This window comes from Scyliorhinus torazame, chromosome 25 (assembly GCF_047496885.1).
Source record: "Scyliorhinus torazame isolate Kashiwa2021f chromosome 25, sScyTor2.1, whole genome shotgun sequence".
Classification (NCBI taxonomy): Eukaryota; Metazoa; Chordata; class Chondrichthyes; order Carcharhiniformes; family Scyliorhinidae; genus Scyliorhinus; species Scyliorhinus torazame.
Genome location: NC_092731.1, coordinates 45,694,551 through 45,838,729, shown reverse-complemented (window position 1 = coordinate 45,838,729; position 144,179 = coordinate 45,694,551). Strand labels below are relative to the sequence as shown.

General features: G+C 50.6%; 1 protein-coding gene across 1 annotated transcript; it reads left to right on the top strand.

The window, feature by feature from the left end:
- The first annotated feature begins 30,611 nt into the window (after positions 1–30,611).
- LOC140402565 (acidic phospholipase A2 E-like) lies at positions 30,612–100,608 on the top strand. Its single transcript, XM_072490416.1, has 4 exons — positions 30,612–30,762; positions 73,814–73,979; positions 86,377–86,480; positions 100,224–100,608. Exons 1-4 carry the CDS (start codon positions 30,720–30,722, stop codon positions 100,373–100,375), a joined length of 465 nt encoding a protein of 154 aa, XP_072346517.1. The 5' UTR covers positions 30,612–30,719; the 3' UTR covers positions 100,376–100,608.
- The last annotated feature ends 43,571 nt before the right edge of the window (positions 100,609–144,179 follow it).

The following is a 144,179-nucleotide window of genomic DNA, read 5'->3' as shown; positions in this document are numbered from 1 at the left end:
CAACTCCGGGAAAAGGTGCCCCCACTCCACCCGGTCAAACACCTTCTCCGTGACCAATGATACAATTATCTCCGGTCCCGGCCTGGCCGCAGGGTCAGCGCCACATTCAACAACCGCCGCACATTAGAAACAGACAGAGAAAATAGAAGCAGGAGGAGGCCATTCGGCCCTTCGAGCCTGCTCCACCATTCATTATGATAATGGCTGATCATCACGTTCAATACCTTGATCCGCCTCCCCCCCATACCCCTTGATCCCTTTAGCCCCAAGAGCGACATCGAATTCCTTCTTGAAATTAAACAATGTTTTTGCGGCAACTACTTCCTGTGGGAGTGAATTCCACAGATTCACCGCTCTCTGGGTGAAGACATTTCTCCTCACCTCAGTTCCAAAAGATTTACCCCTTATCCTCAAACTATGAACCCTTGTTCTGGACTCTCCCACCATCGGGGACATTCTTTCTGAATCCACCCTGACTAATCCTGTAAGAATTTTATAAGTTTCTATGAGATCCCCTCTCACTCTTCGAAACTCCAGTCAATCTAATCCTAACTGATTAAGTCTCCCCTCATATGACAGTCCCGCCATCCCAGGAATCAGCCGGGTAAACCTTCGCTGCTCTCCCTCCATAGCAAGAACATCCTTCCTCAGATAAGGACATAGTCAATATGTTTACATTGTAACTTCGATCTATTTTCTACGAAGCTGAATTACTTCCGAACCACTCAATTCAATTACTTGAGAATATACCCAGGAGTTCTTTTAAAAATCTAACTCAATTCCAGTTCTTTGGTTCCCTGTGCAATCATGTCACAAATGCCAGCTGGAGTTCACACAACCCAAAAATACAGACAATTCTGGAAATACAAACTCAGCAATGTCTGCATTTGCACTGTTAGAAAATACTCGGAATGGGAAGAAAATCGTCACGTCGGGCTTCAGGCTTCCTGACTTTTGCTGGGGTCCAGACACACTTGGAGCAGAACATAGAACATAGAACATTTCAGCGCAGTACAGGCCCTTCGGCCCTCGATGTTGCGCCGACCTGTGAAACCACTCTAAAGCCCATCTACACTATTCCCTTATCGTCCATATGTCTACCCAATGACCATTTGAATGCCCTTAGTGTTGGCGAGTCCACTACTGTTGCAGGCAGGGCATTCCACGCCCTTACTACTCTCTGAGTAAAGAACCTACCTCTGACATCTGTCCTATATCTGTCTCCCCTCAACTTAAAGCTATATCCCCTCATGCTAGACATCACCATCCGAGGAAAAAAGGCTCTCACTGTCCACCCTATCTAATCCTCTGATCATCTTGTATGCCTCAATTAAGTCACCTCTTAACCTTCTTCTCTCTAACGAAAACAGCCTCAAGACCCTCAGCCTTCCCTCATAAGATCTTCCCTCCATGCCAGGCAACATTCTGGTAAATCTCCTCTGCACCTTTTCCAATGCTTCCACATCCTTCCTATAATGCGGCGACCAGAATTGCACGCAATACTCCAAATGCGGCCGCTCCAGAGTTTTGTACAGCTGCAACATGACCTCATGGCTCCGAAACTCAATCCCTCTACCAATAAAAGCTAACACACCGTACGCCAGCTTAACAACCCTATCAACCTGGGTGGCAACTTTCAGGGATCTATGTACAGGGACACTTTTCTGCATTAAACTCCATTTACCACCTCTCAGCCCAGTGCTGTAGCTTATCTATGTCCCTCTGTAACTTGTAACATCCTTCCGCACTGTCCACAACTCCACCGACTTTAATGCCATCTGCAAATTTACTCACCCATCCTTCTACGCCCTCGTCCAGGTCATTTATAAAATTGACAAACAGCAGTGACCCCAAAACAGATCCTTGTGGTACACCACTAGTAACTGGACTCCAGTCTGAACATTTCCCATCAACCACCACCCTTTGTCTTCTTCCACCTAGCCAATTTCTGATCCAAACTGCTAAATCACCCTGAATCCCATGCCTTTATTTCAGCTTTCAAACATTGTTTTGATGTTAGTGTCAATTGGTAATTATTAATGACACTGGCTGGAGGGTGTGATTGGAGCACGACAAATTCACAAAAGTTGTTTGCATTATAAAAGTGGGCAGAGAGATCTATAATAGAAATAGAGAGATAACAGGATGTATGACCTGAAACAAAGGTTGGAATTACAGCTGAGGTCCGGGCCCAATATCCCCTCAACCTGCTTCACCCAAAACTTATACTTGGCCATGGCTCTCTCGGGTGAAATCCCACAGGGAAAACAATCAAACAATGAATATAAAAACTTCTGCTTTTTCAATGAAGTTAGACATTCCACTTGTTTGAATCTTGAAGATAACATATGGCAACATTTTAACACACTGTATATGCAAGATAACCCAAAATGTTCAATTACCCCAAATGCTGGACTCCACCAGTCTGCAAAACAACCTGCTCGTTCTTTTTCAGTCAAAACAGTAGGAAAATTTCACACACCCATCGTACACTTTACTGACATCATTCAATATGTTTACCTTGTAACTTCGATCTATTTTCTATGAAGCTGAATTACTTCCTAAACACTCAATTCAATTACTGGAGAATATACCCAGGGGTTCTTTTAAAAATCTAACTCGATTCCAGTTCTTTTGTTCCCTGTGCAATCATGTCACAAATGCCAGCTGGAGTTCACACAACCCAAAAATACAGACAATTCTGGAAATACAAAGTCAGCAATGTCTGCATTTGCACTGTTAGAAAATACTCGGAATGGGAAGAAAATCGTCACGTCAGGCTTCAGGCTTCCTGACTTTTGCTGGGGTCCAGACACACTTGGAGCAGAAGACCTTCCCCAAGCACCAGTTATTTTTACACGCAAATGAGAGTTATGCAACCTGGAGGGCATCACAACTGAGCTCAACCTTGTTCTCATCCAACACATTGAGTGTTGCTGGACATCGAGCTAGTTTTTTATTCCAGATTTATTAGTTCCTTGAATTTAAACTCCCCCAAGCTGCTGTGGTGGAAACTGAACTCGAGTCTCTGGAGCATTAGTCCAGACCTCAGGATTACTTGTCTGGTAACAGTGGTCACTATGCAACTGTCCCCATTGGCTAGTCGCTGCTGTTAACTCTAAATATTGCCATGGGATCTTTTACGTTCACCTGAATGTGGACAGGACCTCAGGCCAACACCTCGTCTGAAAGACAACACTTCAGGCAAGTCCGCCCCATCACACATCCCGTCTGATCTTCCCCTATCACTTCCGGAAGGATAGACTCCAACCTTAAAGCCGATACCTTGGCGAATAACTTGGCATCTCCATTTAACAGGAAGATCGGGCAATACAACAACACTCTGTGGGGTCCTTATCCTTTTTCAGAGGCAGCGAGATAGACCCCTGCTCCAACGTCTCTGAGAGGGTGTCCCGTGCCAAAGTATCCCTAAACATGCCCAGCAACAGCGACCCAACTGATCCGAAAACTTCTTTTAAAATTCCATCAGAAACCCATCCGGCCCCGGTGCCTTCCCTGCCTGCATGTGTTTCAACGCTATCTGAACCTCCTCCAGGCCCAGTGGTGCCTCCAGTTCCACCCACAATTCCTCCCCCACCTTGGGAAACTCCAAACCCACCCAGGAACACTGCTATCCCTCGTTCGTCCTGCGGAGGCTCTGACCAATACAGGCTCACATAAAATAGACACTCCATTCACCTTATCCGGGGCTGAGTCCAGCCTCCCCTCCAAATCCCTAACCTGAACAATCTCCCTGGCCGCATCCTGCCGCGTTAATTGGTGAGACAAGAGAGGGCTGGCCTTCTCCCCATACTCATACACTGCCCCATTCACCCGCGTCCATTACCTCAAAGCCCTGTCCGTGGGCAGCAAGTTAAACTGTAATTGCAGATTTTTTTCTGCGTCCAAAAACTCCGGTGGCGTGTCCCTCACTCACTGAGGCACGATCAATTTGACTGGAGACGAAGTTGAATCCAAACTGAGGCATTATTAGTATCAGATGTGTGGCCTCCCACAGCAGCTGGTGAAATGGCTGCGAGCTGGAGGACACGCATATTTATACCCCGCCTCCTGGGCGGAGCTAACATGCAGGGGCCACAGGCGAACCTGTAGTGCAGGTTCTACCGTACAATTTCGAATATCAGAACACAGTGGTTTACCACATTCACCCCCTGTTAAAGGAGTCCGGCGGGGGGGGGTGGATAACTATAAACAATGAGGAATTTTAATATTTACAGAGCAGCAAAAAAAAAAATGTCTCTTGGCGTCCGGCGAGCCGGTCAGAGGTTCAGCCGGTCCGGTGCCGTGATGGTCCTTTGAGATCGACGAAGTGGGGACGGCGATGTTGGCGCAGATGTGGTCGGAGTTGACTCCGGGAGCGTGCCAAAATCCTCTTCATCGAAGGCCGTGGGCAGGGGGAGAATGGACAGTCCTAGGGGGGGTGGTGATGGGAGCGACGGGGGAGGGGAGGGTGGCGCCGGGGGCGATGGGGGTGTGGGGGTGGTACCTGCTGGTGCCAGGTCCCTGAGGGAGACGGTATCCTGGCGGCCGTCGGCGAACGCCACGTAGGCGTACTGTGGGTTTGCGTGGAGCAAGTGCACCCTTTTCTACAATGGGTCCGCCTTGTGGAGCCGCACATGTTTACGGAGAAGCACGGTTCCCGGAGCTGTGAGCCAAGTCGGGAGCGACACCCCGGATGTGGACTTCCTGGGGAAGGCAAAAAGACGTTCATGTGGTGGATTGTTAGTAGCAGTGCAGAGTAACGAGCGAATGGAATGTAGGGAGGACCTCTTGCCAGCGGGAGGCCGGGAGATTTCTGGACCGTAGGGCCAGCTGGACGGCCCTCCATACCATCCATTCTCCCTTTCTACCTGTCCGTTTCCCCGGGGGTTGTAGCTTGTCGTTCTGCTGGAGGTGATGCCCCTGCTGAGCAGGAACTGACGTAGCTCATCATTCATGAATGAGGATCCCTGTCACTGTGGAAGTAGGTGGGGAAGCCGAACAGAGTGAAGATGGAATTAGGGGCTTTAATGACAGTGGCAGACGCCATTTCGGGGCAAGGGATGGCGAAGGGGAACCGGGAGTATTCGGCGATCACACTGAGAAAACATGTGTTTCGAGCGGTGGAGGGGAGGGGGCCTTTGAAATCCACGCTGAGGCATTCAAAGGGGCGGGAGGCCTTCACCAGGGTGCGCGTGGTCCAGCCGGTAGAAGTATGGCTTGCACTCCGCACAGACCTGGCAGTCCCTGGTGATTGTCCTTACTTCCTTGACGGAGTAGGGCAAATTTCATGCCGTAATGAAATGGTACAACCATGTGACCCCTGGGTGACAAAGGCTGTCGTGCAGGGTCCGGAGTCAGTCTACCTGTGCGCTGGCACATGTACCTCGGGATAAGGCGACTGGGGGCTTGTTGCGTTTGCCAGGGCAATACTTAATCTCGTAATTATAGGTGGAGAGTTCAATTCTCCACCGCAAGATTTTATCATTTTTGATCTTGCCCCGCTGTGTTGAACATGAAGGCTACCGACCATTGGTCAGTGAGGAGAGTGAATCTCCTGCCGGCCAGGTAATGCCTCCAATGCCGCAATGCCTCAACGATAGCCTGGGCCTCCTTTTCGACTGATGAGTGTCGAATTTCAGAGGCATGGAGGGTGCGGGTAAAGAATGCCACGGCCCTGCCTGCCTGATTGAGGGTGGCGGCAAGGGTGACGTCCGATATGTTGCTTTCTACTTGGAAGGGCAGTGTTTCACCGACAGCGTGCATCCCAGCTTTGGCAATATCAGCTCTGATCCGGGTGAAGGCCTGTTGGGCCTCTGCCGTCAGGGGGAAGTGAGTGGACTGTATGAGTGGGCGGGCCTGTCCGCATAGTTTGGGACCCACTGCGCGTAATATGAAAAGAACCCCAGGCAGCGTTTGAGGGCCTTGGGGCAGTGGGGGAGGGGGAGCTCCATGATGGGGCGCATGCGGTCGGTATCGGGCCCCAGAACTCCGTTCTGGACCATGTAGCCGAGGATGGCTAAGCGGTTTGTGCGGAACACACACTTCTCCTTGTTATACGTGAAGTTGAGGAGAGTGGCGGTGCGGAGAAATTTAGCGAGGTTGGCATCGTGGTCCTGCTGATTATGGCCGCAGATGGTGACATTGTCTAGGTACGGAAACGTGGCCCGCAAACCGTCCCGGTCGTCCATTCGGTCCATCTCCCTTTGGAAGACCGAGACCCCGTTAGTGACGCCGAAGGGGACCCTAAGGAAGCGATATAGAAGGCCGTCTGCCTTGAAGGCGGTGTATGGACGGTCCGATTTATGGATGGGGAGCTGGTGGTAGGCGGAATTCAGGTCCACCGTTGAGAAGACCCGGTACTGTGCAATCTGATTAACCATGTCAGATATGCGTTGGAGGGGGTACGCGTCGAGCTGCGTGTACCTGTTGATGGTCTGGCTGTAGTCCACGACCATTCGTTTTTTCTCCCCAGATTTAACCACTACCACTTGAGCTCTCCAGGGGCTGTTGCTGGCCTCGATGATGCCTCGGACCTGATGAAGGCCTTATCCTGGGTGCTGTACCGTCTGCTCCTGGTGGCGATGTGTTTGCAATCTGGAGTTAGATTGGCAAATAGGGAAGGTGGGTCGACCTTTAGGGTCGCGAGGCAGCACACAGTGAGGGGGGTAAGGGTCCGCCGAATTTAAGGGTCAGGCTCTGGAGGTTGCACTGGAAGTCCAGGCCGAGGATAAGTACAGCACAGAGATTAGGGAGAAAGTAGAGGCGGAAGCCGTGAAACTGTACGCCCTGGACCGTGAGCGTGACCGTACAATACCCCCGGATCGCTACGCGATGGGATCTGGAGGCCAGGGAGATTTTTTGATTGGCGGGGTGTATCGTGAGGGAGCAGCGCCTTACTGTATTCGGGTGTATAAAGCTCTCAGTGCTCCCGGAGTCCAGTAGGCAGGAGGTCACATGGCCGTTGACTTTCACGCTGGTGGATGCGTTGGTCAGGTTATGTGGTCGAGACTGGTCCAGTGCCATGGAGGCGAGCCGTGGTTGATCGTCGGGCAATGGGGTGGCCGTTGAGTTCAGGTCCTGGAACGCCGTTGGTGTCCACGTGCTGAGGGGTGGACAAGATGGCGGCGCCCGGAGATCCTGGGGGTTACAAAATGGCGGCGCCCATAGAACGCACGTTGCAGGGGTGGAGTATGATGGCGGCGCCCACGAAACGCACGTGTTGTGCGGCGGAGAAGATGGTGGCGCGCACTGGTCGCACATGGCCTGGGGAGGAGGGGAGGATGGCAGCGCCCATTGCCAGTGACTGGGGAGGGTGGGGGCGACCGCGGCCGCTGAGCGTGCCTGGCACACTGCAGCGAAGTGGCCCTTCTTCCCGCAGGCCTTACAAAGGGCAGCGCGGACCGGGCAGCCTTGGCGGGGGTGTTTTTGCTGGCCGTAAATGAACATCGGGGCCCCCCCAGGGTTCGCTGGCTGGCGCGTAGCGCAGGCGTATTGGGTGGGTAGCGCCCCCTCTGGGGCGGCTGCCTGTGGAGCCGATGAAGTGTAGGAGGAGTGGGCCGTGCGACTGGGGGCGGAGGACTGGACATTGCGCAGGGCGACCGTCATAGAGAGCGCTAGCATTTTAGTCTCTGCGAGGAGACTCCCTTCTAGGAGTTGCTAACGGATAATATCGGACCCAATCCCAGTCACAAAAGCGTCCCGCATAAGGAGATCTGAGTGCTCCTTAGCTGTAATGTCCTGGCAGTCACAGTCCCGAACTAGTGGGATTAGGGCCCTCCAGAAGTCTTCGATGGACTCACCAGGTAGTGAGCACGAGTTGCGAGTGTGTGCCTGGTGAAGAGCGTGTTTGTCTTCTGCTCGTAATTGTCCTTGAGTCGAGTCATGGCTTCGGCGTAGTTTGGCGCATCCTGGATCAGAGGGACGACTTTGGAGCTGAGCCTGGAGTATAAGATCTGGATCTTCTGAGCCTGTGGAACAGGGGTCGGTGTCGCGTTGATATACGCTTCAAAACAAGCTAGCCAGTGCTGGAAGTCCTTTCTGGTGTCGCTTGAGTGTGGATCCAGCTGCAGGCGATCTGGTTTAATACGGGGGTCCATTTTCTGAATCTGATACTAATAAATTGAGGCACGATCAATTTGACTGGGGACGAAGTTGAATCCAAACTGAGGCTTTATTAGTATCAGATGTGTGGCCTCCCACAGCAGCTGGTGAAATGACTGCGAGCTGGAGGACACGCATATTTATACCCCACCTCCTGGGCGGAGCTAGCATGCAGGGGCCATAGGCGAACCTGTAGTGCAGGTTCTACCGTACAACCTCGAATATCAGAACACAGTGGTTTACCACACCCACCTACGACCCACCCCGAGAATCTCATCCACCTGTTTCTGTCGCTCCTCCCTCGCCTCCCCGTCCACATGTGCCTTAAACACTCTGATCTCTCCCCTGATCACCACCTTCAGCCCCTCCCACAAATTCGAGGGAGAGACTCCTCATTATCATTATGTTCCACAGACTCCCGTACGGCGCTCGGAATCCTCACACAGAACCCCAAGTCCGCCCCCCCCCCCCCCCTCCGACCCTCCCTCCCGACATCAAACACCAGGTCCACCCAATGTGGGGCCTGATGTGAAATAACCCCCGCCGAGTACTCAGCCTTCCTCACCCCAGCGAGAAGAGTCCGACTCAGCATAAAATAATCAGGCCCCGGATACACCTTGGGCTGGATTCTCCGATTCTGAGGCTCTGTCCCCACGGCAACGTGGCAACGGCAGAAAGAATGGTGTAAAACAGCCACCGACCCTGCGTTTGGCTGGGGGCCGGCATTCCGGCAGCACAGAGCACCCGGCTCGATCTGCCGATACGGCCCGGAGAATTGCTGGGTCTGTGGCCGCGCTTACGCAGGGCGGCGGCTGCAACCGCCCCGCCGTGCTACATGGCGGAGGCCGCTCGCGGACCCGGCCCACGAAATAGTGCCCCCACTGTGGCCGGCTTGCGCGCCCCGGACCACTCCCCCCACCTGATGAAGTCCCCCCTGCCCGCGGATCGGCCCTCCCCTGACCTTGGCGCCGCTGGACTGAGTCCGCAGCCGCCACGCTGCGTTCCCGACGGATGAGACAACATCGACCAACGCCGTCGGGAACTCGGCCGGTCGGGGCGGAGCATCGGGGGGTGGGCCTCAGGCAATGTCCTGAGGGTGTCCCTACGCTGCTTTAGAGGGTGTGGAGCATCGCGAAGATGGGGAGGAATTGTGGGTGGAACTGGAGGCACCACTGGGCCTGGAGGAGATTCAGATCGCGTTGAAACACATGCAGGCAGCGAAGGCACCGGTGTCGGATGGGTTTCCAATGGAATTTTGAAAGATGTTTTCGGATCCGTTGGGTCCGCTGTTGCTGGGCATGTTTAGGGACTCTTTGGCACGGGACACCCTCTCAGAGACGTTGGAGCAGGGGTCTATCTCGTTGCTTCTGAAAAAGGATAAGGACCCCACAGAGTGTGGCCGTGTTGCCCGATCTTCCTGTTAGCCTCGTACCCGATGTAACCGAAAAGACCTCAAGCTCCTGGTGTTGGTGCAAATACTGGAAAACGGGGCCGCAGCCACGACACAAACCCAGGTCCAAACCCAAACTTCTCCAACTCCGGGAAAAGGTGCCCCCACTCCACCCGGTCAAACACCTTCTCCGTGACCAATGGTACAATTATCTCCGGTCCCGGCCTGGCCGCAGGGTCAGCGCCACATTCAACAACCGCCGCACATTAGAAACAGACAGAGAAAATAGAAGCAGGAGGAGGCCATTCGGCCCTTCGAGCCTGCTCCACCATTCATTATGATCATGGCTGATCATCACGTTCAATACCCTGATCCGCCCCCCCCCCCACCCCCCCCACCCCTTGATCCCTTTAGCCCCAAGAGCGATATCGAATTCCTTCTTGAAATTACACAATGTTTTCGCCTCAACTACTTTCTGTGGCCGTGAATTCCACAGATTCACAACTCTCTTGTTGTAGGCTGCAAAGGGACATTGATTGGATGCAGAGCTGGGCCGAAAAATGGCAGATGGAGTTTAACCCTGATATGTGCGAGGTGATTCATTTCGGGAGAAAACATTTGAATGCGGATTACAGGGTCAACGGCAGGGTTCTGAGGAATGTGGAGGAACAGAGAGATCTTGGGGTTCATGTCCACAGATCTCTGAAGGTTGCCACTCAAGTGGATAGAGCCGTGAAGAAGGCCTAAAGTGTGTTAGCGTTTATTAACAGGGGGCTTGAGTTTAAGAGCCGTGGGGTTATGCTGCAACTATACATGACCCTGGTGAGACCACATTTTGAGTATTGTGTGCAGTTCTGGTCACCTCATTATACGAAGGATGTGGAAGCATTGGAAAGGGTGCAAAGGAGATTTACCAGGATGCTGCCTGGTTTGCAGGATAGGTCTTATGAGGAAAGGTTGAGGGAGCTAGGGCTTTTCTCTTTGGAGCGGAGGAGGATGAGAGGCGACTTAATAGAGGTTTATAAGATAATGAGGGGGTTAGATAGAGTGGACGTTCAGAGACTATTTCCTCGGGTGGATGTAGCTGATACAAAGGGGCATAACTATAAGATTCAGGGTGGGAGATATAGGAGGGATGTCCGAGGTAGGTTCTTTACTCAGAGAGTGGTTAGGGTGTGGAATGGACTGCCTGCTGTGATAGTGCAGGCGGACACTTTAGGAACTTTCAAGCGGTTATTGGATAGGCACATGGAGCACACCAGAATGACAGGGAGTGGGATAGCTTGATCTTGGTTTCGGACAATGTTCGGCACAACATCGAGGGCCGAAGGGCCTGTTCTGTGCTGTATGTTCTATGTTCTCTGGATAAATAAAGTTCTCCTCACCTCAGTTCTAAAAGGTTTATCCCTTATCCTCAAACTACGGCCCCCTGTTCTGGGCTCCCCCACCATCGGGAACATTCTTTCTGAATCTACCCTGTCTAATCCTGTTAAAATTTTCTGTTTTTATGAGATCCCCTCTCAATCTTCTAAACTCGAATGAATAAAATCCTAACCAATTTAGTCTCTCCTCATATGACAGTCCCGCCATCCCAGGAATCTACCGGGTAAACCTTCGCTGCACTCCCTCCATAGCAAGAACATCCCAGTGAGCCAGAGAGAAGACAGAGCCAGGAGTGAGACACAGCTAAGAGTGAGTTTGGGAATTTGAATCGAGGTGGGAATTCGAAGCTGGGTGGGGAGGAAGTGCTTTTTGTGACTGGTAAGTAGTGTTTCTGTTTTTCTGTTTCTTTTCATTGGTATATTTATTTATTTTTTTCTTCGTTGTTTATTTATTTATTTAAAGTTTCTGGGGGAAATTGAAATTGTTGAAGTTAACCGAAGGTTTAAGACATGGCAGGAGATCTCAGACCCGTGTCATGCTCCTCGTGTGCGATGTGGGAGCTCAGGGACACATCCACTGTCCCTGGATCCTTCACGTGCAAGAAGTGTGTCCAGTTGCAGCTCCTGTTAGACCGCTTGACGGCTCTGGAGCTGCGGATGGACTCACTTTGGAGCATCCGCGATGCTGAGGACGTCGTAGATAGCACGTTTAGCGAGTTGGTCACACCGCAGGTGAAAGGTACTGAGGGAGATAGAAAATGGGTGACCAAAAGACAGAGCAAAAATAGGAAGGCAGTGCAGGTGTCCTCTGCGGTCATCTCCCTGCAAAACAGGTATACCGCTTTGGATACTGTTGAGGGAAATGGCTCACCAGGGGAAGGCAGCAGCAGCCAGGTTCATGGCACCGTGGCTGGCTCTGCTGCGCAGCTGGGCAGGAAGAAGAATGGCAGGGCTATAGTGATAGGGGACTCAATTGTAAGGGGAATAGACAGGCGGTTCTGCGGACGAAATCGAGACTCCAGGATGGTATGTTGCCTCCCTGGTGCAAGGGTCAAGGATGTCTCGGAGCGGCTTTAGGACATTCTGGGGGGGGAGGGTGAACAGCCAGCTGTCGTGGTGCACATAGGCACCAACGATATCGTTAAAAAACGGGATGAGGTCCTACAAGCTGAATTTAGGGAGCTAGGAGTTAACCTAAAAAGTAGAACCTCAAAGGTAGTAATCTCAGGATTGCACCAGTGCCACGAGCTAGTCAGAGTAGGAATGTCAGGATAGAGAGGATGAATACGTGGCTCGCGAGGTGGTGCAAGAGGGAGGGATTCAAATTCCTGTGACATTGGAACCGGTTCTGGGGGAGGTGGGACCAGTACAAACCGGACGGTCTGCACCTGGGCAGGACTGGAACCAATGTCCTAGGGGGGATGTTTGCTAGAGCTGTTGGGGAGAGTTTAAACTAATGTGGCAGGGGGATGGGAACCGATGCAGGAAGTTGGAAGGTAGTAAAACAGGGACAGAAATAAAAGGCAGTAAGGGGGAAAGTGTAAGGCAGAGAAGCCATAGTCAAAAATCAAAAAGGGCGACTGTACAAGGTACAGCGACTGAGGGGAGCTCTGAATAGGACCAGGAATACTAAAAGAAATAAAACGGGAAGGGAAAACATTAATGGTAAGCGACGCGGCTGGTTGTTACAGGAAGATATGGGTTCGACGACAAGGAAAATTAGGAGAAAGGTTAAGAGGAAATATAACTTAGGAGAGGTTACTGATCGAGGTGTTAAGATTCAGAACAGAGGTAAAAAAGCCAACATAAGTGTACTTTACCTGAATGCTCGTAGTATTCGGAATAAGGTAAATGAGTTGATGGCGCAAATCATCGTGAATGACTATGATTTAGTGGCCATTACTGAAACATGGTTAAAGGATGGTCATGACTGGGAGTTAAATATCCGAGGGTATCAAACCTTTCAAAAGGACAGAGTGGATGGTAAGGGAGATGGTGTAGCTCTGTTATTTAAGGATGACATCCGGGCAACAGTAAGGGGCGACATCGGTGCTATGGAGGATAAGGTTGAATCCATTTGGGTGGAAATCAGGAATAGTAAGGCGAAAAAGTCACTGATAGGAGTAATCTATAGGCCACCAAATAGTAACATTATGGTGGGGCAGGCAATAAACAAAGAAATAACAGATGCATGTAGAAATGGTACAGCAGTTATCATGGGGCATTTTAATCTACATGTCGATTGGTTTAACCAGGTCGGTCAAGGCAGCCTTGAGGAGGAGTTTATAGAATGTATCCGCGATAGTTTCCTCGAACAGTATGTAATGGAACCTACGAGGGAACAAGCGGTCCTAGATCTGGTCCTGTCTAATGAGACAGGATTGATTCAGGATCTCATAGTTAGGGATCCTCTCGGAAGGAGCGATCACAATATGGTGGAATTTAAAATACAGATGGAGGGTGAGAAGGTAAAATCAAGCACTCGAGTTTTGTGCTTAAACAAAGGAGATTACAATGGGATGAGAGAAGATCTAGCTAAGGTAGACTGGGAGCAAAGACTTTATAGTGAAACTGTTGAGAAACAGTGGAGAACCTTCCAAGTGATTTTTCACAGTGCTCAGCAAAGGTTTATACCAACAAAAAGGAAGGGCGGTAAAAAGAGGGAAAATCGACCGTGGATATCTAAGGAAATAAGGGAGAGTATCAAATTGAAGGAAAAAACATACAAAGTAGCAAAAATCAGTGGGAGACTAGAGGACTGGGAAATCTTTAGGGGGCAACAGAAAGCTACTAAAAAAGCTATAAAGAAGAGTAAGATAGATTATGAGAGTAAACTTGCTCAGAGTATAAAAACAGATAGTAAAAGTTTCTACAAATACAAAGAACAAAAAAGAGTGGCTAAGGTAAATATTGGTCCTTTAGAGGATGAGAAGGGAGATTTAGTAATGGGAGATGAGGAAATGGCTGAGGAACTGAACAGGTTTTTTGGGTCGGTCTTCACAGTGGAAGACACAAATAACATGCCAGTGACTGATGGAAATGAGGCTATGACAGGTGAGGACCTTGAGAGGATTGTTATCACCAAGGAGGTAGTGATGGGCAAGCTAATGGGGCTAAAGGTAGACAAGTCTCCTGGACCTGATGGAGTGCATCCCAGAGTGCTAAAAGAGATGGCTAGGGAAATTGCAAATGCACTCGTGATAATTTACCAAAATTCACTAGACTCTGGGGTGGTCCCGGCGGATTGGAAATTAGCAAACGTGACACCACTGTTTAAAAAAGGAGGTAGGCAGAAAGCGGGTAATTATAGGCCAGTGAGCTTAACTTCGGTAGTAGGGAAGATGCTGGAATCTATCATCAAGGAAGAAATAGCGAGGCATCTGGATGGAAATTGTCCGATTGGGGAGACGCAGCATGGGTTCATAAAGGGCAGGTCGTGCCTAACTAATTTAGTGGAAATTTATGAGGACATTAACAGTGCGGTCGATAACGGGGAGCCAATGGATGTGGTATATCTGGATTTCCAGAAAGCCTTTGACAAGGTGCCACACAAAAGGTTGTTGCATAAGATAAAGATGCATAGCATGGATAGAGGATTGGTTAATTAATAGAAAGCAAAGAGTGGGGATTAATGGGTGTTTCTCTGCTTGGCAATCATTAGCTAGTGGTGTCCCTCAGGGATCAGTGTTGGGCCCACAACTGTTCACAATTTACATAGATGATTTGGAGTTGGGGACCAAGGGCAATGTGTCCAAGTTTGCAGACGACACTAAGATAAGTGGTAAAGCAAAAAGTGCAGAGGATACTGGAAGTCTGCAGAGGGATTTGGATAGGCTAAGTGAATGGGCTAGGGTCTGGCAGATGGAATACAATGTTGACAAATGTGAGGTTATCCATTTTGGTAGGAATAACAGCAAAAGGGATTATTATTTAAATGATAAAATATTAAAACATGCTGCTGTGCAGAGAGACCTGGGTGTGCTAGTGCATGAGTCGCAAAAAGTTGGTTTTCAGGTGCAACAGGTGATTAAGAAGGCAAATGGAATTTTGTCCTTCATTGCTAGAGGGATGGAGTTTAAGACTAGGGAGGTTCTGCTGCAATTGTATAAGGTGTTAGTGAGGCCACACCTGGAGTATTGTGTTCAGTTTTGGTCTCCTTTCTTGAGAAAGGACGTACTGGCACTGGAGGGTGTGCAGAGGAGATTCACTAGGTTAATCCCAGTGCTGAAGGGGTTGGATTATGAGGAGAGGTTGAGTAGACTGGGACTGTACTCGTTGGAATTTAGAAGGATGAGGGGGGATCTTATAGAAACATATAAGATTATGAAGGGAATAGATAGGATAGATGCGGGCAGGTTGTTTCCACTGGCGGGTGAAATCCGAACTAGGGGGTATAGCCTCAAAATAAGGGGAAGTAGATTTAGGACTGAGTTTAGGAGGAACTTCTTCACCCAAAGGGTTGTGAATCTATGGAATTCCTTACCCAGTGAAGCAGTAGAGGCTCATTCATTAAATGTTTTTAAGATAAAGATAGATAGTTTTTTGAAGAATAAAGGGATTAAGGGTTATGGTGTTTGGGCCGGAAAGTGGAGCTGAGTCCACAAAAGATCAGCCATGATCTCATTGAATGGCGGAGCAGGCTCGAGGGGCCAGATGGCCGACTCCTGCTCCTAGTTCTTATGTTCCTCAGATAAGGACACCAAAACTGCCCACAATACTCCAGGTGTGACCTCACCAATGCCGATACAATTGTGGTAAAATATCCCTATTCCTATTCTCAAACCCTCTCGCCATGAAGGCCAACATCCCATTGGCCTTTACTGCCGGCTGTACCTGCACGCTTACTTTCAGCGACTGATGCACGAGGACACCAAGGTCTCGCTGAGTATCCACCTCTCTCAATTTACACCTAATTGTGTTCCCAACTCCATTTGACCTGCCCAAGCCTCCCTTCTGCCATTGAATCTCTCCTGCACTCTTCCCTTTCAGAGATACCCATTTGTTCTTTTCTCCCTCGCCTCTCCCTGCCTCTGTACTTGCTTCAAACCTATTACATCTCCAACCTTTCCCAGTTCTGGTGAATGGTCATCAACCTGAAATGTTGACTGTCTCCCTCCTCCCCTCTCAGATGCTGCCTGATCTGCTGAGGATTTACAGCATCTTGTTTTATTTAACTTTCAAACATTGTTTTGATGTTAGTGCCAAATGGTGACCAATTATAATGGGCAATTGGTAATAAAAGGACAGACAGACAGACGTACGAGATCTTAAGCAAGATAATAACAGATATTATGCTTGTGTCCACAGAATCCAGAACCACAGAAGCCTCAGGAAGACCAAGAAGGAAAAAAGAAGACCATGAAGACAGACATCATGGTCTCCATTTGGATCTTCGTGGGATCCCTACAGTTGCGCGCGGACGCGACCCCCCTGACCCCTACCCCACAGGCCGTGAATGTTTCCCATCCCTGCCACACACCACACCCAGAGACAGCAACTGATACACCAACATGGTGTGACAAGGTAATCACCTGCTATTCCCTGTCCTACGTTGTAGAAGCACCGTTAGTCATTGCAATACTCTGTAGTGTCATTCAGAAACTGAGACTTAGGAAATGGTGAAGGAAAACATCCTGCACCCCGGTATATACCTTCAGACCCCCTATTTTCGGACTTCAGCAAACGCCCCACTAAGTGGGCACGCAAAGTTGAGTATAGACGTTAGCGTTAGAGATAGTTTAGTTTGTAGTACTGTTGTGCATGTATAGATCTTACTGTGTGTGTAAATAAATAGTATTGACTTTGAACTAACTAACTGGTGTATTGGCTCTTTGATCGGTATTCGGGTTTGAACCTTGTGGCGGTATCGAGAGATACCTGGCGACTCTGAAGCAAACATATTTAGGATTAAGGAAGGCGACCATATTGAACGCCACATTTATAACCAGATAAACAGAGCAACAAGATGCTGCCTGATCTGCTGAGGATTTGCAGCATCTTGTTTTATTTCAGCTTTCAAACATTGTTTTGATATTAGTGTTAATTGGTAATTATTAATGACACTGGCTGGAGGGTGTGATTGGAGCACGACAAATTCACAAAAGTTGTTTGCATTATAAAAGTGGGCACAGAGATCTATAATAGAAATCGAGAGATAACAGGATGTATGACCTTAAACAAAGGTTGGAATTACAGCTGAGGTCCGGGCCCAATATCCCCTCAACCTGCTTCACCCAAAACTTATACTTGGCCATGACTCTCTCGGGTGAAATCCCACAGGGAAATCAAACAATGAATAGAAAAACTTCTCTTTTTCCAAAGAAGTTAGACATTCCATTTGTTTGAATCTTGAAGATAACATATGGCAACATTTTTGTTGGAGCGATTTGGTCAATTTGAGCAACAAGGGATGTGTCATGATATTCAAACACACACATCATGATGGACACACCAACAGGCAAATCAGAGCACACAACACCACAACCAATCACACACAAGAACACCAACCACATAAAAAGCACGAGCACGACACCTGGTGGTCAGTAGGTCTGGGGACAAAGACACGGAGAAGAGCTGTTACAAAATCACAAACAGGGAATCCCCACGTGCAGAGTGTCAAGACAAAACTGTACATAGTAAGTTTAAATAAAATAGCGTTGTACCATCTACAACCGTGTTGGCTCATCTGTGTGTCAGAACACCCAACACCACATGGTACAGGAGTGGATCGATACCTGCCAACTAACCTGCCATTCTGGACATGGACCGCACCGACAAACCGCAGCCGTTGCAAGTCGCGGGGAACCTAGGTACCAATTGGAAGCTCTTCAGGCAGCGATTTGACCTGTACATCCGAGCCACCGAAAAACAGAGTGCCTCGGATGAAACGAAGATTGCAATGCTCCTCTTCTACGCAGGTCAGCACGCCCTCGACGTCTTCAACTCACTGGTGTTCGAAGAAGGCGAAAACCAATCCAAATATGACACGGTCATCCTCAAACTGGACCAGCACTTTAAAGTTGAAGTAAATGAAAGTTTTGAAAGATACCTCTTTCAGCAACGCCTGCAAGGTAAGGAGGAGCTTTTTCAACCCTTTTTGACGCACCTCCGGATTCTAGCGCAGTCCTGCGGTTACGGCACCACCACAGAGTCCATGATCAGGGACCAGATTGTTTTTGGCGTTGCCTCTAGTGGCCTACGCCAGCAGCTTCTCAAAATAAAAAGCCTCACCTTAGCATCTGCTGTGGAAGCCTGTGTCCTCCACGAAAATGCTACCTGCCGTTTTGCCCGATTTCAGGCGTCCGAGTTGGCACGGAAGGGGTCCCCAGCCGTCGAATCGGCAAGCCAGGCCGCCCACGACGTCGAACGCATCCAGGCCGTCGATTACTTCCCGACCCACGGCCCGGACGACAGCGGCTGTTTCCCGCGCTTTTCGCGGTCTCCCGCGCTGGTGCGAGCCAAAAATAACGGCCACATCGAGGGACGCACTGCGCAGGCGCGCCCACCGCAAGATCGCACTGCGCATGCGCAGTGGCGCAACGAACGCCGTGACGTCATGACGTGCGGCAATTGTGGAGCTCTACATTTAAAAGGGCAATGTCCTGCAAAAAACCGACAGTGCCTCAGATGTGGCAAGATGGGCCACTACGCTGCCCACTGTCGTTCGGCTCAACCCATGGATCCGGCACATCCCCGACAATCTCGCAGACAAGTCAGGACCGTCCAGCCCACGCATCAAGACTTCCAGTTAAGTGATGCAGATGACCAGGATGCCTTCCGCGTTTCCGTCATCGATGTCAACAAGGTCAATGCCATCAATCCAGCCGATGAGTGGTGTGCCACCCTGACGGTCAACCCGAACTCGTCACAAGCCCATTAGACTGGACTTATAATACCGTTCATATGTCTAACAAGTTGCACAATTTTACATGATAACCTGTTGTTGTTTATCGTTCCAGATATCGTCTGACTGGACAACTGTTCAAGTTTTTTTTTTCTCTCGTTCGCATTCATGTTATGTTATGGTACAACTTGGTTCATGTGACGCACCCGACATCGCCCCATGTAAATAGTTCCATCATATGCACATGCTGTACACGACACACACACACTCTTAGATGCACTCACGACACGATCATATTTATTACCACGTAGGCACATATCTTTGTAAAAAGGGGGGATGTCATGATATTCAAACACACACATCATGATGGACACACCAACAGGCAAATCAGAGCACACAACACCACAACCAATCACACACAAGAACACCAACCACATAAAAAGCACGAGCACGACACCTGGTGGTCAGTAGGTCTGGGGACAAAGACACGGAGAAGAGCTGTTACAAAATCACAAACAGGGAATCCCCACGTGCAGAGTGTCAAGACAAAACTGTACATAGTAAGTTTAAATAAAATAGCATTGTACCATATACAACCGTGTTGGCTCATCTGTGTGTCAGAACACCCAACACCACAGGATGGACATTAAAGACTCGGTCAAAGTCACCATCGAGGAGGCATTGGGCCCAATATGTAAATATTTTTTAAAAACATATGGCAACATTTTAACACACTGTATATGCAAGATAACCCAAAATGTTCAATTACCCCAAATGCTGGACTCCACCGGTCTGCAAAACAACCTGCTCGTTCTTTTTCAGTCAAAACAGTAGGAAAATTTCACACACCCATCGTACACTTTACTGACATCATTCAGTATGTTTACATTGTAACTTCGATCTATTTTCTACGAAGCTGAATTACTTCCTAACCACTCAATTCAATTACTTGAGAATATACCCAGGAGTTCTTTTAAAAATCTAAAAATTCCAGTTCTTTGGTTCCCTGTGCAATCATGTCACAAATGCCAGCTGGAGTTCACACAACCCAAAAATACAGACAATTCTGGAAATACAAAGTCAGCAATGTCTGCATTTGCACTGTTAGAAAATACTCGGAATGGGAAGAAAATCGTCACGTCGGGCTTCAGGCTTCCTGACTTTTGCTGGGGTCCAGACACACTTGGAGCAGAAGACCTTCCCCAAGCACCAGTTATTTTTACACGCAAATGAGAGTTATGCAACCTGGAGGGCATCACAACTGAGACCAACCTTGTTCTCATCCAACACATTGAGTGTTGCTGGACATCGAGCTCGTTTTTTTATTCCAGATTTATTAGTTAATTGAATTTAAACTCCCCCAAGCTGCTGTGGTGGAAACTGAACTCGAGTCTCTGGAGCATTAGTCCAGACGTCTGGATTACTTGTCTGGCAACAGTGGTCACTATGCAACTGTCCCCATTGGCCAGTCACTGCTGTCTACGACCATCCCCTTCCCAATTCTAAATATTACCATGGGATCTTTTACATTCACCTGAGAGTGGACAGGACCTCAGTCCAACACCTCGTCTGAAAGACAACACCTCAGGCAGCGCAGCACCACATTCGGAGACAACTATCCGCCCCATCACAAACCCCATCTGATCTTCCCCTACCACCTCCGGAAGGAAAGACTCCAACCTTAAAGGCGATTCCTTGGCGAATAACTTGGCATCTACATTGAACAGGAAGATCGGCCAATACGGCCACACTCTGTGGAGTCCTTATCCTTTTTCAGAAGCAACGAGATAGACCCCTGATCCAACATCTCTGTCCCGTGCCAAAGAGTCCCTAAACATGCCTAGCCACAGCGGACTCAACGGATCGAAAACTTCTTTTAAAATTCCATTGGAAACCCGTCCGGCCCCGGTGCCTTCCCTGCCTGCATGTGTTTCAACGCGATCTGAATCTCCTCCAGGCCCAGTGGTGCCTCCAGTTCCACCCACAATTCCTCCCCCACCTTGGGAAACCCCAAACCCACCCAGGAACCCGGCCATCCCTCGTTCGTCCTATGTGACGTGTGTGAGCCTATGTGAGGACCTATGTGAGCCTCTTGTAAAAACACCACATCGGCTCCCAGACTCTTTAAATGTGCAAAAGCCCTCACCCCATTTTCAGGTTCCACCCCAGGCCTCGCACATTCCAGGTGACTAACCCTGTCGGAGGCCTCTCACCCCCCCCTTCACACTCAAGTCAGCCATTACCACCGCGATGCATCATACCGTCATCACCAGTTCCTTAGGCCTCAGGCGCAACTAAGATGGCCACCTGCCCCGCCCAACGGTGAGACAAAGAAAATCACCTGATCACGGTTAGCTCCCTCCCCCTCCCCTGCCCCCCTCCATACCTACTGCCTTCCCCCCCAAGCCAGCAGACTGCCTGCTGCATCAACTAACACCCTGCCCATCCCAAAAATAACATTCCAGACCGATCGAGCCTCAGCAGACTGGTCCAGCAAATCGCAGCTCCTCCCCCCACACCACTGCCGGTCGCTAGCCTACCTCTTACTCCCAGCTAGGTTCCCCCCACCCCCTCATGGTCCCGTCCAAATCCAACCAGAACAAAGGCCAACACCCCATCCCACAAGCCCATCCTCCCTACTCCCTTGTCCAAATCCCAGCATCCTTATCCTGCTTCTCGTTCCCTCCAATTACCACATCAATTCCCCGCTCCACCATCCCCGTGACCCTGGCCTCCAGGCAAAATGATCCCAGCAAACCCAAGAGCAAGAAGAGTAAAGACATATCTCACTATATTGCAATAGTTACAGCTACCCTGAGCCAACTTTCACACACAATAATTCCCCCCAGCCCTCCTCAAACCAGTCCCTGTCCTTTGTCCTTGATGAAGGCCTCAGCCTGCTCCGGCTTGTTAAAATAGTGATGCTTCGAGTCCAGCGTGCCTCTCAGCCTCGCTGGATACACCACCCCGATCCGCACACCGTTATTGTACAGCTCCGCCCGCGCCTGATTGAAGGCCGCCCGCCCCGTCGCCAGTCCGGTACCAATATCCTGGTTGATGTGCACCGTGTGTGCCTCCCAATCGATGCTCCGACTCTTCTTGGCCCACTCCAGGACCCGCTCCTTCCCCGGTAACTGTGAAATCGGACGATCACCGCCCGCGGCGGCTCGTTCGGCTGCGGTTTCTGCCACAGAGCCCGATGCTCCCGGTCCAATTCCGGAGCGGAGAACACTTCATCCCCTCCCACCAATCGAGAGGACATTTCTGAAAAGTACTCGGCCGATCCTGGGCCCTCCACACCCTCCGATAAGCCCACCACTCTGAGGGTCATGCGCCTCGACTTGTTCTCCAGAACTTCAACTTTGGCCTTCAGGCCCTTATTCCTGTCCGCCATGAGCAGCATCTCAGCTTCCTGCGAGGCAAACTGAGCCCCAGGCCTCGACAAGGCCTCCTCCACGCCCTTCAGCATCTCTCCTTGCTCCTTCACAGCCTTGACCATCTTGCTCAGCTGCTACTATATTGGGCCCAATGCCTCCTCGATGGTGGCTTTGAACGAGTCTTTAATCTCCTTCCCTTGTTGCTCAAATTGCCCAAACTTCTCCAACTCCTGCAGCATCTCCCCAGCCAGCGTCTCTGACGTGATGGGTGTGGCCGCCTCCGGCAGCTTTTCTCCCCAGATTCCTTTTCCGGTCTTCCAGCCGGAGTTCATTCTGTCGCCATTCTGTTCTCCACACCAACCTACTGGGTTAGAACCCAGTCAGGCAGCACGGTTGCACAGTGGTTAGCACAGTTGCTTCACAGCTCCAGGGTCCCAGGTACGATTCCCGGCTGGGTTACTGTCTGTACGACGTCTGCACGTCCTCTCCGTGTGTGCGTGGGTTTCCTCCGGGTGCTCCGGTTTCCTCCCACAGTCCAAAGATGTGCAGGTTAGGTGGATTGACCATGCTAAATTGTCCTTCCAAAAAAGGTTGGGTGGGGTTACTGGGTTACAGGGATAGCGTGGGAGTGTGGGGTTAAATAGGGGGCTCTTTCCAAGGGCCGGTGCAGACTCGATGGGCAGAATAGCCTTTGTCTGCACTGTAAATTCTATGGTCCAACCCAATATCTCCCAAAACAAAGAACAAAGAAAAGTACAGCACAGGAACAGGCCCTTCGGCCCTCCAAGCCTGCACCGACCATGCTGCCCGTCTAAACTAAAGTCTTCTACACTTCCGGGGTCCGTATCCCTCTATTCCCACCCTAAAACACCAGGAAAAATAATCAATAATCCGGGACCCTTGCAGGAACCACATTTCCTGTGACCGACTTTCACATGTCGTCACCGGAGGTCCATGGTCTGGACTCTGATTTTGAGGCTCTGTCCCCGATGCCAGCGTGGGAACGGTGGCTTTTCACGCCCGAAGAAATGGTGTAAAATAGCCACCGATCCTCCGTGTGGCTGGGGGCTGGCACGCCGTCAGTGTCGAGCACCCGGCTCTATCTGCCGATCCGGCCCGGAGAATTGCCCGGTCCGTGGCCGCACATGCGCACGGCGGCCCCACTGCCTGCAGATCGGCTCTCCGCCCTCTCCCACCGGACAAGTAATCCAGACGTCTGGACTAATGCTCCAGAGACTCGAGTTCAGTTTCCACCACAGCAGCTTGGGGAAGTTTAAATTCAATCAACTAATAAATCTGGAATAAAAAACTAGCTCGATGTCCAGCAACACTCAATGTGTTGGATGAGAACAAGGTTGGTCTCAGTTGTGATGCCCTCCAGGTTGCATAACTCTCATTTGCGTGTAAAAATAACTGGTGCTTGGGGAAGGTCTTCTGCTCCAAGTGTGTCTGGACCCCAGCAAAAGTCAGGAAGCCTGAAGCCCGACGTGACGATTTTCTTCCCATTCCGAGTATTTTCTAACAGTGCAAATGCAGACATTGCTGAGTTTGTATTTCCAGAATTGTCTGTATTTTTGGGTTGTGTGAACTCCAGCTGGAATTTGTGACATGATTGCACAGGGAACCAAAGAACTGGAATTGAGTTAGATTTTTAAAAGAACTCCTGGGTATATTCTCAAGTAATTGAATTGAGTGGTTAGGAAGTAATTCAGCTTCGTAGAAAATAGATCGAAGTTACAATGTGAACATACTGAATGATGTCAGTAAAGTGCACGATGGGTGTGTGAAATTTTCCTACTGTTTTGACTGAAAAAGAACGAGCAGGTTGTTTTGCAGACCGGTGGAGTCCAGCATTTGGGGTAATTGATCATTTTGGGTTATCTTGCATATACAGTGTGTTAAAATGTTGCCATATGTTATCTTCAAGATTCAAGATCTCTGTGCCCACTTTTATAATGCAAACAACTTTAGTGAATTTGTCATGTTACAATCACACCCTCCAGCCAGTGTCATTAATAATTACCAATTGACACGAATATCAAAACAATGTTTGAAAGCTGAAATAAAACAAGATGCTGCAAATCCTCAGCAGATCAGGCAGCATCTGAGAGGGGGGGGGGGGGAGACAGTCAACATTTCAGGTTGATGACCACTCACCAGAACTGGGAAAGGTTAGAGATGTAATAGGTTTGAAGCAAGTACAGAGGCAGGGAGAGGCGAGGGAGAAAAGAACAAATGGGTATCTCTGAAAGGGGGGAGTGCAGGAGAGATTCAATGGCAGAAGGGAGGCTTGGGCAGGTCAAATGGAGATGGGAACACAATGAGGTGTAAATTGGGAGAGGTGGATACTCAGCGAGTCCTTGGTGTCCTCGTGCATCAGTCGCTGAAAGTAAGCGCGCAGGTACAGCCGGCAGTAAAGAAGGCAAATGGTGTGTTGGCCTTCATGGCGAGAGGATTTGAGAATAGGGATATTTTACCACAATTGTATCGGCATTGGTGAGGTCACACCTGGAGTATTGTGGGCAGTTTTGGTGACCTTATCTGAGGAAGGATGTTCTTGCTATGGAGGGAGGACAGCGAAGGTTTACCCGGCTGATTCCTGGGATGGCGGGACTGTCATATGAGGTGAGACTAAGTAGGTTAGGATTATATTCACTGGAGTTTAGAAGAGTGAGAGAGGATCTCATAGAAACTTGCAAAATTCCAACAGGATTAGACTGGGTAGATTCAGAAAGAATGTTCCCGATGGTGGGGGAATCCAGAACAAGGAGTCATAGTTTGAGGATTAGGGGAAAATCTTTTTGGACTGAGGGGAGGAGAAATGTCTTCACCCAGAGAACGGTGAATCTGTGGAATTCACTCCCACAGAAAGTAGTTGAGGCAAAAACATTGTTTAATTTCAATAAGGAATTCAATATCGCTCTTGGGGCTAAAGAGATCAGGGGGTGTGGGGGGGGGGTTCGGATCAGGGTATTGAACGTGATGATCAGCCATGATCATAATGAATGGTGGAGCTGGCTCGAAGGGCCGAATGGCCTCTTCCTGCTTCTATTTTCTCTGTCTGTTTCTAATGTGCGGCGGTCCCGTTTTCCAGAATTTGCACCAACACCAGGAGCTTGAGGTCTTTTTGGTTACATCGGGTACGAGGCTAACAGGAAGATCGGGAAACACGGCCACACTCTGTGGGGTCCTTATACTTTCTCAGAAGCAATGAGATAGAGTCCTGCTCCAACGTCTCTGAGAGGGTGCCCCGTGCCAAAGAGTCCCTAAACATGCCCAGCAACAGCGACCCAACTGATCCGAAAACTTCTTTCAAAATTCCATTGGAAACCCATCCGGCCCCGGGGCCTTCCCTGCCTGCATGTGTTTCAACGCTATCTGAATCTCCTCCAGGCCCAGTGGTGCCTCCAGTTCCACCCACAATTCCTCCCCAACCTTGGGAAACTCCAAACCCACCCAGGAACTCTGCCAGACCCCGTTCTTCCTGCGGAGGCTCTGACCTATACAGGCTCACATAAAATAAAAACTCCATTCACTTTATCCGGGGCTGAGTCCAGCCTCCCCTCCAAATCCCTAACCTGAACAATCTCCCTGGCCGCATCCTGCCACGTTAATTGGTGAGCCAAGAGAGGGCTGGCCTTCTCCCCATACTCACACACCGTCCCATTCACCCGCGTCAATTGCCGCAAAGCCCTGTCCGTGGACAGCAAGTCAAACTGTATTTGCAGATTTTCCCGCACGCCTAAAACTCCGGGGTCGTGTCCCTCACTCCCCTACGACCCACCCCGAGAATCTCATCCACCTGTTTCTGTCGCTCCTCCCTCGCCACCCTGTCCACATGTGCCTTAAACACTCTGATCTCTCCCCTGATCACCACCTTCCGCCCCTCCCACAAATTCGAGGGAGAGACCTCCTCATTATCATTATGTTCCACAGACTCCCGTATGGCCCTCGGAATCCTCACACAGAACCCCAAGTCCGACAGCACCCTACGTCTAACCTCCACCCCCCCCCCTACGACCCTCCCGACCGACATCAAACACCAGGTCCACCCAATGTGGGGCCTGATGTGAAATAACCCCCGCCGAGTACTCAGCCTTCCTCACCCCAGCGAGAAGAGTCCGACTCAGCATAAAATAATCAGGCCCCGGATACACCTTGGGCTGGATTCTCCGATTCTGAGGCTCTGTCCCCACGGCAACGTGGCAACGGCAGAAAGAATGGTGTAAAACAGCCACCGACCCTGCGTTTGGCTGGGGGCCGGCATTCCGGCAGCACAGAGCACCCGGCTCGATCTGCCGATACGGCCCGGAGAATTGCTGGGTCTGTGGCCGCGCTTACGCAGGGCGGCGGCTGCAACCGCCCCGCCGTGCTACATGGCGGAGGCCGCTCGCGGACCCGGCCCACGAAATAGTGCCCCCACTGTGGTCGGCTTGCTCGGACCACTCCCCCCCTCCCCTCCCCTGACTGTGACGCCGCTGGACTGAGTCCGCAGCCGCCACGCTGCGTTCCCGACGGCTGAGACAACATCGACCAACGGCGTCGGGACCTCGGCCGGTCGGGGCGGAGCATCGGGGGGTGGGCCTCAGGCAATGTCCTGAGGCTGTCGATACGCCGCTTTAGGGCGGAGCATCGCGAAAGCTGCGCCGCCCCCGATTCGGTCGGGAACTTTGATTCTCCGGCCGATCGCCGAACCCGATTTTGCCGTCGGCGACGGGAGAATCCAGCCCCTTGTGTACCAAATAAATAAATGAGAACTCCTTCTCCCCAGGGCGTGTAACCTGCCACAGATCTGCCCCCCCACCGACATTCCCCCCGCCCTCCATCACCTCCATAAATGCAGACAATACCTTCACCGTCCCTGCCGGGACCAAGGATTTCGGCCTGGAGCGATGCACCTTCGGGTCCAACACACAGTTTAGATCCCCCCTAAAATCAATTGGTGGGTGTCCATATCCGGCACTGTAACCAGCAGCCGTTTCATAAACGATCCATCGTCCCAATTCAGGGCGCTCACATCACCAGAACCACCGACATCTCCTCTAATGCCCCTGCCACCATCACGTACCGTCCACCCCGATCCCCACCTGGAACCAAACTCTGTTATTAATTAAGATCACCACCTCCTGGGCCCGACTATCAAAGCCCGAGTGAAACACCTGGCTCGCCCGGGCTTTCCGGAGCCTCGAGGGGTCCCGTACCCACATGTGAGCCTCTTGTAAAAACACCACATCGGCTCCCAGACTCTTTAAATGTGCAAAAGCCCCTCACCCCATTTACAGGTGGTCCCCCCCCCAGACCTCGCACATTCCAGGTGACTAACCCTGTCGGAGGCCTCTCACCCCCCTTCACACTCAAGTCAGCCATTACCACCGCAATGCATCATACCGTCATCGCCAGTTCCTTAGGCCTCAGGCCCACCTAAGATGGCCACCTGCCCCACCCAATGGTTGAGACAAAGAAAATCACCTGATCCCGGTTCGCTCCCTACCCCTTTCCCGCCCCCTTCATACCGACTGCCTACCCCCCTGATACACGATCAATTAACTCAAAGCCGAAGTTGTAACATAACTGAAGGCTTTAATAGACTAGAACTATTCCCCAGCAGCTTCGGTACAGAATGAGGGCTGCTGGGACAGCACCGGTTCTTATACCCCGCCTGTCAGGGCGGAGCTACATACCAAACAGCCAATGGTAAACTCCTAGGTTTACCCAATAGTCTACAGCCTCTCGGGTACTGCAATACCTGATGATACCACACACCCCAAGCCAGCAGACTGCCTCCTGCCTCAGCTAACCCCCTGCCCCTCCCAAAAATAACATTCTAGACTGATCGAGCCTCAGCAGACTGGTCCAACAAATCGCAGCTGCAGATAAAAGTATCTATTTAATAGATGTATCACTACTGTAGATAAACGTAGCAGGTCATCATTCACAAAAAAACAACAACAAAAAAAATTTCTTTTTTGCATTTTTGGCCTGATTAAATTACAGTAGTTAGACCCGATAAAAGGTCTAAACCAGCAGCATTAATCCAGAATGCAGCCTCGTGTTAAACAACTTTAAGTCCAGCCTCCGGTGACTTCTCCCACTTACTTTACAAGTCAATCCATTCATTTATTTTTGAAACATTCTCATTCACGTTTCTGTCCCCCTCCCTCTCTCGCTCTTTCTCTCTTCAAAATAAACCTTCTTGGGGACTTGAGGGTCTTGAATTCAGGCCTAGTCAGAGAGGCTGAATTAAACCTCAGGAGTCAATGATACACAGGCCACAATACACAGCTCCCGGTAAGACCCAGCCGGGTCTTAACAGGTCGGTGCTGAACTGGCCGACCTTATATCCAACATGGATTGAGTTTCCCCCAACCACTTAACGAGTCTGATGATCGCGCTCCAGCTCGAGGGCGGGGTTGGGGAGGGGACAGGGAGAGGCTGGTGGGTGGGGGGGAGCTGAGTCTACCCCACCCCACAATCTCCCCAAACATCTTCGTAGAAAATGGGAGTTGGCCATCCATCCCCTCTGACACTCCCACAATTCGGGTATTTTGGCTCCTGGAACAATTCTCCAAATCGTTCATTTTGTCCTTCAGCACTTTATTCAGATCGGCCATCAGAGACGTCTCCGCTTCCAGAGAGGAGATCTGGGGCGGGATTCTCTGACCCCCCTGCGGGTCGGAAAATCGCCGGGGAGCGGCGTAAATCCCGCCCCGCGGCTCCGACGCTGGCTGCCGAATTCTCCAGCGTTGGGTTTTTGGCGGGGGCGGGGATCGCGCTGCGCCGGTCGGGGACCGTTGGCAGTGGTGCCCCGCCGGCGATTCTCAGGTCCCCGATGGGCCGAGCGCCCGCACGTTTTTGGCCAGTCCCGCCGGCGTGGATTAGACCAGGTCCGTACCGGCGAGACCTTTCTCTGAGGGCGGTCTGAGCAGTTCTCGGGGGGGTGCGGGAGGATCCGTCCCTGGGGGGGAGGCCCCCTATAGTGGCCTGGCCCGCGATCGGGGCCCACTCTGCGGGCAGGCCTGTGCCATTGGGGCACTCTTTCCCTCCGCGCCGGCCTCTGTAAAGTTCCACCATGGTCGGCGCGGAGAAGAAACCCCCTGTCCATGCGCAGGAATCACGCCAGTGGTTCTGGGAACACGCTGGCGCTCCTGCGCATGCGCCAACTCGCGCTGGCCGGAGGATTCCGCACCTTCCGGGCGGCCCACGCCGGAGTGGTTCACGCCGCTCTTTGGCTCCGGTACGGCCCGCCCGCCGGATACCGGAGAATCCCGGCCCTGGTCACTGAGCCTCGAGAGGGCCACCTCCGTGCCTCGCTCTGTGTCACCGTGCACCGTTACCGTTTCCATGGTCCTCTCCAGCGCCAAACAAATGGGAGCCAAGGCCTCTTCCATCGATTTGTGGAGGTTCCGCGACACAAGCCGCCAGTGTTTGTCACATTCCGCTGCCAAGGTGCGAGGAGGCATCTCGGCCGTTAGTGGAGGGGCCGGAGTCACAGAGGCTGCCTCCGCCATTTTCTCCACCGACGAGCCCCGAGAGGGTCCGATTCAGTCGATGAACTTCTACTTTCAGCCTTTTCCCCCCTGGGTTTTCTGGGCATTTCACCTGTGTAGGTTCCTTATTCCATCAAACAAGTGGGTTTTAAACAAAGATACCCTCTGAAACTAAGCGAAAAGAACTAAAAGAACAGAACCCGAGCGGGAGCCGCCTCGCGCCTGCCTCAGAACCAGAGAATTCCTCAGTGCACAGGGGGCCATTCAGCCCATCCAGTTTGAAACCCTCTGAAAGGTCACTCTACTGAGGCCCATTCCCTGTGCCTATCCCTATCACCCCATAACCTCGCCTAACCGATACATCCCTGGACACTAAGGGACAATTTAGCACGGCCAATCCACTTAACCTGCCCGACTTTGAGCTGTGGGAGGAAACTGGAGCACCCGGAGGTAACCCACGCAGACACGGGGAGACAGTGCAAACGCCGCACAGACAGTCACCCAAGGCTGGAATTGAACCCTCGGCGCTGGTGCTGTGAGGCAGCAGTGCTAACCACTGTGCCACCGTGCTGTCCCCTACATAACCTACATCTTCCCCCTACATAACGCCACCGCAAGTCAACCTGTCACAAAGCTGACCAAATCCAACAACCCAACACATGTTTTCCCAGGAATCTAACTCGAGTAAAATAGGGACCTTTCCTGGGACACATTTACTGGGACGCAGAGCGATACAACTCGGTCAGTAAATTCACACTCCGATAGATGAGGGACATCATTAATCTGATCATTGTGACTGAATAAATTGGAGTGGGAATTGTGCTGGACTTACAGCTGAGTGACTCGGTCTGAGTGCTGATAGCTGAGTGCAACCTATAAAGTGACACTTTCCAGATGTCCTCACTTCTCAGTATTTTGCTCAGAGAATCCAAGCCTACAAGCCCCGCACCAGAATAACAGGTTCCTCAAACCTCTCACCTGTTGGACAACAGCAAAATATCTGAATCAGCAGGCAAGGATTCTTCACCCTATTTGCATTTGCTGAGCTAATCTGGGTTGTAACCACCCCGAGAGCCGAATAAAAGAGGCAGAGCCACGGAGAGACAAACATCGATCACTCGGAGGAAACGAGAAGTCATGGAGTCCCCGAAACTCACTGCCATCCTCATCGTGCTCGGAGGTAAGTGATCAACTGGAGACCTCAGGGATGTGCTGTAGGAGTGGGGGGAACAGCAAGTGAGGCAGCACCCAAAACTGGGGTAATTCAGAACAGAGAATTGTCAATGAGAAAGAAGTTAAAAGAAATGTGAATACCTGTCCTGGGAGTGTTTGATGGGGACAGTGTAGAGGGAGCTTCACTCTGTATCTAACCCCGTGCTGTACCTGTCCTGAGAGTGTTTGATGGGGACAGTGTAGAGGGTGCTTTACTCTGTATCTAACCCCGTGCTGTACCTGCCCTGGGAGTGTTTGATGGGGACAGTGTCGAGGGAGCTTTACTCTGTATCTAACCCCGTGCTGTACCTGTCCTGGGAGTGTTTGATGGGGATAGTTTTAGGGAGCTTTACTCTGTATCTAACCCCGTGCTGTACCTGTCCTGGGAGTGTTTGATGGGGACAGTGGAGAGGGAGCTTTACTCTGTATCTAACCCCGTGCTGTACCTGTCCTGGGAGTGTTTGTTGGGGACAGTGTAGAGGGAGCTTTACTCTGTATCTAACCCTGTGCTGTACCTGTCCTGGGAGTGTTTGATGGGGACAGTGTAGAGGGACCTTTACTCTGTATCTAACTCAGTTCTGTACCTGTCCTGGGAGTGTTTGATGGGGACAGTGTAGAGGGAGCTTTACTCTGTATCTAACCCCGTGCTATACCTGTCCTGGGAGTGTTTGATGGGGACAGTGTAGAGGGAGCTTTACTCTGTATCTAACCCCGTGCTGTACCTGTCCTGGGAGTGTTTGATGGGGACAGTGTAGAGGGAGCTTTACTCTGTATCTAACCCCGTGCTGTACCTGTCCTGGGAGTGTTTGATGGGGACAGTGTAGAGGGAGCTTCACTCTGTATCTAACCCCGTGCTGTACCTGTCCTGAGAGTGTTTGATGGGGACAGTGTAGAGGGTGCTTTACTCTGTATCTAATCCCGTGCTGTACATGCCCTGGGAGTGTTTGATGGGGACAGTGTAGAGGGAGCTTTACTCTGTATCTAACCCCGTGCTGTACCTGTCCTGGGAGTGTTTGATGGGGATAGTTTTAGGGAGCTTTACTCTGTATCTAACCCCGTGCAGTACCTGTCCTGGGAGTGTTTGATGGGGACAGTGTAGAGGGAGCTTTACTTTGTATCTAACCCCGTGCTGTACCTGTCCTGGGAGTGTTTGTTGGGGACAGTGTAGAGGGAGCTTTACTCTGTATCTAACCCTGTGATGTAACTGTCCTGGGAGTGTTTGATGGGGACAGTGTAGAGGGAGCTTTACTCTGTATCTAACCCCGTGCTGTACCTGTCCTGGGAGTGTTTGATTGGGACAGTGTAGAGGGAGCTTTACTCTGTATCTAACCCCGTGCTGTACCTGTCCTGGGAGTGTTTGATGGGGACAGTGTAGAGGGAGCTTTACTCTGTATCTAACCCCGTGCTGTACCTGTCCTGGGAGTGTTTGATGGGGACAGTGTAGAGGGAGCTTTACTCTGTATCTAACCCCGTGCTGTACCTGTCCTGGGAGTGTTTGATTGGGACAGTGTAGAGGGAGCTTTACTCTGTATCTAACCCCGTGCTGTACCTGTCCTGGGAGTGTTTGATGGGGACAGTGTAGAGGGAGCTTTACTCTGTATCTAACCCCGTGCTGTACCTGTCCTGGGAGTGTTTGATGGGGACAGTGTAGAGGGAGCTTTACTCTGTATCTAACCCCGTGCTGTACCTGTCCTGGGAGTGTTTGATGGGAACAGTGTAGAGGGAGCTTTACTCTGTATCTAACCCCGTGCTGTACCTGTCCTGGGAGTGTTTGATGGGGATAGTTTTAGGGAGCTTTGCTCTGTATCTAAACCCGTGCTGTCCCTGTCCTGGGGGTGTTGATGGGGACAGCGTAGAGGGATATTTACTCTGTATCTAACCCCGTGCTGTCCTTATCCTGGGAGTGTTTGGTGGGGACAGTGTAGAGGGAGCTTTACTCTGTATCTGACCCCGTGCTGTACCTGTCGTGGGAATGTTTGATGGTCAGATAGTGAAACTCACTACCACAGGGAATGTTTGATGTGAATATTATTGACGGCTTTGAGGGGAAGCTCAGTAAGTACATGAGGGCGAAAGGAATGGAAAGTTACGCTGCAAGTGTGAGAGGAAGAGGGATGGGAGGAGCCTGGTGTGGAACAGATCCGGACAGGCAGCGAGATGGGTGACCACCAGAAGGGGCAGGCATTTAGTGCAGGAATCCCCTGTGGTTGTCCCCCTCTTGAACAGGTATACTGCTTTGGATACTGTTGGGGGGAATAGCCTATCAGGGGAAAACAGCAGCAGCCAGAGCAGTGGCATCACGGCTGGCTCTGATGTTCAGCAGGGAGGGTCAAAGCGCAGAAGAGCAATAGTCATAGGGGACTCGATAGTCAGGGGCACAGATAGAAGCTTCTGTGGACGTGAAAGAGACTCCAGGATGGAATGTTGCCTCCCTGGTGCCAGGGTCCAGGATGTCTCAGAATGGGTAGAGGGCATCCTGAAAGGGGAGGGCAAACAGATAGAGGTTGCGGTACATATTGGTACTAACGACATAGGCAGAAAAGGGGATGAGGTCCTGCAGCAGGGGTTCAGGGAGCTGGGCAGAAAGTTAAAAGACAGGACCTCTAGGGTTGTAATCTCGGGATTACTCCCTGTACCACGTGCCAGTGAGGCTAGAAATAGGAAGATAGAGCAGCTAAACAAGTGGCTAAACAGCTGGTGTAGGAGGGAGGGTTTCCGTTATCTGGACCACTGGGAGCTCTTCTGGGGCAGGCGTGACCTGTATAAGAAGGACGGGTTGCATCTAAACTGGAGAGGCATAAATATCCTGGCCGCGAGGTTTGCTAGTGTCACACCGGAGGGTTTAAACTAGTATGGCAGGCGGGTGGGTATCGGAGCAATAGATCAGAAGGTTCAAACATTGAAGGAGAACTAGGGAATAGGGCCAGTTTGGCTCTGAGGAAGAGCAGACAGGGAGATGTTGCTGAAAACAGTGGGACTGGTGGCCTGAAGGACATATGTTTTAATGCAATAAGTATGAATTTAGAGCTTGGATTAGTACATGGAACTATGATGTTGTTGCCATTGCAGAGACCTGGTTGAGGGAAGGACAGGATTGGCAGCTAAAGGTTCCAGGATTTAGATGTTTCAGGTGGGCTAGAGGGGGATGTAACAGGGGTGGAGGGGTTCCGCTACTTGTCATGTGAGAGTACCTTTAAGAAATGGGTGTTTATAAATGTGTGTGTATAAAAATATCTATCGTGAGAGTACATTTAAGAAATGGGTGTTCACTACTGCAGTGATGTCAGAGTGTGGGTGGAGCTGGGCTGTCTGTCAGCTTTTTACTTTTGTTTTTGAGCAGACTGCAGGGAGTGTTTTAGTTTCGTTTTCAGTGTTGGAGCTGAAGCCAGACAGGGCAGGTGTACTGCTGTTCTCTCTGCCATCAAAAGTCTATCTCTTGATCATTTGGTGAATTCAGAATTATAAATGTTTTCAGTAGTGACTTTAACCTGATGTGCTTCTGATAAAGGTTTTGTTTTTAAGTCGTATGGATGTTAAAAAGGAAAGCTTAATGGTTTACTTAGTGTTGTAGGCTTTGGCAGTTGTATTTGAATTAATGGTTGAATTAATATCCAGCAGAGGGCAGTAGAGCGGAGTTGCTGATTGGCTGTTGCGGGGGAAATTTGCATATGTCCGTGTGCTCACCCTAACTTGAAGGTGTGCCTGAGCAAGAGACCCTAGCTGTTCAAGTGAAGACAAGCATCCAGCAGAGGGCAGTGGGGTGGAGCTGCTGATTGGCTGTTGCAGGAGAAATTTGCATATGTCCGTGTGCTCACCCTAACTTGACGTGTACCTGGGCATCAGACCCGAGCTGTTCAGGTGAAGACAAGCATCCAGAAGAGGGCAGTAGAGTGGAGATGCTGATTGGCTGTTGTAGGGGAAATTTGCATATATCCAAACTTGAAGGTGGTTTGTGGAGGAGCTGTTGTCAAGTGACACTTAAACGCGAAACTTCTTCAGTGTATCCCTCCCTTCCCCCTCCTCGAACCAAAAATAAAACAACCGCCGTAATGATCAAGAAGAAATCTCGAGGGCAGGTAGAGCACAGGGCTAAATTGTTGGCTTTGAAAGCAGACCGAGGCAGGCCAGCAGCATGGTTCGATTTCCATAACAGCCCCCCTGAACAGGCGCCGGAATGTGACGACTAGGGGCTTTTCACAGTAACTTCATTTGAAGCCTACTTGTGACAATAAGCGATTTTCATTTCATTTCATTAGAAGTAAAAATAAGTTGAACCGTGACGTTACAGCCTGCAGGTAAGGGATTGGCTGGTGACTGGTAAGTATTTTTTCTTTTATTTTCCCTCAGGTGTTATCGTGCGGGGCGTAGAGGTTGCTGAGTGAGTGCTTGCTGAGAAGGGGAGTGAATAACAGGTAAGCTCTTTCTTTTTCTTTTTTTTTATCCAGAGGGGACGGCAGGGAAGGCAGTGCAATGTTCCTCCTGCAGAATGTTTGAGGTGAGGGACACCGTCAGTGTCCCTGCTGTTTTCATCTGTGGGAAGTGCACCCATCTCCAGCTCCTCAGAAACCGCGTTAGGGAACTGGAGCTGGAGTTGGATGAACTTCGGATCATTCGGGAGGCAGAGTTAGTCATAGATAGAAGCTTCAGGGATGTAGTTACTCCGAAGAATAAAGATAGATGGGTGATGGTGAGAGGGGCTGGGAGGAAGCAGTCAGTACAGGGATCCCCTGTGGCCGTTCCCCTTAGTAACAAGTATACCGCTTTGGATACTGTTGCGGGGGGGGGGGGGAACTTACCAGGGTTAAGCCATGGGGTACAGGTCTCTGGCACAGAGTCCGTCCCTGTTGCTCAGAAGGGAAGGGGGGCGAGGAGTAGAGAATTAGTCATTGGAGACTCCATAGTTAGGGGGATAGATAGGAGATTTTGTGGGAACGAGAGAGACTCGCGGTTGGTGTGTTGCCTCCCAGGTGCCAGGGTGCGTGATGTATCGGATCGTGTTTTCGGGATCCTTAAGGGCGAGGGGGAGCAGCCCCAAGTCGTGGTCCACATAGGTACCAACGACATAGGTAGGAAAAGGGATAGAGATGTAAGGCAGGAATTCAGGGTGAAAACTTAGACGATGAACAACAGAGTTATTATCTCTGGGTTGTTACCCGTGCCACGCGATAGCGAGATGGGGAATAGGGAGAGAGAGGAGTTGAACACGTGGCTACAGGGATGGTGCAGGAGGGAGGGTTTCAGATTTCTGGATAATTGGGGCTCATTCTGGGGTCAGTGAGACCTCTACAAACGGGATGGTCTACACCTGGACTAGAGGGGTACCAATATCCTGGGGGGGAAATTTGCTAATGCTCTTCGGGAGGGTTTAAACTAGTTCAGCAGGGGCTTGGGAACCTGAATTGTTGCTCCAGTATACAGGAGGTTGAGAGTAGTGAGGTCATGAGTAAGGTTACAAAGTTGCAGGAGTGTACCGGCAGGCAGGAAGGTGGTTTAAAGTGTGTCTTCTTCAATGCCAGGAGCATCCGGAATAAGGTGAGTGAACTTGCGACATGGGTTGGTACCTGGGACTTCGATGTCGTGGCCATTTCGGAGACATGGATAGAGCAGGGACAGGAATGGCTGTTGCAGGTGCCGGGGTTTAGATATTTCAGTAAGCTCAGGGAAGGTGGTAAAAGACGGGGAGGGGTGGCATTGTTAGTCAAGGACAGTATTACGGTGGCAGAAAGGACGTTTGATGAGGACTCGTCTACTGAGGTAGTATGGGCTGAGGTTAGAAACAGGAAAGGGGTTTTCTATAGACCTCCGAAAAGTTCCAGAGATGTAGAGGAAAGGATTGCAAAGATGATACTGGATAGGAGCAAAAGCAACATGGTAGTTGTTATGGGGGACTTTAACTTCCCAACTATTGACTGGAAACGCTATAGTTCGAATACTTTAGATGGGTCCGTTTTTGTCCAATGTGTGCAGGAGGGTTTCCTGACACAGTATGTAGATAGGCCAATGAGAGGCGAGGCCATATTGGATTTGGTACTGGGTAATGAACCAGGACAGGTGTTAGATTTGGAGGTAGGTGAGCACTTTGGTGATAGTGACCACAATTTGATTATGTTTACTTCAGTGATGGAAAGGGGTAGGTATATACCGCAGGACAAGAGTTATATCTTGGGGAAAGGCAATTATGATGCGATGAGGCAAGACTTAGGCTGCATCAGATGGAGAGGAAAACTGCAGGGGATGGGCACAATGGAAATGTCGAGCTTGTTCAAGGAACAACTACTGCGTGTCCTTGACAAGTAACATGTCAGGCAGGGAGGAAGTGGTCGAGCAAGGGAACCGTGGTTTACTAAAGCAGTCAAAACACTTGTCAAGAGGACGAAGGAGGCTTATGTAAAGATGAGACATGAAGGTTCAGTTAGGGCGCTCAAGAGTTACAAGTTAGCTAGGGAGGACCTAAAGAGAGAGCTAAGAAGAGCCAGGAGGGGACATGAGAAGTCTTTGGCAGGTAGGATCAAGGATAACCCTAAACCTTTCTATAGATATGTCAGGAATAAACGAATGACGAGGGAAAGAGTCGGGCCAGTCAAGGACAGTAGTGGGAAGCTGTGCTTGGAGTCCGAGGAGATAGGAGACGTGCTAAATGAATATTTTTCATCAGTATTCACACAGGAAAAAGACAATGTTGTCGAGGAGACTACTGAGATTCAGACTACTAGACTAGAATGAAAAATGAAAATCGCTTATTGTCACAAGTCGGCTTCAAATGAAGTTACTGTGAAAAGCCCCTAGTCGCCACACTCTGGCGCCTGTTCGTGGAGGCTGTTACGTTCATAAGGAGGAGGTGTTAGCAATTCTGGAAAGTGTAAAAATAGATAAATCCCCTGAGCCAGATGGGATTTATCCTAGGATTCTCTGGGAAACTAGGGAGGAGATTGCTGAGCCTTTGTCTTTGATCTTAAAATCATCTTTGTCTCCAGGAATAATGCCAGAAGACTGGAGGATAGCAAATGTAGTCCCCGTGTTCAAGAAGGGGAGTAGAGACAACCCGGTAACTATAGACCAGTGAGCCTTACTTCTGTCGTGGGCAAAATCTTGGAAAGGTTTATCAGAGATAGGATGTATAATCATCTGGAAAGGAATAATTTGATTAGAGATAGTCAACACGGTTTTGTGAAGGGTAGGTCGTGCCTCACAAACCTTATTGAGTTCTTTGAGAAGGTGACCAAACAGGTGGATGAGGGTAAAGCAGTTGATATGGTGTAAATGGACTTCAGTAAAGCATTTGATAAGGTTCCCCACGGTAGGCTACTGCAGAAAATACAGAGGCATGTGATTCAGGATGATTTAGCAGTTTGGATCAGAAATTGGCTAGCTGGAAGAAGACAAAGTGTGGTGGTTGATGGGAAATGTTCAGACTGGAGTCCAGTTACTATTGGTGTACCACAAGGATCTGTTTTGGGGCCACTGCTGTTTGTCATTTTTATAAATGACCTGGAGGGGGGCGTAGAAGGATGGGTGAGTAAATTTGCAGATGACACTAAAGTCGTTGGAGTTGTGGACAGTGCGGAAGGATGTACAAGTTACAGAGGGACATAGATAAGCTGCAGCGCTGGGCTGAGAGGTGGTAAATGGAGTTTAATGCAGAAAAGTGTGAGGTGATTCATTTTGGAAGGAATAACAGGAAGACAGAGTACTGGGCTAATGGTAAGATTCTTGGCAGTGTGGATGAGCAGAGAGATCTCGGTGTCCATGTATATAGATACCTGAAAGTTGCCACCCAGGTTGAGAGGGTTGTTAAGAAGGCGTACGGTGTGTTAGCTTTTATTGGTAGAGGGATTGAGTTTCGAAGCCATGAGGTCATGTTGCAGCTATACAACACTCTGGTGCGGCCGAACTTGGAGTCTTGCGTGCAATTCTGGTCGCCGAATTATAGGAAGGATGTGGAAGCATCGGAAAGGGTGCAGAGGAGATTTACCAGAATGTTGCCTGGTATGGAGGGAAGATCTTATGAGGAAAGGCTGAGGGACTTGAGGCTGTTTTCGTTAGAGAGAAGAAGGTTAAGAGATGACTTAATTGAGGCATACAAGATGATCAGAGGATTAGATAGGGTGGACAGTGAGAGCCTTTTTCCTCTCCATGGTGATGTCTAGCACGAGGGGACATAGCTTTAAGTTGAGGGGGAGATAGATATAGGACAGATGTCAGAGGTAGGTTCTTTACTCAGAGAGTAGTAAGGGCGTGGAATGCCCTGCCTTTAACAGAAGTGGACTTGCCAACACTAAGGGCATTCAAATGGTCATTGGATAGACATATGGACGATAAGGGAATAATGTAGATGGGCTATAGAGTGGTTTCACAGGTCGGCGCAACATTGAGGGTCGAAGCGCCTGTCCTGCGCTGTAATGTTCTATGTTCTGTGTTGCTCAGATGTTCACTGTATGTTTTAAAAGGTTTAACTTGAGTTCATAGAATAAACATTGTTTTGCTTTAAGAAATACTTTTCCATTTAGAACATAGAACATAGAACGATACAGTGCAGTCCAGGCCCTTTGGCCCACGATGTTGCACCGACATGGGAAGTCAAAAAACAAAAGCTATCTAACCTACACTATGCCATTATCATCCATATGCTTATCCAATAAACTTTTAAATGCCCTCAATGTTGGTGAGTTCACTACTGTTGCAGGTAGGGCATTCCACGGCCTCACCACTCTTTGCGTAAAGAATCTACATCTGACCTCTGTCCTATATCTATTACCCCTCAGTTTAAAGCTATGTCCCCTCGTGCTAGCCATTTCCATCCGCGGGAGAAGGCTCTCACTGTCCACCCTATCTAACCCCCTGATCATTTTGTATGCCTCCATTAAGTCTCCTCTTAACCTTCTTCTCTCTAACGAAAACAACCTCAAGTCCATCAGCCTTTCCTCATAAGATTTTCCCTCCATACCAGGCAACATCCTGGTAAATCTCCTCTGCACCCATTCCAAAGCTTCCACGTCCTTCCTATAATGAGGTGACCAGAACTGCACGCAATACTCCAAATGCGGCCGTACCAGAGTTTTGTACAGCTGCAACATGACCTCATGACTCTGGAACTCAATCCCGCTACCAATAAAGGCCAACACACCATAGGCCTTCTTCACAACCCTATCAACCTGGGTGGCAACTTTAATGGGATCTATGTATCCCTCTGCTCATCCACACTTCCAAGAATTTTACCATTAGCCAAATATTCTGCATTCCTGTTATTCCTTCCAAAGTGAATCACCTCACACTTCTCTACATTAAACTCCATTTGCCACCTCTCAGCCCAGCTCTGCAGCTTATCTATGTCCCTCTGTAACCTGCAACATCCTTCCGCACTGTCGACAACACCACCAACTTTAGTGTCGTCTGCAAATTTACTCACCCACCCTTCTGCACCCTCCTCTAGGTCATTTATAAAAATGACAAACAGCAACGGCCCCAGAACAGATCCTTGTGGTACACCACTTGTAACTGAACTCCATTCTGAACATTTCCCATCAACCACCACCCTCTGTCTTCTTTCAGCTAGCCAATTTCTGATCCACATCTCTAAATCACCCTCAATCCCCAGCCTCCGTATTTTATGCAATAGCCTACCATGGGGAACCTTATCAAACGCTTTACTGAAATCCATATACACCACATCAACTGCTCTACCTCGTCTACCTGTTCAGTCACCTTCTCAAAGAACTCAATAAGGTTTGTGAGGCATGACCTACCCTTCACAAAGCCATGCTGACTATCTCTAATCATATTATTCCTATCTAGATGATTATAAATCTTGTCTCTTATAATCCCCTCCAAGACTTTACCCACAACAGACGCGAGGCTCACCGGTCTATAGTTGCCTGGGTTGTCTCTACTCCCCTTCTTGAACAAAGGGACCACATTTGCTATCCTCCAGTCCTCTGGCACTATTCCTGTAGCCAATGATGACATAAAACTCAAAGCCAAAGGCTCAGCAATCTCTTCCCTGGCTTCCCAGAGAATCCTAGGATAAATCCCATCAGGCCCCGGGGACTTATCTATTTTCAGCCTGTCCAGAATTGCCAACACCTCTTCCCTACGTACCTCAATGCCATCTATTCTAATAGTCTGGGTATCAGCATTCTCCTCCACAACATTCTCTTTATCCTGAGTGAATACTGACGAAAAATATTCATTTAGTATCTCGCCTATCTCTTCAGACTCCACACACAACTTCCCATCCCTGTCCTTGACTGGCCCTACTCTTACCCGAGTCATTCTTTTATTCCTGACATACCTATAGAAAGCTTTTGGGTTTTCCTTGATCTTACCTGCCAAATACTTCTCATGTCCCCTCCTTGCTCATCTTAGCTCTCTCTTTAGATCCTTCCTCGCTACCTTGTAACTATCCATCGTCCCAACTGAAACTTCACACCTCAACTTCACATAGGCCTCCTTCTTCCTCTTAACAAGAGATTCCACTTCTTTGGTAAACCACGGTTCCCTCGCTCGATGCCTTCCTCCCTGCCTGACCGGTACGTACTTATCAAGAACACGCAGTAGCTTTTCCTTGAACAAGCTCCACATATCCAGTGTGCCCAACACTTGCAGCCTAATTCTCCAACCTACCCCACCCAAGTCATGTCTAATGGCATCATAATTGCCCTTCCCCCAGCTATAACACTTGCCCTGCGGGGTATACTTATCCCTTTCCATCACTAACGTAAACATCACCGAATTGTGGTCACTGTCCCCAAAGTGCTCACCTACCTCCAAATCTAACACCTGGCCTGGTTCATTAGCCAAAATCAAATCCAATGTGGCCTCGCCTCTTGTTGGCCTGTCAACATATTGTGTCAGGAAACCCTCCTGCACACATTGTACAAAAAACGACCCATCTAATGTACTCGAACTATATCTTTTCCAGTCAATATTTGGAAAGTTAAAGTCTCCCATAATAACTACCCTGTTACTTTCGCTCTTATCCAGAATCATCTTCGCCATCCTTTCATCTACATCCCTAGATCTATTAGGAGGCCGATAGAAAACTCCCAGAAGGGTGACCTCTCTATTCCTGTTTCTAACCTCAGCCCATACTACCTCAGAAGAAGAGTCCCCATCTAGCATCATCTCCGCCACCGTAATACTGTTCTTGACGAGCAGCGCCACACCTCCCCCTCTTTTGCCTCCTTCTCTGAGTTACTAAAACACCTAAACCCCGGAACCTGCAACAACCATTCCTGTCCCTGCTCTATCCATGTCTCCGAAATGGCCACAACATCGAAGTCCCAGGTACCAACCCATGCTGCCAGTTCCCCTACCTTATTTCGTATACTCCTGGCATTGAAGTAGACACACTTCAAACCACCTACCTGAACACTGGCCCCCTCCTGCGAAGTCAAATCTGTGCTCCTGACCTCTATACTCTCAATCTCCCGTACCCTAAAACTACAATCCAGGTTCCCATGCCCCTGCTGCATTAGTTTAAACCCCCCCAAAGAGCACTAACAAATCTCCCCCCCAGGATATTTGTGCCCCTCAGGTTCAGATGTAGACCATCCTGTCTGTAGAGGTCCCACCTTCCCCAGAAAGAGCCCCAGTTATCCAGAAATCTGAATCCCTCCCGCCTGCACCATCCCTGTAGCCACGTGTTTAATTGCTCTCTCTCCCTATTCCTCATCTCATTATCACGTGGCACTGGCAACAACCCAGAGATCACAACTCTGTTTGTTCTCGTTCTGAGCTTCCATCCTAGCTCCCTGAAAGCCTGCCTGACATCCTTGTCCCCTTTCCTACCTATGTCGTTAGTGCCAATGTGGACCACGACTTGGGGCTGCTCCCCCTCCCCCTTAAGGACCCGGAAAACACGATCCGAGACATCACGTACCCTTGCACCTGGGAGGCAACATACCAAACGTGAGTCTCTCTCGCTCCCACAAAATCTCCTGTCTGTGCCTCTGACTATCGAGTCCCCAATTACTAATGCTCTGCTCCTCTCCCCCCTTCCCTTCTGAGCAACAGGGACAGACTCCGTGCCAGAGGCCCGTACCCCATGGCTTACCCCTGGTAAGCCCCCCCCCCCACAAGTATCCAAAGCGGTATACTTGTTACTCAGGGGAACGACCGCAGGGGATCCCTGCACTGACTGTTTTTTCCCAGTCCCTCTTAGTGTCTCGGGTTTCCTCTCCACCAGAATTTATTGCGGGGGGGGGGGGGGCGGGGGGGGGGGGGGCGGGGGGGGGGGGCGGGGGGGGTACCTTCCCAGAAGTCCGCGGGTCGAACTTCCGGTTCCCGCCTAATATCAAAAAAATAAAAAATAAAGCAGAAAAGAAGAACAGAATCGGGACCAGGTAAGTATTTTTTAATTAAATACTCACCTCCCGACAGGCCCCTGCACTCTGCTCCCGTGAAATTCTAAGGACTGCTCTTCCGAAATTCTAAGGACTGCTCCTGTAATGTAAGTGTGTTTAAAGCAAATACTCACCTCCCGACAGGCCCCTGCACTCTGCTCCCGCTGAAATTTCTGCTGTACCACACCTGTAGAGTGGGCCGTGTGCTCCCCATACCACAATCTATTAAAAGTTGTGGGTCAGGTGAACTCCATGATACACTTTGGGTTTCTCTAAACCCTGGCCCATAACATACTGGTTAGGGAGAATATCACAGCTGTACTGTGGGAGGACACCTCAGAGGGCAGCGAGGCTTTCTGGGAGATCAGGAATAAGGAGGGTGCAGTCACAATGTTGGGGGTTTACTACAGGCCTCCCAACAGCCAGCGGGAGATAGAGGAGCAGATAGGTAGACAGATTTTGGAAAGGAGTAAAGGCAACAGGGTTGTTGTGATGGGAGATTTTAACTTCCTCAAAATTGACTGGGACTCACTTAGTGTGAGGGGCTTGGGCGGGACAGAGTTTGTAAGGAGCATCCAGGAGGGCTTCTTAAAGCAATATGTAGATCGTCCAACAAGGGGCTGTACTGGACCTGGTATTGGGGAATGAGCCCGGCCAGGTGGTAGAAGTTTCAGTAGGGGAGCATTTCGGGAACAGTGACCACAATTCAGTAAGTTTTAAAGGGCTGGTGGACAAGGATAAGAGTGGTCTTGGGATGAAAGTGCTAAATTGGGGGAAGGCTATTTATAACAATATTAGGCGGGAACTGAAGAACCTAGATTGTGGGCAGATGTTTGAGGGTAAATCAACATCTGACATGTGGGAGGCTTTCAAATGTCAGTTGAAAGGAATTCAGGACTGGCATGTTCCTGTGAGGAAGAAGGATAAATATGGCAAACTTCAGGAACCTTGGATAACAAGAGATATTGTAGGCCTCGTCAAAAAGAAAAAGGAGGCATTTGTCAGGGACAGAAGGTTGGGAACAGACGAAGCCTGTGTGGAATATAAGGAAAGTAGGAAGGAACTTAAGCAAGGAGTCAGGAGGGCTAAAAGGGGTCACAAAAAGGCAGTGGCAAATAGGGTTCAGGAAAATCCCAAGGATTTTTACATGTTGTGGTAAACCACAGTGTTCTGATATTAGAGGTTGTACGGTAGATCCTGCACTACAGGTTCACCTGTGGCCCCTGCATGCTAGCTCCGCCCAGGAGGTGGGTTATAAATATGCGTGTCCTCCAGCCCGCAGCCATTTCGCCAGCTGCTGTGGGAGGCCGCACATCAGATACTAATAAAGCCTCAGTTTGGATTCAACTTCGTCTCCAGTCAAATTGATCGTGCCTCACACGTACATAAAAAGCAAGAGGGTAGCCAGGGAAAGGGTTAGGCCACTAAAAGACAGGGGAGGGAACCTATGTGTGGAGCCAGAGGAAATGGGCGAGGTACTAAATGAATACTTTACATCAGTAGTCACCAAAGAGAAGGAATTGGTGGGTGTTGAGTCTGGAGAAGAGTGTGTAGATAGCCTGGGTCACATTGAGATCCAAAAAGACGAGGTGTTGGGTGTCTTGAAAAATATTAAGGGAGACAAGTCCCCAGGGCCTGACGGGATCTACCCCAGAATACTGAAGGAGACAAGAGAGGAAATTGCTGAGGCCTTGACAGAAATCTTTGGATCCTCACTGTCTTCAGGTGATGTCCCGGAGGATTGGAGAATAGCCAATGTTGTTCCTTTGTTTAAGAAAGGTAGCAAGGATAATCCAGGGAACTACAGGCCGATGAGCCTTCGGTCAGTGGTAGGGAAATTATTGGAGAGAATTCTTCGAGACAGGATCCACTCGCATTTGGAAGCAAATGGACGTATTAGTGAGAGGCAGCACGGTTTTGTGAAGGGGAGTCCTGTCTCACAAACTTGATAGAGTTTTTCGAGGAGGTGACAAAGATGATTGATACCGGTAAGGCAGTGGATGTTGTCGATATGAACTTCAGTAAGGCCTTTGACAAGGTCCCACATGGCAGACTGGTACAAAAGGTGAAGTCACACGGGATCAGAAGTGAGCTGGCAAGATGGATACAGAACTGGCTCGATCATAGAGGCAGAGAGTAGCAATGGAAGGATGCTTTTCTGATTGGAGGTCTGTTTCTAGTGGTGTTCCGCAGGGGTCGGTGCTGGGACCTTTGCTGTTCGTCGTCTATATAAATGATTTGGAGGAAAATGTAACTGGTCTGATTAGTAAGTTTGCGGACGACACAAAGGTTGGAGGAATTGCGGATAGCAATGAGGACTGTCAGAGGATACAGCAGGATTTAGATTGTTTGGACACTTGGGCAGAGCGATGGCAGATGGAGTTTAATCAAACAACTATGAGGTAATGCATTTTGGAAGGTCTTATGTCGGTAGGTAATATATAGTGAACGATAGAACCCTCAAGAGTATTGACAGTCAGAGAGATCTTGGTGTACAGGTCCACAGGTCACTGAAAGGGGCAACACAGGTGGAGAAGGTAGTCAAGAAGGCATACGGCATGCTTGCCTTCATTGGCCGGGGCATTGAGTATAAGAACTGGCAAGTCATGTTGCTGCTGTATGGAACCTTAGTTTGGTCACACTTGGAGTATAGTGTTCAAATCTGGTCGCCACACTACCAGAAGGATGTGGAGGCTTTAGAAGGGATGCAGAAGAGGTTTACCAGGATGTTGCCTGGTATGGAGGGCATTAGCTATGAGGAGCGGTTGATTAAACTCGGTTTGTTCTCACTGGAACGATGGAGGTTGAGGGGCGACCTGATCGAGGTCTACAAAATTATGGGGGACATAGACAGGGTGGATAGTCTGAGACTTTTTCCCAGGGTAGAGGGGTCAATTACTAGGGGGCATAGGTTTAAAGTGCGAGGGGCAAGGTTTAGAGGAGATAGTGACCACAATTCTGTGACTTTCACTTTAGTAATGGAGAGGGATAGGTGCGTTCAACAGGGCAAGGTTTACAATTGGGGGAAGGGTAAATACGATGTTATCAGACAAGAATTGAAGTGCATAAGTTGGGAACATAGGCTGTCAGGGAAGGACACAAGTGAAATGTGGAACTTGTTCAAGGAACAGGTGCTACGTGTCCTTGATATGTATGTCCCTGTCAGGCAGGGAAGAGATGGTCGAGTGAGGGAACCATGGTTGACAAGAGAGTTTGAATGTCTTGTTAAGAGGAAAAAGGAGACTTATGTAAGGCTGAGGAAACAAGGTTCAGACAGGGTGCTGGAGGGATACAAGATAGCCAGGAGGGAACTGAAGAAAGGGATTAGGAGAGCTAAGAGAGGGCATGAACAATCTTTGGCGGGTAGGATCAAAGAAAACCCCAAGGCCTTTTACACATATGTGAGAAATATGAGAATGACTAGAGCGAGGGTAGGTCCGATCAAGAACAGTAGCGGGAGATTGTGTATTGAGTCTGAAGAGATAGGAGAGGTCTTGAACGAATACTTTTCTTCTGTATTTACAAATGAGAGGGGCAATATTGTTGGAGAGGACAGTGTGAAACAGATTGGTAAGCTCGAGGAAATACTTGTTCGGAAGGAAGATGTGTTGGGCATTTTGAAAAACTTGAGGATAGAAAAGTCCCCCGGGCCTGACGGGATATATCCAAGGATTCTATGGGAAGCTAGAGATGAAATTGCAGAGCCGTTGGCAATGATCTTTTCGTCCTCACTGTCAACAGGGGTGGTACCAGGGGATTGGAGAGTGGCGAATGTCGTGCCCCTGTTCAAAAAAGGGACTAGGGATAACCCTGGGAATTACAGGCCAGTTAGTCTTACTTTGGTGGTAGGCAAAGTCATGGAAAGGGTACTGAAAGATAGGATTTCTGAGCATCTGGAAAGACACTGCTTGATTAGGGATAGTCAGCACAGATTTGTGAGGGGTAGGTCTTGCCTTACAAGTCTTATTGAATTTTTTGAGGAGGTGACCAAGCATGTGGATGAAGGTAAAGCAGTGGATGTAGTGTACATGGATTTTAGTAAGGCATTTGATAAGGTTCCCCATGGTAGGCTTCTGCAGAAAGTAAGGAGGCATGGGATAGTGGGAAATTTGACCAGTTGGATAACGAACTGGCTAACCGATAGAAGTCAGAGAGTGGTGGTGGGTGGCAAATATTCAGCCTGGATCCCAGTTACCAGTGGCGTACCACAGGGATCAGTTCTGGGTCCTCTGCTGTTTGTGATTTTCATTAATGACTTGGATGAGGGAGTTGAAGGGTGGGTCAGTAAATTTGCAGACGATACGAAGATTGGTGGAGTTGTGGATAGTGAGGAGGGCTGTTGTCGGCTGCAAAGAGACATAGGTAGGATGCAGAGCTGGGCTGAGAAGTGGCAGATGGAGTTTAACCCTGAAAAGTGTGAGGTTGTCCATTTTGGAAGGACAAATATGAATGCGGAATACAGGGTTAACGGTAGAGTTCTTGGTAATGTGGAGGAGCAGAGAGATCTTGGGGTCTATGTTCATACATTTTTGAAAGTTGCCACTCAAGTGGATAGAGCTGTGAAGAAGGCCTATGGTGTGCTCGCGTTCATTAACAGAGGGATTGAATTTAAGAGCCTTGAGGTGATGATGCAGCTGTACAAAACTTTGGTAAGGCCACATTTGGAGTACTGTGTATAGTTCTGGTCGCCTCATTTTAGGAAGGATGTGGAAGCTTTGGAAAAGGTGCAAAGAAGATTTAGCAGGATGTTGCCTGGAATGGAGAGTAGGTCTTACGAGGAAAGGTTGAGGGTGCTAGGCCTTTTCTCATTAGAACGGAGAAGGATGAGGGGCGACTTGATAGAGGTTTATAAGATGATCAGGCGAATAGATAGAGTAGACAGTCAGAGACTTTTTCCCCGGGTGGAACAAACCATTACAAGGGGACATAAATTTAAGGTGTAGAGGGTTCCATCTCTGCTACTCCACTACTGGGCCGATATCTGGGTTTTGAGTATCTGTGTGTGTCTCTCTCCAGCTGGCACTGAAACTTCAGAGGCCAGGGGATGCCGCACTGGGGCACCTCCACGGAAGAGAGCACTGAATCAAGCCTGCCGTTTATCCCTAACCGGAAGCCTGAGGCTTATATCACACAGATATCCAGACCCCCACCAATGTCCAGGTGATTCTCTCTCTTGCCGGTGGTGCAACACCCACCCGGTTCCTACTTCGCTGGAGTAGCTTTCCCAAGAGAGAGAATAGGACACTGCTGTTTATTACCTAACCAGCAGCCTGTCCTGAGTGAACGGGTTCGAATCGTTCAAGATGACCCTAGATTCTCGACCCCGGAATTAAGGTGAGGAATATCTTAACAATGACTTGGTCAGAGATCGCTGGTGAGAGATTGAAGAATTGAAACGACTCCAATTATCAGCAAATCGAGGTTTATTGCAAAACCCAGGTCAAAATCATCAAACAGAAGAAATTATAATAAAATCTTAAACTCTAACACAAACTAAGTCTATTCAAGAAGTACTATAACGGACACAACGTAAAATTTTATCAAAGTCCCGGGAGTTTCGCAAGCTGCTGCAGGGTACTTACGGTCACAGGCTGCGAGAGGTCAAGTCGAAGGTGGAGAGGTCAAGCCAAGAGACCCTCAATCGCAACACAGCCCCTTTTATATCCGTTTTACCTGGCTTTTTCCTGTGTTCAGCCAGCCCCTTTTGCATTGAATCGGTAAGGTTTAAAGTTCCCGCTGGTCCCGCCCCCTTTGAGCCGGGCAGACCTGTCGACTTCCGGGTTTTCCTCCCCCTTTGCGTTGTATCAGTCCAAGTTTAAAGTTCCCGCTGGTCCCGCCCCCTTTGAGCCGGTCAGACCTGTCGACTTCTGGGTTCTCCTCGAAGGAGCAGGTCCGCTCCTTCCAGCCAGGCAGACCTGCCGCGATTTGAATTTGGCACCGACTCCGCCCCCTCCACCCAGTGAGTTCCTGCCGGTGGCTTCTGTCAGGATTGGAGTACCTCCCCCAGGTCCGCCTCCAACTTGGTTTTTTCTACCGTTTATCTTCAAGGGGCTTTTCCAGCGCAATATACTGAGCCCAGACAGTCTGCTTTTTTAGATAACAAGGTTAAGCTCTCTTGTGAAGATTTTCAAAGTCTTCCATCTGCTCCGGAGATCGCTGCTATTCTCCCCTCGCTATGTTGATGGGGTGTCGATTGGATTCTGCTCTGGTGGAGGCCAAGTCATTTACATCTGCATGGGGCTATGACCATCCCATTGTCCTGCTTGCAGGCAGGCCCCCTGTGTATTCCCGTGCCCCTTTGTCTGTGTTTTAATCTTATCTAGTTGTCTGGCTCCTTCTTCCTTGTAGCTCCTGGGGGGGCGGTTTGTAAATACCTATGCCCCTACTCGGCTCAGCGGACCAAGCCTGCTGGGAAATTTGGTTACGTTCTTTTGGCTGAAAAAGTGTCCAGTTTACAGTCTCTGGGTTTTATTCCTGGGCAGTCCAAAAAGGGCCGGATTGCCCGAAAACCTTACAGATGCCCCTTCGATACGTCCCTACCTGCTTGGACCGTATCGACACAGGTAAAGGGCAATCATTTCCTTTTGTGTGGACCGTAGGCCCCCCCTCAACATGCGAAACTACAAGTCCTAAGACAGTTCCCTTAATCTAGGCTACCCCCAATTTCATTGAAAGGGAAAGACAAGACCATACTTAATTTAAACACACAGTAACATACACACATTTCACCGGAACCCCAAACGTAAGGGTCCCTGTACATATATCACAGTCAAGTAACTGAAACCAGCGAATCCATACAACTATTTACATTTGAATCCTTTTATTACACTACGGATCCTCTTTTGTGGGCTGCACTTCGCTTCTTCCCAAAAGCCCGTTGAAGGCTCTTCATTTTCCTCCGTCGTTGATACCTGCAGCTGAGAGGTTCAGTACAACTGAGGCGACAGCATAATGTACCCCCTGGTACAACATTTTCTTTGTGGGGACAAACACTAAACCATTCTCAGGCCCCCTGGTGGTGATCGGACAGTTGTGAGGGTCGATTGGTTGGGCTGTGGGCAGGGGTCTCTTTACCTGAACCAGCAGTTCGGTAGCCTTTACAGTCATCCCTTCCCTGGGCGTTACACATCCCTCCCCACTGCGGTCAATTCATCCCGTTCCCTGGGTTCTGCCACCACCTTCCAAAAGTGATCGATGCCCCTTGTGGACATGCCTTGGTAGACCCCCATAAACACAAATAAATGCCCTGGTCAGAAGCCCACCACTTATCCCAGCAAACGGTGATCCTACCCGGTGACCCCGTGATGGTCTGGTAGGTGTTGTTGTCCAGGCGTTCCCAGTCCGAGGACCGATCCCTCATGTCCAGGTTCAGCTTCCTGGGCCACCACCATCTCCCCAAAGGAACGTCCCCCTCACAGGTTAAACACACCCGCCTGCCCTCAGTCACCCTAACCCGGTCAGTCGCCACCTGTATCTCCTCGCAGAGTACAGAGGCCTCTCAATAGGTGAAGCTCTGGTGGCTGGAGTACCTGGTCGAGTTCGACCCCAGCCATCCAGGCCACCTCCCCAGGTGGGAGTAGCGGGTCTGCTCTGTGGCCACCTGGTCTCCCTGTCCGGTAGTGACAAGAGGGGCTCTGCCGCCAGAGCACCCAGAGACAAAGGACTCTTCTGTCTCGCCTCTGCGGAGTTCTCCCGGTCCCACCATCGCCAAGATCATCAGCAAGCTCCACATCTGTAAAACAGACAAAACACACCCTTGCCTCTACAGAACTACCTACCTTAAAGTGCATGGCTTCTATCCAGCGGCAGCAGCAGCTCCCGCTTTGAAGTTGGGAAATCAGCATGAAATTGCCGCAGCCTGTCTGTGGTTCTGTGTCCACAGCCCGGCTCCACTAGGGTCCTAGTGCCTGCAGCTCATTTATTTATTTACTGCATTATACGCTTCTGTGATCCCACGATCCTAAATAAGCCACACACCACTAAACACTAATTAGAACGAACAGGGGGGGAATGCTATGTACAATGCCACCCGTCTCCGGGTGGCCTAATTAAAACTGGACCCCGCTATACTGGGGCTGTTCCCCTGTTTGGACCAACGGCTCGGGCCAGACCTCCCCCTCCCGGGGGTCCGGACTGCCCCTTGCCTGTCCTTCCCCAAAGGGGTTCGGGGATCCCTTTCTGCTCCCTCCGGAGTCTGGGCTACCTGTGGCAGCACTGGGTCTCCCTCCGGAGACTGGGCTACCTGTGGCAGCACTGGGTCTCCCTCCGGAGACTGGGCTACCTGTGGCAGCACTGGGTCTCCCTCCGGAGACTGCGCTACCTGTGGCAGCACTGGGTCTCCCTCCGGAGACTGCGCTACCTGTGGCAGCACTGGGTAATGTCCTACATCCCTCACCGTTCCCTTCTACTGGGGACCATCTTACCGGGGGCTTGGAGACCCGATTGCTTCTTCGTCCCCTGGATGGTTCCCACGCCCAAGGTGATACCTCCCTCTCCTCTGCCTCCCTAGCCTCTATACTAAGGCAGGCCACCTGACCCACAGGTAATGGCTTGGGAATCGTTACTGTCCCTGGGCTGGGTGCTTGCAGCACTGTCGGTTTCTTTGGGACTGCCCCATCGGGACAGCACCTTGTCACCGGTTGTGTGACCGTGGAGTCAGGGACCTCCCCCACCGTCGTTAATTCTACGGGGGGTTTCTCCACTACCACCCCCAGTCTTCCCCCCACCTTGCTCTTTCTTGCCCTTATGGGGTGGAACAATTTAAATTGGCTGATGTGGCGTTCGCATGGGTCCCACTGTAGCGCACAAAGGCTCCATGAGACGAATAGAGTGAAGTCGATGAGGCTTTATTAAGCGTGTCCGTTCCCCCGCAGCTCGATAGTAAACTGGCCTGCGGGGGAAGACTCCGGCTTCTTATACTCCGCCTTCAGGGCGGAGCTTGAGGTCAACGGCCAACCAGGACCCGGGATCTGTCAGCCAATGACATTAGGGCTTCCAGTCCCACATGACCCCCAATACATACTACCAGATTCACCCCTTGTCAAAAATGAACCCGGCGGGGTGATGCTTCGTATGGTGGTAAGGGTTTACAGGGCTGGTCCTGGGAGGATAAAACATTCACATGGCAATACAGTATTGGACAATTTCGTCCTGTTGCAACTATTTACAGAGGGTATAGGAAGAAAAGCAAAATGTTCTTGTGAACAGTCCATATTTGTTTTACATCGACGCCACGAGTCGGTCGGGCGGTCTGGTCGTCCGTGTCGATCGCCTCAGCCCCGGCGGTGGTGGTGGTGCTTGTACCAGTGTTGTCGCCTCCAGGAGCCGTACGGTTTCAGCTGTTGGTGCAAAGGGGAGGGGGACCGATCCTCCTGGGAAGGGGGCGGTCGCGGGGTGCGGCGGTGGCAGGAAGGGGGGCGGTTGGGTTGATGGTGTCGGGGGGGTGTGTGTGTTGCCGGCGGGCGCCAGATCCCGCAGGGAGACCGTGTCCTGTCGGCCGTCGGGGTACTCCACGTAGGCGTACTGGGGGTTTGCGTGGAGGAGGTGAACCCTTTCGACCAACGTGTCCGCCTTATGTGCCCGCACATGCTTTCGGAGCAGGATGGGTCCTGGGGCCGCCAGCCAGGTCGGCAGCGACGTTCCAGAGGAGGACCTCCTAGGGAAGACAAGGAGACGCTCGTGAGGCATTTGATTAGTGCTCGTACATAATAACGACCGGATGGAATGAAGAGCGTCCGGGAGGACCTCCTGCCACCGTGAAACTAGGAGATCCCTGGACCGTAGGGCCAGTAGGACGGCCTTCCAGACCGTGCCGTTCTCCCTTTCTGCTTGCCCGTTCCCCCGGGGGTTGTAGCTGGTCGTCCTGCTTGAAGCTATGCCCTTGCTGAGCAGGAACTGGCGCAGCTCGTCACTCATGAAAGAGGACCCCCTGTCGCTGTGGACGTATGCGGGTTAACCGAACAGTGTGAAGATGCTGTTCAGGGCTTTAATGACTGTGGCCGCGGTCATGTCAGAGCAGGGGATGGCAAAAGGGAAGCGGGAGTATTCGTCCACTACATTAAGAAAATATGCGTTGCGGTCGGTGGAGGGGAGGGGCACTTTGAAATCGAGACTGAGGCGTTCAAAGGGGCGGGAAGCCTTAATCAGGTGCGCTCCATCTGGCCTGAAAAAATGCGGCTTGCATTCCGCGCAGATGTGGCAGTCCCTTGTGACTGTACGGACCTCCTCTAAAGAGTATGGGAGATTGCGGGACTTGATGAAGTGGTAAAACCGAGTGACCCCCGGGTGGCAGAGGTCCTCGTGGAGGGTTTGGAGGCGGTTAATTTGTGCGTTGGCACATGTGCTGCGGGATAGGGCATCGGACGACTCGTTCAGCTTTCCGGGACGGTACAAGATCTCATAGTTGAAGGTGGAGAGCTCAATCCTCCACCTTAAGATCTTGTCATTTTTAATTTTGCCCCGCTGTGCATTATCGAACATGAAAGCTACCGACCGTTGGTCAGTGAGGAGAGTGAATCTCCTGCCGGCCAGGTAATGCCTCCAATGTCGCACAGCTTCCACTATGGCTTGGGCTTCCTTTTCCACTGAGGAGTGGCGGATTTATGAGGCGTGGAGGGTTCGGGAGAAAAAGGCCACGGGTCTGCCCGCTTGGTTAAGGGTGGCCGCTAGAGCTACATCGGAGGCGTCGCTCTCGACCTGGAAGGGGAGGGACTCGTCGATGGCGCGCATCGTGGCCTTTGCGACATCCGCTTTGATGCGGCTGAAGGCCTGGCAAGCCTCTGTCGACAGAGGGAAGGTCGTGGTCTGTATTAGGGGGCGGGCCTTGTCTGCGTACTGGGGGACCCACTGGGCGTAGTACGAAAAGAGCCCCAAGCAGCGTTTCAGGGCTTTTGGGCAGTGCGGGAGGGGAAATTCCATGAGTGCGCGCATACGTTCGGGGTCGGGGCCTATTATCCCATTGCGCACTACGTAGCCCAGAATGGCTAGCCGGTCGGTGCTAAAAACGCACTTGTCCTCGTTGTACGTGAGGTTCAAGACTTTGGCGGTCTGGAGGAATTTCTGGAGGTTGGCGCCGTAGATGGTTACATTGTCGAGATACGGGAACGTGGCCCGCAACCCATGTTGATCAACCATTCGGTCCATCTCCCGTTGGAAGACCGAGACCCCGTTTGTGACGCCAAAAGGGACCCGTAGGAAATGGTATAATCGCCCGTCTGCCTCGAAGGCTGTGTACTTGCGGTCACTTGGGCGGATGGGGAGCTGATGGTAGGCGGACTTGAGGTCCACGGTGGAGAAGACTTTATATTGGGCAATCCGATTGACCATGTCGGATATGCGGGGGAGAGGGTACGGGTCTAGTTGTGTGTACCTGTTGATGGTCTGGCTATAGTCAATGACCATCCTTTGTTTCTCCCCTGTCTTCACTACTATCACCTGCGCTCTCCAGGGACTATTGCTGGCCTGGATTATGCCCTCCTTTAGTAGCCGCTGGACTTCGGACCGAATGAAGGTCCGGTCCTGGGCGCTGTACCGTCTGCTCCTAGTGGCGACGGGTTTGCAATCCGGGGTGAGGTTCGCAAACAAGGACGGGGGTTGCACTTTGAGGGTTGCGAGGCTGCAGATAGTGAGTGGGGGTATGGGGCCGCCGAATTTGAACGTAAGGCTCTGTAGATTACATTGGAAATCTAATCCCAGCAAGGTGGGGGCACAGAGTTGGGGAAGGACGTTAAGTTTGTTGTTTTTGAACTCCCTCCCCTGCACCGTAAGGGTAACTATCCAGAATCCCTGGATCTGTACGGAGTGGGATCCTGCAACTAGGCAAATCTTTTGTGCGCTGGGGTAGGTAGTTAGGGAACAGCGTCTTACCGTGTCGGGGTGGATAAAGCTTTCCGTGCTCCCGGAGTCGACTAGGCATGGCGTCTCGTGGCCGTTTATTAGGACCGTTGTCGTCGTCGTCTGGAGTGTCCGGGGCCGAGCCTGATCGAGCGTAATCGAAGCGAGCCGTGGTTGTAGTAGTGGAGTGGGGTCCGTTGTTGCCGTCCAAGATGGCGTCGGGGATGAACAAAATGGCCCCCCCCATACATCGCACGTGGCTGGGGTGTCACAAGATGGCGGCGGGGGTGGACAAAATGGCCGCCCCATGCGTCGTACAGGTCTGGGGCGGTCCAAGATGGCGGCGCCCTTCCTCCCCTCGTGGTGGCCGGGACCCAAAATGGCGGCGTCTGCGGGTTGCACATCGGCGCCCCTCCTCCCCTCGTAGTGGTCGGGACCCAAATTGGCGGCGTCTGCGGGTCGCACATGGTGTGCTGGGGGGGCTGGGGAGCGCTAGGACCGCGAGCGCTAGGACCGCGCGGAGCTCCCTCACCGCGAGCGCTGGGACCGCGAGCGCTAGGACCGCACGGAGCTCCCTCACCGGGGACAGCGGTGGTCCGGGCCCAAGTCGGCGGCGCCGGCGGGTCAGGCGTGGGGCCGCGAGCGCAAGGACCGCGCGGAGCTCCCTCACCCGGGACAGCGGTGGTCGGGGTCTAAGTAGATGGCGCCGGCGGGTCAGGCGTGGGGCGCGGGACGGGGGTTAGGGTGGCGTTGGGGACGCGAAAAACTCCCTCCTCTCCGTGGAGAGTGTTGGCCGGGACCAAAAGCGGTAGCGCCGGCGGTGGGTCATACATGGGCTGCGGGGAGGGAGGTTGGGGAGCGTAGGCGGCGTGCAGGGCTCCCAGTTCTCCCGGGACCGCGGTGGTCGGGACCCAGAGCGGCTGCGCCTGCGGGTCGTACATGGCGTGCTGCGGGGGTTGGGGCACATAGACTGCTTGCAGGGCTCCCTGTGCTCCCGGGACGGCGGCGACCTCGCGGGACCAGCACACAACCGCATAATGGCCCTTTTTCCCGCAGCTTTTGCAGATGGCTGCGCGGGCCGGACAGCGCTGTCGGGGGTGTTTCGCCTGGCCGCAGAAATAACAGCGGTGCGACTTGGCGTTTGGACCGCGCAAGCCTGTGGGGTGTCCGGGGTGGGGTAGGGGGTAGGGGGTTTGCCGCGACGGGTACGTACGGGGCCCAATGGCCTGCCGCGCGGTCGGGGCCGTAGGCGCGGGTATTACGCGCGGCCACGTCTAGGGAGGCTGCTAGGGCCCGTGCCTCTGAGAGTCCTAGTGCCTCTTTTTCTAGAAGTCTTTGGCGGATTTGGGAGGATTGCATACCTGCCACAAAAGCGGCGCGCATTAACATGTCCGTGTGTTCGTTTGCATTCACCGACGGGCAGCTGCAGGCTCGTCCCAAAATCAGCAGCGCGGCGTAGAACTCGTCCATCGATTCTCCGGGAGCTTGCCGTCTCGTCGCGAGCTGGTAGCGAGCGTAGATTTGGTTAACTGGGCGAACGTAGAGACTTCTCAGTGCTGCGAACGCCGTCTGGAAATCGTCGGTGTCTTCGATGAGGGTGAAAATCTCCGTGCTCACCCTCGAGTGCAGGACCTGCAGTTTTTGTTCGTCTGAGACCCGGCCGGTGGTCGTTCTGAGGTAGGCCTCAAAGCAAGTCTGCCAGTGTTTGAAGGCTGCTGCCGCGTTCACTGCGTGGGGGCTGATCCTCAGGCATTCCGGAATGATCCTGAGCTCCATAGTCCTTTTTAGGCACGCTTAATAAATTGTGGCGCACAAAGACTCCATGAGACGAATATAGTGAAGTCGATGAGGCTTTATTAAGCGTGTCTGTTCCCCTGCAGCTCGATAGTAAACTGGCCTGCGGGGGAAGACTCCGGCTTCTTATACTCCGCCTTCAGGGCGGAGCTTGAGGTCAACGGCCAACCAGGACCCGGGATCTGTCAGCCAATGACATTAGGGCTTCCAGTCCCACATGACCCCCAATACATACTACCACACCCACCTTAAGGGATTTAAACTGCAAATAGCCGCTGAGGCAGCCTCCAGAATGGGACCCTGCACCTGGACTGGACCAAGGTCTGGGGCTAGAACTACCCCTGCGCTCCCTTTTTCCTGAGGCTGCTCCCTGGGTAGTCATACGGGTTCTTGTGGTGTGGGTGCGGGCAGGCCCTGGCCCGTTGCCATTGCCACCTGTCCCGACCCAGCTGCTAGGCTCTGCAAAAAGGCTAAAAGCTTTTTCAAGTTGATGGTTTCCGGGGCAGCTGCTCCTGCCGCCGGGGTCTGACTCTCTACTGCGGGAGCCCTCTCCTCCTTGCTAGGGTTCTCACACTCCCTCTTGAAATGCCCGGCCTTACCACACCCGTAGCATACCGGTTTCTTGTCGGAGGTCCGGGTGCCCTCATGCTTCCACTCTCTCTTAGGGGGTGCTGGCGCGATTTCATGCATCTTACCCTTATGGGGCTTTTCCTCACTCCTCTCCCCATTGCGATATGCAAGGGTGAGTTTTCTAAGGACCTCTGCCTCATTAAGGTCCGGACTCTGCGGGTCGAACCAGTGTTCGGCCTTTGCCCTAACGTGAGGGAGACAGTTAGCCACGAGGGTCTTCAGCCAGTGGGCTGTTCTCTCATCTAAATTCTGCCTATCCGCGGGAGTCCCGCACGCCTCCACATAGACAGTCCACAGCCTGTCTGCCAACATATTTGGGGATTCCCCTAGCTGCTGCTTGGTTTCCCCCACCCTCATGAACGGGCTCCCCAGATTCAATCCCATTGCCTCCAGAACAGCAGTCCGTGCTGCTGCCCATGTGTCAGGTCTTCCCCCATTCCCGGAGGTCACTGCCCTGCATAGTTGGGAATCTAGGGTCATCAGGAGCATCCTCACCCGCTCCCCCTCGTCGCAGTCATTAATGCTGGCTGCCTGCTCCACCTCCATAAAATGAAGCGACGAATCCCCTTTCGGAGTTAGCCTGGGAACGTGGGCCACCATCCCCCTGAGCGCGGATGCCCCATGAGGAATGATAATGTCGCCCTCAACCGGTCCCCTATTCGCCAGCCCCGCCGGGGGACCATACCTTCTCTGCCTGACAGGGCACATCTGCCCTATCTGGGATTCCTGCTCCTCCGCCTCCCCGGCGTCCAGCTCTCCTGCCCCGTTGGGTAGCCCCCCTGTCCCCGGGCTAACTACCCATATAGGAGACGCCGCTATCTGGGGATACACCACTGACCCCCCTTGGACCTGCCCCTGACCGGGCGGTCCGAACCCTACCTGCTGACCCGGCCCCATCACCGGCATCCCAGGCAGCGGTCTGTCCCCATCCCATGGGGACCCACATACGAAACCAGACGGACACTCCGCCAGCTGGGGGTACCCTGCCGACCCCCCTTGGACTTGCCCCTGAACGTGCAGTCCGATCCCCCCCTGCCGACCCGGACACAATCCCGGCGCCTCAGAAGGCGGTCTATTCCCCTTGGCCTTTGGGGAATCATCCGCTGCGAGGAGCCCCTTGCCCCTTGGGAACCCCCCTGGACCTACCAGGTGTACCTGTCCCCTGACCTTGGACAAGGTCTCCTCCAACTCCGTTATCCGTACCTGGCACGGCCCGTGGGCACAGTCCCCTACTTCCTCACGAGCCACTCGGTACACTGCCTGGATGTCCCGGAACTTCCCCTCCAGCTTCCTACACTGCTCTGTACTCCGAGCATAGAGTTCCTGGAGCCTCCGTTCCTTTGTCTTACCCTCCACTCCCCTGCGCTGGCCCTAACTTCTCCCAACTCCTGCTCTAATTCTTCGACCCTTCGCTCTGTTTTGGCTACCTGCTGGGACAAGCAGACCAGCCACACTGCCTTCTCCAAGTGCCTTTTGTGTGCCTTACTTTCTGTCCATGCGGCCGCCGCCATTACAGGTCGCTCCGCATTGATTAATTCTGAGACCCAAGGTTTGGTGAGGTTGACCTTTTGCCACTTATACGAGGAGATTCTCTCCTCCATTTTACTTCGTTCCCTCACCCCCTCTGCCATTACTCCAAACCACCGGGGTCCTGCCGCGGTCGCCATTGTAGAGGGTTCCATCTTTGCTACCCCACTACTGGGCCGATATCTGGGGTTTGAGTATCTGTGTGTGTCTCTCTCCAGCTGGCACTGAAACTTCAGAGACCAGGGGATGCCGCACTGGGACACCTCTGCGGGAGAGAGCACTGAATCAAGCCTGCCGTTTATCCCTAACCGGAAGCCTGAGGCTTATATCACACAGATATCCAGACCCCCACCAATGCCCAGGTGATTCTCTCTCTTGCCGGTGGTAAAACAGCCACCCGGTTCCTACTTCGCTGGAGTAGCTTTCCCAAGAGAGAGAATAGGACACTGCTGTTTATTACCTAACCAGCAGCCTGTCCTGAGTGAACGGGTTCGAATCGTTCAAGATGACCCCAGATTCTCGACCCCGGAATTAAGGTGAGGAATATCTTAACAATGACTTGGTCAGAGATCGCTGGTGAGAGATTGAAGAATTGAAACGACGCCAATTATCAGCAAATCGAGGTTTATTGCAAAACCCAGGTCAAAATCATCAAACAGAAGAAATTATAATAAAATCTTAAACTCTAACACAAACTAAGTCTATTCAAGAAGTACTATAACGGACACAACGTAAAATCGTATTGTTACACAAGTTTAGCAATGGCACAAAACACAAATCAAGTCCCCTTCCCCAAAGCCTCAACCACTATCAAAGTCAAGGGAGTTTCGCAAGCTGCTGCAGGGTACTTGTGGTAGTATGTATTGGGGGTCATGTGGGACTGGAAGCCCTAATGTCATTGGCTGACAGATCCCGGGTCCTGGTTGGCCGTTGACCTCAAGCTCCGCCCTGAAGGCGGAGTATAAGAAGCCAGTGCCTTCCCCCGCAGGCCAGTTTACTATCGGGCTGCTGGGGAACAGACACGCTTAATAAAGCCTCATCGACTTCACTCTATTCGTCTCACGGAGTCTTTGTGCGCCACAATTTATTAAGCGTGCCTAAAAAGGACTATGGAGCTCAGGATCATTCCAGAATGCCTGAGGATCAGCCCCCACGCAGTGAATGCGGCAGCAGCCTTCAAGCACTGGCAGACTTGCTTTGAGGCCTACCTCAGACCGACCACCGGCCGGGTCTCAGACGAACAAAAACTGCAGGTCCTGCACTCGAGGGTGAGCACGGAGATTTTCACCCTCATTGAAGACACCGACGATTTCCAGACGGCATTCACAGCACTGAGAAATCTCTACGTTCGCCCAGTTAACCAAATCTACGCTCGCTACCAGCTCGCGACAAGACGGCAAGCTCCCGGAGAATCGATGGACGAGTTCTACGCCGCGCTGCTGATTTTGGGACGAGCCTGCAGCTGCCCGTCGGTGAATGCAAACGAACACACGGACATGTTAATGCGCGATGCTTTTGTGGCAGGTATGCAATCCTCCCAAATCCGCCAAAGACTTCTAGAAAAAGAGTCGCTAGGACTCTCAGAGACACGGGCCCTGGCAGCCTCCCTAGACGTGGCCACGCGTAATACCCGCGCCTACGGCCCCGACCGCGCGGCAGGCCATTGGGCCCCGTACGTACCCGTCGCGGCAAACCCCCTACCCCCCCCCGTACACCCCACAGGCTTGCGCAGTCCAAACGCCGAGTCGCACCGGGGGCGCCCGCTGTTATTTCTGCGGCCAGGCGAAGCACCCCCGACAACGCTGTCCGGCCCGCGCAGCTATCTGCAAAAGCTGCGGGAAAAAGGGCCACTATGCGGTGGTGTGCCGATCCCGCGAGGTCGCCGCCGTCCCGGGGCCACAGGGAGCCCTGCAAGCAGTTTACGCGCCCCAACCCCCCCAGCACGCCATGTGCGACCCGCAGGCGCAGCCGCTCTGGGTCCCAACCACCGCGGCCCCGGGAGAACTGGGAGCCCTGCACGCCGCCTACGCTCCCCAACCCCCCTCCCCGCAGCCCATGTACGACCCGCCGCCGACGCTCCCGATTTGGGTGCCGGCCAACACTCTCCACGGAGAGGAAGGGGTTTTTCGCGTCCCGAACGCCACCCCCACCCCCGTCCCGTGCCCCACGCCTGACCCGCCGGCGCCACCTACCTGGACCCCGACCTCCGCTGTCCCCGGTGAGGGAGCTCCTCGCGCTCGCGGCCCCACGCCTGACCCGCCGGCGCCGCCGACTTGGGTCCCGACCACCGCTGTCCCAGGCGAGGGAGCTCCGCGCGGTCCTAGCGCCCGCGGCCCTGGCGCTCGCAGTGAAGGAACTCCGCGCGGTCCTAGCGCCCGCGGTCCTAGCGCCCGCGGCCCTGGCGCTCGCAGTGAAGGAACTCCGCGCGGTCCTAGCGCTCCCCAGACCCCCCAGCACACCATGTGCGACCCGCAGACGCCGCCATTTTGGGTCCCGACCACCACGAGGGGAGGAGGGGCGCCGCCATCTTGGACCGCCCCCGACCTGTACGACGCATGGGGGCGGCCATTTTGTTCACCCCCGACACCATCTTGTGACCCCTCAGCCACGTGCGATGTATGGGGGCGGCCATTTTGTCCATCCCCGATGCCATCTTGGACGGCAACAACGGACCCCACCCCACTACTACAACCACGGCTCGCTTCGGTTACGCTCGATCAGGCTCGGCCCCGGACTCTCCAGACGACGACGACAACGGTCCTAATTAACGGCCACGAGACGCCATGCCTAGTCGACTCCGGGAGCACGGAAAGTTTTATACATCCCGACACGGTAAGACGCTGTTCCCTAACTACCTACCCCAGCGCACAAAAGATTTGCCTAGCTGCAGGATCCCACTCCGTACAGATCTAGGGATTCTGCATAGTTACCCTAACGGTACAGGGGAGGGAATTCAAAAACTACAAACTTAACGTCCTTCCCCAACTCTGTGCCCCCACCTTGCTGGGCTTAGATTTCCAATGTAACCTACAGAGCCTTACGTTTAAATTCGGCGGCCCCATACCCCCACTCACTATCTGCGGCCTCGCCACCCTCAAGGTGCAACCCCCGTTCTTGTTTGCAAACCTCACCCCGGATTGCAAACCCGTCGCCACTAGGAGCAGACGGTACAGCGCCCAGGACCGGACCTTCATTCGCTCCGAAGTCCAGCGGCTACTAAAGGAGGGCATAATCCAGGCCAGCAATAGTCCCTGGAGAGCGCAGGTGGTAGTAGTGAAGACAGGGGAGAAACAAAGGATGGTCATTGACTATAGCCAGACCATCAACAGGTACACAGAACTAGACGCGTACCTTCTCCCCCGCATATCCGACATGGTCAATCGGATTGCCCAGTATAAAGTCTTCTCCACCGTGGACCTCAAGTCCGCCTACCATCAGCTCCCCATCCGCCCAAGTGACCGCAAGTACACAGCCTTCGAGGCAGACGGGCGATTATACCATTTCCTACGGGTCCCTTTTGGCGTCACAAACGGGGTCTCGGTCTTCCAACGGGAGATGGACCATTTGGTTGATCAACATGGGTTACGGGCCACGTTCCCGTACCTCGACAATGTAACCATCTGCGGCCACGATCAGAAGGACCACGACGCCAACCTCCAAAAATTCCTCCAGACCGCCAAAGCCTTGAACCTCACGTACAACGAGAACAAGTGCGTTTTTAGCACCAATCGGCTAGCCATTCTGGGCTACATAGTGCGCAATGGGATAATAGGCCCTGACCCCGAACGTATGCGCGCACTCATGAAATTTCCCCTCCCGCACTGCCCAAATGCCCTGAAACGCTGCCTGGGGTTCTTTTCGTACTACGCCCAGTGGGTCCCCCAGTACGCAGACAAGGCCCGCCCCCTAATACAGACCACGACCTTCCCTCTGTCGACAGAGGCTTGCCAGGCCTTCAGCCGCATCAAAGCGGACATCGCAAAGGCCACGATGCGCGCCATCGACGAGTCCCTCCCTTTCCAGGTCGAGAGCGACGCCTCCGACGTAGCTCTAGCGGCTACCCTTAACCAAGCGGGCAGACCCGTGGCCTTTTTCTCCCGAACCCTCCACGCCTCAGAAATCCGCCACTCCTCAGAGGAAAAGGAAGACCAAGCCATAGTGGAAGCTGTGCGACATTGGAGGCATTACCTAGCCGGCAGGAGATTCACTCTCCTCACTGACCAACGGTCGGTAGCCTTCATGTTCGATAATGCACAGCGGGGCAAGATTAAAAATGACAAGATCTTAAGGTGGAGGATCGAGCTCTCCACCTTCAACTATGAGATCTTGTACCGGCCCGGAAAGCTGAACGAGCCGTCCGGTGCCCTATCCCGCGGCACATGTGCCAACGCACAAATTGACTGCCTCCAAACCCTCCACGAGGACCTCTGCCACCTGGGGGTCACTCGGTTTTACCACTTCATCAAGTCCCACAATCTCCCATACTCTTTAGAGGAGGTCCGTACAGTCACAAGGGACTGCCACATCTGCGCAGAATGCAAACCGCATTTTTTCAGGCCAGATGGAGCGCACCTGATTAAGGCTTCCCGCCCCTTTCAACGCCTCAGTCTCGATTTCAAAGGGCCCCTCCCCTCCACCGACCGCAACGCGTATTTCCTTAATGTAGTGGACGAATACTCCCGCTTCCCTTTTGCCATTCCCTGCTCCGACATGACCGCGGCCACAGTCATTAAAGCCCTGAACACCATCTTCACACTGTTCGGTTACCCCGCATACGTCCACAGCGACAGGGGGTCCTCTTTCATGAGTGACGAGCTGCGCCAGTTCCTGCTCAGCAAGGGCACAGCTTTAAGCAGGACGACCAGCTACAACCCCCGGGGGAACGGGCAAGTAGAAAGGGAGAACGGCACGGTCTGGAAGGCCTTCCTACTGGCCCTACGGCCCAGGGATCTCCCAGTTTCACGGTGGCAGGAGGTCCTCCCGGATGCTCTCCATTCCATCCGGTCATTATTATGTACAAGCACTAATCAAACGCCTCACGAGCGTCTCCTTGTCTTCCCTAGGAGGTCCTCCTCTGGAACGTCGCTGCCGACCTGGCTGGCGGCCCCAGGACCCATCCTGCTCCGAAAGCACGTGCGGGCACATAAGGCGGACCCGTTGGTCGAAAGGGTTCACCTCCTCCATGCAAACCCCCAGTACGCCTACGTGGAGTACCCCGACGGCCGACAGGACACGGTCTCCCTGCGGGATCTGGCGCCCGCCGGCACCACGCACAACCCCCCGACACCATCAACCCAACCGCCCCCCTTCCTGCCACCGCCGCACCCCTCGACCGCCCCCTTCCCAGGAGGATCAGTCCCCCTCCCCTTTGCACCGACAGCTGAAACCGTGCGGCTCCCGGAGGTGACAACACTGGTACAAGCACCACCACCACCGCCGGGGCCGAGGCGATCGACACGGACGACCAGACCACCCGACCGACTCGTGGCGTCGATGTAAAACAAAGATGTACTGTCCAATGAACATTTTGTTTTTCCTATACCCTCTGTAAATAGTTGTAACAGGACGATACTGTCCAATACTGTACTACCATGTAACTGTTCTATCCTCCCAGGACCAGCCCTGTAAACCCTTACCACCATACGAAGCATCACCCCGCCGTGTTCATTTTTGACAAGGGGTGAATGTGGTAGTATGTATTGGGGGTCATGTAGGACTGGAAGCCCTAATGTCATTGGCTGACAGATCCCGGGTCCTGGTTGGCCGTTGACCTCAAGCTCCGCCCTGAAGGCGAAGTATAAGAAGCCGGTGCCTTCCCCCGCAGGCCAGTTTACTATCGGGCTGCTGGGGAACAGACACGCTTAATAAAGCCTCATCGACTTCACTCTATTCGTCTCACGGAGTCTTTGTGCGCTACAGTACTTACGGTCACAGGCTGCGAGAGGTCAAGTCGAAGGTGGAGAGGTCAAGCCAAGAGACCCTCAATCGCAACACAGCCCCTTTTATATTGTTTTACCTGGCTTTTTCCTGTGTTCAGCCAGCCCCTTTTGCATTGAATCGGTAAGGTTTAAAGTTCCCGCTGGTCCCGCCCCCTTTGCGCCGGGCAGACCTGTCGACTTCCGGGTTCTCCTCGCAGGTCCGCTCCTTCCAGCCAGGCAGACCTGCCGCGATTTGAATTTGGCACCGACTCCGCCCCCTCCACCCAGTGAGTTCCTGCCGGTGGCTTCTGTCAGGATTGGAGTACCTCCCCCAGGTCCGCCTCCAACTTGGTTTTTTCTACCGTTTATCTTCAAGGGGCTTTTCCAGCGCAATATACTGAGCCCAGACAGTCTGCTTTTTTAGGTAACAAGGTTAAGCTCTCTTGTGAAGATTTTCAAAGTCTTCCATCTGCTCCGGAGATCGCTGCTATGTTGATGGGGTGTCGATTGGATTCTGCTCTGGTGGAGGCCAAGTCATTTACATCTGCATGGGGCTATGACCATTCCATTGTCCTGCTTGCAGGCAGGCCCCCTGTGTATTCCCGTGCCCCTTTGTTTGTGTTTTAATCTTATCTAGTTGTCTGGCTCCTTCTTCCTTGTAGCTCCTGGGGGGGGGGTTTGTAAATACCTATGCCCCTACTCGGCTCAGCGGACCTAGCCTGCAGGGAAATTTGGTTACGTTCTTTTGGCTGAAAAAGTGTCCAGTTTACAGTCTCTGGGTTTTATTCCTGGGCAGTCCAAAAAGGGCCGGATTGCCCGAATACCTTACAAAGGTGAAAGGTGGAAGATATAGGAGGGATATCAGAGGTAGGTTCTTTACCCAGAGAGTAGTGGGGGCATGGAATGCACTGCCTGTGGAAGTAGTTGAGTCGGAAACATTACGGACCTTCAAGCAGCTGTTGGATAGGTACATGGATTACGGTAAAATGATATAGTGTAGATTTATTTGTTCTTAAGGGCAACACGGTAGCATTGTGGATCGCATAATTGCTTCACAGCTCCAGGGTCCCAGGTTCGATTCCGGCTTGGGTCACTGTCTGTGCGGAGTCTGCATATCCTCCCCGTGTCTGCGTGGGTTTCCTCCGGGTGCTCCGGTTTCCTCCCACAGTCCAAAGATGGGCAGGTTAGGTGGATTGGCCATGATAAATTGCCCTTAGTGTAAAAAATTGCCCTTAGTGTCCAAAATTGCCCTTGGTGTTGGGTGGAGGTGTTGAGTTTGGGTAGGGTGCTTTTTCCAAGAGCCGGTGCAGACTCAAAGGGCCAAATGGCCTCCTTCTGCACTGTAAATTCAATGATAATCTATAATTAATCTCGGACAAATGTTCGGCACAACATCGTGGGCCGAAGGGCCTGTTCTGTGCTGTATTTTCTATGTTCTATGTTCTATGTACGAGGCACGTTTTTTACACAGAGGGTAGTGGGTGCCTGGAACTTGTTACCGGAGGAGGTGGTGGAAGCAGGGACGATAGTGGCGTTTAAGGGCATCTTGACAAATACATGAATAGGATGGGATACGGACTCCGGAAGTGTAGAGGATTTTAGTTTAGATGGGCAGCATGGTCGGCACAGGCTTGGAGGGCCTGTTCTTTGATCTTTGTTGGATTCTCCATGCGGGCGACCAAGATTTCCCGCTGGACTAGAATCTCTCCGGGTCTGCGCTGGCACCAGGAGCAGTGCCCAGGAGCGATTCCCTCTCCCTCGCTATGTAAATGTATGCATGGCGTGAATCCTGTGGGATGCGGTCGGAACCCGGCTAGCAGGCTGCCAAGTGCTTTGACTTCCTCTGTTTCACAGCAGGAAGCACTTAGCTGCGTTTGGTGTGGCGAGGGGCTGTTACTCACTGTGGTAGTATGTATTGGGGGTCATGTGGGACTGGAAGCCCTAATGTCATTGGCTGACAGATCCCGGGTCCTGGTTGGCCGTTGACCTCATACTCCGCCCTGAAGGCGAAGTATAAGAAGCCGGTGCCTTCCCCCGCAGGCCAGTTTACTATCGGGCTGCTGGGGAACGGACACGCTTAATAAAGCCTCATCGACTTCCCTCTATTCGTCTCATGGAGTCTTTGTGCGCCACAATTTATTAAGCGTGCCTAAAAAGGACTATGGAGCTCAGGATCATTCCAGAATGCCTGAGGATCAGCCCCCACACAGTGAATGCGGCAGCAGCCTTCAAACACTGGCAGACTTGCTTCGAGGCCGACATCACATCGACCACAGGCCGAGTCTCAGACGAACAAAAACTGCAGGTCCTGCACTCGAGGGTGAGCACGGAGATTTTCACCCTCATTGAAGACACCCGCGATTTCCAGACGGCGTTCGCAGCACTGAGAAATCTCTACGTTCGTCCAGTTAACCAAATCTACGCTCGCTACCAGCTCGCGACAAGACGGCAAGCTCCCGGAGAATCGATGGACGAGTTCTACGCCGCGCTGCTGATTTTGGGAAGAGCCTGCAGCTGCCCGTCGGTGAATGCAAACGAACATACGGACATGTTAATGCGCGACGCTTTTGTGGCAGGTATGCAATCCTCCCAAATCCGCCAAAGACTTCTAGAAAAAGAGTCGCTAGGACTCTCAGAGGCACGGGCCCTGGCAGCCTCGCTGCACGTAGCCACGCGTAATACCCGCGCCTACGGCCCCGACCGCGCGGCAGGCCATTGGGCCCCGTACGTACCCGCCGCGGCAAACCCCCTACCCCCCCCCGGACACCCCACAGGCTTGCGCGGTCCAAACGCCGAGTCGCACCGGGGGCGCCAACTGTTATTTCTGCGGCCAGGCGAAGCACCCCCGACAACGCTGCCCGGCCCGCGCAGCCATCTGCAAAAGCTGCGGGAAAAAGGGCCACTATGCGGTGGTGTGCCGATCCTGCGAGGTCGCCGCCGTCCCGGGGCCACAGGGAGCCCTACAGGCAGTCTATGCGTCCCAACCCCCCCAGCACGCCATGTGCGACCCGCAGGCGCAGCCGCTCTGGGTCTCGGCCACCGCGGTCCCGGGAGAACTGGGAGCCCTGCACGCCGCCTACTCTCCCCAACCCCCCTCCACGCAGCCCATGTACGACCCGCCGCCGGCGCTCCCGATTTGGGTGCCGGCCAACACTCTCCTCGGAGAGGAGGGGGTTTTTCGCGTCCCTAACGCCACCCTAACACCCGTCCCGCGCCCCACGACTGACCCGCCGGCGCCGCCTACCTGGACCCCGACCACCGCTGTCCCCGGCGAGGGAGCTCCGCACGTCCCAGCGCTCGCGGCCCCACGACTGACCCGCCGGAGCCGCCGACCTGGGCCCTCACCCCCGTCCCGCGCCCCACGCCTGACCCGCTGGCGCCGCCGACCTGGGCCCTCACCCCCGTCCCGTGCCCCATGCCTGACCCGCCGGCCTGGGCCCCGACCACCGCTGTCCCCGGCGAGGGAGCTCCACGCGGTCCCAGCTCTCGCGGCCCCACGACTGACCCACCGGCGCCGCCGACCTGGGCCCTCACCCCCATCCCACGCCCCACGCCTGACCCGCCGGCGCAACTTACCTGGACCCCGATCACCGCTGTCCCCGGCGAGGGAGCTCCACGCGGTCCCAGCGCTCGCGGTACTGACCCGCCGGCCTGGGCCCCGACCACCGCTGTCCCCGTCGAGGGAGCTCCGCGTGGTCCTAGCGCCCCCCAGACCCCCCAGCACACCATGTGCGACCCTCAGACGCCGCCATTTTGGGTCCCGACCACCACGAGGGGAGGAGGGGCGCCGCCATCTTGGACCGCCCCCGACCTGTACGACGCATGGGGGCGGCCATTTTGTCCACCCCCGACGCCATCTTGTGACCCCCCAGCCACGGGCGATGTATGGGGGGGCCATTTTGTCCACCCCCGACGCCATCTTGGACGGCAACAACGGACCCCACCCCACTACTACAACCACGGCTCGCTTCGGTTACACTCGATCAAGCTCGGCCCCGGACTCTCCAGACGACGACGACAATGGTCCTAATTAACGGCCACGAGACGCCATGCCTAGTCGACTCCGGGAGCACGGAAAGTTTTATACATCCCGACATGGTAAGACGCTGTTCCTTAACTACCTTCCCCAGCGCACAAAAGATTTGCCTAGCTGCAGGATCCCACTCCGTACAGATCTAGGGATTCTGCATAGTTACCCTAACGGTGCAGGGGAGGGAGTTCAAAAACTACAAACTTAACGTCCTTCCCCAACTCTGTGCCCCCACCTTGCTGGGCTTAGATTTTCAATGTAACCTACAGAGCCTTACGTTTCAATTCGGCGGCCCCATACCCCCACTCACTATCTGCGGCCTCGCCACCCTCAAGGTGCAACCCCCGTCCTTGTTTGCGAACCTCACGCCGGATTGCAAACCCGTCGCCACTAGGAGCAGACGGTACAGCGCCCAGGACCGGACCTTCATTCGCTCCGAAGTCCAGCGGCTACTAAAGGAGGGCATAATCCAGGACAGCAATAGTCCCTGGAGAGCGCAGGTGGTAGTAGTGAAGACAGGGGAGAAACAAAGGATGGTCATTGACTATAGCCAGACCATCAACAGGTACACACAACTAGACGCGTACCCTCTCGCCCGCATATCCGACATGGTCAATCGGATTGCCCAGTATAAAGTCTTCTCCACCGTGGACCTCAAGTCCGCCTACCATCAGCTCCCCATCCGCCCAAGTGACCGCAAGTACACAGCCTTCGAGGCAGACAGGCGGTTATACCATTTACTACGGGTCCCTTTTGGCGTCACAAACGGCGTCTCGGTCTTCCAACGGGAAATGGACCGAATGGTTGATCAACATGGGTTACGGGCCACGTTCCCGTACCTCGACAATGTAACCATCTGCGGCCACGATCAGCAGGACCACGACGCCAACCTCCAAAAATTCCTCCAGACTGCCAAAGCCTTGAACCTCACGTACAACGAGGACAAGTGCGTTTTTAGCACCGATCGGCTAGCCATTCTGGGGTACATAGTGCGCAATGGGATAATAGGCCCGACCCCGAACGTATGCGCGCACTCATGGAATTTCCCCTCACGCACTGCCCAAAAGCCCTGAAAGCTGCCTGGGTTTTTTTTATACTACGCCCAGTGGGTCCCCCAGTACGCAGACAAGGCCCGCCCCCTAATACAGACCACGACTTTCCCGCTGTCGACAGAGGCTTGCCAGGCCTTCAGCCGCATCAAAGCGGACATCGCAAAGGCCACGATGCGCGCCATCGACGAGTCCCTCCCCTTCCAGGTCGAGAGCGACGCCTCTGACGGCCAACCTTAACCAAGCGGGCAGACCCGTGGCCTTCTTCTCCCGAACCCTCCACGCCTCAGAAATCCACCACTCCTCAGTGGAAAAGGAAGCCCAAGCCATAGTGGAAGCTGTGCGACATTGAAGGCATTACCTAGCCGGCAGGAGATTCACTCTCCTCACTGACCAACGGTCGGTAGCCTTCATGTTCGATAATGCACAGCGGGGCAAGATCAAGAACGACAAGATCTTGCGGCGGAGGATCGAACTCTCCACCTTCAACTGTGAGATCTTGTACCGGCCCGGAAAGCTAAACGAGCCGTCCGATGCCCTATCCCGCGGGACATGTGCCAACGCACAAATTGACCGCCTCCAAGCCCTCCACGAGGACCTCTGCCACCCGGGGGTCACTCGGTTTTTCCACTTCATCAAGTCCCGCAATCTCCCATACTCCTTAGAGGAGGTCCGTACAGTCACAAGAGACTGCCACATCTGCGCAGAATGCAAACCGCAATTTTTCAGGCCAGATGGAGCGCACCTGATTAAGGCTTCCCGCCCCTTTGAACGCCTCAGTCTCGATTTCAAAGGGCCCCTCCCCTCCACCGACCGCAACGCGTATTTCCTTAATGTAGTGGACGAATACTCCCGCTTCCCTTTTGCCATTCCCTGCTCCGACATGACCGCGGCCACAGTCATTAAAGCCCTGAACAGCATCTTCACGCTGTTCGGTTACCCCGCATACGTCCACAGCGACAGGGGGTCCTCTTTCATGAGTGACGAGCTGCGCCAGTTCCTGCTCAGCAAGGGCATAGCTTCAAGCAGGACGACCAGCTACAACCCCCGGGGGAACGGGCAAGTAGAAAGGGAGAACGGCACGGTCTGGAAGGCCGTCCTACTGGCCCGACAGTCCAGGGATCTCCCAGTTTCACGGTGGCAGGAGGTCCTCCCGGACGCTCTCCATTCCGGTCGTTATTATGTACAAGCACTAATCAAACGCCTCACGAGCGTCTCCTTGTCTTCCCTAGGAGGTCCTCCTCTGGAACGTCGCTGCCGACCTGGCTGGCGGCCCCAGGACCCATCCTGCTCCGAAAGCACGTGCGGGCACAGAAGGCGGACCCGTTGGTCGAAAGGGTTCACCTCCTCCACGCAAACCCCCAGTACGCCTACGTGGAGTACCCCGACGGCCGACAGGACACGGTCTCCCTGCGGGATCTGGCGCCCGCCGGCACCACGCACACCCCCCCGACACCATCAACCCAACCGCCCCCCTTCCTGCCACCACCGCACCCCGCGACCGCCCCCTTCCCAGGAGGATCAGTCCCCCTCCCCTTTGCACCGACAGCTAAAACCGTGCGGTTCCCGGAGGCGACAACGCTGGTACAAGCACCACCACCACCGCCGGGGCTGAGGCGATCGACACGGACGACCAGACCGCCCGACCGACTCGTGGCGTCGATGTAAAACAAAGATGGACTGTCCAATGAACATTTTGTTTTTCCTATACCCTCTGTAAATAGTTGTAACAGGACGATACTGTCCAATACTGTACTACCATGTAACTGTTCTATCCTTCCAGGATCAGCCCTGTAAACCCTTACCACCATACGAAGCATCACCCCGCCGGGTTCATTTTTGACAAGGGGTGAATGTGGTAGTATGTATTGGGGGTCATGTGGGACTGGACGCCCTAATGTCATTGGCTGACAGATCCCGGGTCCTGGTTGGCCGTTGACCTCAAGCTCCGCCCTGAAGGCGAAGTATAAGAAGCCGGTGCCTTCCCCCGCAGGCCAGTTTACTATCAGGATGCTGGGGAACAGACACGCTTAATAAAGCCTCATCGACTTCACTCCATTCGTCTCACGGAGTCTTTGTGCGCCACACTCACACCATGAGGATTTGTGTTGTGGGGGGCTGGGCACCATCCATGGACTTTAGGGGGCACGTTCGTTACATACTTACCGCCTCGACCCACCGCGGGGTGCACAGCTTCAGGGCAACGCTTGCAAATACCCTCGCCAATCCACACCCGCCTGAATCCCGGCTGAGAGGCCTGGAGCATCCCGGGGGGAGCAGGAAAATCGGGTTTCCAGCCTGTTAATCAGGTTTTACTGGATGCCCATGACCCAGCGTGTAGCTCACTGCCGCTGTGGGTGGGGGTCGGAACATCGGGCTGGAGTCTTCGATTTTGAGGCTGTGTCCGGAGAACGTGTCCAGTATTACGGCCAAAAAGTCTTCGCCGCCTCCGCACCGATGCTCCACCCAGTGGGGGGTGAGCAGCCGCACCACGTAAACCCCCGGCTTCCCCTGCAGATACAGACGGAGAATTGCCGGGTCCGTGTGACCGCGCATTGCGCACGGTGACGACCGACAGCTGTCACGCCGGACAACATGGTGCCGGCCACGCGGACAAGGCCTGCCAGATAGTGACCCTCTGTGACCCTGCAGCCCCCGCCGAAGCTCCCGTCACCAGAGGAGCGTCCCCCTGCACCCCCACCCCCCAGCCCGCCCACCACCCCCGACTGTGGGGCCACTGGACACAGTCCGCAGCTCTCAACTCTGGTCCGAGTTGACAAAATCTCAGACCACAAGTGATCCACGCTGTCCATCGGGGGGGGGGGGGGGGGGGGGGGGGATCGGGGGAGGGCTTTCAGGTGTCGTCCTGAGGCCGTCCCAACGGCGAGCGGCGTCCTCACCGATGATGCCGTTTTGGTGGGCGGAGCATCGGAAGACAGGCGCAGCCCCCGAGTTTGGCGTTAAAAGGGTGATTTTGGCGTTGGCAATCGGAGAATCCCGCCCATCGTGCGCTGATCCCGCTTTTCGCCCGGCGCGCGATTCTCCGCTGGATCAGGAACCCCGTTACTGGTGGCGGGTGACAGAGAATCTAGCCCATGGAATTGTTGGGCCGAATGGCCTGGTTCCGAGGCGCAGGGCAGGATTCTCCGATTGCCGACGCCGGAATCGCGTTCAGCGATTGGCCGGAGAATCCGTTTCGACACCGAAATCGGGGGCGGAGCCATTTTCAGATGCTCCGCCCCCTGAAAAACAGCGTAATCGCTGATACGCCGCCGCACACCATTGGGACGTCCTCAGGACGTAGCCCGAGGCCCTCCCCCGATGCTCCGCTCCCGATTGGCCGATATTCCAACGGCGTCGGTCGCGTGTGCTCACAGTTTTCTGGGACCTCGCGTGGGGTCTGCGGACTGTGTCCAGCGCCCCCACAGTCGGGGGGGATAGTCGTTCCACTGGCCGGGGGGCTTTGGCGGGGGCTGGGGGGACTGGTGGGGGGCTGGGCCAGGGGTGGGGAGGGGGTTACAGTGGGGCACTATCTGGCAGGCCGGGTCCGCGGGTGCTGCAGGATCCACCGTGCACAATGCGCGGCCACGGACTCGGCAATCCTCCATCCGTAGCTGCAGGGGAGGCCGGGGGCTTTACGTGGCGTGGCTGCTAGCCCCTCCCACCAGGCGGAGCATCGGTGCGGGGCCGGCGCCGACTTTTTCATTGTAAAACTAGACACCTGCTCCGGACATAGCCTCAAAATCGGAGAATCCAGCCCGGCAATTTCCGCTGAATTCAGGAATATTCTTTTGCCGTACTTCTGCTTTCTAAATCGGCGTGTTGGTAAATTGTCTCCCTGCTCACTCTGTACCAGGGCTTTCCTGACACAATGATTCATTTTGTTTTCCTCTTGTAGCAATTTGCATCCCTGCTCAGGGAGTCACAAATTACCGAAACATGAGGAACTTCCTAAACATTGTTCAGTGCGTCAATCCCGCTCTCCCGTACCAGCGCGACAGGAACTACGGCTGTTTCTGCAGGATTGGAGGAAATGGAAACCAGCCATTGGATGACCTCGACAGGTAAAATGAGACGATTCTTGTGTAAAAACTCTCTCCGTGAAGATGTGGGTGTTTGCGCTGGCTGAGAATCAGCAAGGTTTTACTCTGGTACAAAGCAGAGACAAGACATTCCTCAGAGAGACAGAGCTTGTTTCTCTATCGTCCTTATCACTGCCTCCAGGTAGAACGCAATTTGTACACAGCAAGATCCCACAATAGCTATGCTATAATGACCAGGTTGATCTATTTTCCTGATGTTGGTTTAGGGATAAATACACCTTGTGCTGTTTGTCACTGACACCCTGAGTTCCAGTTCAGTCAAGCAGAGCTGCTAAGAGTAATTTCTCAAAGTTACTTGAGGTAATTTGGGGAGTTACTGGGGGTAATTTACAGGAGTTACTGGTGTAATTTATAGACCATAAGACCATGAGACATTGGAGCAGAATTAGGCCACTCGGCCCATCGAGTCTGCTCCAAAATTCAATCATGGCTGAGATTTTCTCATCCCCATTCTCCTGCCTTTATTAATCAAGAACCTATCTGTCTCTGTCTTAAAGACACTCAGTGATTTGGCCTCCACAGCCTTCTGCAGCAAAGAGTTCCACAGATTCACCACCCTCTGGCTGAAGAAATTCCTCCTCATCTCTGTTTTAAAGGATCGTCCCTTTAGTCTGAGATTGTGCCCTCTGGTTCTAGTTTTTCCTGCTCGTGGAAACATCCTCTCCACGTCCACTCTATCCAGGCCTCGCAGTATCCTGTATATTTCAATAAGATCCCCCCTCATCCTTCTAAATTCCAACGAGTACAGACCCAGAGTCCTCAACCATTCCTCAGACAACAAGCTCTTCATTCCAGGGATCATTCTTGTGAACTTCCTGTGGACATTTTCTAAGGCCAGCTCATCCTTCCTTAGAGATGGGGCCGAACACTGCTCACAATACTCCAAATGGGGTCTGACCAGATCCTTATACAGCCTGAGAAGTACATCCCTGGTCTTGTATTCTAGCCCTCTTGACATGAATGCTAATGTTGCATTTGCCTTCCTAACTGCCGACTGAACCTGTACGTTAACCTGAAGAGAATCGTGAACAAGGACTCCCAAGTCCCTTTGTACTTCTCCATTCCTCCATCTAAGTTGTATAACCTCACACTTTTCCACATTATATTCCATCTGCCACTTCTTTGCTCACTCTCCTAGCCTGGCCAAGCCCTTCTGCAGCCCCCCTGCTTCCTCAATACTACAGATCTTTGTTTCATCTGCAAACTTAGCAACAGTGCCTTCAGTTCATTCTTCCAAATCGTTAATGTATATTGTGAAAAGTTGTGGTCCCAGCACCGACCCCTGAGGCACACCACTAGTCATCGGCTGCCATCCTGAAAAAGACCCCTTTATCCCCACTCTCTGCCTTCTGCCAGTCAGCCAATCCTCGATCCAGGCCAGGATCTTACCCTGAACACCATGTTGAGGAATGGGTGAAGAGACATTCCAATTAGATGTCTCATTTATGTTAAGTATCCAATAATTGAGACTGACATGTAAAGAGGCTTCAGGTGGTCTTTGATGTGGTGATCGAGTTTTGTACAGAGTGTGTCAAAGGAAAATAAAGGTGTTTGTGAAAAGGAGCAGAACTCTTGACTCTTTCCACAACAGCTGCCAAGGTTACCATTGGTAACACAGGAAGGTTGCTGTGCAAATGTGAAGGGCTGAAAGATACAACGTTTCCAGACTCAACCAAGCAGTGAGTGAGAAGACTAAAAAAATATATATAAATATGGCTGAACCTCGGACAAAGGTGGCCGGATATGACTATCCACCATTATTTTCTGAAAGGGGACCGTATGACCAATGGAGAAGTGCAGTTGTTATGTGGACTAAGGTAACTGCCTTGGGAAAGAGGAAACAAGGTATGTCATTGGCTCGTTCTCTACCTTATGAGAATAAAATCCGAAGCAAAGTGTTTTCGGAACTGGAATTGGAAGAATTAAATTTAGGAGAAGGTCTGGAGACTCGATTACGTTTTATGGATAAGATTTATCAAAAGGAGGACTTGTTAAGTGTGTATGAAGCTTGGTCAGAATTTAATAGATTCCGGAAAACAGAGGACATTTCTATTGAGGATTATATAATGGAATTTAGCAGATTATACAGGAGGCTGCACAAACACCGCCTGGAATTTCCACAGTCTGTGTTGGCATTAAAGTCACTCGACTTGCTAGAGTGACCAATCTGGATAGGCTCCTGGTTTTGACAGGAGTTAAGGTTGTGGATAATGATACCTTATTCAATCAGATGATAGAGGCCTTAAAGAAGTTTCTGGGGAAACATTAAATTCCAATGGCTCTTATGGCACAAATGGGTCAGTCAGCAATTAAGCAGACTATGGAAGATACACTACTACAGGATGGCAAGATCATATGGCTACGAACAGGTTACAAGAGTCTGGAAGGAGCTCTGGACCCAGACATTATGAGGACAGAAACCCATTTAGAACCTATAATCGGAGGAGGGGCATGGAGAATGGGAATAGGAAGATGAACCCCAGAAATGCCCGGGGTACAATAAATGTTTGTACAATAAATCAATGTTTCGGTATGACTCTCAATACCATTATGCTTTCAACTGTCCTAACCCTAACCCTAAGCTACACATGACACGGAAGAGTCAGAAGGGGAAAACGATAGTGAGCAGAAAGAAGGCATTGTCCTGGTAACAAGCAGTTTTACTCCGATAATGAGGGTGTTGGTTGCAGAATCCTTCAGTTGTGCTGTATTGGACAGTGGCTGCACATCTACTGTGTGTGGAATTGACTGGTTAAAATGTTACCTGGACTCTTTGAATGCTGAAAATCGTAACAAGGTAAAGGAATTTGAAAGTTCCACAAGTTTCAGGTTTGGGGATGATAATACTTTGAAGTCACTGAAAAGAGTGGTGATCCCTTGCAATATTGCCAGAGTGAATCATTCCATGAGCACGGATGTTGTATCAAGTGAGATACCTTTGTTTCTGAGCAGACCGTCGATGAAGAAAGCACACATGAAACTGGATATGGAACAGGATAAGGCAACAGTTTTTGGAAAGACGGTGGACTTACAATTTACACAGTCGGTACACTATTGTATTCCATTACTGACAAATAATATTTCAGGTGCAGTTGTTAAGGATGTGTTATTATCAGTTGGAAATCACTTTAGCTGCTAGAAAGCTTGTTGTATTAAAACTGCATTGGCAATATGCGCATGCATCTCCTCGGAGGCTGAAAAATTATTAAAGGATGCAGGGGTAAGGGAGGAAGTCTATACTAAGCTGATAGAACAGGTTAGTGATCGCTGTGAGGTTTATAGGAAGTACAGAAGGACACCATCACAATATATTTATTTGGCATTTTGTCGATTTAGCAACCAGATTTAGTCAATCAACCATTTTACAAAGTCAAGAAAAGAGAGTAATCCTGGATCAGATGGTGGGAAAATGGTAGGGACATGACTGGGGTCCCTGGAAAATTCCTCACAGACAATGGGGGAGAATTTGCTAATGATGAGTTTCGGGATATGTGAGAAAATGTGAATATCACTGTTATGAATACAGCTGTGGAAAGCCCATCTAGTAAGGGTGTGTGTGAAAGAAACCATGCAGTAATAAATGGCATGCTCCAGAAAATGTTGGCAGATAGACCAAATTGCAAGTTAAAATCAGCTTTAGCAGGGACGGTACATCCAAAGAATTTGTTGCAGATGGTTGGGGCGAATGTCCCTATCAATTAGTGTTTAGTAGAAATCCTTAAATTCCGTCCATTTTGGATGACCAGTCTCCAGCTTGTGAAGAGACTACAATTAGCTCTGCCTTTGCTGAGCATTTAAATGCATTACATAGCAGCAGAAAAGCTCTTTTGGAAGCGGAAGTCTCTGAAAGAATTTGCAGAGCTTTGAGGCGTAATGTACAGCGATCAAATACCGTTTTTCAGCAAGGAGACACAGTATACTATAAGAGAGACAACTTTAATGAATGGAAAGGCCCAGGGAAGATCATAGGCATAGATGGCAAAACAATTATTTTGCAACATGGCAATCAAACAGTTAGGGTACATTCATCAAGGATAATGGTTACAGATTACAAATTTTCAAATTTAGACAGAGCAAACAGACATGATGAAGAACCAGGGTCATATGATACACATGTGTTACAGAACTACGAGGACCAGTTAACTGATATGGACAGGGTTTCTGTAGAGGAACACAATACTTCTGATGAATTAGAACAGGTAATTTTCCAAAAGGACAACTGCCAAAAGTTGGTACAAAAGTGACATTCTTGCCTGAAGGATCTAGTCAATGGAAGGATGCAACTATTATTAATAGGGCAGGGAATGCCACTGGAAAGTATAAATACTGGTTTAATGTACAGAATACATGGGAGGGTGTCAAGACAATGGATTGGAAACACCAAGATCAAAAATGGAGGACCAGAAACCAAGTGCCAGTTCAGATAATACATCGGATAGTGAACAGGTTCACAGGAAAAAGTCGAGAACTATTGGAAGGACATCCCACAACAGAAGGAAAAGATCAAGCAGTAGCAGTACTGAACGAGATACCAGGCGGGAGAGGGGACATAGTTTGTCAAGGTCTCGGAACATGGGTAAGACTATGAATGCTACTAGGTGTAGAAGCCCACATGAACGTGAGATTTTGGTGGCCTCCAATAAGTTTGATGAAGTTATCAAAGACGCCAAACAGCAAGAACTGCATAGTTGGAGTGAATTTGGGGTATACACAGAAGTACCAGATCGGGGACAAAGAGCTCTATCCCACAGATGGATATGCACGGAAAAGGTTCTTCCAGATGGAACTTATGAGGCCAAGGCCATGCTTGTGGCAAGGGGATTTGAAGAAAACTTAGAAGATCAGGATTAAGGGTAGATTCACCGACGGAGGCAAAGGTTATTTTAAAGACCTCCTTGGCTCTATTAGCCACAAAGGCATGGGAATGCAAATCTATAGATATAAAAGCTGCCTTTTTGCAGGGGCATCAGCTGCAGAGAGACATTTTTCTCCGTCCTCCTAAAGAAGCAGCTAACACAGAAGGGGTACTCTGGAAGTTGAACAAATGTGTATATGGATTAATTTATGCATCTAGAGTCTGGTAGTTTTTGATGAGGTCAGTTTTGTTAAAGTTAGGCTGTTGCCAGTTGAAAGCAGATCCGACAATGTTTTACTGGCACTATAAAGGAAATCTTTCTGGCACCTTTATAATGCATGTCGATGATTTTTTTGTGGGGGGGGGGACTCGTGATTTTGAAGCTATTGTAATCTCTGGTTTGAGGAAAGAATTCAGGGTTCAAAGTCAGGCTTCTGGTGCATTTAAATATGTTGAACTGGAAATCGGACAGACTAAGTTAGGGGCAACTTTACGTCAGCAATCTTATTTAGAGAGCATCAGCCCAATAGCAATTAGTCGTGGTCGGGTTTAACAAAAAGACGCAGTGGTTTGAAAGTTGGAAAAAAAGCAAGTTTAATTGGGCACTGAATTGGTTAGGTAGACAGACTAGACCAGACATTAGTTTTGATGTCTTAAAGTTGAATACAAAAATGAATGATCCCAAAGTGGAAGACATAATGAGAGCAAATAAAGCATTGGTCAAACTAAAAATGCAAGAGCATGTTTTGAGGTTCCCGGTTTTAGGTGACCTTAGGCACTTGAAACTCATAATTTATAGTGATGCATCCTATGCAAATTTATATGATGGGGTTTCAAGTGCAGGAATTTTCATAATTTTCCTTTGTTGCCCTCTTGTGTGGGTAAAAAAGAAAATAAGGAGAGTGGTCAAAAGCACTTTGGCTGCTGAGATGACAAGCCTTGTAGAGGCGGTGGATATGGCCTTTGATTTATCTCAGATATTGACAGATATTTTGGGATTAGGGGATTTGGGAAACATACCCATTGAGTGTCACATTGACAGTAAACCCCTGTGGGAAAATGTGCACTCTACAAAAAGTGTCAATGAGAAAAGGTTAAGGATAGGCATCGCAAGTTTGAAGCAGATACAGAGATACATAGAAGATCGGGGCAGGAGGAGGCCTTTAGGCCCTTCGAGCCTGCTCTGCGATTCATCGCGATCATGGCTGATCATCCAACTCAATAGCCTAATCCTGCTTTCTCCCCAGAGCCTTTGATCCCATTCTCCCCGAGTACTATATCCAGCCGCCTCTTGAATATATTCAAAGTTTTAGCATCAACTACTTCCTGTGGGAATGAACTCCACAGGATCACCAATCTTTGGGTGAAGAAATGTCTCCTTATCTCTGTCTGAAATAGTTTACCCAGAATCCTCAGGCTGTGACCCCTGGATCTGGACACACCCATCATTGGCAACATCTTCCCTGCATCTACCATGTCTAGTCCTGTTAGAATTTTATAAGTCTCGATGAGATCCCCCCTCATTCTTCTGAACTCCAGCGAGAACAATCCCAACCTGGTCAATCTCTCCTCATATGACAGTCCCGCCATCCCTGGAATCAGTCTGGTAAACCTTCGCTGCACTCCCTCGAGAGCAAGAACATCTTTCCTCAGAGAAGGAGACCAAAGCTGCACACAATACTCCAGGTGTGGCCTCACCAAGGCCCTGTACAATTGCAGCAACACATCCCCGCTTCTATACTCAAAACCTCTCGCAATGAAGGCCAACATACCCTTCGCCTTCTTTACTGCCTGCTGCACCTGCATGCTTACCTTCAGCGAATGGTGCACAAGGACACCCAGGTCCCGCTGCACACTCCCCTCTCCCAATTTACAAACATTCGGGTAGTAATCTGTCTTCCTGTTTTTGTTCCAAAATGAATAACCTCACACTTATCCAAATTATACTGCATCTGCCATTGGTTTGCCCACTCGCCCAACCTGTCCAGATCTTGCTGTAGGATCCCTGCATCCTCGCCACAATTTACCCTCCCAATTAATTTAGTATCATCTGCCAACTTTGAGATGTTACATTTTGTTCCCTCATCCAAATCATTAATATATATTGTGAATCGCTGGGGTCCCAGCATCGATTCCTGTGGTACCCCACTGGTTACTGCCTGCCAATTTGAAAAGGACCCATTAATCCCTAGTTGTACGGTTACTGGAGGTAATTTATCGGAGTTGCTGGGGGTAATTTATAGGGGTTACTGGCGGTTAATTTATAGGAATTACTGGGGTAATTTATGGGAGTTACTGGGGTAATTTATAGGGGTTCCTGGGGGTTAATATTTTGGAGTTACTAGGGTAATGTATAGGAGTTACTGGGGGTAATTTATAGGAGTTACTGGGGTAATTTATAGGAGTTACTGGGGGTAATTTATAGGAGTTACTGGAGGTAATTTATAGGGGTTACTAGGCGTAATTTATAGGAGTTACTGGGGGTAATTTATAGTAGTTACTGGGGGTAATTTATAGGAGTTATTGGGGTAATTTATAGGAGTTACTGGGGGTAATTTATAGGAGTTACTGGGGGTAATTTATAGGAGATACTGGGGGTAATTATAGGAGTTACTGGGGGTAATTTACATGGGTTACGAGGGGTAATTTACAGGGGTTACTGGGGGCAATTTATAGGAGTTATTGGGGTAATTTACAGGAGTTACTGGGGGTAATTTATAAGAGTTACTGGGGGTAATTTATAGGAGATACTGGGGGTAATTATAGGAGTTACTGGGGGTAATTTATCGGAGTTATTGGGATAATTTACAGGAGTTACTGGGGTAATTTATAGGGGTTACTGGGGTAATTTATAGGAGTTATTGGGGTAATTTACAGGAGTTACTGGGGGTAATGTATAGGAGTTACTGGGGGTAATTATAGGAGTTACTGGGGGTAATTTATAGGAGTTATTGGGATAATTTACAGGAGTTACTGGGGTAATTTATAGGGGTTACTGGGGTAATTTCTAGGAGTTATTGGGGTAATTTACAGGAGTTACTGGGGGTAATTTATAGGAGTTACTGGGGGTAATTTATAGGAGTTACTGGGGGTAATTTATAGGAATTACTGGGTGTAATTTATAGGAGTTACTGGGGGTAATGTATAGGCGTTACTGAGGTAATTTAGAGGGTTTGCTGGGGGTAATTTACAGGGGTTACCCGGGTTAATTTATAGGGTTTGCTGGGGGTAATTTACAGGGGCTACTCAGGGTAACTACCCCGTTGTTCCTGCTCTGTGAGGCACCGACTCCAGGAGCAGTTATGCTCAGTATTTCCCGGGAGACCCTGTTCAGAGATCCAGCTGAGAAAAATTGAGCTCCTGTTCAAGGTAAGTGAAAAAGGTAAAGTCGCCATAATCCCGGATGGCCATAGACTGCTTTCCCCTTTGAGGGAGAGAGTTGACTGTTGGTGATTTAACCTGAGAGTCACCACACCTCAGGAGAGGGTCAAGGTTGAGAAGGCGGGGCCTTCATGGATAATCTCAGCCGGTACGGGAATTGAACCCACGCTGTTGGCATCTCTCCACATCACAGACCAGCAGCGAGGGAAGTAAGTGTGAGAGGACTGGCAATCCGATGATCAGTGATCGTCATTCCTCGGAAGATTGGGTCCATTGAAATAGAAGTCTGTCGCTCATAACCGCTGTCTTCAATAATTGGGAGTCTTTAAAGGGTTAAGCTAATCTGATTGGACATATTCTGGGAGATGTCATCACATGGTCTCCTAATCTGAACTGCCCCTTCCCCAGACTCCTGCCATTGGTCACTCAACATGAGCATCATCTCGGAGCTCCCCAAGGATTCTCACTGTGTCCGACTTTTGACTTTTGAAAAGCTGGTCACCTGAATGAATGACCCAATTTAACTGGACACCTGCTGTTACTTAGAAATCCTGGGAATCTCCCACTATCAGAATACAAAGCAGCAAGTTAAAACAGATGTACAATTTTGGTTTGTAACTGGAAAAGAGCAAATACATCAGACAGCAGTGTCAGTAATTGGGAGCCTCTATATTTGTCATGGGCAGGTTATTGCCACGTTTCTTGTGGGCAGTGCTCCATCTTTGATGCGGGCAGTGCTCCATGTTTGTTGTGGGCTGTGCTCCATGTTTATTGTGGGCAGGGCTCCATGTTTATTGTGGACAGTGCTCCATGTTTATTGTGGGCAGGGGTCCATGTTTATTGTGGGCAGTGCTCCATGTTTATTGTGGGCAGGGCTCCATGTTTATTGGGGGCAGTGCTCCATGTTTATTGTGGACAGTGCTCCATGTTTATTGTGGGCAGGGCTCCATGTTTATTGTGGGCAGTGCTCCATGTTTATTGTGGGCAGTGCTCCATGTTTCTTGTGGGCAGGGCTCCATGTTTATTGTGGGCAGTGCTCCATGTTTATTGTGGGCTGTGCTCCATGTTTATTGTGGGCAGTGCTCCATGTTCATTGTGGGCAGTGCTCCATGTTTATTGTGGGCAGTGCTCCATGTTTATTGTGGGCAGTGCTCCATGTTTATTGTGGGCAGTGCTCCATGTTTGTTGTGGACAGTGCTCCATGTTTATTGTGGGCAGTGCTCCATGTTTATTGTGGGCAGAGCCCCATGTTTATTGTGGGCTGTGCTCCATGTTTATTGTGGGCAGTGCTCCATGTTCATTGTGGGCAGTGCTCCATGTTTGTTGTGGACAGTGCTCCATGTTTATTGTGGGCAGTGCTCCATGTTTATTGTGGGCAGTGCTCCATGTTTATTGTGGGCAGTTCTCCATGTTTATTGTGGGCAGTGCTCCATGTTTATTGTGGGCAGTGCTCCATGTTTATTGTGGGCAGTTCTCCATGTTTATTGTGGACAGTGCTCCATGTTTATTGTGGGCAGTTCTCCATGTTTATTGTGGGCAGTGCTCCATGTTTGTTGTGGACAGTGCTCCATGTTTATTGTGGGCAGTGTTCCATGTTTATTGTGGGCAGTGCTCCATGTTTATTGTGGGCAGTTCTCCATGTTTATTGTGGACAGTGCTCCATGTTTATTGTGGGCAGTTCTCCATGTTTATTGTGGGCAGTGCTCCATGTTTATTGTGGGCAGTTCTCCATGTTTATTGTGGGCTGGGCTCCATGTTTGTTGTGGACAGTGCTCCATGTTTATTGTGGGCAGTGCTCCATGTCGGTTGAAGGTCCTGTGCGGTAAGTAGGTCCTGTTCAAACTTGTCTTATACAACCGACGTTATACACCAGATACATTGATGACATTTTTTTCCATTGGACCCACGGCGAAGAATCACTGAAACGACTACACGATGACATTAATAAGTTCCATCCAACCATCAGACTTACCATGGACTACTCTCCAAAATCAGTTGCATTCTTGGACACACTCGTCTCCGTCAAGGACGGTCACCTCAGCACTTCGCTTTACCGCAAACCCACGGATAACCTCATGATGCTCCACTTCTCCAGCTTCCATCCTAAACACATTAAAGAAGCCATCCCCTATGGACAAGCGCTCCGTATACACAGGATCTGCTCAGACGAGGAGGAGCGTAACAGACATCTACAGACGTTGAAAGATGCCCTCGTACGAACGGGATATGGCCATCGACTCATCGATCGACAGTTCCAACGCACCACAGCGAAAAACCGGACCGACCTCCTCAGAAGACAAACATGGGACACAACCGACAGAATACCCTTCGTCGTCCAGTACTTCCCCAGAGCGGAGAAACTACATCATCTTATTCACAGCCTTCAACACGTCATTGATGACGATGAACATCTTGCCAAGGTCATCCCCACACCCCCACTACTTGCCTTCAAACAACCGCGCAACCTCAAACGAACCATTGTTTGCAGCAAACTACCCAGTCTTCAGAACAGTGACCACGACACCACACAACCCTGCCATGGCAATCTCTGCAAGACGTGCCAGATCATCGACATGGATACCACTATTACACGTGAGAACACCACCCACCAGGTACGCGGTACATACTCGTGCGACTCGGCCAATGTTGTCTACCTCATACGCTGCAGGAAAGGATGTCCCGAAGCGTGGTACATTGGCGAGACCATGCAGATGCTGCGACAACGAATGAACGGCCATCGCGCTACAATCACCAGGCAGGAATGTTCCCTTCCAGTCGGGGAACACTTCAGCAGTTACGGGCATTCAGCCTCTGATCTCTGGGTAAGCGTTCTCCAAGGCAGTCTTCAGGACGTGCGACAACGCAGAATCGCCGAGCAGAAACTCATAGCCAAGTTCCACACACATGAGTGCGGCCTCAACCGGGACCTGGGATTCATGTCGCATTACATTCATCCCCCACCACCTGGCCTGCGAAATCCTACCAACTGTCCTGGCTTGATGCAATTCACACCTCTTTAACCTGGGGTTACCCCACCTCTGGATCTGTAAAGATTTAATCACCTGCTAATGGTCGCATTCCTAGCATTGTTTGGCATCTTTGAATTTGTCTATATATGTGTTTCTGGAACATACCTCTTCATTCACCTGAGGAAGGAGCAGCGCTCTGAAAGCTAGTGACATCGAAACAAACCTGTTGGACTTTAACCTGGTGTTGTAAGACTTCTTACTGTGCTCACCCCAGTCCAACGCCGGCATCTCCACATCATTAACAATACAATTAAGTTAATGTGAAAAGCCAATAGTCGCACATTCCGGCACCTGTGAGGTACGCAGAGGGAGAATTCAGAATGTCAAAATTACCTAACAGCACGTCTTTCAGGACTTCTGGGAGGAAACCGGAGCAGCCGGTGGAAACCCACGCAGACACGGGGAAAACGTGTGGACTCCGCTGTTATGGGCGAGGCCTCTCTCTATTTCTCTTTCTTTTTCCTCTCTCTCACTCCCGTATTCCAGCCGCTTTAATTCTTTCTGATGTTCCATTTGTTTATTTTGCAACTGATGTTTTGCCATTTCCAATGAGTCAAACTCGATCTCAGTCAACTTTAAATGCTGAACCACCACCCTAATTTCCTCATCTTTTCACATTTTGTCAGGTAATGTTAACTGCAATGTTCTTGCCAAATCTAACAGTCTGCTTTTCTCATGTTCCTGGAGTGTCACCTCAAACATCCCACCTCCATGCTGCCATTGGTCAGACATGTCCACTCTCGGGGTGCCCACCTTTCCAAACCAATTGGAAAGTGAACAGACTCTTTGTCATCTGATTGGGTGTTTTTTCAGAAACAGCTTTTCCCTCCCACCCCCAGTTTCTCTCCAATGAACAAATGCGTTGAAATAAAATCGGAGAAGACCATGTTGCTGCAGTGACCTTATCCCCTCAGTTATGTGAAATGAGTTCCCTGAGGATTCATCTTTACTTCCTGAAAACTCCAGGACAATTCTTCAGAGTTGGGAACCCAATCTGAGGCTTGTTTGAAATCATTAAGCCCCTGACTGAGTTTCAGTCTCTCCGTGAAAAACTTACATCTGAAATGATATCTCTTGTTTGTCACCCACTCAGATGCTGTCAAGTTCACGATGACTGTTATGGAGAAGCTGGAATGATGGAATGTCCCGTATACTTGTGGTACCCTTCAACTTGTGAAAATGGAATTCCCAAGTGCGGTAAGTTAACACCAAACAAAACCGATGTTGACCTCGGGAAGTTGCTCTGACCCCCTGACCTCTCCCTTCCCTCAATAGTTCAACATCAGTAAAGTACAACAACAACTTATATTTATGTGGTGCCTTCAGAGTAATGAAACATCCAAAGTGACTGACCAAAAGCTTTTGTTAAAGATGTTTTAAGGAATGTCTCAATAGAGGCGGAAAGGTGGAGGGAGGGAATTTCGGAGCTTGGGGCCCAGACACCTGAAGACACGGCCACCAATGGTGAACCGATTAAAATTGGGAATGCTCAAGAGACCAGGCCCGGAACTTTCCGTTTGGGAGACTAAGGGCCGGATTCTCCGTCGCATCGGGAAATCCGCTACCAGCGGCGGGCAGCGGCGAATCCAGCGCGGGCAGAAAACGGGATCGCCGACGGGCACCAGCGGGAGAATGTGAATGGGTCATTAAGATTTATTTGCCCCATATTCTCCGAATCGTCGGGATTCTCCGGTCCTCTGGGCCGGGAATCACGGGGGCAGGAATTAGTGCAGGTCTTGACCAGCGTGGCCCTGATGTGGTGGGCCTCACAGTGGGCCAAGGGGGTCACTCTTTACGGGAGTTACCCCCAAAGTCCAATGGAGGGTCACCCTCCCCACCCCCCACAATGCAAGACCTGCCCACCCCACCCCCACCAGACACCCCTCACCAGAGGCCCCCTAATGAAAGAGACCCCCACCAGACACCCCTCACCAGAGGCCCCCTAATGAAAGAGACCCGCACCAGACACCCCTCACCAGAGGCCCCCTAATGAAAGAGACCCCTGCTGCCTGTGTCCTTTAAACCCTCAGAAGGCCTATGGTCATCTGGGAGCCCCCCCAGGCCGCCCCCCCCCCCGGACACCCTCATACCTCAGCTGCATCATCAAGGGGATACAGACTGAGGAGCAGGATTAGGCCATTCGGCCCATCAAGTCTGCTCCGCCATTCAATCATGGCTGAGATGTTTCTCATCCCCATTCTCCTGCCTTCTCCCCAGAACACCTTGGTAATCCCCTTGTTAATCAATGGGCGTGGCCAAGATAAATCCGATGCCCACCAGGTGTTGGCACTCCTCAGAAGCGCTGCCCCACTGCAGAGGGCAGATGATCAGCCGAGCTCACCCCAACCAGAGGATTCCTGCACCGTGGCCTTTGGAGGCCTCCCTGGTTCTCTGTCCATCTCAGGGCAGAGGCCTCACAGCGTAGGTCCCGAAGGTCGCTCGGTGTGGGTCGCGAAGGTTGGTCGGTGTGGGTCGCGAAGGTCGCTCGGTGTGGGTCGCGAAGGTTGGTCGGTGTGGGTCGCGAAGGTCGCTCGGTGTGGGTCGCGAAGGTCGCTCGGTGTGGGTCGCGAAGGTCGCTCGGTGTGGGTCGCGAAGGTCGCTCGGTGTGGGTCGCGAAGGTCGCTCGGTGTGGGTCCCGAAGGTCGCTCGGTGTGGGTCGTGAAGGTCGCTCGGTGTGGGTCGCGAAGGTCGCTCGGTGTGGGTCCCGAAGGTCGCTCGGTGTGGGTCGCGAAGGTTGGTCGGTGTGGGTCGCGAATCCTCTGCATTTCCGGGGTCTCGGTCGACGCCGGAAGGTTTGGCGCTGCGCCAACTGGCGGCGAGGGGCCAGCGCGAGTTGACGAATGTGCAGAACCGCCTGCGTGGTTCCGCGCCTGCGCAGACTGGCCGGTGTGTTCCTGCACAGGCGCAGGGAGGTTCCTCTCCGCGCCGACAATGCCGAGCCCTACAGGGGCAGGCACGGACGGAAGGAGCGCCCCCACGGCACAGGCCCACCCGCAGATGGGTGGGACCCGATCACTGGCCAGGCCACCTTGAGGGACCCCCCGGGCCGGATCCTCCTGCACCCCCCCCACCTCAAGGACTCACCTAGCCGGCCTCCAAGCCGGGTCCCACCGTGATGGACCATGTCCATTTCACACCGGCGGGACAGGCCAGGAAATGACGGCCGCTCGGCCCATCAGGGCCCGGAGAATTGCCGGGGGGGCCGCTGCCAATGGCCCCCGACTCGCGGGCCGTAAACCCAGCCGCCACCCGAAAACCGGCGCCGGAGAATACGACAGCCGGCGTCGGAGCGGCGGGGCGGGATTCACGCCGCCCCCGGGGATTCTCCGATCCTGCGGGCGGTCTGAGAATCTGCCCAAGATTTCAAATCTCACAAATTCACATTTGCTCCACAACAAACAAGTAAACCAGCTGTCAAGAAAGATGACATACAGAATCAGCTCCACAAACACAGGAAAAGGTCCAGGTCAGACAACAAAGATGTAACACAGAATCGCGACCACAAGCAGAGAAAGAAAAAGCATAAATCAGACAACAAAGAGATTCGACCATTCAAATACCTCATTGATGACTTCTTGGTTACTTAAACACAGGAACACTGGTGACGTTCACAAAGAAATAACAACACCAACATCACCACTTCAACAACAGAAGACGAAAGCAACTCGACCGAACAAACTCATAAAGTTTGGACTCACAATTTTTTTTTATTAACACTGGACTCATAAATATTAATTGACTTTGTATAATCGCCAAGATCATCACAACTTGCACATAACATCATTTGTCGGCCTATTTCACGCAAGCAACAAAAAAACTTAGGAGACTGAATGTATCAACATTTGACGGACTAACTCGTTGATTTTATGTCATGCATTTGCAAACTGCATCCATTATGTTTTGTTCAATTTTCTTTACAACATACAGAAAATATGTAACAAGAAAAAAAGGGGGATGTGGTACCTCTATGTGTGCATGTACACAAGGGGTTAATGTGTCATCAGTAGCACCACATGATCACTAGAGGGCCGGACCAACAGGGGTATAAAAGGCAGCCACATTGTCTCTCTCTCTCTCTCTTGGGTGCACTGTGATCAAAGCAACAGCAGACTAGTTCCAGTGGAGTTACGTACAGTTACTATAGTTAGATCTTGTTAACCTTATCACTAGTATCAAATTTAAAGTAAAGAACTCATGTAAATATTGTTGCAGTTACTCAATAAACCTTTTGTTACCACTGGAAGAGGTTGAATCTTCTTCATCAGGATTCAGAATACCTCATCACTAACCAAGGATTGAGAAGCACATGTTACCTACCACACTGGGAACAAAACAGTGCTCTTTCTAAGGGCCGGTGCAGACTCGATGGGTCGAATAGCCTCCTTCTGCACTGTAAATTCTATAGAAATTCTATGAAATTTATTACTAATCCACCTCCCACCATTTTGTTTAAAGTCTGCTCCACAGCCCTGGTCATGTGATTTGCCAGGACCCAGCTCCCAGCGCCGTGCAAGTGAAACCCACCCCAACGGGACAGCTCTCTCTGTCCTCAGTACTGATGCCAGTGCCCCATGAATGGTGACCCATTGCTCCCACACCAATCTCTGAGCCACGCACTCAACTCCCTGATCTTATTTACCCAATGTCAATTTGTCTGTGGCTCACAGATTCTTACCTTTGTGGTTCTGTTTTTTAATTGTGTCCCGAGCTGCTCATCCTCCCTGATCAGAATCTCTTTCTTAGTCCTATCTGTGTGGTTGGTACCCACCGATACAACAACAACTGAATTCTTCCCCCAGGAGTTATTAACCCTGGCACCGGGCTGGCAACACGGCCCTCGGGTCTCACACTCTCTCGATGCTGAGAACACTGTCTATCCTCTAACAACACTGTCCCCTGCTACAATCCCATCCCTTTACCTTCCTCCCACTTGTCTGTGTCCCTGTCCCCAGGTGCGGTGGTCAGTCTGCTCATCCTCCCTGCAGCCCTCGCTCTCGTCCACACAGGCTGCAAAAACCTCCAATCTCTCGGACAAGTGCAAGGGCTGAGTGTCTTCCATTACTCCCCCCTGGATCCTCACGTGGAGTCATACCGTCTGTCCCTGATCACGGACCCAATGAAGCAGCTGAGCGAAGGGGTGTGACACAGTGTCCAGGGAGCATTCTCTCTCCCTGATGTCATTGCCCTGTCTGAAGCTCCGGGTCCAGCTCATTCACTCTGAGTCGAGCTGTGGACACTTACTGAAGATGTGGTTGCTGTGGATCACACATCACCTGTGTGGTGATATGCATCACTGTAAATACACAAGGGATTAATGTAGGTACACTGCAACTAGGTAAACACTAGAGGGAGCACCAGAGACATCATGACACACAGACATTCAACCAATAGGTCAGTAAGATAGGACACGACCAATTGGGCAGTCAAGGCACACCCCAGAGTTTACGCTACCACAAGGGGGCTACCCATATAAAAGGACAGGGCACACATGCTCTTTCTCTTTCCATAGGCGACACTCAGAGAGACAGGGGCAGATCAGGAAGCATCACACCCCCCGCATGGATTAGAGCAGACTGGTTAGTTAGATTGAGTTAATATTGCAAGATCAGTCAAACTCAAGTAGGAGAATTGTTAACTGTTCAATCAATGTGTTAAACCTCTCTCCAAGTCTGAACCTTCCTTTGTCAGAGTTTACATCAAGGAAGCAGCTTAAGCTACACGAAGAAGCAGAACACAACAACTTGCCTCGCAGTGAATTTTCTTTAACGAATTTGGTTTCAATTTGGAAATATTGCTCAGTGAGATTTCACAATTCCCCAGATTCGAGGTGGGGAACATTTGTGGCGATATCGAGGTTTGAGATAGTTTGCTGCTTCTCGCTGTGGTGGGACTCTCATTATGTCACCCATAGAAATCACCCTGTTAGGGACCCCCCCCCCCCACAATGTTAGGGACCCCCAATACATTAAAGGAACGCAGCCCACATCACTGACAGCATTAGGGAATTTCACAATATTGGGGAATCCTGACAACACCAAGGACAGAATCCAAAGCCGATGATTCCAGGCCACCCCTTCCTCACCCACGTTAACGACTCTCCACAGCTTTGGACTCTGTTTTGTTCTGCTCTTGTCGTAGCATAAGCTGGTTCCTTAATGTGCACTCTGACAAAGGAAGGTTCAGACTTGGAGATAGCTTTAACATGTTTATTAAACTATTAACAATTCTCCTACTTGGATTCGACTCTACTGTTCATCCTTCTGTAGCTACTCAGACTGACGAACCAGTCTGCTACAATCCACGTGGTGGGAGTGATGTTCAATCAATCCTGTGTCTGTACTCACTGAGAGTCTCCACTGGAAAGAGGAAGATCATGTGTGCTGTGTCTTTATATATGGGCTGGTGTAATGCCCTCCTGTGGTCGTGTCACCTCTATGTGTATCGTGAATGCCCATTGGACGTGTCCTAGTTTACTGACCTATTCGTTGACTGTCTGTGTGTCATGTCTCTGGTGCTCCCTCTAGTGTCTAGCTAGGTGTAGTGTATGTACATTAACCCTTTGTGTACTTACAGTGATGTATATCACCACATTCCCACTTTTTTTGTGTTACATATTTTCTGTACAGTGTTAAACAAAATTTAACAAAATAGGTAGATAAGAACATAAGAACATAAGAACTAGGAGCAGGAGTCGGCCATCTGGCCCCTCGAGCCTGCTCCGCCATTCAATGAGAACATGGCTGATCTTTGTGGACTCAGCTCCACTTTCCGGCCCGTACACCATATCCCCGAATCCCTTTATTCTTCAGAAAGGTATCTATCTTTTTCTTAAAAACGTATGCTATGTCAAGTTATGATGACTGTGATGACTGTACAATAGTATACAAGACCAAATAATAGTTGTGATGACTTTGAGGATAAGACAATGCAAAATAAAAGTTGAGTCCAAAGTTCATTAATTATTATGGTCTGGTATAGAAGTGTCAATGGTGACGTTGTCATTCCCTTGTGAATGCCGTCAGTGTCCTGGTGTTTGGTCATCAGGAGGTGTCCAATTGTTCAAATCACCTCATTGATTGATTTGGAGTCTGTTGTTTTTTTTTCCGATGCTTGTGGTGGCAATTCTTGATGGCATCTGTCCTGAATGCCAGGTTGCCAGTTGGTAGGGCAGCAAATGTGAACTGGTAAGATGCATCGTCCTGCCACGGTCTGTCATTGTACTGAGCTGAGCAGTAACAGTGTTCCTCATGGGCAGAGTCGTACCAGTCGTAGTGCCATTGTTGTTTGTGTCGTGCTTGTTGTCGACGTTGTTGCCTCTGGTGCGCTTCTTGTTGATGTCTTTGATGTTGTTGTTGTGTTGGTTGGTTTTCTTGTCGTGTTTGCTGCGCTCAAGGACCACACTCTGTGTGTAATACGAGTCCTTCACACAGTTACTCGTGTTAGCGTGCTTTGTGGCATCAGCTGTCTCATAGAACATAGAACGATACAGCGCAGTACAGGCCCTTCGGCCCACGACGTTGCACCGAAACAAAGGCCATCTAACCTACACTATGCCATTATCATCCATATGCTTATCCAATAAACTTTTAAATGCCCTCAATGTTGGCGAGTTCACTACTGTAGCAGGTAGGGCATTCCACGGCCTCACCACTCTTTGCGTAAAGAACCTACCTCTGACCTCCGTCCTATATCTATTACCCCTCAGTTTAAAGCTATGTCCCCTCGTGCCAGCCATTTCCATCCACGGGAGAAGGCTCTCACTGTCCACCCTATCTAACCCCCTGATCATTTTGTATGCCTCTATTAAGTCTCCACTTAACCTTCTTCTCTCCAACGAAAACAACCTCAAGTCCATCAGCCTTTCCTCATAAGATTTTCCTTCCATACCAGGCAACATCCTGGTAAATCTCCTCTGCACGCGCTCGAAAGCCTCCACGTCCTTCCTACAATGCGGTGACCAGAACTGTACGCAATACTCCAAATGCGGCCGTACCAGACTTTTGTACGGCTGCAACATGACCTCATGACTCCGGAACTCAATCCCTCTACCAATAAAGGCCAACACTCCATAGGCCTTCTTCACAACCCTATCAACCTGGGTGGCAACTGTCAGGGATCTATGTACATGGACAACTAGATCCCTCTGCTCATCCACACTTCCAAGAACTTTACCATTAGCCAAATATTCCGCATTCCTGTTATTCCTTCCATAGAGAATCACCTCACACTTCTCTACATTAAACTCCATTTGCCACCTCTCAGCCCAGCTCTGCAGCTTTTCTATGTCCCTCTGTAACCTGCTACTTCCTTCCACACTATCGACAACACCACCGACTTTAGTATCGTCTGCAAATTTACTCACCCACCCTTCTGCGCCCTCCTCTAGGTCATTGATAAAAATGACAAACAGCAACGGCCCCAGAACAGATTCTTGTGGTACGCCACTTGTAACTGAACTCCATTCTGAACATTTCCCATCAACCACCACCCTCTGTCTTCTTTCAGCTAGCCAATTTCTGATCCACATCTCTAAATCACCCTCAATCCCCAGCCTCCGTATTTTCTGCAATACCCTACCATGGGGAACCTTATCAAATGCTTTACTGAAATCCATATACACCACATCAACTGCTCTACCCTCGTCTACCTGTTCAGTCACCTTCTCAAAGAACTCGATAAGGTTTGTGAGGCATGACCTACCCTTCACAAAGCCATGCTGACTATCCCTGATCATATTATTCCTATCTAGATGATTATAAATCTTGTCTCTTATAATCCCCTCCAAGACTTTACCCACTACAGACGTGAGGCTCACCGGTCTATAGTTGCCGGGGTTGTCTCTACTCCCCTTTTTGAACAAAGGGACCACATTTGCTATCCTCCAGTCCTCTGGCACTATTCCTGTAGCCAATGATGACATAAAAATCAAAGCCAAAGGCCCAGCAATCTCTTCCCTGGCCTCCCAGAGAATCCTAGGATAAATCCCATCAGGCCCCGGGGACTTATCTATTTTCAGCCTGTCCAGAATTGCCAACACCTCTTCCCTACGTACCTCAATGCTATCTATTCTATTAGCCTAGGTCTCAGCATTCTCCTCCACAACATTATCTTTTTCCTGAGTGAATACTGACAAAAAATATTCATTTAGTATCTCGCCTATCTCTTCAGACTCCACACACAACTTCCCATCCCTATCCTTGACTGGCCCTACTCTTACCCTAGTCATTCGCTTATGCCTGACATACCTCTCGAAAACTTTTGGGTTTTCCTTGATCCTACCTGCCAAATACTTCTCATGTCCCCTCCTTGCTCATCTTAGCTCTCTCTTTAGATCCTTCCTCGCTACCTTGTAACTATCCATCGTCCCAACTGAAACTTCACACCTCAACTTCACATAGGCCTCCTTCTTCCTCTTAACAAGAGATTCCACTTCTTTGGTAAACCACGGTTCCCTCGCTCTACGCCTTCCTCCCTGCCTGACCGGTACGTACTTATCAAGAACACGCAGTAGCTGTTCCTTGAACAAGCTCCACTTATCCAGTGTGCCCAACACTTGCAGCCTACTTCTCCAACCTATCCCTCGCAAGTCACGTCTAATGGCATCATAATTGTCCTTTCCCCAGCTATAACTCTTGCCCTGCGGTGTATACTTATCCCTTTCCATCACTAACGTAAACGTCACCGAATTGTGGTCACTGTCCCCAAAGTGCTCTCCTACCTCCCAATCCAACACCTGGCCTGGTTCATGACCCAAAACCAAATCCAACGTGGCCTTGCCTCTTGTTGGCCTGTCAACATATTGTTTCAGGAAACCCGCCTGCACACATTGTGCAAAAAACGACCCATCTAATGTACTCGAACTATATCTTTTCCAGTCAATATTTGGAAAGTTAAAGTCTCCCATAATAACTACCCTGTTACTTTACCTCTTATCCAGGATCATCCTCGCCATCCTTTCCTCTACATCCCTACAACTATTTGGAGGCCTATAGAAAACTCCCAACAGGGTGACCTCACCTTTCATGTTTCTAACCTCAGCCCATACTACCTCGGAAGATGAGTCCCCCTCTAGCATCCTCTCCGCCACCGTAATACTGCTCTTGACTAGCAGCGCCACACCTCCCCCTCTTTTGCCTCCTTCTCTGAGCTTACTAAAACACCTAAACCCCGGAACCTGCAACATCCATTCCTGTCCCTGCTCTATCCATGTCTCCGAAATGGCCACAACATCGAAGTCCCAGGTACCAACCCATGCTGCCAGTTCCCCTACCTTATTTCGTATACTCCTGGCATTGAAGTAGACACACTTCAAACCACCTACCTGAACACTGGGCCCCTCCTGCGACGTCAAATCTGTGCTCCTGACCTCTATACTCTCATTCTCCCGTACCCTAAAACTACAATCCAGGTTCCCATGCCCCTGCTGCATTAGTTTAAACCCCCCCAAAGAGCACTAACAAATCTCCCCCCCCAGGATATTTGTGCCCCTCAGGTTCAGATGTAGACCATCCTGTCTGTAGAGGTCCCACCTTCCCCAGAAAGAGCCCCAGTTATCCAGAAATCTGAATCTCTCCCGCCTGCACCATCCCTGTAGCCACATGTTTAATTGCTCTCTCTCCCTATTCCTCATCTCATTATCACGTGGCACGGGCAACAACCCAGAGATAACAACTCTGTTTGTTCTAGTTCTGAGCTTCCATCCTAGCTCCCTGAAAGCCTGCCTGATATCCTTGTCCCCTTTCCTACCTATGTCGTTAGTGCCAATGTGGACCACGACTTGGGGCTGCTCCCCCTCCCCCTTAAGGACCCGGAAAACACGATCCGAGACAGCACGTACCCTTGCACCTGGGAGGCAGCATACCAAACGTGAGTCTCTCACGCTCCCACAAAATCTCCTATCTGTGCCCCTGACTATAGAGTCCCCAATTACTAATGCTCTGCTCCTCTCCCCCCTTCCCTTCTGAGCAACAGGGACAGACTCCGTGCCAGAGGCCCGTACCCCATGGCTTACCCCTGGTAAGTCCCCCCCCCCCCCCACAAGTATCCAAAGCGGTATACTTGTTACTCAGGGGAACGACCGCAGGGGATCCCTGCACTGACTGTTTCTTCCCAGTCCCTCTTACAGTTACCCACCTATCTCCAATCTTGGGTGTAACTTATACCCTGAAGCTGCTATCTATGACCCCCTCTGCCTCCCGAATGATCCGAAGTCCTTCCAACTCCAGCTCCAGTTCCCTAACTCGGTCTTGGAGGAGCTGGAGATGGCAGCACTTCCTGCAGGTAAAATCAGCAGGGACACTAACGGCATCCCTCACCTCAAACATCCTGCAGGAGGAACATTGCACTCCCTTCCCTGCCATCCCTCTAACTTCCAACCAAGATCAGGCTAACAAATAAATTTTAAAATAAAATAATAATAATATAATATGGTACTTACCTCACACCAATGGGTTTTATTATTAGATGTGATGTGGAGATGTGGGCGTTGGACTGGGGTGAGCACAGTACGAAGACTTACAACACCAGGTTAAAGTCCAACAGGTTTGTTTCGATGTCACTAGCTTTCGGAGCGCTGCTCCTTGCTCAGGTGAATCCCTTCCTCATGGATTCGCCTGAGGAAGGAGCAGCGCTCCGAAAGCTAGTGACATCGAAACAAACCTGTTGGATTTTAACCTGGTGTTGTAAGACTTTGTACTATTTTATTATTAGGTTAGAGGAGGAGGGCGGGTGGGAGACACTACACGTGTAGTGTCTCGGGTTTCCTCTCCACCAGAATTTATTGGTGAGGGGAGGGGGGGAAACCTTCCCAGAAGTCCGCGGGTCGAACTTCCGGTTCCCGCCTTAAAAATTTTAAAAAAATAAATAAATAATACAACAGCAAAGAGGAACAGAAATGGGACCAGGTAAGTGTTTCAAACCTAAATACTCACCCACCGGCAGCCCCTGCACTCCGCTCCCGCCGAAACTCCAAGTGCTGCTCTTGCAAGGTAAGTTATTTTAAACCTAAATACTCACCTACCGGCAGCCCCTGCACGCCGCTTCCCAGAAGTCCGCGGGTCGAACTTCCGGTTCCCGCCTTAAAAAATAAATTAAAAAAAAAAAACAACAGGAACAGCTCTCGTTGAGCGTGCCGTCACTGCGTTCGCGGCACTCCCCGTCTGGAATCATGTCCGGCTTACTTGTATCAGCTTTGGTTTGTCGATGCTCCCCGTCTGGAGTCTGGGCTGTTTCACCTGAGTCAGTTTTGGCTTCTCGATGCTCCCCGTCCGGAGTCTGGGCTGTTTCACCTGAGTCAGTTTTGGCTTCTTGATGCTCCCCGTCCGGAGTCATTTCAGGTTCACTTGCATCTTCTGAGGTCTCTTGATGCTCCCCGTCCGGAGTCAAAACAGTCAGGAATGCATTTGCTTGTGGAGAGGCTCGAGCGAATGAGGTTTGACGTAACGTGGTGTCACCGGAGTCACCAGTAGCCTCACTGTGATTGTCGAGTGCCTCTGTAAATTCGAGCTGAGGTCTGTCACGTTGCACATCTTGCATGGGAAGTCGCACATACAGTGGGTAGAGCCTGAGTGTGTTCTTGTCGTTCACTTGAGCTGGGTAGACTGTCAGAGTCTTCTTCTTGGTCACTGGAGCGTGGTAGAATGTCAGAGTCTTCTTCTTGGTCACTGGAGTGTGGTAGACTGTCAGAGTCTGCTTGCTGTACACTTGAGCATAGCAGACTTGCATCGTCTGCTGCTGGTTGTTCAGAGGAGGTTGCTAGACCCTCATGGTCTTGCGCATGCAAGGACTGCGCTCTGGAGTCTTGAGTTGCCTCTATCGTGGAGGCTGTCCACGAGCTTGCTGTGGAGGCTTGTGTCACTGGAGACACTTTCTGTGTGGAGACGTACAGTTGTCTCGTTGTGGAGTCTTTCATCGCTTTCTGTGTGGAGGCTGGGACCCTTTGTGGTGCGTGGACCACTCTCTGTGTGGAGGCTGGGACCCTTCGCAGTGCGTGGACCACTCTCTGTGTGGAGGCTGGGGCCCTTTGTGGTGTGTGGACCACTCTCTGTGTGGAGTCGGGGACTCAGCGCGGTGCGTGGACCACTCTCTGTGTGGAGTCGGGGACCCTTCGCGGTGCGTGGACCACTCTCTGTGTGGAGTCGGGGACCCTTTGCGGTGCGTGGACCGCTCTCTGTGGGCATGTACTATAATTAATCTAGGACAAAGGTTCGGCACAATATCGTGGGCCAAAGGGCCTGTTCTGTGCTGTATTTTCTATGTTCTATGTTCTATGTTCTATGTACCGCTCTCTGTCTCTTGGTGTCAGGCCGCAGCATAATCCTGCTCTCACGAGTCGGGATGTCATATGTGCTGGACTGAAGATCCTCAAATCCTCAAACACATTCGCTTCTGTGTCGGATTCTTCACTGTAGAACACATCTCGTTGCGGTTTGGATTTGTTACTGGGGTCGCCATCGCTAATGATGAAATCATCATCTGAGTCGCAGTTTTCTGGGACCATATCATCCCATTTTGTGCCGGAGCTGGCATTGGGCTCGCGATGTCCAAAGAAGAGTTCAAGGTCTGAGTCATAGTCTTCAAGGACTGTATCATGTCTTTGGGCGGTGCTACCTGCTTGCTGCAGGGTTCTGCGGAGATTACTTTCAGTTACTGGTCGAATTTCAGGCATTGTGTTGTCGTTCCAGGTGAAAGAATCTTGTTTTGAGGCTTTAAACATTTTTTTTCTTGTTTTGGGACATTTCTCCTTTAAGTGGGTGTGGTCCGGGGCCTCTGATGTCACGAAGCATGTGACGTAATGCGTAGGAAGCGATTGCGCATGCGCAGATCGCTGTTCCTTTACTTTGCGAATTTCTCTCAACTGCTCATGTGCAGTACCTTTTCCAAGATGGCCGCCGATCCAAATTGTCGTTCGTTGCTCCGGGACCTCGTGGTGAGTATTGGCGCCTCTCTGACCGTTTTCTGTTGGTTTGTTTGTGGTTTCCTCGCAGTATTGTTCGAATTTGTCCAGGACTGCCTGGAAGTCTCTCTTTGCTTGTCCCCTGGTGGACTTGAAGGTTTTAACGATTTGTTCTGCATTTGCACCGCGATTGTGAGCAGAAGCTCTGTCTTTTCAGCATCGGCCACGTCTTGTAGGTCGGCTGCTACCAGGAAGATCTCAAACCTTTGCCTGAATGCTCGCCAGTTTGCACTGAGATTGCACCTGAGGCGCTGTGGAACCGGAATCTCGATCATCTTGCCTGGGTGTTGTTGCTGGCTGTCACTGTTTGCTGAGTTGTAACTATATGGATTTAAACAGTTACTCACTGGTACCATGTTTTATTCTGCTCTTGTTGTAGCAGAAGCTGCTTCCTTGATGTGCACTCTGACAAAGGAAGGTTCAGACATGGAGATAGCTTTAACACGTTTATTAAACTATTAACAGACCCCACCCACCCCCTCAGCACCAAAGCATTAGATTAAAAATTAATGACCATCCAGAACTTGAGGACGGCCATTCGCACATCAGAGACATTCTGAGACGTTAGCTGCCCCGTCGTTCAGGAAACTTCAAGAACATTATTGGGCCCAACCATTGTGAATCACCCACAACATTAAGAACCTGGATCACTTTCCGTGTGGAGTTTGCACATTCTCCCCGTGTCTGGGTGGGTTTCGCCCCCACAACCCAAAGGATGTGCCGGATTGGTGGATTGGCCACAGTAAATTGCCCCTTTATTGGAACAAAATAATAATTGGGGACTCTAAATTTATTGAAAAAATGTTTTTTAAATGGACCAAAAAACAATGAAGATTTTACAACATTGCAGAATCTCACATTCTTAACCCCACCCAGCACATCAGTGTGTCCATTAATGTGTGTATATCCCAGTGTGTGTTTCCATGTGTACATTACAGTGCATATTTTACACAATGTATATTTGGTTGTTCTCTCCTATTTTTCAGATGATTTCTCGGTGATGTCTGACTCCGCAGAGTGTCTTAAGAAGTTGTGTGACTGTGACATTGCAGGTGCCCTGTGCCTCAAGGAGAATAACGATAAATACAACCCAAAGTTTGTGGATTATGACCAAAGCCTGTGTAAGACCGTCCCATAGCTCCAGCTCGCAATGAAGCGATGGAGATGTGACCGAGAGTCACACTGACAAGAATCTCTCCAATAGAATATTCCGGGTGTGATTGATGGGATTTCTCTCTCGCCGTCTCCCTGATTTCTAATTGCTCACTGAGTCTCTCTCAGATCTCGCTTTTGTTGCTGTTTTACCTTTAATTCATTTCAAATGTACTTTACAATTCTGGTGAAATAAAATACACTGATTGAAGCATGCAATGCTGGGAGTGGGAGTGTTTATTCATTATTGATACAGGGGGCGTGTCCAATTAGTTTCTGCACAGACATTCTGACCTTTCACAGACAGTATGGGATCCTGCTGTTCTCTTTGTACTTTGTGGTGCGACACTGCCACCTGCTGGTGTAACAGCAGCAGCAGCCGTCACGTCTCTGCTCTCTGGGGTCACAGTCTGAAACTGCCAAATTCATAGAGCCAAACACTGCAACACGTGGGGTAATTTCGACATTGTGTCAATAAAAATTGGGAGAGATATGGGGCAGGATTCTCCGATTTGCCTGAAACCCGCTGCCGGAGGAGGTGGTGGAAGCAGGGACGATAGGGACATTTAAGGGGCATCTTGACAAATACATGAATAGGATGGGAATAGAGGGATACGGACCCAGGGAGTGTAGAAGATTGTAGTTTAGTCGGGCAGCATGGTCGGCACGGGCTTGGAGGGCCGAAGGGCCTGTTCCTGTGCTGTACATTTCTTTGTTCTTTGTTCTTTGACGCTCCGTGGCGGAATGGCGGCCAGCGCGGGGGCAGAGAATAGCTGTTCCCACCGGAAATCCGGAGCGACGGCGATCATAGATCATGGATCATAGAATTTACAGTGCAGAAGGAGGCCATTCGGCCCATCGAGTCTGCACCGGCTGTTGGAAAGAGCACCCGACCCAAGGTCAACACCTCCACCCTATCCCCATAACCCAGTAACCCCACTAGTAGCAATTTTGGACACTAAGGGCAATTTATCATGGCCAATCCACCTAACCTGCACATCTTTGGACTGTGGGAGGAAACCGGAGCACCCGGAGGAAACCCACGCAGACACGGGGAGGATGTGCAGACTCCGCACAGACAGTGACCCAGCGGGGAATCGAACCTGGGACCCTGGAGCTGTGAAGCAATTGTGCTACCCACCATGCTACCGTGCTGCCCGATTCTCCGCGGACCCGCCAGTCCCCCGCGCGCAGCGCGGTCGACGCAGCGCCGGTCGGGGCCACTGGAACAGGCCCCCGCGGCGATTCTCAATGGTCGACCGGCCGAACTCCTGCCGGTGTGGTTTACATGTGGAACCACCCCGCGGGAGAGGGGACCCATGGTCTTGGTGGGGGGGACGGGGGTATCTGACTCCGGCGGAGACCTCAGCGGTGGCCAGGCCCGCGATCGGGGGCCACCGATCGCTGGGCCATCGCGATCTGGGACCTACCTTCCTCCGTGCGGGCTCGCTGTGTGGCTCTGCCATGTCGGCGGCGCCCGTGCCCGAGGTGGGTCGCCACACGCAAGCGCGGACCAGCTTGTGGCTGCCGTGCACGTGCGCGGCCGTGCGGTCTGGCTAGCAGTGTCCTGCCGGCAGACAGAGCAGCGGGACGCACACCGGGGCGCTGTTAGCTCCCTGAAAAACGGAGAATCACCCCGGACCTGCGAGGAGTGATGTTCGCCCGTTTTCCGGCGGGCGTGGGGACTTAGTTATAAGATCATCAGAACTCGGAGCAGGAGTCGGCCATCTGGCCCCTCGAGCCTGCTCCACCATTCAATGAGATCACGGCTGATCTTTTGTGGACTCAGCTCCACTTTCCGCCCCGAACACCATAACCCTTAATCCCTTTATTCTTCAAAAAACAATCTATCTTTATCTTAAAAACATTTAATGAAGGAGCCTCAACTGTTTCACTGGGCAAGGAATTCCATAGATTCACAACCCTTTGAGTGAAGAAGTTCCTCCTAAACTCAGTCCTAAATCTACTTCCCCTTACTTTGAGACTATGCCCCCAGTTCTGCTTTCACCCGCCAGTGGAAACAACCTGCCCGCATCTATCCTATCTATTCCCTTTTATATGTTTCTATAAGTTCCCGCAGCAGCCTTCTAAATTCCAACGAGTACAGTCCCAGTCTACTCAACCTCTCCTCGTAATCCAACCCCTTCAACTCTGGGATTAAGCGAGTGAATCTCCCCTGCACACCCTCCACTGCCAGTACGTCCTTTCTCAGGTAATGTTTCTCATTCAGTCTGTTCACATTGTAACTTCGATCTATTTTCTCCGAAGCTGAATTACTTCCTAACCACTCAATTCAATTACTTGAGAATATACCCAGGAGTTCTTTTAATAATCTAACTCGATTCCAGTTCTTTGGTTCCCTGTGCAATCATGTCACAAATGCCAGCTGGAGTTCACACAACCCAAAAACACAGACAATTCTGGAAATACAAAGTCAGCAATGTCTGCATTTGCACTGTTAGAAAATACTCGGAATGGGAAGAAGATCGTCACGTTGGACCTCCGGCTTCCTGACTTTTGCTGGGGTCCAGACACACTTGGAGCAGAAGACCTTCCCCAAGCACCAGTTATTTTTACACGCAAATGAGAGTTATGCAACCTGGAGGGCATCACAACTGAGACCAACCTTGTTCTCATCCAACACATTGAGTGTTGCTGGACATCGAGCTCGTTTTTTATTCCAGATTTATTAGTTAATTGAATTTAAACTCCCCCAAGCTGCTGTGGTGGAAACTGAACTCGAGTCTCTGGAGCATTAGTCCAGACGTCTGGATTACTTGTCTGGTAACAGTGGTCACTATGCAACTGTCCCCATTGGCCAGTCACTGCTGTTAATGACCATCCCCTCCCCAATTCTAAATGTGGCTATCGGATCTTTTACGTTCACCTGAGAATGGACAGGACCTCAGTCCAACACCTCGTCTGAAAGACAACACCTCAGGCAGCGCAGCACCACATTCGAAGACAACTTCCGCCCCATCACAAACCCCGTCTGATCTTCCCCTACCACCTCCGGAAGGAAAGGCTCCGACCATAAAGCCGATACCTTGGCGAATAACTTGGCATGTACATTGAACAGGAAGATGGGGCAATACGGCCACACTCTGTATGGGTCCTTATACTTTTTCAGAATCAACGAGATAGACCCTTGCTCCAACGTCCGAGTCTGTACTCACACAAAATTTGAGTTGATCAGTAGACTTTAAAACTGATACAAATAAAGCTATACTTTACTTCACCCAAGAAGCTCAGTCTCAAGTTCTGTTGGTTAATATATAGTGCGGTGGCACATAAATATATTAATAAAGTACAGATTCATCAGTGTCCCGTGCCAAAGACACCCTAAACATGCCCAGCAACAGCGGTCCCAACCAATCTGAAAATTTCTTTTAAAATTCCATTGGAAACCCGTCCGGTCCCGGTGCCTTCCCTGCCTGCATGTGTTTCAACGCTATCTGAATCTCCTCCAGGCCCAGTGGTGCCTCCAGTTCCACCCACAATTCCTCCCCTGCCTTGGGAAACTCCAAACCTGTTTTGTTCTGCTCTTGTCGTAGCAGAAGCTGCTTCCTTGATGTGCACTCTGACAAAGGAAGGTTCAGACTTGGAGATAGCTTCAATAGTTTATTAAACTATTAACAATTCTCCTACTTGAATTTGACTCTTCTGTTAATCCTGCTATAGCCTCTCAGACTAACTGACCAGTCTGTTACAATCCACGTGGTGGGTGTGATGTGTTGAATCAACCCTGTGTCTGTACTCACTGAGTGTCTCCACTCGAACGAGGAAGGTCATGTGTGCTGTGTCCTTTTATATGGGCGTGTGTAATGCCCCTCTGTGGCAGTGTCACCTCTGTGTGTATCGTGAATGCCCATTAGTCGTGTCCTATCTTACTGGCCTATTGGTTGAATGTCTGTGTGTCATGTCTCTGGTGCTCCCTCTAGTGTCTAGCTAGTCTACGTGTATTTACATTAACCCCTTGTGTATTTACAGTGATGCATATCACCACCAAACCCACCCAGAAACTCTGCCATCCCTCGTTCTTCCTGCGGAGGCTCTGACCTATTCAGGCTCACATAAAATAAACACTCCATTCACCTTATCCGGGGCTGAGTCCAGCCTCCCCTCCAAATCCCTAACCTGAACAATCTGGCCACATCCTGCCACGTTAATTGGTGAGCCAAGAGAGGGTTGGCCATCTCCCCATACTCATACACCGCCCCATTCACCCGCCTCAATTGCCGCAGAGCCCTGTCCGTGGACAGCAAGTCAAACTGCATTTGCAGATTTTCCCGCACGCCTAAAACTCCGGGGTCGTGACCCTCACTCACCTACGACCCACCCCGAGAATCTCATCCACCTGTTTCTGTCGCTCCTCCCTCGCCTCCCCGTCCACATGTGCCTTAAACACTCTGATCTCTCCCCTGATCACCACCTTCAGCCCCTCCCACAAATTCGAGGGAGAGACCTCCTCATTATCATTATGTTCCACATACTCCCGTATGGCCCTCGGAATCCTCACACAGAACCCCAAGTCCGACAGCACACTACGTCTAACAGCCCCCCCCCTACGACCCTCCCGACCGACATCAAACACCAGGTCCACCCAATGTGGGGCACGATGTGAAATAACCCCCGCCGAGTACTCAGCCTTCCTCACCCCAGCGAGAAGAGTCCGACTCAGCATAAAATAATCAGGCCCCGGATACACCTTGTGGTTTATGTTCGTCTTATCGTTTTCTTTCTGCACATTTGGGTGTAGTCTGGGTGCCATAGGGTGAGGAAGAGGGGGGAGGGGTCATTTGCTGACCGTGACTGCAGTTTTCTCTTTGTTTAATCCTGTTAGTGGGTTTGGCGGCCATCTTGGGTGGGCCTGGTTGCTGCACTTCCGATGTAGCTGTTGGATAATACCTCTTGGTGGAAATGGCTGACTCCGGATCGATGGGGGCGGGGGGGGGGGAGTGGGTGGGGGGTGTGGGAGGCCCCCAATTCATTTGGTCACCTGCAAGAGACTCATTTGTGTCTCGGAGACCGGACAAGGTTGGGGAAGGTGTGGGTGGGACAAGTTTTTAATTCGGGTTTTGATGGTGGGGTCGGGGTGAGGCAATTTTAATCAATCAACGGGTTCAGTTTTCTGACGATAAGATCTTGGCTGACCCCAATGGCAGAAATGTTATTGTCTGTGAGTCTTTGACGGGCACCTCGATGGTCCTGGTTAACGTCTCTGCTCCAAACTGGGACAATCCGGGTTTTATTAACAAGCTGCCAGCCTCCAACCCCGATTTGGATTCATTTCAGCTTATTTTGTGGGGCGACTTAAACTGTGTTCCGGACCCCGCGATGGACCCAGACCCAAATCTCTGACTCCATCAGGGGTGGCCGAGGCGGTGTAGGCTTTCATGGAGCTGGCGGCGGGGGGGGGGGGGGGGGGGGGGGGGGGGGGAGGGGGCGGGGGGGGGAGGGGGGCGGGGTGGGTGGGCGGGGGGGTTGGGGGGCGGGGGGGTGGGGGGCGGGGGGGATAAAGACTTTTCCTCTTTCTCCCGTCTCCACCAGGTATACTCGCCGATCGACTTTTCTGTGGAGGATAATCTCTCCTCCCTTTGGTGGAGGGGACGGGCTACTCGGCCATTGTGATTTCCCATCATGCCCCACATTGTGTTGCTTTGGCTCCAGAGTCAGGCCCCTCCCAGCGTCCGCCATGGAGATTGGATCCGGCATTATTAACGGACAAGAGAGTTTGTGAACGCGTGTCCACCGCCATTGGGGAATAGATTTAAATGTAATAAAAGTGAGTCTTTCTCATCTTCTACGCTGTGGGAAGCCCTTAAGGTGGTTATCGGGGGAGATAATTTCCCTGAACGTGCCCATGGAAAGGAAAGTGAGGGCGGAGTGGCAGAGGCTGGTGGACTCCATCCTTGAGGTGCATCATCAATACTCACTTGTCCCAACCCCGCAGTTGTTGCCAAGTAGGAAAAAGCTACAGACACAATTTGAATTATTATCAATCAGCCGGCACGGTGGCACAGTGGTTAGCACTGCTGCCTCACGGCACCGAGGACCCGGATTCAATCCCGGCCCAGGGTCACTGTCCGTGTGGAGTTTAACATTCTCCCCGTGTCTGCGTGGGTCTCACCCCCACAACACAAAGATGTGTCGTGTCGGTGAATTGGCCACGCTAAATTACCCCTTCATTGGAAAAAAAAGAATTGGGCACTCTAAATTTAGATTTAAAATTGAATTCTCATCACTGGATAAGGCGGTGGGCCAGCTGTGACGTTCGAGGGGAGTATTTATGAACACGGGGAGCAGGCCGGTCGCCTCTTAGCTCACCAGCTCAGACAGCAGGCAGCTTCCCGGGAGATTGAGCAGAGACGGGTCTCGAGTGGCAGCCTGGTTTCCACCCGCCTCAGCTCAATGCAGATCCTGAAACATTTGATCAGGATCTCAGTACATCGGAGCCCCCGGTGGGGAGTTTCGGCAATGACGGATTTTTTGGATGGGTTACCCATCCCAGTGATGGAGAGGGAGGCGGGAAGAGTTGGAATCCCGGTTGGGCCTGGAGAAAATGAGGAAATGCGTTGGGTTGATGCCGACGGGTAAAGCTCCTGGCCCTGATGGATTTCCCACTGAGTTTTATGAGAAGTTTGTGGAACAATTGGTCGCTCTAATTTTCGATATGTTCAGCGACTCCTTGTCCCGGGTTTTGTTGCTCGTTACACTTGCGCAGGCTTCTATTTCCCTCATCCCTGAGAAAGAAAAGGGCCCGACAGAATGAGGGTCGCACCGACCTATTGTACTTTTAAATGCGGACACTAAGTTACTGCCAAAGTGCTGGCTGCGGTTGGAGTCCTGCCTCCCAGAGGTGATCTAGGAAGACCAGGCTGGCTTCGTCAAGGTCGGCAACTGTTGGCCAAAATACATTGTCTATTAAATGTTGACCTCTCCCCCTCTTCGGTGCTCGAGCCGGAGGTGATTGGTTCCCGAGACGCTGAAAATGCCTTTGATACGGTGGAGTGGGGATCTCACTTTGAGATTCTTGACAGGTTTGGATTTGGACAAAGTTTATATCCTGGATTGTTTATTGTCTCGGGCCCCCCCTGCGAGTGTTCACACAAATGCTGTGAATTCGGTGACATTCCGCTGAATAGGGGCACGAGGCAGGGATGTTCATTGTCTCCTGTTTGCTTTGCCGATAGATCTGCCGTCCATCGTGCTGAGATCTTCCAGTAAGTGGAGGGGGATGAATCGGGGAGGGGTGGAGCAGAGGGTGTCCTTGTACACGGATGACCTGCTTCTTTATATTACATACCCAGTGTCCACTCTGGATGAGATAATGAAGCAGCTTGGGAGCATTGGCTCCTTCTCTGGGTATTAGTTGAAGTTGGATAAGAGCGAATACTTCCTGGTTCCCCCCCGGGGAGGGGAGCCTTTCTGGGGATGTGACCTTTACACCTTGCCAGATCGAGTTTTCGTTACCTGGGAATCCGGGTGGCCCACGATTGGACCTCGCTTCATAAATTAAATTATACTCGTCTGGTTAATGGGGTCAACTCTGATTTACAGAAGTGGGGTAACCTCCCCCTGTCCTTGGGGGGCAGGGTCCAGACTATTAAAATGAATGTGCTCCCGAGATTTTTATTTGTGTTTTATTGTTTCCCCACTTTCTCCCCAAGTCCTTCTTTGTCAAAATTAATAAATTGGTGTCCTCATTAATTTGGGCAGGAAAGACCCCAAGGATCCGGAGGGCATTCCTCCAGAGGGATCGACAATCAGGAGGCTGGGCTTTACCCAGTTTATTATTTTACTATTGGACAACCAATATTGAGAAGGTACTGGGGTGGTTTAGTGACCCGGGTTCCACAGGGGGGTAAATGGAGGCGACTTCCTGTCAGGGTTCTAGCCTTGGTGCTTTCGTAATCGCATCGCTGCCGTTCTCTCCGGTAGGATTTTCCTCGAATTCGGTCGTGGTGACCACCCTGAGAATCCGGAAGCAGTTCAGACAACATTTTAAACTTAGTTCCTTGTCTCTGCTGCCCCCTATCTGCAATAATCAGCTCTTTTTGCCAGCGGGTTTGGACTCGACATTTAGGTCCTGGAAGGGGAAGGGTTTGGAGAGGTTTGGGGACTTGTTCGTGGACGGAAGGCTTGCCAGCTTTAAGGAGCTGTCGGAGAAATTCCAACTCCCTGGTTCCAATCTGTTTAGATACTCCCAGATTCCCGACTTTTCTCACATTCCCTCTTTTGTGCAGAAGCGGCCAGATCCTATCAGCGGAGTCAGCTCCGGTGGATGAGGTGAAGGTGAAATGGGAGGGTGAATTGGGTCCTATTCTGGATGAGGAGGTGTGGAGCGAGGCTCTTCACAGGGTCAGCTCCACCTCCTCTTGCACTCGGCTTAGTCTGATCCAGTTCAAGGTGGTTCACAGGGTTCATCTGACCAGGGCGAGGATGAGTGGATTTTTCTCTGGGGTGGGGGACAGGAATGAGCGTTGTTCTCGGGGGGCCGGCTAACCCCACTCATAGGTCCTGGTCTTGTCCCAAGTTAGTAAGTTTTTGGGTCTCTTTCATCAACACCATGTCAGAGAGACTCAATGTCGACCTGGAGCCGTGTCCGCCGGTGGCCATTTTCAGGGTATCGGACTCACCGGTGCTGAGGTCAGGGGTGAAGGCGGGTGTCAGCGCATTTTCCTCGTTAATAACCAAAGACGAGTTCTGATTGGGTGGAGGTTTCCGACTCCGCCCAGTCCCTCGGCTTGGTTGGGTGACCTCATGTCGGTCTTACATTTGGAGAAGGTCAAGTTCACCATTAGGGGGCGGTTGAAGGGTTCTAACGAAGATGGCAGCCAATCGTGGAATCATAGAATTTACAGTGCAGAAGGAGGCCATTCGGCCCATCGAGTCTGCACTGGCCCTTGGAACGGGGGCTCCCCACCCAAGCTCACACCTCCAACCTATCCCCGTAACACAGTAACCCCACCCAAACTTTTCTTTGGACACGAAGGGCAATTGAGCATGATCGCTCCATCTAACCTGCACATCTTTGGACTGTGGGAGGAACCCGGAGCACCCGGAGGGAACCCACGCAGACACGGGGAGAACGTGCACACTCCGCACAGTCAGTGACCCTGCCGGGAATCGAACCTGGGACCTTGGAGCTGTGAAGCCACTGTGCTAACCACTGTGATACCATGCCGCCCATTTACATTTTTAAGATCAAGTCACTGTCAGTTGTTCAGGGGTTTCGTTTCCTGTTTGGGGGTTAGTTAATTCCAATTTTAGATCGTCATGTTCTTTGTCATTGTAACTTAAATGAACTGTTTTATATTGCATTGTTGTAATGAAAAATTTGCAATAATATATTTTATTTAAAACGCTTTGAGATAGGTGATGTACCACATGGTTAAATATCCTGCCACAATTTGCACTGTGGCTCACACATAAACAAGAGGAATTCCTATGAGTGAACTAGGAAGAGTCACCTTCAGCACTCAGCAACTGTACCCCAGTGAGAGTCAGCACCCTCAGGAACTGTAGCCCAGTGAGAGTCAGCACCCTCAGGAACTGTACCCCAGTGAGAGTCAGCACCCTCAGGAACTGTGCCCCAGTGAGAGTCAGCACCTTCAGGAACTGTACCCCAGTGAGAGTCAGCACCTTCAGGAACTGTACCCCAGTGAGAGTCAGCACCTTCAGGAACTGTACCCCAGTGAGAGTCAGCACCTTCAGGAACTGTACCCCAGTGAGAGTCAGCACCTTCAGGAACTGTACCCCAGTGAGAGTCAGCACCTTCAGGAACTGTACCCCAGTGAGAGTCAGCATCTTCAGGAACTGTACCCTAGTGAGATTCAGCACCCTCAGGAACTGTACCCTAGTGAGAGTCAGCACTGTCATGATATGCAGACATGCAGATAATGATGTACAGACAGGCACAGACAGGCAGCTAATGAACACAGAGAACAGGACATGACCAATGAGCAGGCAGGACACTCAAGGGTGGGATCTCACTATAGAAGGCACGAGGCACTCACACTCCACCTCTTTCCACTGATGAACATCTACAGAGTGAGTCAGGGTGTATGTACAGTATCACACCTCCAGCACGTGGCTAAGAGCTAGTCTGGTTCAGTCAGGCTCAGTAACCACACTTAGGTTAGCAGAGAGTCGAACTCATAGAGAACTGTGCTAACTGTGCTGCTGGTTCAATACATCAGATTGAACTAACTTCAACGTCTGGAGTATCTTTTGGTTAAAGCTGCGTCCCGTTGCAGCCTGTGTTATCCCAGAGTACATAACACAACAAGTACATGCAGAAAGTGGATCTCAGAAAAGGTCACCATCTGTAGGAATAGAAGCTGATAAAGAAAACCTGGATTTGCGGCTCGTGTGACGAATGATCACTGGTATTAGGAATGGTGTCATGTGTGGAGCTGAACTGAGCATTTATCAGGAGTTTGAGGAGATGCTGATTCTCACTGGCCCAAAACCTCTGATGTGTGTGTGTGTGTCTGGGTCTGTGTCTGCATGTGTGTGTGGGTGTATGTCTGGATATCTGTCTGCATGTGTGTGTGGGTGTATGTCTGGATATGTGTCTGCATGTGTGTGTGGGTGTGTATCTGGATATCTGTCTGCATGTGTGTGTGGGTGTATGCCTGGATATGTGTCTGCATGTGTGTGTGGGTGTTTGTGTGTCTAGTTGTTTGTGTGTCTGGGTGTGTCTGGATCTGCATGGAGGCAAGAATTGAAGATACCTGCTGTGGAATTGACAATGACTTTTCAGGATAACAAATTCAAATGACAAGCCTTGCCTGGGTCTGCCTGTTCCCACATTGTTGTCCGTCTTCCCCGGGGTCCTGACAACCGGAGCCAAGAGCGATTTCTGTGTCAGTGATTAACACACATTCCCACTGCCAGCATTGCAGGCTCCAATCAGTGAGAGCAGCAGAGAGGCTCCCTCACTCTGCTTTATTTCACCACAACCTCATCTTTAAATGAACATAGAACATAGAAAATACAGCACAGAACAGGCCCTTCGGCCCACGATGTTGTGCCGGACCTTTGGCCTAGATTAATCATAGATTATCATTGAATTTACAGTGCAGAAGGAGGCCATTCGGCCCTTTGAGTCTGCACCGGCTCTTGGAAAGAGCACCATACCCAAACTCAAAACCTCCACCCAACACCAAGGGCAATTTGGACATTAAGGGCAATTTATCGTTGGCCAATTCACCTAACCCGCACATCTTTGGACTGTGGGAGGAAACCGGAGCACCCGGAGGAAACCCACGCAGACACGGGGAGGGCGTGCAGACTCCGCACAGACAATGACCCAAGCCGGAATCGAACCTGGGACCATGGAGCTGTGAAGCAATTGCGCTATCCACAATGCTACCGTGCTGCCCTTAAGAACAAATAAATCTACACTATATCATTTTACCGTCATCCATGTACCTATCCAATAGCTGCTTGAAGGTCCCTAATGTTTCCGACTCAACTACTTCCACAGACAGTGCATTCCATGCCCCCACTACTCTCTGGGTAAAGAACCTACCTCTGATATCCCTCCTATATCTTCCACCTTTCACCTTAAATTTATGTCCCCTTGTAATGGTGTGTTCCACCCGGGGAAAAAGTCTCTGACTGTCTACTCTATCTATTCCCCTGATCATCTTATAAACCTCTATCAAGTCGCCCCTCATCCTTCTCCGCTCTAATGAGAAAAGGCCTAGCACCCTCAACCTTTCCTCGTAAGACCTACTCTCCATTCCAGGCAACATCCTGGTAAATCTTCTTTGCACCTTTTCCAGAGCTTCCACATCCTTCCTAAAATGAGGCGACCAGAACTGTACACAGTACTCCAAATGTGGCCTTACCAAAGTTTTGTACAGCTGCATCATCACCTCACGGCTCTTAAATTCAATCCCTCTGTTAATGAACGCGAGCACACCATAGGCCTTCTTCACAGCTCTATCCACTTGAGTGGCAACTTTCAAAGATGTATGAACATAGACCCCAAGATCTCTCTGCTCCTCCACATTACCAAGAACTCTACCGTTAACCCTATATTCCGCATTCATATTTGTCCTTCCAAAATGGACAACCTCACACTTTTCAGGGTTAAACTCCATCTGCCACTTCTCAGCCCAGCTCTGCATCCTATCTATGTCTCTTTGCAGCCGACAACAGCCCTCCTTACTATCCACAACTCCACCAATCTTCGTATCGTCTGCAAATTTACTGACCCACCCTTCAACTCCCTCATCCAAGTCATTAATGAAAATCACAAACAGCAGAGGACCCAGAACTGATCCCTGCGGTACGCCACTGGTAACTGGGATCCAGGCTGAATATTTGCCATCCACCACCACTCTCTGACTTCTATCGGTTAGCCAGTTCGTTATCCAACTGGCCAAATTTCCCACTATCCCATGCCTCCTTACTTTCTGCATAAGCCTACCATGGGGAACTTTATCAAATGCCTTACTAAAATCCATGTACACTACATCCACTGCTTTACCTTCATCCACATGCTTGGTCACCTCCTCAAAGAATTCAATAAGATTTGTAAGGCAAGGCCTACCCCTCACAAATCCGTGCTGACTATCCCTAATCAAGCAGTGTCTTTCCAGATGCTCAGAAATCCTATCCTTCAGTACCCTTTCCATTACTTTGCCTACCACCGAAGTAAGACTAACTGGCCTGTAATTCCCAGGGTTATCCCTAGTTCCTTTTTTGAACAGGGGCACGACATTTGCCACTCTCCAATCCCCTGGTACCACCCCTGTTGACAGTGAGGACGAAAAGATCATTGCCAACGGCTCTGCAATTTCATCTCTTGCTTCCCATAGAATCCTTGGATATATCCCGTCAGGCCCGGGGGACTTGTCTATCCTCAAGTTTTTCAAAATGCCCAACACATCTTCCTTCCTGACAAGTATTTCCTCGAGCTTACCAATCTGTTTCACACTGTCCTCTCCAACAATATCGCCCCTCTCATTTGTAAATACAGAAGAAAAATACTCATTCAAGACCTCTCCTATCTCTTCAGACTCAATACACAATCTCCCGCTACTGTCCTTGATCGGACCTACCCTCGCTCTAGTCATTCTCATGGTCAAACAGCAAAGGGCAATTTCTCATCGCTTCAACTTCTAACCGGGCCCCAGAAACAGCAAGCTCTCCCTGATCCGGCTGCCATGGCGACATTCCGGAGCTGGGAGGATGGCATCACGTGGAAGATGTCTTTACCGTCCAATTGAATCTCAGTCTCCTGACCCACCCACAGCCTCATCTCTGCAAGAGTTTGGAAAGGGCCAGCAAATGACCCTCAGCAGGAGGTAAACTAACCAGCTGCCCTGGAGCAGGGTGACCAACAGGGGAGGAGGTCACCACCCTGACATTGTCGGGAGTCTCTCCTGTATCCATTGGTCCTGAGGCTGAGATGGATAGAGTTTTGGTCACTCAGGGAATCAAGGATGTGGGGACGGAGCAGAAATAAATAATTGAGTCCAAGGATAAACCCTGATCGTTTCGAATGTCGGAGCAGGCTCGAGGGGCCGAGTGGACTCCTCCTGTTCCCATTTCTCATGTTTTTATGATATTTGAGAGTGTCTCTGGTGAGAAGATTCCTGTAGTGAACACGGTTTGGTCTCACATTGCTGAAGAATTAACCACTTTCTTGGGGCAGGAGTCTGAATAAATGAGATTTAACAATATTTACTAGGGGTAATTTTGACCCGGGTGTGATAGCCACTTTATATCATGTGATGAGAATGTCGCTTTAAGAAACGTTTGGCTGCTCATGTTAATGCAGTGATGTCAGAGTGTGGGTGGAGCTGAGCTCTGGTTCTGCTATTTTGTTTCACTTTGAGAAAAGCTTGGGTGTGACTGTTTGGTTTTGTGTCTCAGTGTGTTGCAGCTGAAGTCAGAAAAAGCAGCTGTACTGTTGAGCTCTCTGCCATGAAGGACTATCTCTTGATCAGTTGGTGAATTCAGAATTATTAATGTTTTCAGTAGTGAATGTAAACCCTGATGTGCTTCTGTTTAAAGGTTTGTTAAGTCTTCTGGGTGTTAGAAGGGCAGCATACAGATTACTTAGTGTTGCATTCTTTGGGGGGTGCATTTGATTTACTGGCTGCTAAGACGTTCACAGTTTGTTTTAGAAAGGTTAACTTGAGTTCATAGAATAAACATTGTCTTGCTTTAAAAAATACTTTTCTATTTCTCCTGTACCACACCAGTAGAGTGGGCCGTGTGCTCCCCATACCACAATCTATTAAAAGTTGTAGGTCAGGTGAACTCCATGATACACTTTGGGGTTCTCTAAACACTGGCCCATAACAAATTGGGGACTCGTCCGTGATAAAAGTCTATCTATTGGAATGGCTTAGTGAACTTAAAGACAGTGAGGGGTGAGCATATTGTTGTTGCTTTTCATGTGTGGTATTTCAGTTTAAGTAGGGAGTGTGTTGTGGACAATGGCTCTTTCAGAGGCTCTGAAGTTTTTGGGGGTGGAGACGGTCACACGCAGTACCTTATGGACAGAGACTAAAAGCAGACTGTTAGATTTGGCAAAAACATTGCAGTTAACACTACCTGACAAAATGCGAAAAGATGAGGTATTTATGGTGGTGGCTAAGCATTTAAAGTTGCCTGAGATACAGTCTGACTCATTAGAAATGACGAAGATCCAGTTGCAGATTAAGCAACTTGAACATGAAAAAGAATTGAAGCAGCTTGAATAGGCAATGAGAGAAAAAGAAAGAGAAAGGGATATACAGATCGGGGAAAAAGAAAAGGAGAGAGATGAAAGAAACAAAGAAAGAATAGCCCTCGCAGAACAAAAAGAAAGAGATAGAGAGGAAAGGGAAAAAGAGAGAGATTTGAACTTCAGAAAATGGCTATGAAGCATTACAGTCAGGTAAAATTGGCAGACATAAAGGGAACCATACAGTTGGATGATAGCGATGAGGATAGTGAGAAAGAGCGTCATAGTCGAAGGCTTGGTGGGGATCTATTTAAATATGTCCAAGCATTGCCAAGGTTTGACGAGAAGGAAGCCTTTTTCATTTCATTTGAGAAGGTAGCTAAACAAATGAAATGGCCACAAGACATGTTGGTATTACTGATTCAAACAAAGCTGATAGGTAGGGCTAGTGAAGTGTTTGCATCACTACCGGAGGAGGCATCTGGGATGCATGAGGAGGCGAAAAAATCCATCTTGCGTGCATTTGAACTAGTGCCTGAAGCTTACAGACAAAGGTTTAGAAATTTACGGAAAGAATTTGGTCAAACATACATGGAGTTTGAGAGGCTCAAACAGAGTAATTTTGAAAGGTGGATAATGGCTTTGAAAATGGACCAAACGTATGAAGCTCTCAGAGAAATTATACTTTTGGAGGAGTTTAAAAATTCAATCCCTGATGTAGTGAGAATTCATGTGGAAGAACAGAGGATTAAAACTGTGAGATTAGCAGCGGAAATGGCAGATAATTATGAATTAGTTCATAAATCAAGGCTTGGTTTCCGGCATCAGTTTCAGCTGGTGAGGGATAGAAACTGGGGACATGAGAAATACTCAAGTGGTATAGGTAAAAGTGATCTGATGGGAGATAATAAGGAGAGTGTACCACAGATTAAAAAAGAAATCCAGGAGGGTGGAAGAAAAATGAAAAGTTTCAAATGTTTTCACTGTAATAAACTAGAAGACCAGAAGACATAGGAGTGGAAGTAAGGCCATTCGGCCCATCGAGTCCACTCCACCATTCAATCATGGCTGATTTCAACTCCATTTACCCGCTCTCGCTCCATAGCCCTTAAATCCTCGAGAAATCAAGAATTTCTCAACTTCTGTCTTACAGACAGTCAATGTCCCGGCCTCCACCGCCCTCTGTGGCAATGAATTCCACAGACCCACCACACTCTGGCTGAAGAAATTTCTCCTCATCTCTGTTCTAAAGTGACTCCCTTTTATTCTAAGGCTGTGCCCCCGGGTCCTAGTCTCCCCTGTAAATGGAAACAACTTCCCTATGTCCACCCTATCTAAGCCATTCATTATCTTGTAAGTTTCTATTAGATCTCCTCTCAACCTCCTAAACTCCAATGAATATAATTCCAGGATCCTCAGACGTTCATCATATGTTAGGCCTACCATTCCTGGGATCATCGTGTGAATCTCCGCTGGACCCGCTCCAGTGCCAGTATGTCCTTCCTGAGGTGTGGGGCCCAAAATTGCTCACAGTATTCTAAATGGGGCCTAACTAATGCTTTCTAAAGCTTCAGAAGTACATCCCTGCTTTTATATTTCAAGCCTCTTGAGATAAATGACAACATTGCATTTGCTTTCTTAATTACGGACTCAACCTGCAAGTTTACCTTTAGAGAATCCTGGACTAGGACTTCCAAGTCCCTTTGCACTTCAGCATTATGAATTTTGTCACCGTTTAGAAAATAGTCCATGCCTCTATTCTTTTTTCCAAAGTGCAAGACCTCGCACTTGCCCACGTTGAATTTCATCAGCCATTTCTTGGACCACTCTCCTAAACTGTCTAAATCTTTCTGCAGCCTCCCCACCTCCTCCATACTACCTTCCCCTCCACCTATCTTTGTATCAACGGCAAACTTAGCCAGAATGCCCCCAGTCCCGTCATCTAGATCGTTAATATATAAAGAGAACAGCTGTGGCCCCAACACTGAACCCTGCGGGACACCACTCGTCACCGGTTGCCATTCCGAAAAAGAACCTTTTATCTCAACTCTCTGCCTTCTGCCTGACAGCCAATCGTCAATCCATGTTAGTACCTTGCCTCAAATACCATGGGCCCTTATTTTACTCAGCAGTCTCCCGTGAGGCACCTTATCAAAGGCCTTTTGGAAGTCAAGATAGATAACATCCATTGGCTCTCCCTGGTCTTACCTATTTGTTATCTCTTCAAAGAACTCTAACAGGTTTGTCAGGCACGACCTCCCCTTACTAAATCCATGCTGACTTGTCCTAATCTGACCCTGCACTTACAAGAATTTAGAAATCTCATCCTTAACAATGGATTCTAGAATCTTGCCAACAACCGAGGTCAGGCTAATTGGCCTATAATTTTCCATCTTTTTCCTTGTTCCCTTCTTGAACAGGGGGATTACAACAGCGATTTTCCAATCCTCTGGGACTTTCCCTGACTCCAGTGACTTTTGAAAGATCATAACTAACGCCTCCACTATTTCTTCAGCTATCTCCTTTAGAACTCTAGGATGTACCACATCTGGGCCTGGAGATTTATCAATTTTTAGACCTCTTAGTTTCTCTAGCACTTTCTCCTTTGTGATGGCTACCATATTCAACTCTGCCCCCTGACTCTCCTGAATTGTTGGGATATTACTCATGTCTTCTACTGTGAAGACTGACGCAAAGTACTTATTTAGTTCCTCAGCTATTTCCTTGTCTCCCATCACTAGATTACCAGCGTCATTTTGGAGCGAAGCAATGTCTTCTTTTGCCTCCCGTTTGTTTTTAATGTATTAAAATAAACTTTTACTATCATTACTAATGTTACTGGCTAGCCTACCTTCATATTTGATCCTCTCTTTCCTTATTTCTCTCTTTGTTATCCTCTATTTGTTTTTGTAGCCTTCCCAATCTTCTGACTTCCCACTACTCTTTGCCACATTATAGGCTTTCTCTTTTGCTTTGATGCATTCCCTAACTTCCTTTGTCAGCCATGGCTGCCTAATCCCCCCTCTGATAACCTTTCTTTTCTTTGGGATGAACCTCTGTACTGTGTCCTCAATTACTCCCAGAAACTCCTGCCATTGCTGTTCTACTGTCTTTCCTACTAGGCTCTGCTCCCAGTCGATTTTCGTCAGTTCCTCCCTCATGCCCCTGTAGTTACCTTTATTTAACTGTAACACCTTTATACCTGATTCTACCGTCTTTCTTTCAAATTGGAGATAGAATTCTACCATATTATGATCACTGCCTCCTAAGTGTTCCCTTACTTTAAGATCTTTAAACAAGTCTGGCTCATTACATAACACTAAGTCCAGAATGGCCTGTTCCCTCGTGGGCTCCATCACAAGCTGTTCCAAAAAGCCCTCCTGTAAACATTCAATGAATTCCCTTTTCTTGGGTCCACTGGCAGCATTATTTACCCAGTCCACCTGCATATTGAAGTCCCCCATGATCACTGTGACCTTGCCTTTCTGACATGCACTTTCTATTTTGTGGTGCATTTTGTGCCCCTGGTCCTGACCACTGCTAGGAGGCCTGTACATAACTCCCATTATGTTTTTTTTGCCTTTGTGGTTCCTCAACTCTACCCACACAGACTCCACATCATCTGACCCTATGTCGTTTAGTGCTATTGATTTAATTTCATTCCTAATTAACAAGGCAACCCCGCCCCTTCTGCCCACCTCTCTGTCTTTTCGATAGGTTGTGAATCCCTGGATGTTAAAATTGCCAGTCCTGAACCCCCTGCAACCACGTCTCTGTGATGCCTACCACATCATACCTGCCAGTCACAATCTGGGCCACAAGCTCATCTACCTTGTTCCGTACACTGCGCGCATTTAAATATAGCACCTTTAATTCTCTATTGACCGTCCCTTTTTGTTTTCTTAGTGTGGTGGACCTTGGTTTACTGAGCCTTTCCATACACTGTGGCATATTTTGTGGGATGGGGACTATCGTAACCTCTCCTGAGTTCTGTTTTTTTGTGCTTTTTTGTATTCCTAAGCAGCTACTAGGCCATGTAAAGTCACGGTTTTGGTGGTTGAAGAAAAGCACTGGGAAGGCTGATGTGGTAAAAGGCTGACAGTGGGTTTGTTAAAGTGGGAAAGGAAAGCCCAAGTGAAGCGAAGGAGGTGCGAAAGATTATACAGCCTGATCAAGATGTGATTGATAAGAAGGTGCCAGATCTCTTTAAAGAATTGACTTGTGTGGGTAAAGTTTACTCACGTGTATCAGGAGGAGCAGGTCGTAAAGAAGTCACAATTTTATGAGATATGGGAGCTAGTCAATCTTTAATGGTAAGAGTTGAGGAATTATATAGTTTGGGAAGAATGTTGCCTGAAAAGGTGTTAATATGTGGAATTCAGGGTGAGAGGAGTAGTTATCAATTATATAAGGTAAGGTTGGAAAGTCCAGTGAAGAGTGGTGAAGTGGTAGTAGGAGTAATAGAGAAACTATCTTGTCCAGCAATAGTTTATCTTGGGTAATGAAAAAGCTGGATGGCAGGTGGGAGTGATGCCTACTGTGGTTGATAAGCCAGTGGAAAATCAGACAACTGAAGTGTTGAAGGACGAATATCCTGGGATTTTTCTGGATTTTGTAGTAACAAGTTCACAAAGTCACAGGTTAAGACAAGAGGAGAAATCAAAGCGTGAAGATGAAGTTGAAGTGCAATTATCAGAAACGATTTTTGATCAGATGGTTGAAAAAGAACAAGAACAGGTGGAGGATGAGACAGATATTTTTAGTTCAAGAAAATTGGCGGAGTTACAACAAAAAGATCTAGAAATAATATGGATGTATCAGAAAGCATACACGGAAGAGGAATCTGAATGTCTACCAGAGTGTTATTACAGTAAAAGTAATGCCTTGCTGAGAAAATGGAGACCTGTACATATGCAGGTGGATGAAAAGTGGGCAGAAGTTCAAGTAGTATTGCCGGTAGGGTATAGAAAGGAGGTGTTGCGAGTTGCACATGAGGTACCAGTGGGAGGTCATTTGGGAATAAGGAAAACTCAAGCTAAAATCCAAAAACATTTCTATTGGCCTGGACTACATAAAGATGTAGTCAAATTTTGTCAATCATGTCACACATGTCAAGTGATAGGGAAATCTCAAGCAGTGATAAAACCAGCGCCCTTCATACCCATTCCAGCATTTGAGGAACCTTTTACAAGGGGCCTAATTGATTGCGTAGGACCGCTTCCTAAAACGAAAAATGGGAATCAATATCTTTTGACTATAATGGATGTGTCTACTAGGTTTCCAGAGGCCATTCCAGTACATAATATTACAGCTAAAAAGATTGCGGAGGAGTTACTTAAATTCTTTATGAGACATGGCCTACCCACAGAAATACAATTGGATCAAGGTCAAATTTTACCTCGAGGTATTCAAAGAAGTAATGGATACTTCAGGAATAAAACTATTTAAATCAACTGCGTACCATCCAGAATCGCAGGGAGCGTAGAAAGGTGGCATCAGACATTAAAGACAATGTTGAGGGCTTATTGTCATGATTATCCAGAGGATTGGGATAAAAAATTCCATTCGTACTGTTTGCAATTAGGGATGCTCCCAATGTGTCAACCAAATTTAGTCCATTTGAACTAATTTTTGGTCATGAGGTAAGAGGACCACTTAAATTGATTGAGGAAAAATTGTTGAGTGTGAAATCGGAAATTACATTATTGGATAGTGTGTCAAAATTTACTGAACGATTAAATAGAGCAGGTGAATTGGCTAGACAACATTTAAAAGTTGCACAAAATGTGATGAAACGGGTAGCGGATAAGAAATCTAAAGTTTGTAGTTTTGCCAGTGGGGGTAAAGTTTTAGTGTTGTTACCAGTGGTAGATGAACCTTTAAGAGCTAGGTTTCGTGGACCTTATCAGATTGAAAGGAAATTAAGTGAGGAGAATTATGTGGTAAAAACACCAGATAGAAGGAAGACTCACCGAGTGTGTCATGTGAATATGCTTAAAAGGTACTTTGAAAGAGAAGGAGCGAAAAAGGAGGAGGTTTTAATGATTCTAACTCAAAGTGACAAACCAAATCCAGATGACTGTGATTCCAACATACCTCAAATTAAATTGGAAAATGAGGTTGTTCTTAAAAATTGGGATAAATTGTTGAGTTACCTTAACCCTTTAAAATTGGCCAGGTTAACAAAGAGATTGAAAGTATGCTTAAAAATGGCTTAATTAGAACATAGAACATAGAACATTCCAGCGCAGTACAGGCCCTTCGGCCCTCGATGTTGCGCCGACTTGTGAAACCACTCTAAAGCCCATCTACACTATTCCCTTATCGTCCATATGTCTATCCAATGACCATTTGAATGCCCTTAGTGTTGGCGAGTCCACTACTGTTGCAGGCAGGGCATTCCACACACTTACTACTCACTGAGTAAAGAACCTACCTCTGACATCTGTCTTATATCCATCACCCCTCAATTTAAAGCTATGTCCCCTCGTGCTAGACATCACCACCCGAGGAAGAAGGCGCTCACTGTCAACCCTATCCAATCCTCTGATCATCTTGTATGCCTCAATTAAGTCACCTCTTAACCTTCTTCTCTCTAACGAAAACAGCCTCAAGTCCCTCAGCCTTTCCTCATAAGATCTTCCCTCCATACCAGGCAACATTCTGGTAAATCTCCTCTGCACCCTTTCCAATGCTTCCACATCCTTCCTATAATGCGGCGACCAAAATTGGTCGCACCAGAATTTTGTACAGTTGCAACATGACCTCATGGCTCCAAAACTCAATCCCTCTACCAATAAAAGCGAACACACCGTATGCCTTCTTAACAACCCTCTCAACCTGAGTGGCAACTTCCAGGGATCTATGTACATGGACACTGAGATCTCTCTGCTCATCCACACTGCCAAGAATCTTACCATTAGCCCAGTACTCTGTCTCCCTGTTATTCCTTCCAAAATGAATCACCTCATACTTTTCTGCATTAAACTCCATTTGCCACCTCTCAGCCCAGCGCTGCAGCTTATCTATGTCCCTCTGTAACTTGTAACATCCTTCCGCACTGTCCACAACTCCACCGACTTTAGTATCATCTGCAAATTTACTCACCCATCCTTCTACGCCCTCCTCCAGGTCATTTATAAAAATGACAAACAGCGGTGGCCCCAAAACAGATCCACTAGTAACACCACTGGTAACTGGACTCCAGTCTGAACATTTCCCATCAACCACCACCCTTTCGCTTCTTCCAGCTAGCCAATTTCTGATCCAAACTGCTAAATCACCCTGAATCCCATGCTTCTGTATTTTCTGCAGCAGCCTACCGTGGGGAACCTTTTCAAACGCTTTACTGAAATCCATATACACCACATCAACTGCTTTACCCTCATCCACCTGTTTGGTCACCGTCTCAAAGAACTCAATAAGGTTTGTGAGGCACGACCTAAATATTGAAGTGGGTTGCAGCCAATGGAGCTCACCCATACTGATGGTACCTAAACCAGACGGTACCCAATGGTTCTGTGTGGACTATAGGTTATATATAAGGTTAATGCAGTTACAAGAGCGGACTCTTATCCGATCCCACGTTTGGAGGATTGCATTGAGAAAGTGGGACAATCAGTTTTTATTTCCAAACTGGATTTACTTAAAGGTTACTGGCAGGTACCTTTATCCGAAAGGGCGAAGGAGATTTCAGCTTTTGTGAATCCAGATGGTATATACCAATTCAAAGTTATGCCATTTGGTATGAAAAACGCCCCAGCCACATTTCAACGGTTAACTAACAAAGTTGCTTCAGGATTACCCAACTGTGCGGGAAACATCGATGATCTGGTAATTTTCTGCCAGACATGGACAGAACATTTAAAACATCTGATGGAGTTATTCGATCGACTTCAGGAGGCGGGTTTGGTGATAAACCGAGCCAAATGTGAATTTGTAAATCCCAAGTCACTTTCCTTGAGGAGTTTTCGACACCTCGAGACGAACGGAAATGATGCAGTTTCTTGGCACGAGTGGATTTGATCGAACATTTGTGTAAATGTTTTGTAGCGTGATCGCTCCACTGATGGACTTGCTTGAGAAACGTCGAAAATTTCAATAGACAGCAGAGTTTCAACAGGCTTGAAAGCTGTGATAACCAATGTGCATGTGCTGGAGAATTACAAGGGAATCTGTGATCAGATTGAACTAAAGTATCTGACTGAAAAGAGAAAGGCCGAGGCGTAGAGAAATGGACGGATCGTGCAGAGACCTTCTTGTTCAAAGAGACTGTCAATCGAGAGGGATTTCATTTGGAGGAAGAACGTAAAAAAAAATGGACTATATTATTATACCTGTTTGGGTGTGTTTTTTGAAACAAAATAGTATATTTACTGTGTGCATTTCTTAAAGGATAGTGAAAAGGCATGGTGGCGCAGTGGGTTAGCCCTGCTGCCTCACGGCGCCGAGGTCCCAGGTTCGATCCCGGCTCTGGGTCACTGTCCGTGTGGAGTTTGCACATTCTCCCCGCGTTTGCGTGGGTTTCGCCCCCACAACCCAAAGATGTGCAGGGTAGGTGGATTGGCCACGCTAAATTGCCCCTTAATTGGGAAAAAAAAAAAAAATGAATTGGGTACTCTAAATTTATGTCAAAGAGATCTAGGAGTACAGGTCCACAGATCACTGAAAGGGGCTACACAGGTGGAGAAGGTAGTCAAGAAGGCATACGGCATGCTTGCCTTCATTGGCCGGGGCATTGAGTATAAGAATTGGCAAGTCATGTTGCAGCTGTATAGAACCTTAGTTAGGCCACACTTGGAGTATAGTGTTCAATTCTGGTCGCCACACTACCAGAAGGATGTGGAGGCTTTAGAGAGGGTGCAGAAGAGATTTACCAGAATGTTGCCTGGTATGGAGGGCATAAGCTATGAGGAGCGATTGAATAAACTCGGTTTGTTTTCACTGGAACGAAGGAGGTTGAGGGGCGACCTGATAGAGGTATACAAAATTATGAGGGGCATAGACAGAGTGGATAGTCAGAGGCTTTTCCCCAGGTTAGAGGGGTCAATTACTAGGGGGCATAGGTTTAAGGTGAGAGGGGCAAAGTTTAGAGTAGATGTACGAGGCAAGTTTTTTACGCAGAGGGTAGTGGGTGCCTGGAACTCACTACCGGAGGAGGTAGTGGAGGCAGGGACGATAGGGACATTTAAGGGGCATCTTGACAAATATATGAATAGGATGGGAATAGAAGGATACGGACCCAGGAAGTGTAGAAGATTGTAGTTTAGTCGGGCAGTATGGTCGGCACGGGCTTGGAGGGCCGAAGGGCCTGTTCCTGTGCTGTACATTTCTTTGTTCTTTGTTCTTTGTTCTTTGAAAAGGTGGAAAATGAAACCATCTTGAAGTTGATGGGTTTTTTATTTTTCTTGGGGGGAGGTGTCATGAGAATGTCGCTTTAAGAAACGTTTGGCTGCTCATGTTAATGCAGTGATGTCAGAGTGTGGGTGGAGCTGAGCTCTGGTTCTACTTTTTAGTTTCACTTTGAGAAAAGCTTGGGTGTGTCTGTCTTTTTGGTTTCGTGTTTCAGTGTGTTCCAGCTGAAGTCAGAAAAAGCAGCTGTACTGTTGAGCTCTCTGCCATGAAGGACTATCTCTTACATAGAACAAAGAACATAGAAAAATACAGCACAGAATTGGCCCTTCGGCCCACAAGTTTGTGCCGAAACTTTGTCCTAGATTAATCATAGATTATCATAGAATTTACAGTGCAGAAGGAGGCCATTCAGTCCATCGAGTCTGCACCGGCTCTTGGAAAGAGCACCCTACCCCCAAGGTCAACACCTCCTCCCTATCCCCATAACCCAGTAACCCCACCCAAAACTAAGGGCAATTTTGGACACTAAGGCAATTTATCATGGCCAATCCAACTAACCTGCACATCTTTGGACTGTGGGAGGAAACCGGAACAGCCGGGGGAAACCAACGCACACACGGGGAGGATGTGCAGACTCCGCACAGACAGTGACCCAAGCCGGAATCGCACATGGGACCCTGGAGCTGTGAAACAATTGTGCTATCCACAATGCTACCGTGCTTGATCATTTAGTGAATTCCGAATTATTAATGTTTTCAGTAGTGAATGTAAACCCTGATGTGCTTCTGTTTAAAGGTTTGTTAAGTCTTCTGGGTGTTAGAAGGACAGCATACAGATTACTTAGTGTTGTATTCTTTGGGGGGTGTATTTGATTTACTGGTTGCGAAGATGTTCACAGTTTGTTTTAGAAAGGTTAACTTGAGTTCACAGAATAAACATTGATTTGCTTTAAAAAATACTTTTCCATTTCTGCTGTCCCACATCTGTAGAGTGGGCCGTGTGCTCCCCACACCACAATCTAGTAAAAGTTGTGGGTCTGGTGAACTCCATGATACACTTTAGGGTTCTCTAAACCCTGGCCCATAACAAACACTCCCAATTTTTATTTACACCGATTGCAGCAATGTCGAAATTACCCCCCGAGTTGCAGCATTCGGCTCAATGAAGTTGGCAGTTTCAGACTGTGACACCAGGGGTGCCTCTGTCATCATTTGAGAGCAGAGACGTGACGGCTGCTGCTGCTGTTACACCAGCAGGTGGCAGTGTCACACCACAAAGTACAAAGAGAACAGCAGGATCCCAGACTGTCTGTGAAAGGTCAGAGTGTCTGTGCAGAAACTAATTGGACACGCCCCCTGTATCAATAATGAATAAACACTCCCACTCCCAGCATTGCATGCTTCAATCAGTGTATTTTATTTCACCAGAATTGTAAAGTACATTTGAAATGAATTAAAGGTAAAACAGCAACAAAAGCGAGATCTGAGAGAGACTCAGTGAGCAATTAGAAATCAGGGAGACGGCGAGAGAGAAATCCCATCAATCACACCCGGAATATTCTATTGGAGAGATTCTTGTCAGTGTGACTCTCGGTCACATCACCATCGCTTCATTGCGAGCTGGAGCTATGGGACGGTCTTACACAGGGTTCGGTCATAATACACAAACTTTGGGTTGTATTTGTCGTTATTCTCCTTGAGGCACAGGGCAGCTGCAATGTCACAGTCGCACCACTTCTTAAGACACCCTGCGTAGTGAGACGTCACTGCGAAATCAGCTGGAAAATAGGAGAGAACAACCAAATATACACAGTGTAAAATATGCACTGTGATGTGGACATGGAACACACACTGGGATATACACACATTAATGTACACACGAATGTGGTGGGCGGGGTTAGGTGTCTGCGATTCCACAATGTTGAAAAATCTTCATTGTTGTTGGGTCCTTAATGTTGTGGGTGACTCACAATGGTTGGGGCCCAATAATGTTCTTGAAGCTTCCGAAACGACGGGGCTGCTAACGTCTCAGAATGTCTCTGATGTGCGAATGGCCGTCCTCAAGTTCTGGATGGTCATTAATTTTTAATCTAATACTTTGGTGCTGAGGGGGTGGGTGGGTCTGAAGCTGTGGAGAGTCGTTAACGTGGGTGAGGAAGGGGTGGCCTGGAATCGTCGGCTGTGGATTCTGTCCTTGGTGTTGTCAGGGGTTCCCCAATATTGTGAAACTCCCTAATGCTGTCAGTGATGTGGGCTGCATTTCTTTAACGTATTGGGGGTCCCTAACATTGGGAGGGGGGGGTCCCTAACATTGTGGGGGAGGCCCTAACAGGGTGATTTCTCTGGGTGACATAATGAGAGTCCCACCACAGCGAGAAGCAGCAAACTATCTCAAACCTCGATATCGCCACAAATGTTCCCCACCTCGAATCTGGGGAATTGTGAAATCTCACTGAGTGATATTTCCAAACTTGAAACCTGATTTAGTTAAAGAAAATTCACTGCGAGGCAGGTGATGTCTGATCCACAGCAACCACATCTTCAGTAAGTGTCCACAGCTCGAGGAACTGCGGCTCAGAGTGAATGAGCTGGACTCGGAGCTTCAGACAGGGCAATGGCATCAGGGAGAGAGAATGCTCCCTGGACACTTTGTCACACCCCTTCGCTCAGCTGCTTCATTGGGTCCGGGATCAGGGAAAGACAGTATGACTCCACGTGAGGATCCAGGAGGTAGTAATGGAAGACACTCAGCCCTTGCACTTGTCCGAGAGATTGGAGGTTTTTGCAGCCTGTGTGGACGAGAGCGAGGGCTGCAGGGAGGATGAGCAGACTGACCACCGCACCTGGGGACAGGGACACAGACAAGTGGGGGGAATGTAAAGGAATGGGATTGTAGCAGGGGACAGTGTTGTTAGAGGATAGACAGTGTTCTCAGCATTGAGAGAGTCTGAGCCCTGAGGGCTGTGTTGCCAGCTTGGTGCCAGGGTTAATAACTCCTGGGGGAAGAATTCAGTTGTTGTTGTATCGGTGGGTACCAACCACACAGATAGGACTAAGAGGTTCTGATCAGGGAGGATGAGCAGCCCGGGACTCAATCTCTGGGCCACAGACAAATTGACATTGGGTAAATAAGATCAGGGAGTTGAGTGCATGGCTCAGAGATTGGTGTGGGAGCAATGCGATTATGTCATTTCCGAGGGGGCGGCGCATAGCTGATCTGGGGGATCCCTGCATGTGTGACGGCCAATCCATCTCAAGGGGCCATATATCCTTTAGCAGGGGCGGTGGGGTGGGGGGGGTGGGGGCGGTGGTTATTTGGGGAGATGGTGACTGTTGCGGGGGGGGGGAGATGGGGGTGGGGGGGGGCGGTGGTTATTTGGAGAGATGGTGACTGTTGCGGGGGGGGGGGGGATGGGGGTGGGGGGGGGCGGTGGTTATTTGGGGAGATGGTGACTGTTGCGGGGGGGGGGATGGGGGGTGGGGGGGCGGTGGTTATTTGGGGAGATGGTGATTGTTGCGGAGGGGGGGATGGGGGGGTGGGGGGGGGCGGTGGTTATTTGGGGAGATGGTGACTGTTGCCGGGGGGGGGGGATGGGGGGTGGGGGGGGCGGTGGTTATTTGGAGAGATGGTGACTGTTGCGGGGGGGGTGGGGGATGGGGGGGGGGCGGTGTTTATTTGGGGAGATGGTGAGTGTTTAGATCTCACTCACTGGCTAAGCTGTCATACGAGGCGGGCTCTCACTTCCAGTCCCGTTCACTGCCACCTCGCACTGAGGGTCCTACCCCATCCTCCTGCTCCCCCCACCCCACCCCCACCTCGTGCACCCTCTACACCCAGGCCCTGTCCATCCCTAACTCCCTTCAGATAGAGGATGGAGGCAGGTCGGAACGTTGGGACAAAAGTGTTTCCTGGTGACTATCGTTGTTTCAGATCCGGCCCACTACGGTCGTGTCCTCAGCAAACTTGTGGATCGAGTGATGCGCAATCAATTACTCTCGAGACAAGGTGAGTCATAACTAATAGGCTTGAATCAGCGAGAACTCTTCCCAGCAGCTTCGATACGTGAAGGCTGCTGGGACGGCATTGGTTCTTATACTCCGCCTCTCAGGGAGGAGCTATATACATTAGCCAATGGTAGACTCCTGGGTCTAGCCAATGGTCATCCACCTCTCAGGTACTGCAATACCTGGTATTACCACATTCACCCCCTGTTAAAAAGAACCCGGCGGGGTGATGGCCAGCCTTAATGTTGCCTTTTGCATGGTAGGGCCAGGTATGGAGGTACCGTGATGTCGAGGGTAACAGAAAAAGTGTTCATGGTGCAGCAATCAGTCGATCGGGTGGCCTGGTCGTCCTTCTGGAGCGTCTGAGCTTCGGCGATGAACCTGGTCGGGGCCCCGGTGGTTGCGACTCCGGGAACGTGGTGTCTTCCTCCCAGGCAGCTTTGTCACCCCTAGGCGCCGCTGTTGGGGCAAAAGGTGGGCAGGGGGGAGGGGCACCTGCAGGGGGCGTCGGTGCTTGTTCGGCGCTGGGTAGGGGTGGCGGCAGTACTGACCCTCTGTTCAGGTGCTGCAGGGAGGGTGGGGGTTGGGGCAATGGTGCGGGAGGGGGCAATGGTGCGGGAGGGGAGCCGGCGGTGGCCAGGTCCCGAAGGGAGACCGTGTCTTGGCGGCCGTCGGGGAACGCTACGTAGGCGTACTGGGGGTTGGCATGCAGCAGGTGGACCCTCTCGACCAACGGGTCCGACTTGTGCACCCTCACATGTCTCCGAAGCAGGGTCGTCCCTGCTTCCACCACCTCCACCGGTAGCGAGTTCCAGACACCCACTACCCTCTGTGTAAAAAACCTGCCTCGTATATCTCCTCTAAACCTTGCCCCTCGCACCTTAAACCTATGCCCCCGAGTAATTCACCCCTCTACCCTGGGAAAAAGTCTCTGACGATCCACTCTGTCTATGCCCCTCATAATTTTGAAAACCTCTATCAGGTCGCCCCTCAACCTCCGTCGTTCCAGTGAGAACAAACCGAGTTTATTCAACCGCTCCTCATAGCTAATGCCCTCCACACCAGGCAACATTCTGGTAAATCTGCACCCTCTCTAAAGCCTCCACATCCTTCTGGTAGTATGGTGACCAGAATTGAACACCATACTCCAAGTGTGGCCTAACTAAGGTTCTATACAGCTGCAACATGACTTGCCAATTCTTATACTCAATGCCCCGGCCAATGAAGGCAAGCATGCCGTATGCCTTCTTGACTACCTTCTCCGCCTGTGTTGCCCCTTTCAGTGACCCGGATATAAAAACATACAAGCTTAGATTCTGTTTTATGACCAAATTTTTAAATCAGGAGGTCATGTATCAGAGCCCATGCGGGTCAGTGAGCACAATGGCGAGAGGGGAACGGACTTGGTGCGAGTAAAGATACGGGCGTCAGATATTTAGATAACCTCAAGGTTACAGAGGATGGAATGTGGTCAATTGTCCAGAAGTGCATTGGAATAATCAAAGGGAGACAAAGGACTGGTTAAGGTTCCAGTAGTAGATGGGCTGAGGCGGTGGATGTATTGGGTGATTTTATGGAGGTGAAAATAGGTGGTCTTCGTGATGGTGACGATCTGTTCTCAGAAGCTCAGCTCGGGATCCACTTTAACACCAAGGTTACGGACCGTCTGATTCTCCCGCAGACAGGCAGTTGCCGGGGAAAAGGGTGCAGTTGGTCCCAGGTCCGAAGACAAAGGCTTCCGACCAAATATTCAGTTGGAGGAAATTCCTATTGACCCAGTGCTGGACAGAGCCAGGTGTGTATAGTGTATCTTACATATATTTACAGTCTCCATTTTTACAGGTGAGCCCTGGCTATCGAGGGTCCTGTGCAGGAACAAGGGGCGTCACTCTCCGACCCCCCGCCGGGTCGGAGAATGGCCGTTGGCCGCCGTGAATCCCACCCCCGCCCCCGCCGAAGTCTCCGGTACTGGAGATTGGGCGGGGGCGGGAATCGGGCCGCGCCGGTTGGCGGGACCCCCCGTTCAATTCTCTGGCCCGGATGGGCCGAAGTCCGGCCCAGAAATTGCCTGTCCCGCCGGCGTAAATCAAACCTGGTATTTACCGGCGGGACCAGGCGGCGTGGGCGGGCTCCGGGGTCCTGGGGGGGTCGCGGGGCGATCTGACCCCGGGGGGTGCCCCCACGGTGGCCTGGCCCGCGATCATGGCCCACCGATCGCGGGCGGGCCTGTGCCGTGGGAGCACTCTTTCCCTTCCGCCTCCGCCACGGCCTCCACCATGGCGGAGGCGGAAGAGACTCTCCCCACTGCGCATGCGCGGGAAACTTTCAGCGGCCGCTGACGCTCCCGCGCATGCGCCGGGAAACTGTCAGCAGCCGCTGACGCTCCCGCGCAGGTGCCGCATTTCCGCGCCAGCTGGCGGGGAAACAAACGCCATTTCCGCCAGTTGGCGGGGCGGAAATCCCTCCGCATTCCGCAACTTTGGGCCGGCGCGATGCCTGACTGATTGGCGCCGTCTTTGACGCCAGTCGGCGGACATCGCGCCGTTGGGGGAGAATTTCGCCCCGGATGTGTGAATGTGATGTTGCAGCTGGCCTGTGCTTCAGGAAGCACATCGACAAATACAACCAGACATTTGTGGACATTGACCAGGATCTGTGTCAGACCCTCCCAGGCACCAGCCTGCAATGAAGTGGCGGAGATGTGGCTGAGTGTCACCCGCCAAGCGGATCTCCAATGGAATATTCCTGGCTGGGAGTGACCCCGCCAAGGGGATCTCCAATGGAATATTCCTGGCTGAGTGTCACCCCTCCGAGCGGATCTCCAATGGAATATTCCTGGCTGAGTGTCACCCCTCCGAGCGGATCTCCAATGGAATATTCCTGGCTGGGAGTGACCCCGCCAAGCGGATCTCCAATGGAATATTCCTGGCTGGGAGTGACCCCGCCAAGCGGATCTCCAATGGAATATTCCTGGCTGGGAGTCACCCCGCCGAGCGGATCTCCAATGGAATATTCCTGGCTGGGAGTCACCCCGCCAAGCGGATCTCCAATGGAATATTCCTGGCTGGGAGTCACCCCTCCGAGCGGATCTCCAATGGAATATTCCTGGCTGAGTGTCACCCCGCCAAGCGGATCTCCAATGGAATATTCCTGGCTGGGAGTGACCCCGCCAAGGGGATCTCCAATGGAATATTCCTGGCTGAGTGTCACCCCGCCAAGCGGATCTCCAATGGAATATTCCTGGCTGGGAGTGACCCCGCCAAGCGGATCTCCAATGGAATATTCCTGGCTGGGAGTCACCCCGCCAAGCGGATCTCCAATGGAATATTCCTGGCTGGGAGTCACCCCGCCAAGCGGATCTCCAATGGAATATTCCTGGTCTACAGGATGGGATGCCTGTTGGGTCGTTTCAGCGATTATTCGGTCACTGAGTGTCACTGATCTCTCGGTTTTGTTGCTGTGTGACCGTGAGTTCATTTAAAGATGAGGTTGTGGTGAAATAAAGCAGAGTGAGGGAGCCTCTCTGCTGCTCTCACTGATTGGAGCCTGCAATGCTGGCAGTGGGAATGTGTGTTAATCACTGACACAGAAATCGCTCTTGGCTCCCGTTGTCATGGCCCGGGGGAGATGAACAATAATGTGGGCATTTCGCTGAACTAAATAAAACTGTCAGTCAGTATGAAATAAAATAAAAATATCCAAAAAATTATAAAATATGCAGCAATTGCAACATGTACACAGATCAATACACAATTTAACCCCCTCACACACACATACACACTCACACACCCTGGGTGAGCGCGCGGTCAATTCTAGCCCCACAGACACCCGAGTCCCAGCATAAGTGAAATCACCAATAATTTGTATATTTTTCCTGAGATCTTTGATCCTCGCTGCTCCAATGACTGACAGGCACCAGATTTGTAAGCAACCCATATAAAAACTGTTTATTTGTAACAAGAGAAAAGATAAACAGGTAATTGTAATACTAGAACTACAGGCCGCTAATCTAATTATTCCCCGAACCCCGTTTCACCCTCAACCCAGACATGCGAAAGACAGACAATCGGTGGGGGTAGGGAAGGATCACAATAACGGGGATTAAGCTGGGGATGAGAGATGAGTAACTTCGCTGCTGAGGTTGTGGTCTTTGTCGGCGATGATCCTCTCTGGCCACAAAGTGTTGAAAACCCTCGGTTAATTCTGACCTTTTCCTATCTGCCTTCAATTGGAACTCTCAGGCTGGAAAGCTTCCTCTGGGGAGTTACCTTCACTCCCATTGACTTGGGCTTTCACAGAGAAAACTCCTGCCAGGTAATTAGTAAAGAAATGCTTCTGGGGAAATTAAAGGGATTGAAGGCAGGACAAATCTCCAGGGCCTGATAATTTTCATCCCAGATTACTGAAGGAAGTGGCCCTAGAAACAGTAGATCCATTGGTGGTCATTTCCCAAAATTCACTATGGAATGGTTCCCAGATTGGAGGGTAGATAATATAACCCTGCTACTCACAAAGGGAGGTGGAGAGGAAACAGCGAACAATAGACCAGTGAGCGTAACGTCAGTACCAGAGAAGTTGCTGTCCATTATGGAGACCATGATCAAAGATTTCATAGCACAGAGTTTGGGAAGCAGTGGCAGAATCAGACAAAGTCAGCATGGATTTACAAAAGGAAAATCATGCTTGACAAATCTACTGGAATTTTTTGAGGATGTGACTTGTGGAGTTGACCAGGGAGAACCAGTGGATGTGGTTAGTCAGACTTTCAGAAGGCTTCGACAAGGTCTGACATAGCAGATTATTGTGGAAATTTAAATCGCATCGAATCACGAGTAGTGTCTTGAGATGGAGAGAAAGCTAGTAAGCAAACAGGAAGCACACATTTGGAATAAATGGGCCTTTTCCGATTGGCAGGCAGTGACTAGTGGGGTACTGCAGCATCTGTGGTAGGACCCCAATTGTTCACATTACATTTTAATGATTTGGACGAGGGAACTAAATGTATTATCTCCAAATTTGCAGATGATGCAAAGTTGAGTGGGAGGGTGAGCTGTGAGGAGGATGCAGAGATGCTTCAGCGGGAGTTGGACAGGCTGAGTGAGTGGGAAAATGCATGGCAGATGCAGTATAAGGTGGATAAGTGTGAGGCTATCCGCTTCGGGAGCAAGAATAGGAAGGCAGATTATTGTTTGAATGGGTGTAAATTGAGGGAGGTGTAGATACTCAGTGAGATCTTCGTGTCCTCTGCATCAGTCGCTGAAAGTAAGCGTGCAGGTACATAAACACAGAACATACAGTGCCGAAGGAGGCCATTCAGCCCATCGAGTCTGCACCGACCCACTAAGCCCTCACTTCCACCCTATCCCCCTAACCTAATAACCCCTCCTTACCTTTTTTTTGGACACAAAGAGAAATTTAGCGTGGCCAATCCACCTAACCTGCATGTTTTTGGACTGTGAGAGGAAACCGGAGTAACCGGAAGAAACCCACGCAGACGCGGGAGAACGTGCAGACTCCACATAGACAGTGACCCAGCGGGGAATCGAACCTGGGACCCTGGCGCTGTGAAGCCACAGTGCTAACCACTGTGCTACCGTGCTGCCATCAGACAGTAAAGAAGGCCAATGGTATGTTGGCCGACACAGTGAGAGGGTTTGAGTAAAGGAATAGAGATGTTTTACTGTAATTGTATCGGCATTGGTGAGGTCGCACCTGGAGTATTGTGGGCAGTTTTGGTGTCCTTATCTGAGGAAGAATGTTCTTGCTATGGAGGGAGGACAGCGAAGGTTTACCCGGCTGATTCCCGGGATGGCGGGACTGCAATATGAGGGGAGACTTAATCAGTTAGGATTAGATTGACTGGAGTTTCGAAGAGTGAGAGGGGAGCTCACAGGAACTGACATAATTCTAACAGGATTAGACAGGGTCGATTCAGAAAGATTCCGATGTTGGGGAGTCCAGAACAAGGGGTCATAGTTTGAGGATAAGGGGTAAACCTTTTAGGACTGAGGTGAGGAGAAATTTCTTCATCCAGAGAGCGGTGATTCTGTGGAATTCACAACTACAGAAAGTAGTTGAGACCAAAACACTGTTTAGGAAGGAATTCGATGTCGCTCTTGGAGCTAAAGGGATCGAGGGATATGGGGGGAAGGCGGGATCAGGGTATTGAACTTGATGATCAGCCATGATCAGAATGGATGGCAGGGCAGGGCCGAATGGCCTCCCCTGCTTCTGTTTTCCGATGTATGTTTCAATGTCGGTCTGTGCAATTCTAACTTGTGTCCACCAGGTGGACTATCAGCCTCACTGAGTCAACGTTCGAATTCTCTGGCTGGGAGTTTCTAGCAGCTTTCCCGCCCACTCTCTGCCTTTCAGCGACTTGTCTGGTCTTTGTGCAGGATTCCTGGCTGTGGTATGAAGAGGGGGGGAGAAGGGCCTGGTCTTCAGGACCCTTTTCGGGTTCTCAGGGCGGTGAGGCAGCCTCTCTGCTCCTCGCTCTGATTGGAGCCTGCAATGCTGGGAGTGGGAATGTTTGTTAATTCCTGATTCCGGAATCACGGCTCCGGTTGTCAGGACCCCGGGGAGATGATCAACAATGTGGCCATTTCGATGAATTTAATAAAACTGTCAGTCAGGAAGAAAAATCAAATGTTCAAAAATAAGAAAATTACCACCAATTGCAACATGTCCACAATTTAATACATAATTAAATCCAGAATACATCACACACACACCCACTCAGACACTGTTACAATACACTGGGCGAGAGCACAGTCAATTACAGCCCCACAGACCCTCCACACCCACAGCAGCTCCCCCAGTCCCACAGTGTCTCCCCCTCCCACACCACATCCCCCTCCCCACCACATCTCCCCCTCCCCACCACATCCCCCTCCCCACCACATCTCCCCCTCCCCCACCACATCCCCCTCCCCACCACATCTCCCCCTCCCACACCACATCCCCCTCCCCCACCACATCCCCCTCCCCACCACATCTCCCCCTCCCCCACCACATCTCCCCTCCCCCACCACATCCCCCTCCCCACCACATCCCCCTCCCACACCACATCTCCCCCTCCCACACCACATCCCCCTCCCCCACCACATCCCCCTCCCCCACCACCCCCCCCCTCCCCACCACATCCCCCTCCCACACCACATCTCCCCCTCCCCACCACATCCCCCTCCCCCACCACATCCCCCTCCCCCACCACATCCCCCTCCCACACCACATCTCCCCCTCCCCACCACATCCCCCTCCCCACCACATCTCCCCCTCCCCCACCACATCCCCCTCCCCCACCACATCCCCCTCCCCCACCACATCCCCCTCCCCACCACATCTCCCCCTCCCCCACCACATCTCCCCCTCCCCACCACATCCCCCTCCCCACCACATCTCCCCCTCCCCCACCACATCTCTCCCTCCCACACCACATCTCCCCCTCCCCCACCACATCTCCCCCTCCCCCACCACATCCCCCTCCCCACCACATCCCCCTCCCCCACCACATCCCCCTCCCCCACCACATCTCTCCCTCCCACACCACATCTCCCCCTCCCCACCACATCTCCCCCTCCCACACCACATCTCCTGACTATTGGATTTCGGCGGCAGCGGTGCGCAGGGGCCTTCTTGGAGGTGAGTAGTGAGTTTAAGAACCTTACCTTTACAGGAGCAGCCCTTTGGATTTCGGCGGCAGCGGTGCGCAGGGGCCTTCTGGGAGGTGAGTAGTTAGTTTAAAAGCACTTACCTTTACAGGAGCAGCCCATTGGATTTCGGCGGCAGCGGTGCGCAGGGGCCTTCTTGGAGGTGAGTAGTTAGTTTAAAAGCACTTACCTTTACAGGAGCAGCCCATTGGACTTCGGCGGCAGCGGTGCGCAGGGGCCTTCTTGGAGGTGAGTAGTGAGTTTAAGAACCTTACCTTTACAGGAGCAGCCCTTTGGATTTCGGCGGCAGCGGTGCGCAGGGGCCTTCTTGGAGGTGAGTAGTTAGTTTAAAAGCACTTACCTTTACAGGAGCAGCCCATTGGATTTCGGCGGGAACCGGAAGTTCGACCTCTGGCAAGTCCCCCCCCCCCCCCCCCCCCCCCAATAAATTCTGGTGGAGAGGAAACCCGAGACACTACACGTGTAGTGTCTCCCACCCACCCTCCTCCTCTAACCTAATAATAAGACCCATTGGTGTAAGGTAAGTGCCATATTATATTATATATTATTAGCATTGTGCAGGCCAAGGATTGGAGGTGGAGGAGCAGTCTCTGTCAGCGAGAGAACCTGAGAACATCTCAGAAGGTAAGCAAGTGATTTTTACTTTTATACCTTTTTTCAAATTGTGTGTGTCGGGGGGGACAGAAAAGCTGTGACCTGAGTGGCTGGTTGGGATTCTAACCTAATTTTTTTTTTTTGACTATTTGGGAACTAATTAAACATAATAACTTAATTATAATTTAGAGGATATCTAAGCCAGAGATCGGAGGATATTATAGTTAGCTATCGCATTTCTATTAGAAATCTAGTGCTAGGAAACAGATAGTTGACAGTAACTTTGTAATTTAAAAAAAAAAGTATTTATTAAAAAAAAAAAGACAAATTTTAATTTTAATTAATTGACGCAATGTCAGTTAGAGGGGTGCTGTGCTCTGACTGTGAGATGTGGCAGGTCCGGGAGGCTTCCAGCGTCCTGGATGGCTTCATCTGCAGAAAGTGCACCCAACTGCAGCTCCTCACAGACCGCATGGTTCGGTTGGAGCAGCAATTGGATGCACTTAGGAGCATGCAGGTGGCGGAAAGCGTCATAGATCGCAGTTATGTAAGTGTGGTCACACCCAAGGTGCAGGCAGAGAAATGGGTGACCACCAGAAAGGGCAGGCAGTCAGTGCAGGAATCCCCTGTGGTTGTCCCCCTCTCGAACAGATATACCCCTTTGGATACTGTCGGGGGGGATAGCCTATCAGGGGAAAACAGCAGCAGCCAGAGCAGTGGCACCACGGCTGGCTCTGATGTTCAGAAGGGAGGGTCAAAGCGCAGAAGAGTAATAGTTATAGGGGACTCTATAGTCAGGGGAACAGATAGGCGCTTCTGTGGACGTGAAAGAGACTCCAGGATGGTATGTTGCCTCCCTGGTGCCAGGGTCCAGGATGTCTCCAAACGGGTAGAGGGAATCCTGAAGGGGGAGGGCAAACAGGTAGAGGTCGTTGTACATATTGGTACTACCGACATAGGCAGGAAGAGGCATGAGGTCCTGCAGCAGGAGTTCAGGGAGCTAGGCAGAAAGTTAAAAGACAGGACCTCGAGGGTTGTAATCTCGGGATTACTCCCTGTGCCACGTGCCAGTGAGGCTAGAAATAGGAAGATAGAGCAGACAAACACGTGGCTAAACAGCTGGTGTAGGAGGGAGGGTTTCGGTTATCTGGACCACTGGGAGCTCTTCCGGGGCAGGTGTGACCTGTATAAGATGGACGGGTTGCATCTAAACCGGAGAGGCATAAATATCCTGGCCGCGAGATTTGCTAGTGTCACACGGGAGGGTTTAAACTAGTATGGCAGGGGGGTGGGCACGGGAGCAATAGGTCAGAAGGTGAGAGCGTTGAGGGAGAACTAGGGAATATGGACAGTGTGGCTCTGAGGCAGAGCAGACGGGGAGAAGTTGCTGAACACAGCAGGTCTGGTGGCCTGAAGTGCATATGTTTTAATGCAAGGAGCATTACGGGTAAGGCAGATGAACTTAGAGCTTGGATTACTACTTGGAACTATGATGTTGTTGCCATTACAGAGACCTGGTTGAGGGAAGGGCAGGATTGGCAGCTAAACGTTCCAGGTTTTAGATGTTTCAGGCGGGATACAGGGGGATGTAAAAGGGGAGGCGGAGTTGCGCTACTTGTTCAGGAGAGTATCACAGCTATACAGCGAGAGGACACCTCAGAGGGCAGTGAGGCTATATGGGTAGAGATCAGGAATAAGAAGGGTGCAGTCACAATGTTGGGGGTATACTACAGGCCTCCCAACAGCCAGCGGGAGATAGAGGAGCAGATAGGTAGACAGATTTTGGAAAAGAGTAAAAACAACAGGGTTGTGGTGATGGGAGACTTCAACTTCCCCAATATTGACTGGGACTCACTTAGTGCCAGGGGCTTAGACGGGGCAGAGTTTGTAAGGAGCATCCAGGAGGGCTTCTTAAAACAATATGTAAACAGTCCAACTAGGGAAGAGGCGGTACTGGACCTGGTATTGGGGAATGAGCCCGGCCAGGTGGTAGATGTTTCAGTAGGGGAGCATTTCGGTAACAGTGACCACAATTCAGTAAGTTTTAAAGTACTAGTGGACAAGGATAAGAGTGGTCCGAGGATGAATGTGCTAAATTGGGGGAAGGCTAATTATAACAATATTAGGCGGGAACTGAAGAGCATAGATTGGGGGCGGATGTTTGAGGGCAAATCAACATCTGACATGTGGGAGGCTTTCAAGTGTCAGTTGATAGGAATACAGGACAGGCATGTTCCTGTGAGGAAGAAAGACAAATACGGCAATTTTCGGGAACCTTGGATGACGAATGATATTGTAGGCCTCGTCAAAAAGAAAAAGGAGGCATTTGTCAGGGCTAAAAGGCTGGGAACAGACGAAGCCTGTGTGGCATATAAGGAAAGTAGGAAGGAACTTAAGCAGGGAGTCAGGAGGGCTAGAAGGGGTCATGAAAAGTCATTGGCAAATAGGGTTAAGGAAAATCCCAAGGCTTTTTACACTTACATAAAAAGCAAGAGGGTAGCCAGGGAAAGGGTTGGCCCACTGAAGGATAGGCAAGGGAATCTATGTGTGGAGCCAGAGGAAATGGGCGAGGTACTAAATGAATACTTTGCATCAGTATTCACCAAAGAGAAGGAATTGGTAGATGTTGAGTCTGGAGAAGGGGGTGTAGATAGCCTGGGTCACATTGTGATCCAAAAAGATGAGGTGTTGGGTGTCTTAAAAAATATTAAGGTAGATAAGTCCCCAGGGCCGGATGGGATCTACCCCAGAATACTGAAGGAGGCTGGAGAGGAAATTGCTGAGGCCTTGACAGAAATCTTTGGATCCTCGCTGTCTTCAGGGGATGTCCCGGAGGACTGGAGAATAGCCAATGTTGTTCCTCTGTTTAAGAAGGGTGGCAGGGATAATCCCGGGAACTACAGGCCGGTGAGCCTTACTTCAGTGGTAGGGAAATTACTGGAGAGAATTCTTCGAGACAGGATCTACTCCCATTTGGAAGCAAATGGACGTATTAGTGAGAGGCAGCACGGTTTTGTGAAGGGGAGGTCGTGTCTCACTAACTTGATAGAGTTTTTCGAGGAGGTCACTAAGATGATTGATGCAGGTAGGGCAGTAGATGTTGTCTATATGGACTTCAGTAAGGCCTTTGACAAGGTCCCTCATGGTAGACTAGTACAAAAGGTGGAGTCACACGGGATCAGGGGTGAACTGGCAAGGTGGATACAGAACTGGCTAGGCCATAGAAGGCAGAGGGTAGCAATGGAGGGATGCTTTTCTAATTGGAGGGCTGTGACCAGTGGTGTTCCACAGGGATCAGTGCTGGGACCTTTGCTCTTTGTAGTATATATAAATGATTTGGAGGAAAATGTAACTGGTCTGATTAGTAAGTTTGCAGACGACACAAAGGTTGGTGGAATTGCGGATAGCGATGAGGACTGTCTGAGGATACAGCAGGATTTAGATTGTCTGGAGACTTGGGCGGAGAGATGGCAGATGGAGTTTAACCTGGACAAATGTGAGGTAATGCATTTTGGAAGGGCTAATGCAGGTAGGGAATATACGGTGAATGGTAGAACCCTCAAGAGTATTGAAAGTCAAAGAGATCGAGGAGTACAGGTCCACAGATCACTGAAAGGGGCTACACAGGTGGAGAAGGTAGTCAAGAAGGCATACGGCATGCTTGCCTTCATTGGCCGGGGCATTGAGTATAAGAATTGGCAAGTCATGTTGCAGCTGTATAGAACCTTAGTTAGGCCACACTTGGAGTATAGTGTTCAATTCTGGTCGCCACACTACCAGAAGGATGTGGAGGCTTTAGAGAGGGTGCAGAAGAGATTTACCAGAATGTTGCCTGGTATGGAGGGCATAAGCTATGAGGAGCGATTGAATAAACTCGGTTTGTTCTCACTGGAACGAAGGAGGTTGAGGGGCGACCTGATAGAGGTATACAAAATTATGAGGGGCATAGACAGAGTGGATAGTCAGAGGCTTTTCCCCAGGGTAGAGGGGTCAATTACTAGGGGGCATAGGTTTAAGGTGAGAGGGGCAAAGTTTAGAGTAGATGTACGAGGCAAGTTTTTTACGCAGAGGGTAGTGGGTGCCTGGAACTCACTACCGGAGGAGGTAGTGGAGGCAGGGACGATAGGGACATTTAAGGGGCATCTTGACAAATATATGAATAGGATGGGAATAGAAGGATACGGACCCAGGAAGTGTAGAAGATTGTAGTTTAGTCGGGCAGTATGGTCGGCGCGGGCTTGGAGGGCCGAAGGGCCTGTTCCTGTGCTGTACATTTCTTTGTTCTTTTGTTCTTTGTTCATCCTCCCAACCTCACCACATCTCCCCACCCCCATGCTGTCCCTGTCTGTCCGAACACCCACCACGTTTCCCGACCCTCGCACCCATGCCAACACTCCCCACCCTCCACCACGTCTCCACACCCCGGTTCAATGACCAGTTCCAAGATTGTTAATCTCTCTTGGATCATCCACCTTGATTAGAATCTCTGGTGACGGCGAATTCAGTCCGGATCTGTACCGAGTGAGACCCTGTTTGGCGGGAGAGGGGGTTTGGGTCCCACACGGAACTCACTCCCCCGGGTCTCTATTACCCTCCTCCTTTGGCCTGGGTCCATCAGCGCCCCCTGCGGCCGTTCCCGGTACTGACGCTGCTCCTCAGTCTGGGACAGCTTCAGCAGAGAAAGCTGCCGAATCTGTCTCCCACCTCATTCCAGCAGCCAGACCAGTTCACATATTTTTTATTCTTCCTTCACGGGATGTGGGCTTCACTGGCAGGGCCGGCATTCATTGCCCAGCCCTAATTGCCCCTTGTGTAAAAGGTCGGCCAGTGAGGCACCGAGCAGGAAAGGGAGCCGGTCGGGATCCACCGGGAAGGGTCTATCCCGTCATTGTAAATAAATCTAACTTCTTTATTTTACTCAGTGTGAACGCCCCATGTCCTGAGTAAAAGCTGCCTTCTTGAATTGCTGGAGACCATGTGGTGTAGGTACACCCACAGTGCGGTTAGAGAGGGACGTCCAGCGAGAATGGAGCCGATGTCTCTCCAGGTCAGGATGGCGAGTGCGTTGGAGGGGAACTTGCAGGAGGTGATGTTTCTCTGCAGCCTTGTCCCTCTCGGATCTCGAGGTCGTGCATTTGGACTTATGGAGATTTAAGAACTCTCAGCAAAGAATCATCTCCATGGGAACGATTTTCTGAAAAGGGTGGTACGGTGGCACAGTGGTTCGCTCTGCTGCCTCACAGCGCGAGGCCCCGGGGCTGGGTGACTGCGGAGTTTGCACGCTCTCCCTCTGTCCGCGTGGGTTTCCTCCGGCTGCTCAAACCTCCTCCCGCAGTCCAAAGATGTCCAGGTTCGGGGGATTGACCATGCTGACTTGCCCCTTATTGCAGGTCAGGTGGGGTAATGGGGTTACGGGGATAGGGTAGGGGAGTGGGGATAGGTGGGGTAATGGGGTTACGGGGATAGGGTAGGGGAGTGGGGATAGGTGGGGTAATGGGGTTACGGGGATAGGGTAGGGGAGTGGGGATAGGTGGGGTAATGGGGTTACGGGGATAGGGTAGGGGAGTGGGGATAGGTGGGGTAATGGGGTCACGGAGATAGGGTAGGGGAGTGGGGCTAGGTGGGGTAATGGGGTTACAGGGATAGGGTAGGAGAGTGGGGATAGGTGGGGTGATGGGGTTACGGGGATAGGGTAGGGGAGTGGGGCTAGGTGGGGTAATGGGGTTATGGGGATAGCGTAGGGGAGTGCGGATAGGTGGGGTAATGGGGTTACGGGATAGGGTAGTGGAGTGGGGATAGGTGGGGTAATGGGGTTACGGGGATAGGGTAGGGGAGTGGGGATAGGTGGGGTAATGGGGTTACGGAGATAGGGTAGGGGAGTGGGGATAGGTGGGGTAATGGGGTTACGGGGTAGGGTAGGGGAGTGGGTATAGGTGGGGTACTGGGGTTATGGGGATAGGGAGCGAGTGGGGATAGGTGGGGTAATGGGGTTACAGAGATCGGGCAGGGGAGTGGGGATAGGTGGGGTAATGGGGTTACGGGGATAGGGTAGGGTAGTGGGGATAGGTGGGGTAATGGGGGTTCGGGGCAGGGAAGGGGAGTGGGGATAGGTGGGGTAATGGGGTTAGGGAGATAGGGTAGAGGAGTGGGGATAGGTTGGGTAATGGGGTTACGGAGAGAGGGTAGGGGAGTGGGGCTAGGTGGGGTAATGGGGTTACGGAGATAGGGTAGGGGCGTGGGGATAGGTGGGGTAATGGGGTTACGGGGATAGGGTAGGGGAGTGGGGATAGGTGGGGTAATGGGGTTACGGGGATAGGGTAGGGGAGTGGGGATAGCTGGGGTAATGGGGTTACGGAGATAGGGTCGGGGAGTGGGGATAGGTGGGGTAATGGGGTTACGGAGATAAGGTATGGGAGTGGGGATACGTGGGATAATGGGGTTATGGGGATAGGGTGCGAGTGGGGATAGGTGGGGTAATGGGGTTACGGGGAGGGGAGTGGGGATAGGTGGGGTAATGGGGTTACAGGGCAGGGTAGGGGAGTGGGAATAGGTGGGGTAATGGGGTTAGGGAGATAGGGTCGAGGAGTGGGGATAGGTTGGGTAATGGGGTTACGAAGATAGGGTAGGGAGTGGGGCTAGGTGGGGTAATGGGGTTATGGGGATAGGGCAGGGGAGTGGGGATAGGTGGGGTAATGGGGTTACGGAGATAGGGTAGGGGAGTGGGGATAGGTGGGGTAATGGGGTTACGGGGATAGGGTAGGGGAGTGGGGATAGGTGGGGTAATGGGGTTACGGGGATAGGGTAGGGGAGTGGGGATAGGTGGGGTAATGCGGTTGCGGGGATAGGGTAGGGGAGTGGGAATAGGTGGGGTAATGGGGTTACGGGGATAGAGTAGTGGAGTGGGGATAGGTGGGGTAATGGGGTTACGGGGATAGGGTAGGAGAGTGCGGATAGGTGGGGTAATGGGGTTACGGGAATAGGGTAGTGGAGTGGGGATAGGTGGGGTAATGCGGTTGCGGGGATTGGGTAGGGGAGTGGGGATAGGTGGGGTAATGGGTTACGGGGATAGAGTAGTGGAGTGGGGAGAGGTGGGGTAATGGGGTTACGGGGATAGGGTAGGGGAGTGGGGATAGGTGCGGTAATGGGGTTACGGGGATAGGGTAGGGGAGTGGGGATAGCTGGGGTACTGGTGTTACGGAGATAGGGTAGGGGTGTGGGGATAGGTGGGGTAATGGCGTTACGGAGATAGGGTAGGGGAGTGGGAATAGGTGGGGTAATGGGGTTATGGGGATAGGGTGGGGGAGTGGGGATAGGTGGGGTAATGCGGTTGCGGGGATAGGGTAGGGGAATGGGAATAGGTGGGGTAATGGGGTTATGGGGATAGGGTGGGGGAGTGGGGATAGCAAATGTGGTCCCTTTGTTCAAAAAGGGGAGCAGAGATGTTGATTCCCAAATTTCTTTCTCCGTCAG

What these genes read in the sequence shown, in the direction of transcription:
- LOC140402565 (XM_072490416.1), top strand. Translation starts at nt 30,720, where the DNA reads ATGGAGTCCCCGAAACTCACTGCCATCCTCATCGTGCTCGGAG. An exon ending in CATCCTCATCGTGCTCGGAG is followed by an intron (nt 30,763 to 73,813) that starts GTAAGTGATCAA and finishes TTCCTCTTGTAG; the next exon opens with CAATTTGCATCCCTGCTCAG. An exon ending in CCATTGGATGACCTCGACAG is followed by an intron (nt 73,980 to 86,376) that starts GTAAAATGAGAC and finishes TCACCCACTCAG; the next exon opens with ATGCTGTCAAGTTCACGATG.